Here is a 140,754-nt window from a genome sequence, read left to right as displayed (position 1 = left end):
CTTAACAAGACGGATTAAATGCCCCATGGAAGAGCGGTGGAGGTCGCAGAAGCTTAAAAAGACAGTTTAAATGCCCCTTGGAAGAGACGTGCAGGTCACAGTAGCTTATTAAGACATTTAAATGTCCCTCGGAAGAGACATGCAGGTCGCAGTACCTTAACAAGACGCTTTAAATGCCACTTGGAAGAGCGGTGGAGGTCGCAGTAGCTTAACAAGACAGTTTAAATGCCCATTGGAAGAGAAGTGCAGGTCGCAGTAGCTTAATAAGATGGTTTAAATGCCCCTTGCAAGAGACATGCAGGTCGCAGTAGCTTACCAAGACCATTTAAATGCCCCTTCGAAGAGACGTGCAGGTCGCAGTAGCTTAACAAGAAGGTTTAAATCCCCCTTGGAAGAGCGTTGGAGGTCGCAGTAGCTTAAAAAGACGGTTTAAATGACACTTGGAAGAGACATGCAGTTCGCAGCAGCTTAACAAGATGATTTAAATGCTCCTTGGGAGAGACGTGCAGGTCGCAGTAGCTTAAAAAGGCGGTTTAAATGCCCCTTGGAAGAGCAGTGGAGGTCGCAGTAGCTTAACAAGACAGTTTAAATGCCCATTGGAAGAGAAGTGCATGTCGCAGTAGCTTAATAAGACGGTTTAAATGCAACTTGGAAGAGACGTGCAGGTCACAGTAGCTTAACAAGACGGTTTAAATGCCCCTTGGAAGAGACGTGCAGGTCACAGTAGCTTAAGAGGACGGTTTAAATGCCCCTTGCAAGAGACGTGCAGGTCGCAGTAGCTTAACAAGAGGGTTTAAATGCACCTTAGAAAAGGCTTGCAGGTCGCAGTAAATTACCAAGACGATTTAAATGCCGCTTGGAAGACACGTGCAGGTCGCAGTAGCTTAACAAGACGGTATAAATGCCCATTGGAAGAGGCTTGCAGGTCGCAGCAGCTTAAGAAGACTGTTTAAATGCTCCTTGGAAGAGACGTGCAGGTCGCAGTAGCTTAACAAGACGGTTTAAATGCCCCTTGATAGAGACATGCAGGTCGCAGTAACTTAACAAGACGGTTTCAATGCCCCTTGGAAGAGACGTGCAGTTCGCAGTAGCTTAACAAGACGGTTTAAATACCTCTTGGAAAAGTGGTGGAGATTACAGTAGCTTAACAAAACGGTTTAAATGCCACTTGGAAGAGACGTGCAAGTCGCAGTAGCTTAACAAGACAGTTTAAATGCCCCTTGGAAGAGACGTGCAGGTAGCAGCAGCTTAACAAGACGGTTTAAATGCCCCATGGAAGAGCGGTGGAGGTCGCAGAAGCTTAAAAAGACAGTTTAAATGCCCCTTGGAAGAGACGTGCAGGTCACAGTAGCTTATTAAGACATTTAAATGTCCCTCGGAAGAGACGTGCAGGTCGCAGTAGCTTAACAAGACGGTTTAAATGCCACTTGGAAGAGCATTGGAGGTCGCAGTAGCTTAACAAGACAGTTTAAATGCCCCTTGCAAGAGATGTGCAGGTCTCAGTAGCTTAATAAGACGGTTTACATGCCCCTTGCAAAAGACGTGCAGGTCGCAGTATCATAACAAGACGGTTTAAATGCCCCTTGGAAGAGACGTGCAGGTCGCAGTAGCTTAACAAGACGGTTTAAATGCCCAATGGAAGAGCGGTGGAGGTCGCAGAAGCCTAAAAAGACAGTTTAAATGCCCCTTGGAAGAGACGTGCAGGTCACAGTAGCTTAATAAGACGATTTAAAAGTCCCTTGGAAGAGACGTGCAGGTCGCAGTATCTTAACAAGACGGTTTAAATGCTCCTTGGAAGAGACGTGCAGGGCGCAGTAGCTTAACAAGATGGTTTAAATGCCACTTGGAAGAGACGTGCAGGTCGCAGTAGCTTAATAAGACGGTTTAAATGCCCCTTTGAAGAGACGTGCAGGTCGCAGTAGCTTAACAAGACGGTTTAAATGCACCTTGGAAGAGACGTGCAGGTCGCAGTAGCTTAACAAGAGTGTTTAAATGCTCCTTGGAATAGGCTTTCAGGTCGCAGTAGCTTACCAAGATGGTTTAAATGCCCGTTGGAAGAGACGTGCAGGTCGCAGTAGCTTAACAAGACGGTTTAAATGCCACTTGGAAGAGACGTGCAGGTCGCAGTAGCTTAACAAGAGGGTTTAAATGCCCCTTGGAATAGGCTTGCAGGTCGCAGTAGCTTACCAAAACAGATTAAATGCCCCTTGGAAGAGTCGTGCAGTTCGCAGTAGCTTAACAACATGGTTTAAATGCCCCTTGGAAGAGCGTTGGAGGTCACAGTAGCTTAAAAGGACGGTTTAAATGCCCCTTGGAAGAGGCATGCAGGTCGCAGCAGCTTAACAAGGCGGTTCAAATGCCCCTTGGAAGAGACGTGCAGGTCGCAGTAGCTTAAGAGGACGGTTTAAATGCCCCTTGCAAGAGACGTGCAGGTCGCAGTAGCTTAACAAGAGGGTTTAAATGCACCTTAGAAAAGGCTTGCAGGTCGCAGTAAATTACCAAGACGATTTAAATGCCGCTTGGAAGACACGTGCAGGTCGCAGTAGCTTAACAAGACGGTATAAATGCCCATTGGAAGAGGCTTGCAGGTCGCAGCAGCTTAAGAAGACTGTTTAAATGCTCCTTGGAAGAGACGTGCAGGTCGCAGTAGCTTAACAAGACGGTTTAAATGCCCCTTGATAGAGACATGCAGGTCGCAGTAACTTAACAAGACGGTTTCAATGCCCCTTGGAAGAGACGTGCAGTTCGCAGTAGCTTAACAAGACGGTTTAAATACCCCTTGGAAAAGTGGTGGAGATTACAGTAGCTTAACAAAACGGTTTAAATGCCACTTGGAAGAGACGTGCAAGTCGCAGTAGCTTAACAAGACAGTTTAAATGCCCCTTGGAAGAGACGTGCAGGTCGCAGCAGCTTAACAAGACGGTTTAAATGCCCCATGGAAGAGCGGTGGAGGTCGCAGAAGCTTAAAAAGACAGTTTAAATGCCCCTTGGAAGAGACGTGCAGGTCACAGTAGCTTATTAAGACATTTAAATGTCCCTCGGAAGAGACGTGCAGGTCGCAGTAGCTTAACAAGACGGTTTAAATGCCACTTGGAAGAGCATTGGAGGTCGCAGTAGCTTAACAAGACAGTTTAAATGCCCCTTGCAAGAGATGTGCAGGTCTCAGTAGCTTAATAAGACGGTTTACATGCCCCTTGCAAAAGACGTGCAGGTCGCAGTATCATAACAAGACGGTTTAAATGCCCCTTGGAAGAGACGTGCAGGTCGCAGTAGCTTAACAAGACGGTTTAAATGCCCAATGGAAGAGCGGTGGAGGTCGCAGAAGCCTAAAAAGACAGTTTAAATGCCCCTTGGAAGAGACGTGCAGGTCACAGTAGCTTAATAAGACGATTTAAAAGTCCCTTGGAAGAGACGTGCAGGTCGCAGTATCTTAACAAGACGGTTTAAATGCTCCTTGGAAGAGACGTGCAGGGCGCAGTAGCTTAACAAGACGGTTTAAATGCCACTTGGAAGACACGTGCAGGTCGCAGTAGCTTAATAAGACGGTTTAAATGCCCCTTTGAAGAGACGTGCAGGTCGCAGTAGCTTAACAAGACGGTTTAAATGCACCTTGGAAGAGACGTGCAGGTCGCAGTAGCTTAACAAGAGTGTTTAAATGCTCCTTGGAATAGGCTTTCAGGTCGCAGTAGCTTACCAAGATGGTTTAAATGCCCGTTGGAAGAGACGTGCAGGTCGCAGTAGCTTAACAAGACGGTTTAAATGCCACTTGGAAGAGACGTGCAGGTCGCAGTAGCTTAACAAGAGGGTTTAAATGCCCCTTGGAATAGGCTTGCAGGTCGCAGTAGCTTACCAAGACAGTTTAAATGCCCCTTGGAAGAGTCGTGCAGTTCGCAGTAGCTTAACAACATGGTTTTAATGCCCCTTGGAAGAGCGTTGGAGGTCACAGTAGCTTAAAAGGACGGTTTAAATGCCCCTTGGAAGAGGCATGCAGGTCGCAGCAGCTTAACAAGGCGGTTCAAATGCCCCTTGGAAGAGATGTGCAGGTCGCAGTGGCTTAACAAGAAGGTTTAAATGCCCCTTGGAAGAGATGTGCAGGTCGCAGTACCTTAAAAAGATGGTTTAAATGCCCCTTGGAAGAGATGTGCAGGTCGCAGTAGCTTAACAAGATTGTTTAAATGCCCCTTGGAAGAGCGGTGGAGGTTGCAGCAGCTTAACAAGACGGTTTAAATTCCAAATGGTAGAGACATGCAGGTCGCAGCAGCTTAACAAGATGGTTTAAATGCCCCTTGGGAGAGACGTGCAGGTCGCAGTGGCTTAAAAAGACTGTTTAAATGCCCCTTGGAAGAGCTTTGGAGGTCGCAGTAGCTTAACAAGACAGTTTAAATACCCTTTGGAAGAGACATGCATGTCGCAGTAGCTTAACAAGACGGTTTAAATGCCCCTTGGAAGAGAAGTACAGGACGCAGTAGTTTTACAAGACGGTTTAAATGCCACTTGGAAGAGCGGTGGAGGTCGCAGTAGCTTAATAAGACGGTTTAAATGCCCCTTGGAAGAGACGTGCCGGTCGCAGTAGCTTAACAAGATGGTTTAAATGCCCCTTGGAAGAGATGTGCAGGTCGCAGTAGCTTAACAAGACGGTTTAAATCGCCCTTGGAAGAGACGTGCAATTCGCAGTATCTTAACAAGAGGGTTTAAATGCCCCTTTGAATAGGCTTGCAGGTCGCAGAAGCTTACCAAGACCCTTCAAATGCACTTTGGAAGAGACGTGCAGGTCGCAGTAGCTTAACAAGACGATTTAAATACCCCTTGGAAGAGCGGTGGAGGTCGCAGTAGCTTAACAAGATGGTTTAAATGCCCCTTGGAAGAGACATACAGGTCGCAGCAGCTTAAAAAGACGGTTTAAATGCCCCTTGAAAGAGACATGCATTTCACAGTGGCTTAACAAGATGATTTAAATGCCCCTTGGAAGAGACATGCAGGTTGCAGTGTCTTAACAAGACGGTTTAAATGCCCCTTGGAAGAGACGTGCAAGTCGCAGTAGCTTAAAAAGACGGTTTAAATGCGCCTTGGAAGAGACGTGCAGGTCGCAGTAGCTTAACAAGACAGTTTAAATGCCCCTTGGAAGAGACGAGCAGGTCGCAGTAGCTTAACAAGACGGTTTAAATGCCACTTGGAAGAGACGTGCAGGTCGCAGTAGCTTAACAAGAGGGTTTAAATGCCCCTTGGAATAGGCTTGCAGGTCGCAGTAGCTTACCAAGACAGTTTAAATGCCCCTTGGAAGAGTCGTGCAGTTCGCAGTAGCTTAACAACATGGTTTAAATGCCCCTTGGAAGAGCGGTGGAGGTCACAGTAGCTTAAAAGGACGGTTTAAATGCCCCTTGGAAGAGGCATGCAGGTCGCAGCAGCTTAACAAGGCGGTTCAAATGCCCCTTGGAAGAGATGTGCAGGTCGCAGTGGCTTAACAAGAAGGTTTAAATGCCCCTTGGAAGAGATGTGCAGGTCGCAGTAGCTTAAAAAGATGGTTTAAATGCCCCTTGGAAGAGATGTGCAGGTCGCAGTAGCTTAACAAGACGGTTTAAATCGCCCTTGGAAGAGACGTGCAATTCGCAGTATCTTAACAAGAGGGTTTAAATGCCCCTTGGAATAGGCTTGCAGGTCGCAGTAGCTTACCAAGACGCTTTAAATGCCCTTTGGAAGAGACGTGCAGGTCGCAGTAGCTTAACAAGACGGTTTAAATGCCCCTTGGAAGAGCGGTGGAGGTCGCAGTAGCTTAACAGGATGGTTTAAATGCCCCTTGGAAGAGACATGCAGGTCGCAGCAGCTTAAAATGACAGTTTAAATGCCCCTTGAAAGAGACATGCATTTCACAGTGGCTTAACAAGACGGTTTAAATGCCCCTTGGAAGAGACATGCAGGTCGCAGTGTCTTAGCAAGACGCATTAAATGCCCCTTGGAAGAGATGTGCAGTAGCTTAAAAAGACGGTTTAAATGTGCCTTGGAAGAGACGTGCAGGTCGCAGTAGCTTAACAAGACAGTTTAAATGCCCCTTGGAAGAGACGAGCAGGTCGCAGTAGCTTAACAAGACAGTTTAAATGCCCCTTGGAAGAGACGAGCATTTCGCAGTAGCTTAACAAGACGGTTTAAATGCCACTTGGAAGAGGCGTGCAGGTCACAGTAGCTTAACAAGACGGTTTAAATCCCCCTTGGAAGAGACGTGCAGGTCGCAGTAGCTTAACTAGACAGTTTAAATGCCCCTTGGAATAGGCTTGCAGGTCGCAGTAGCTTACCAAGACAGTTTAAATGCCCCTTGGAAGAGACGTGCAGGTCGCAGTAGCTTAACAAGATGGTTTAAATGCACCTTGGAAGAGCGGTGGAGGTCACAGTAGCTTAACAGGATGGTTTAAATGCCCCTTGGAAGAGACATGCAGGTCGCAGCAGCTTAAAAAGACGGTTCAAATGCCCCTTGGAAGAGACCTGCAGGTTGCAGTGGCTTAACAAGACGGTTTAAATGCCCCTTGGAAGAGACTTGCAGGTCGCAGTAGCTTAACAAGATGGTTTAAATGCCCCTTGGAAGAGCAGTGGAGGTCGCAGTAGCTTAAAAAGACAGTTTAAATGCCCCTTGGAAGAGAAGTGCAGGTCGCAGTAGCTTAATAAGACGGTTTAAATGCCCCTTGGAAGACACATGCAGGTCGCAGTAGCTTAACAAGACGGTTTAAATGCCCCTTTGAAGAGACGAGCATGTCGCAGAAGCTTAATATGACGGTTTAAATGCCACTTGGAAGAGACGTGCAGGTCACAGTAGCTTAACAAGACGGTTTAAATCCCCCTTGGAAAAGACGTGCAGGTCGCAGTTGCTTAACAAGAGGGTTTAAATGCCCCTTGGAATAGGCTTGCAGGTCGCAGTAGCTTACCAAGACAGTTTAAATGCCCCTTGGAAGAGAAGTGCAGGTCGCAGTAGCTTAACAAGATGGTTTAAATGTACCTTGGAAGAGCGGTGGAGGTCACCGTAGCTTAACAGGATGGTTTAAATGCCCCTTGGAAGAGACATGCAGTTCGCAGCAGCTCAATAAGACGGTTTATATGTCCCTTGGAAGAGACGTGCAGGTCGCAGTAGCTTAACAAGACAGTTTAAATGCTCCTTGGAAGAGACGTGCAGGTCGCAGTAGCTTAACAAGACGGTTTAAATGCCCCTTGGAAGAGCGGTGGAGATCGCAGTAGCTTAACAAGACAGTTTAAATGCCCCTTGGAAGAGACGTGCAGGTCGCAGTAGCTTAACAAGACGGTTTAAATGCCCCTTGGAAGAGCGGTGGAGGTCGCAGTACCTTAACAAGACAGTTTAAATGCCCCTTGGAATAGAATTGCAGGTTGCAGTAGCTTAATAAGACGGTTTAAATGCCCCTTGGAAGAGACGTGCAGGTCGCAGTAGCTTAACAAGACGGTTTAAATACCCCTAGGAAAAGACGTGCAGGTCGCAGTAGCTTAACAAGATGGTGTAAATGCCTCTTCGAAGATACGTGCAGGTTACAGGAGCTTAACAAGATGGTTTAAATGCCCCTTGGAAGAGGCTTGCAGGTCGCAGTAGCTTACCAAGACTGTTTAAATGGCCCTTGGAAGAGAAGTGCAGGTCGCAGTAGCTTAACAAGATCGTTTAAATGCCCCTTGGAAGAGCGTTGGAGGTCGCAGTAGCTTAACAAGATGGTTTAAATTCCCCTTGGAAGAGACATGCAGGTCATAGCAGCTTAACAAGACTGTTTAAATGCCCCCTGCAAAAGTGGTGGAGGTTACAGTAGCTTAACAAGATGGTTTAAATGCCCCTTGGAAGAGACGTGCAAGTTGCAGTAGCTTAACAAGACGATTTAAATGCCCCTTGGGAGAGACGTGCACTTCGCAGTAGCTTAACAAGACGGTTTAAATGCCCCTTGGAGGAGACGTGCAGGTCGCAGTAGCTTAACAAGATGGTTTAAATGCCCCTTGGAAGAGCGGTGGAGGTCGCAGTAGCTTAACAAGACAGTTTAAATGCCCCTTGGAAGAGACGTGCACTTCGCAGTAGCTTAATAAGACGGTTTAAATGCCCCTTGGAAGAGACATGCAGGTCGCAGTAGCTTAACAAGATAGTTTAAAAGCCCCTTGGAAGAGACGTGCATGTCGCAGTAGCTTAACAAGACGGTTGAAATGCCCCTTGGAAGAGAGGTGGAGTTCGCAGTAGCTTAACAAGACAGTTTAAATGCCCTTGGAAAAGACGTACAGTTCGCTGTAGCTTAACAAGATGGTTTAAATGCCCCTTGGAAGAGACGTGCAGGTCGCAGTAGCTTAACAAGACTGTTTAAATGCCCCTTGGAAAAGTGGTGGAGATTACAGTAGCATAACAAGATGGTTTAAATGCCCCTTGGAAGAGATGTGCAAGTCGCAGTAGCTTAACAAGATGGTTTAAATGCCCCTTGGAAGAGCGGTGGAGGTCGCAGTAGCTAAACAAGACGGTTTAAATGCCCCTTGGAAGAGCGGTGGAGGTCGCAGTAGCTTAACAAGACGGTTTAAATGCCCCTTGGAAGAAACGTGCAGGTTGCAGTAGCTTAACAAGACGGTTTAAATGCCCCTTGGAAGAGCGGTGGAGGTCGCAGTAGCTTAACAAGATGGTTTAAATGCCCCTTGGAAGAGACATGCAGGTTGCAGCAGCTTAAAAAGACGGTATAAATGCCCCTTGAAAGAGACATGCATTTCACAGTGGCTTAACAAGACGGTTTAAATGCCCCTTGGAAGAGACATGCAGGTCGCAGTGTCTTAACAAGACAGTTTAAATGCCCATTGGAAGAGACGTTCAAGTCGCAGTAGCTTAAAAAGACGGTTTAAATGTGCCTTGGAAGAGAGGTGCAGGTCACAGGAGCTTAACAAGACAGTTTAAATGCCGCTTGGAAGAGACGGACAGGTCGCAGTAGCTTAACAAGACGGTTTAAATGCCACTTGGAAGAGACGTGCAGGTCGCAGTAGCTTAACAAGAGGGTTTAAATGCCCCTTGGAATAGGCTTGCAGGTCGCAGTAGCTTACCAAGACAGTTTAAATGCCCCTTGGAAGAGACGTGCAGGTCGCAGTAGCTTAACAACATGGTTTAAATGCCCCTTGGAAGAGCGGTGGAGGTCACAGTAGCTTAACAGGACGGTTTAAATGCCCCTTGGAAGAGACATGCAGGTCGCAGCAGCTTAACAAGACGGTTCAAATGCCCCTTGGAAGAGACGTGCAGGTCGCAGTGGCTTAACAAGACGGTTTAAATGCCCCTTGGAAGAGACGTGCAGGTCGCAGTAGCTTAACAAGACGGTTTAAATGCCCCTTGGAAGAGTGGTGGAGGTCGCAGTAGCTTAAAAAGACAGTTTAAATGTCCCTTGGAAGAGAAGTGCAGGTTGCAGTAGCTTAATAAGACTGTTTAAATGCCCCTTGGAAGAGACATGCAGGTCGCAGTAGCTTAATAAGATGGTTTAAATGCCCCTTGGAAGAGACGTGCAGGTCGCAGTAGCTTAACAAGATGATTTAAATGCCCCTTGGAAGAGATGTGCAGGTCGCAGTAGCTTAACAAGATGGTTTAAATGCCCCTTGGAAGAGCGGTGGAGGTCGCAGTAGCTAAACAAGACGGTTTAAATGCCCATTGGAAGAGCGGTGGAGGTCGCAGTAGCTTAACAAGACGGTTTAAATGCCCCTTGGAAGAGACGTGCAGGTTGCAGTAGCTTAACAAGACGGTTTAAATGCCCCTTGGAAGAGCGGTGGAGGTCGCAGTAGCTTAACAAGATGGTTTAAATGCCCCTTGGAAGAGACATGCAGGTTGCAGCAGCTTAAAAAGACGGTTTAAATGCCCCTTGAAAGAGACATGCATTTCACAGTGGCTTAACAAGACGGTTTAAATGCCCCTTGGAAGAGACATGCAGGTCGCAGTGTCTTAACAAGACGATTTAAATGCCCCTTGGAAGAGACGTTCAAGTCGCAGTAGCTTAAAAAGACGGTTTAAATGTGCCTTGGAAGAGAGGTGCAGGTCACAGGAGCTTAACAAGACAGTTTAAATGCCGCTTGGAAGAGACGGACAGGTCGCAGTAGCTTAACAAGACGGTTTAAATGCCACTTGTAAGAGACGTGCAGGTCACAGTAGCTTAACAAGAGGGTTTAAATGCCCCTTGGAATAGGCTTGCAGGTCGCAGTAGCTTACCAAGACAGTTTAAATGCCCCTTGGAAGAGACGTGCAGGTCGCAGTAGCTTAACAACATAGTTTAAATGCCCCTTGGAAGAGCGGTGGAGGTCACAGTAGCTTAACAGGACGGTTTAAATGCCCCTTGGAAGAGACATGCATGTCGCAGCAGCTTAACAAGACGGTTCAAATGCCCCTTGGAAGAGACGTGCAGGTCGCAGTGGCTTAACAAGACGGTTTAAATGCCCCTTGGAAGAGACGTGCAGGTCGCAGTAGCTTAACAAGATGGTTTAAATGCCCCTTGGAAGAGCGGTGGAGCTCGCAGTAGCTTAAAAAGACAGTTTAAATGTCCCTTGGAAGAGAAGTGCAGGTCGCAGTAGCTTAATAAGACTGTTTAAATGCCCCTTGGAAGAGACATGCAGGTCGCAGTAGCTTAACAAGATGGTTTAAATGCCTCTTGGAAGAGAAGTGCAGGTCGCAGTAGCTTAACAAGATGATTTAAATGCCCCTTGGAAGAGATGTGCAGGTCGCAGTAGCTTAACAAGATGGTTTAAATGCAACTTGGAAGAGATGTGCAGGTCGCAGTATCTTAACAAGACAGTTTAAATCGCCCTTGGAAGAGACGTGCAATTCGCAGTATCTTAACAAGAGGGTTTAAATGCCCCTTGGAATAGGCTTGCAGGTCGCAGTAGCTTAACAAGACGCTTTAACTGCCCTTTGGAAGAGACGTGCAGGTCGCAGTAGCTTAACAAGATGGTTTAAATGCCCCTTGGAAGAGCGGTGGAGGTCGCAGTAGCTTAACAAGATGGTTTGAATGCCCCTTGGAAGAGACATGCAGGTCGCAGCAGTTTAAAAAGACGATTTAAATGCCCCTTGAAAGAGACATGCATTTCACAGTGGCTTAACAAGACGGTTTAAATGCCCCTTGGAAGAGACATGCAGGTCGCAGTGTCTTAACAAGACGCTTTAAATGCCCCTTGGAAGAGACGTGCAAGTCGCAGTAGCTTAAAAAGACGGTTTAAATGCGCCTTGGAAGAGACGTGCAGGTCGCAGTAGCTTAACAAGACAGTTTAAATGCCCCTTGGAAGAGACGAGCATGTCGCAGTAGCTTAACAAGACGGTTTAAATGCCACTTGGAAGAGACGTTCAGGTCACAGTAGCTTAACAAGACGGTTTAAATCCCCCTTGGAAGAGACGTGCAGGTCGCAGTAGCTTAACAAGAGGGTTTAAATGCCCCTTGGAATAGGCTTGCAGGTCGCAGTAGCTTAACAAGATGGTTTAAATTCCACTTGGAAGAGACATGCAGGTCATAGCAGCTTAACAAGACAGTTTAAATGCCCCTTGGAAGAGACGTGCAGGTCGCAGTAGCTTAACAAGACGGTTTAAATGCGCCTTGGAAAAGTGGTGGAGGTTACAGTAGCTTAACAAGATGGTTTAAAACCCCCTTGGAAGAGACGTGCAGGTCGCAGTAGCTTAACAAGAGGGTTTAAATGCCCCTTGGAATAGGCTTGCAGGTCGCAGTAGCTTACCAAGACAGTTTAAATGCCCCTTGGAAGAGACGTGCAGGTCGCAGTAGCTTAACAAGATGGTTTAAATGCACCTAGGAAGAGCGGTGGAGGTCACAGAAGCTTAACAGGATGGTTTAAATGCCCCTTGGAAGAGACATGCAGGTCGCAGCAGCTTAAAAAGACGGTTCAAATGCCCCTTGGAAGAGACGTGCAGGTTGCAGTGGTTTAACAAGACGGTTTAAATGCAACTTGGAAGAGACGTGCAGGTCGCAGTAGCTTAACAAGACAGTTTAAATGCCCCTTGGAAGATCGGTGGAGGTTGCAGTAGCTTAAAAAGACAGTTTAAATGCCCCTTGGAAGAGAAGTGCTGGTCGCAGTAGCTTAACAAGACGGTTTAAATGCCCCTTGGAAGAGACGTGCAAGTCACAGTAGCTTAACAAGACGATTTAAATGCCCCTTGGAAGAGAAGTGCAGGTCGCAGTAGCTTAACAAGACGGTTTAAATGCCCCTTGGAAGAGACGTGCAGGTCGCAGTAGCTTAACAAGATGGTTTAAATGCGCCTTGGAAGCGCGGTGGAGGTCGCAGAAGCTTAACAAGACAGTTTAAATGCCTCTTGGAAGTGACGTGCAGGTCACAGTAGCTTAATAAGACGGTTTAAATGTCCCTTTGAAGAGACGTGCAGGTCGCAGTAGCTTAACAAGACAGTTTAAATGCCCCTTGAAAGAGACGTGTAGGTCGCAGTAGCTTAACAAAACGTTTTAAATGCCCCTTGGAAGAGCGGTGGAAGTCGCAGTAGCTTAACAAGACGGTTTAAATGCCCCTTGGAAGAGCGGTGGAGGTCGCAGTAGCTTAAAAAGACAGTTTAAATGTCCCTTGGAAGAGACGTGCAGGTCGCAGTAGCTTAACAAGACGGTTTAAATGCCCCTTGGAAGAGCGGTGGAGGTCGCAGTACCTTAACAAGACAGTTTAAATGCCCCTTGGAATAGAATTGCAGGTCGCAGTAGCTTAACAAGACGGTTTAAATGCCCATAGGAAAAGATGTGCAGGTCACAGTAGCTTACCAAGACGGTTTAAATGGCCCTTGGAAGAGGCTTGCAGGTCGCAGTAGCTACCAAGACGGTTTAAATGGCCCTTGGAAGAGAAGTGCAGGTCGCAGTAGCTTAACAAGATGGTTTAAATGCCCCTTGGAAGAGCACTGGAGGTCGCAGTAGCTTAACAAGATGGTTTAAATTCCACTTGGAAGAGACATGCAGGTCATAGCAGCTTAACAAGACTGTTTAAATGCCCCTTGGAAGAGACATGCAGGTCGCACTAGCTTAACAAGACGGCTTAAATGCCACTTGGAGGAGACGTGCAGGTCGCAGTAGCTTACCAAGACGGTTTAAATGCCCCTTGGAAAAGTGGTGGAGGTTACAGTAGCTTAACAAGATGGTTTAAATGTCCCTTGGAAGAGACATGCAAGTTGCAGTAGCTTAACAAGACGATTTAAATGCCCATTGGGAGAGACGTGCAGGTCGCAGTAGCTTAACAAGACGGTTTAAATGCCCCTTGGAAGAGACGTGCAGGTCGCAGTAGCTTAACAAGATGGTTTAAATACCCCTTGGAAGAGCGGTGTAGGTCGCAGTAGCTTAACAAGATGGTTTAAATGCCCATTGGAAGAGACGTGCAGGTCGCAGTAGCTTAATAGGACGGTTTAAATGTCCCTTGGAAGAGACATGCAGGTCGCAGTAGCTTAACAAGATGGTTTAAAAGCCCCTTGGAAGAGACGTGCATGTCGCAGTAGCTTAACAAGACGGTTGAAATGCCCCTTGGAAGAGAGGTGGAGGTCGCAGTAGCTTAACAAGACAGTTTAAATACCCTTGGAAGAGACGTGCAGGTCGCAGTAGCTTAACAAGATGGTTTAAATGCCCCTTGGAAGAGACATGCAGGTCGCAGTAGCTTAACAAGACTGTTTAAATGCCCCTTGGAAAAGTGGTGGAGATTACAGTAGCATAACAAGATGGTTTAAATGCCCCTTGGAAGAGACTGCAAGTCGCAGTAGCTTAACAAGATGGTTTAAATGCCCCTTGGAAGAGCGGTGGAGGTCGCAGTAGCTAAACAAGACAGTTTAAATGCCCCTTGGAAGAGCGGTTGAGATCGCAGTAGCTTAACAAGACGGTTTAAATGCCCCTTGGAAGAGACGTGCAGGTTGCAGTAGCTTAAAAAGACGGTTTAAATGCCCCTTGGTAGAGCGGTGGAGGTCGCAGTAGCTTAACAAGATAGTTTAAATGCCCCTTGGAAGAGAAGTGCAGGTCGCAGTAGCTTACCAAGACGATTTAAATGCCCCTTGGTTGAGACGTGCAGGTCGCAGTAGCTTAACAAGACGGTTTAAATGCCCCTTGGAAGAGCGGTGGAGGTAGCAGTAGCTTAACAAGACAGTTTAAATGCCCTTTGGAAGAGACATGCAGGTCGCAGCAGCTTAACTACACTGTTTAAATGCCCCTTGCAAGAGACCTGCACGTCGAAGTAGCTTAACAAGACGGTTTAAATGCCCCTTGTTAGAGACATGCAGGTCGCAGTAGCTTAAAAAGATGGTTTAAATGCCCCTTGGAAGAGATGTGCAGGTCGCAGTAGCTTAACAAGACGTTTAAATCGCCCTTGGAAGAGACGTGCAATTCGCAGTATCTTAACAAGTGGGTTTAAATGCCTCTTGGAATAGGCTTGCAGGTCGCAGTAGCTTACCAAGACGCTTTAAATGCCCTTTGGAAGAGACGTGCAGGTCGCAGTAGCTTAACAAGACAGTTTAAATGCCCCTTGGAAGAGACGAGCAGGTCGCAGTAGCTTAACAAGACGGTTTAAATGCCACTTGGAAGAGACGTGCAGGTCGCAGTAGCTTAACAAAATGGTTTAAATGCCCCTTGGAAGAGCGGTGGAGGTCACAGTAGCTTAACAGGACGGTTTCAATGCCCCTTGGAAGAGACATGCAGGTCGTAGCAGCTTAAAAAGACGGTTCAAATGCCCCTTGGAAGAGACGTGCAGGTCGCAGTAGCTTAACAAGACGGTTTAAATGCCCCTTGGAAGAGACGTACAAGTCGCATTAGCTTAAAAAGATGGTTTAAATGCCCCTTGGAAGAGACGTGCAGGTCGCAGTAGCTTAACAAGATGATTTAAATGCCCCTTGGAAGAGATGTGCAGGTCGCAGTAGCTTAACAAGATGGTTTAAATGCCCCTTGGAAGAGCGGTGGAGGTCGCAGTAGCTTAACAAGATGGTTTAAATGCCCCTTGGAAGAGACATGCAGGTTGCAGCAGCTTAAAAAGACGGTTTAAATGCCCCTTGAAAGAGACATGCATTTCACAGTGGCTTAACAAGACGGTTTAAATGCCCCTTGGAAGAGACATGCAGGTCGCAGTGTCTTAACAAGACGGTTTAAATGCCCCTTGGAAGAGACGTTCAAGTCGCAGTAGCTTAAAAAGACGGTTTAAATGTGCCTTGGAAGAGAGGTGCAGGTCACAGGAGCTTAACAAGACAGTTTAAATGCCGCTTGGAAGAGACGGACAGATCGCAGTAGCTTAACAAGACGGTTTAAATGCCACTTGTAAGAGACGTGCAGGTCACAGTAGCTTAACAAGAGGGTTTAAATGCCCCTTGGAATAGGCTTGCAGGTCGCAGTAGCTTACCAAGACAGTTTAAATGCACCTTGGAAGAGACGTGCAGGTCGCGGTAGCTTAACAACATGGTTTAAATGCCCCTTGGAAGAGCGGTGGAGGTCACAGTAGCTTAACAGGACGGTTTAAATGCCCCTTGGAAGAGACATGCATGTCGCAGCAGCTTAACAAGACGGTTCAAATGCCCCTTGGAAGAGACGTGCAGGTCGCAGTGGCTTAACAAGACGGTTTAAATGCCCCTTGGAAGAGACGTGCAGGTCGCAGTAGCTTAACAAGATGGTTTAAATGCCCCTTGGAAGAGCGGTGGAGCTCGCAGTAGCTTAAAAAGACAGTTTAAATGTCCCTTGGAAGAGAAGTGCAGGTCGCAGTAGCTTAATAAGACTGTTTAAATGCCCCTTGGAAGAGACATGCAGGTCGCAGTAGCTTAACAAGATGGTTTAAATGCCCCTTGGAAGAGAAGTGCAGGTCGCAGTAGCTTAACAAGATGATTTAAATGCCCCTTGGAAGAGATGTGCAGGTCGCAGTAGCTTAACAAGATGGTTTAAATGCAACTTGGAAGAGATGTGCAGGTCGCAGTATCTTAACAAGACAGTTTAAATCGCCCTTGGAAGAGACGTGCAATTCGCAGTATCTTAACAAGAGGGTTTAAATGCCCCTTGGAATAGGCTTGCAGGTCGCAGTAGCTTAACAAGACGCTTTAACTGCCCTTTGGAAGAGACGTGCAGGTCGCAGTAGCTTAACAAGATGGTTTAAATGCCCCTTGGAAGAGCGGTGGAGGTCGCGGTAGCTTAACAAGATGGTTTAAATGCCCCTTGGAAGAGACATGCAGGTCGCAGCAGTTTAAAAAGACGATTTAAATGCCCCTTGAAAGAGACATGCATTTCACAGTGGCTTAACAAGACGGTTTAAATGCCCCTTGTAAGAGACATGCAGGTCGCAGTGTCTTAACAAGACGCTTTAAATGCCCCTTGGAAGAGACGTGCAAGTCGCAGTAGCTTAAAAAGACGGTTTAAATGCGCCTTGGAAGAGACGTGCAGGTCGCAGTAGCTTAACAAGACAGTTTAAATGCCCCTTGGAAGAGACGAGCATGTCGCAGTAGCTTAACAAGACGGTTTAAATGCCACTTGGAAGAGACGTTCAGGTCACAGTAGCTTAACAAGACGGTTTAAATCCCCCTTGGAAGAGACGTGCAGGTCGCAGTAGCTTAACAAGAGGGTTTAAATGCCCCTTGGAATAGGCTTGCAGGTCGCAGTAGCTTAACAAGATGGTTTAAATTCCACTTGGAAGAGACATGCAGGTCATAGCAGCTTAACAAGACTGTTTAAATGCCCCTTGGAAGAGACGTGCAGGTCGCAGTAGCTTAACAAGACGGTTTAAATGCGCCTTGGAAAAGTGGTGGAGGTTACAGTAGCTTAACAAGATGGTTTAAATCCCCCTTGGAAGAGACGTGCAGGTCGCAGTAGCTTAACAAGAGGGTTTAAATGCCCCTTGGAATAGGCTTGCAGGTCGCAGTAGCTTACCAAGACAGTTTAAATGCCCCTTGGAAGAGACGTGCAGGTCGCAGTAGCTTAACAAGATGGTTTAAATGCACCTTGGAAGAGCGGTGGAGGTCACAGAAGCTTAACAGGATGGTTTAAATGCCCCTTGGAAGAGACATGCAGGTCGCAGCAGCTTAAAAAGACGGTTCAAATGCCCCTTGGAAGAGACGTGCAGGTTGCAGTGGTTTAACAAGACGGTTTAAATGCACCTTGGAAGAGACGTGCAGGTCGCAGTAGCTTAACAAGACAGTTTAAATGCCCCTTGGAAGATCGGTGGAGGTTGCAGTAGCTTAAAAAGACAGTTTAAATGCCCCTTGGAAGAGAAGTGCTGGTCGCAGTAGCTTAACAAGACGGTTTAAATGCCCCTTGGAAGAGACGTGCAAGTCACAGTAGCTTAACAAGACGATTTAAATGCCCCTTGGAAGAGAAGTGCAGGTCGCAGTAGCTTAACAAGACGGTTTAAATGCCCCTTGGAAGAGACGTGCAGGTCGCAGTAGCTTAACAAGATGGTTTAAATGCGCCTTGGAAGCGCGGTGGAGGTCGCAGAAGCTTAACAAGACAGTTTAAATGCCTCTTGGAAGTGACGTGCAGGTCACAGTAGCTTAATAAGACGGTTTAAATGTCCCTTGGAAGAGACGTGCAGGTCGCAGTAGCTTAACAAGACAGTTTAAATGCCCCTTGAAAGAGACGTGCAGGTCGCAGTAGCTTAACAAAACGTTTTAAATGCCCCTTGGAAGAGCGGTGGAAGTCGCAGTAGCTTAACAAGACGGTTTAAATGCCCCTTGGAAGAGCGGTGGAGGTCGCAGTAGCTTAAAAAGACAGTTTAAATGTCCCTTGGAAGAGACGTGCAGGTCGCAGTAGCTTAACAAGACGGTTTAAATGCCCCTTGGAAGAGCGGTGGAGGTCGCAGTACCTTAACAAGACAGTTTAAATGCCCCTTGGAATAGAATTGCAGGTCGCAGTAGCTTAACAAGACGGTTTAAATGCCCATAGGAAAAGATGTGCAGGTCACAGTAGCTTACCAAGACGGTTTAAATGGCCCTTGGAAGAGGCTTGCAGGTCGCAGTAGCTACCAAGACGGTTTAAATGGCCCTTGGAAGAGAAGTGCAGGTCGCAGTAGCTTAACAAGATGGTTTAAATGCCCCTTGGAAGAGCACTGGAGGTCGCAGTAGCTTAACAAGATGGTTTAAATTCCACTTGGAAGAGACATGCAGGTCATAGCAGCTTAACAAGACTGTTTAAATGCCCCTTGGAAGAGACATGCAGGTCGCACTAGCTTAACAAGACGGCTTAAATGCCACTTGGAGGAGACGTGCAGGTCGCAGTAGCTTACCAAGACGGTTTAAATGCCCCTTGGAAAAGTGGTGGAGGTTACAGTAGCTTAACAAGATGGTTTAAATGTCCCTTGGAAGAGACATGCAAGTTGCAGTAGCTTAACAAGACGATTTAAATGCCCCTTGGGAGAGACGTGCAGGTCGCAGTAGCTTAACAAGACGGTTTAAATGCCCCTTGGAAGAGACGTGCAGGTCGCAGTAGCTTAACAAGATGGTTTAAATACCCCTTGGAAGAGCGGTGGAGGTCGCATTAGCTTAACAAGATGGTTTAAATGCCCATTGGAAGAGACGTGCAGGTCGCAGTAGCTTAATAGGACGGTTTAAATGTCCCTTGGAAGAGACATGCAGGTCGCAGTAGCTTAACAAGATGGTTTAAAAGCCCCTTGGAAGAGACGTGCATGTCGCAGTAGCTTAACAAGACGGTTGAAATGCCCCTTGGAAGAGACATGCAGGTCGCAGCAGCTTAAAAAGACGGTTCAAATGCCCCTTGGAAGAGACGTGCAGGTTGCAGTGGTTTAACAAGACGGTTTAAATGCACCTTGGAAGAGACGTGCAGGTCGCAGTAGCTTAACAAGACAGTTTAAATGCCCCTTGGAAGATCGGTGGAGGTTGCAGTAGCTTAAAAAGACAGTTTAAATGCCCCTTGGAAGAGAAGTGCTGGTCGCAGTAGCTTAACAAGACGGTTTAAATGCCCCTTGGAAGAGACGTGCAAGTCACAGTAGCTTAACAAGACGATTTAAATGCCCCTTGGAAGAGAAGTGCAGGTCGCAGTAGCTTAACAAGACGGTTTAAATGCCCCTTGGAAGAGACGTGCAGGTCGCAGTAGCTTAACAAGATGGTTTAAATGCGCCTTGGAAGCGCGGTGGAGGTCGCAGAAGCTTAACAAGACAGTTTAAATGCCTCTTGGAAGTGACGTGCAGGTCACAGTAGCTTAATAAGACGGTTTAAATGTCCCTTGGAAGAGACGTGCAGGTCGCAGTAGCTTAACAAGACAGTTTAAATGCCCCTTGAAAGAGACGTGCAGGTCGCAGTAGCTTAACAAAACGTTTTAAATGCCCCTTGGAAGAGCGGTGGAAGTCGCAGTAGCTTAACAAGACGGTTTAAATGCCCCTTGGAAGAGCGGTGGAGGTCGCAGTAGCTTAAAAAGACAGTTTAAATGTCCCTTGGAAGAGACGTGCAGGTCGCAGTAGCTTAACAAGACGGTTTAAATGCCCCTTGGAAGAGCGGTGGAGGTCGCAGTACCTTAACAAGACAGTTTAAATGCCCCTTGGAATAGAATTGCAGGTCGCAGTAGCTTAACAAGACGGTTTAAATGCTCATAGGAAAAGATGTGCAGGTCACAGTAGCTTACCAAGACGGTTTAAATTGCCCTTGGAAGAGGCTTGCAGGTCGCAGTAGCTACCAAGACGGTTTAAATGGCCCTTGGAAGAGAAGTGCAGGTCGCAGTAGCTTAACAAGATGGTTTAAATGCCCCTTGGAAGAGCACTGGAGGTCGCAGTAGCTTAACAAGATGGTTTAAATTCCACTTGGAAGAGACATGCAGGTCATAGCAGCTTAACAAGACTGTTTAAATGCCCCTTGGAAGAGACATGCAGGTCGCACTAGCTTAACAAGACGGCTTAAATGCCACTTGGAGGAGACGTGCAGGTCGCAGTAGCTTACCAAGACGGTTTAAATGCCCCTTGGAAAAGTGGTGGAGGTTACAGTAGCTTAACAAGATGGTTTAAATGTCCCTTGGAAGAGACATGCAAGTTGCAGTTGCTTAACAAGACGATTTAAATGCCCCTTGGGAGAGACGTGCAGGTCGCAGTAGCTTAACAAGACGGTTTAAATGCCCCTTGGAAGAGACGTGCAGGTCGCAGTAGCTTAACAAGATGGTTTAAATACCCCTTGGAAGAGCGGTGGAGGTCGCATTAGCTTAACAAGATGGTTTAAATGCCCATTGGAAGAGACGTGCAGGTCGCAGTAGCTTAATAGGATGGTTTAAATGTCCCTTGGAAGAGACATGCAGGTCGCAGTAGCTTAACAAGATGGTTTAAAAGCCCCTTGGAAGAGACGTGCATGTCGCAGTAGCTTAACAAGACGGTTGAAATGCCCCTTGGAAGAGAGGTGGAGGTCGCAGTAGCTTAACAAGACAGTTTAAATACCCTTGGAAGAGACGTGCAGGTTGCAGTAGCTTAACAACATGGTTTAAATGCCCCTTGGAAGAGCGGTGGAGGTCACAGTAGCTTAACAGCACGTTTTCAATGCCCCTTGGAAGAGACATGCAGGTCGTAGCAGCTTAAAAAGACGGTTCAAATGCCCCTTGGAAGAGACGTGCAGGTCGCAGTAGCTTAACAAGACGGTTTAAATGCCCCTTGGAAGAGACGTACAAGTCGCATTAGCTTAAAAAGACGGTTTAAATGCGCCTTGGAAGAGACGTGCAGGTCGCAGTTGCTTAACAAGACAGTTTAAATGCCCCTTGAAAGAGACGAGCAGGTCGCAGTAGCTTAACAAGACGGTTTAAATGCCACTTGGAAGAGACGTGCAGGTCGCAGTAGCTTAACAATACGGTTTAAATCCCCCTTGGAAGAGCTGTGCAGGTCGCAGTAGCTTAACAAGATGGTTTAAAAGCCCCTTGGAAGAGACGTGCATGTCGCAGTAGCTTAACAAGACGGTTGAAATGCCCCTTGGAAGAGAGGTGGAGGTCGCAGTAGCTTAACAAGACAGTTTAAATACCCTTGGAAGAGACGTGCAGGTCGCAGTAGCTTAACAAGATGGTTTAAATGCCCCTTGGAAGAGACATGCAGGTCGCAGTAGCTTAACAAGACTGTTTAAATGCCCCTTGGAAAAGTGGTGGAGATTACAGTAGCATAACAAGATGGTTTAAATGCCCCTTGGAAGAGACGTGCAAGTCGCAGTAGCTTAACAAGATGGTTTAAATGCCCCTTGGAAGAGCGGTGGAGGTCGCAGTAGCTAAACAAGACAGTTTAAATGCCCCTTGGAAGAGCGGTTGAGATCGCAGTAGCTTAACAAGACGGTTTAAATGCCCCTTGGAAGAGACGTGCAGGTTGCAGTAGCTTAAAAAGACGGTTTAAATGCCCCTTGGTAGAGCGGTGGAGGTCGCAGTAGCTTAACAAGATAGTTTAAATGCCCCTTGGAAGAGAAGTGCAGGTCGCAGTAGCTTACCAAGACGATTTAAATGCCCCTTGGTTGAGACGTGCAGGTCGCAGTAGCTTAACAAGACGGTTTAAATGCTCCTTGGAAGAGCGGTGGAGGTAGCAGTAGCTTAACAAGACAGTTTAAAAGCCCTTTGGAAGAGACATGCAGGTCGCAGCAGCTTAACTACACTGTTTAAATGCCCCTTGCAAGAGACCTGCACGTCGAAGTAGCTTAACAAGACGGTTTAAATGCCCCTTGTTAGAGACATGCAGGTCGCAGTAGCTTAAAAAGATGGTTTAAATGCCCCTTGGAAGAGATGTGCAGGTCGCAGTAGCTTAACAAGACGTTTAAATCGCCCTTGGAAGAGACGTGCAATTCGCAGTATCTTAACAAGTGGGTTTAAATGCCTCTTGGAATAGGCTTGCAGGTCGCAGTAGCTTACCAAGACGCTTTAAATGCCCTTTGGAAGAGACGTGCAGGTCGCAGTAGCTTAACAAGACGGTTTAAATGCCCCTTGGAAGAGCGGAGGAGGTCGCAGTAGCTTAACAAGATGGTTTAAATGCCCCTTGGAAGAGACATGCAGGTCGCAGCAGCTTAAAAAGACGGTTTAAATGCCCCTTGGAAGAGACGTGCAAGTCGCAGTAGCTTAAAAAGACGGTTTAAATGCGCCTTGGAAGAGACGTGCAGGTCGCAGTAGCTTAACAAGACAGTTTAAATGCCCCTTGGAAGAGACGAGCAGGTCGCAGTAGCTTAACAAGACGGTTTAAATGCCACTTGGAAGAGACGTGCAGGTCGCAGTAGCTTAACAACATGGTTTAAATGCCCCTTGGAAGAGCGGTGGAGGTCACAGTAGCTTAACAGGACGTTTTCAATGCCCCTTGGAAGAGACATGCAGGTCGTAGCAGCTTAAAAAGACGGTTCAAATGCCCCTTGGAAGAGACGTGCAGGTCGCAGTAGCTTAACAAGACGGTTTAAATGCCCCTTGGAAGAGACGTACAAGTCGCATTAGCTTAAAAAGACGGTTTAAATGCGCCTTGGAAGAGACGTGCAGGTCGCAGTTGCTTAACAAGACAGTTTAAATGCCCCTTGAAAGAGACGAGCAGGTCGCAGTAGCTTAACAAGACGGTTTAAATGCCACTTGGAAGAGACGTGCAGGTCGCAGTAGCTTAACAATACGGTTTAAATCCCCCTTGGAAGAGCTGTGCAGGTCGCAGTAGCTTAACAAGACGGTTTAAATGCCCCTTTGAAGAGACGTGCAGGTCGCAGTAGCTTAACAAGACGGTTTAAATGCACCTTGGAAGAGACGTGCAGGTCGCAGTGGCTTAACAAGAGTGTTTAAATGCTCCTTGGAATAGGCTTTCAGGTCGCAGTAGCTTACCAAGATGGTTTAAATGCCCGTTGGAAGAGACGTGCAGGTCGCAGTAGCTTAACAAGACGGTTTAAATGCCACTTGGAAGAGACGTGCAGGTCGCAGTAGCTTACCAAGACAGTTTAAATGCCCCTTGGAAGAGTCGTGCAGTTCGCAGTAGCTTAACAACATGGTTTAAATGCCCCTTGGAAGAGCGTTGGAGGTCACAGTAGCTTAAAAGGACGGTTTAAATGCCCCTTGGAAGAGGCATGCAGGTCGCAGCAGCTTAACAAGGCGGTTCAAATGCCCCTTGGAAGAGATGTGCAGGTCGCAGTGGCTTAACAAGAAGGTTTAAATGCCCCTTGGAAGAGATGTGCAGGTCGCAGTAGCTTAAAAAGATGGTTTAAATGCCCCTTGGAAGAGATGTGCAGGTCGCAGTAGCTTAACAAGATTGTTTAAATGCCCCTTGGAAGAGCGGTGGAGGTCGCAGCAGCTTAACAAGACGGTTTAAATTCCAAATGATAGAGACATGCAGGTCGCAGCAGCTTAACAAGATGGTTTAAATGCCCCTTGGGAGAGACGTGCAGGTCGCAGTGGCTTAAAAAGACTGTTTAAATGCCCCTTGGAAGAGCTTTGGAGGTCGCAGTAGCTTAACAAGACAGTTTAAATACCCTTTGGAAGAGACATGCATGTCGCAGTAGCTTAACAAGACGGTTTAAATGCCCCTTGGAAGAGAAGTACAGGACGCAGTAGTTTTACAAGACGGTTTAAATGCCACTTGGAAGAGCGGTGGAGGTCGCAGTAGCTTAATAAGACGGTTTAAATGCCCCTTGGAATAGACGTGCCGGTCGCAGTAGCTTAACAAGATGGTTTAAATGCCCCTTGGAAGAGATGTGCAGGTCGCAGTAGCTTAACAAGACGGTTTAAATCGCCATTGGAAGAGACGTGCAATTCGCAGTATCTTAACAAGAGGGTTTAAATGCCCCTTTGAATAGGCTTGCAGGTCGCAGAAGCTTACCAAGACCCTTCAAATGCACTTTGGAAGAGACGTGCAGGTCGCAGTAGCTTAACAAGACGATTTAAATACCCCTTGGAAGAGCGGTGGAGGTCGCAGTAGCTTAACAAGATGGTTTAAATGCCCCTTGGAAGAGACATACAGGTCGCAGCAGCTTAAAAAGACGGTTTAAATGCCCCTTGAAAGAGACATGCATTTCACAGTGGCTTAACAAGACGATTTAAATGCCCCTTGGAAGAGACATGCAGGTTGCAGTGTCTTAACAAGACGGTTTAAATGCCCCTTGGAAGAGACGTGCAAGTCGCAGTAGCTTAAAAAGACGGTTTAAATGCGCCTTGGAAGAGACGTGCAGGTCGCAGTATCTTAACAAGACAGTTTAAATGCCCCTTGGAAGAGACGAGCAGGTCGCAGTAGCTTAACAAGACGGTTTAAATGCCACTTGGAAGAGACGTGCAGGTCGCAGTAGCTTAACAAGAGGGTTTAAATGCCCCTTGGAATAGGCTTGCAGGTCGCAGTAGCTTACCAAGACAGTTTAAATGCCCCTTGGAAGAGTCGTGCAGTTCGCAGTAGCTTAACAACATGGTTTAAATGCCCCTTGGAAGAGCAGTGGAGGTCACAGTAGCTTAAAAGGACGGTTTAAATGCCCCTTGCAAGAAGCATGCAGGTCGCAGCAGCTTAACAAGGCGGTTCAAATGCCCCTTGGAAGAGATGTGCAGGTCGCAGTGACTTAACAAGAAGGTTTAAATGCCCCTTGGAAGAGATGTGCAGGTCGCAGTAGCTTAAAAAGATGGTTTAAATGCCCCTTGGAAGAGATGTGCAGGTCGCAGTAGCTTAACAAGACGGTTTAAATCGCCCTTGGAAGAGACGTGCAATTCGCAGTATCTTAACAAGAGGGTTTAAATGCCCCTTGGAATAGGCTTGCAGGTCGCAGTAGCTTACCAAGACGCTTTAAATGCCCTTTGGAAGAGACGTGCAGGTCGCAGTAGCTTAACAAGACGGTTTAAATGCCCCTTGGAAGAGCGGTGGAGGTCGCAGTAGCTTAACAAGATGGTTTAAATGCCCCTTGGAAGAGACATGCAGGTCGCAGCAGCTTAAAATGACGGTTTAAATGCCCCTTGAAAGAGACATGCATTTCACAGTGGCTTAACAAGACGGTTTAAATGCCCCTTGGAAGAGACATGCAGGTCGCAGTGTCTTAGCAAGACGCATTAAATGCCCCTTGGAAGAGATGTGCAGTAGCTTAAAAAGACGGTTTAAATGTGCCTTGGAAGAGACGTGCAGGTCGCAGTAGCTTAACAAGACAGTTTAAATGCCCCTTGGAAGAGACGAGCATTTCGCAGTAGCTTAACAAGACGGTTTAAATGCCACTTGGAAGAGGCGTGCAGGTCACAGTAGCTTAACAAGACGGTTTAAATCCCCCTTGGAAGAGACGTGCAGGTCGCAGTAGCTTAACAAGACAGTTTAAATGCCCCTTGGAATAGGCTTGCAGGTCGCAGTAGCTTGCCAAGACAGTTTAAATGCCCCTTGGAAGAGACGTGCAGGTCGCAGTAGCTTAACAAGATGGTTTAAATGCACCTTGGAAGAGCGGTGGAGGTCACAGTAGCTTAACAGGATGGTTTAAATGCCCCTTGGAAGAGACATGCAGGTCGCAGCAGCTTAAAAAGACGGTTCAAATGCCCCTTGGAAGAGACCTGCAGGTTGCAGTGGCTTAACAAGACGGTTTAAATGCCCCTTGGAAGAGACGTGCAGGTCGCAGTAGCTTAACAAGATGGTTTAAATGCCCCTTGGAAGAGCAGTGGAGGTCGCAGTAGCTTAAAAAGACAGTTTAAATGCCCCTTGGAAGAGAAGTGCAGGTCGCAGTAGCTTAATAAGACGGTTTAAATGCCCCTTGGAAGACACATGCAGGTCGCAGTAGCTTAACAAGATGGTTTAAATGCCCCTTTGAAGAGACGAGCATGTCGCAGAAGCTTAATAAGACGGTTTAAATGCCACTTGGAAGAGACGTGCAGGTCACAGTAACTTAACAAGACGGTTTAAATCCCCCTTGGAAAAGACGTGCAGGTCGCAGTTGCTTAACAAGAGGGTTTAAATGCCCCTTGGAATAGGCTTGCAGGTCGCAGTAGCTTACCAAGACAGTTTAAATGCCCCTTGGAAGAGACGTGCAGGTCGCAGTAGCTTAACAAGATGGTTTAAATGCACCTTGGAAGAGCGGTGGAGGTCACCGTAGCTTAACAGGATGGTTTAAATGCCCCTTGGAAGAGACATGCAGGTCGCAGCTGCTTAATAAGATGGTTTATATGTCCCTTGGAAGAGACGTGCAGGTCGCAGTAGCTTAACAAGACAGTTTAAATGCTCCTTGGAAGAGACGTGCAGGTCGCAGTAGCTTAACAAGACGGTTTAAATGCCCCTTGGAAGAGCGGTGGAGATCGCAGTAGCTTAACAAGACAGTTTAAATGCCCCTTGGAAGAGACGTGCAGGTCGCAGTAGCTTAACAAGACGGTTTAAATGCCCCTTGGAAGAGCGGTGGAGGTCGCAGTACCTTAACAAGACAGTTTAAATGCCCCTTGGAATAGAATTGCAGGTTGCAGTAGCTTAATAAGACGGTTTAAATGCCCCTTGGAAGAGACGTGCAGGTCGCAGTAGCTTAACAAGACGGTTTAAATACCCCTAGGAAAAGACGTGCAGGTCGCAGTAGCTTAACAAGATGGTGTAAATGCCTCTTCGAAGATACGTGCAGGTTACAGGAGCTTAACAAGATGGTTTAAATGCCCCTTGGAAGAGGCTTGCAGGTCGCAGTAGCTTACCAAGACTGTTTAAATGGCCCTTGGAAGAGAAGTGCAGGTCGCAGTAGCTTAACAAGATCGTTTAAATGCCCCTTGGAAGAGCGTTGGAGGTCGCAGTAGCTTAACAAGATGGTTTAAATTCCCCTTGGAAGAGACATGCAGGTCATAGCAGCTTAACAAGACTGTTTAAATGCCCCCTGCAAAAGTGGTGGAGGTTACAGTAGCTTAACAAGATGGTTTAAATGCCCCTTGGAAGAGACGTGCAAGTTGCAGTAGCTTAACAAGACGATTTAAATGCCCCTTGGGAGAGACGTGCACTTCGCAGTAGCTTAACAAGACGGTTTAAATGCCCCTTGGAGGAGACGTGCAGGTCGCAGTAGCTTAACAAGATGGTTTAAATGCCCCTTGGAAGAGCGGTGGAGGTCGCAGTAGCTTAACAAGACAGTTTAAATGCCCCTTGGAAGAGACGTGCAGGTCGCAGTAGCTTAATAAGATGGTTTAAATGCCCCTTGGAAGAGACATGCAGGTCGCAGTAGCTTAACAAGATAGTTTAAAAGCCCCTTGGAAGAGACGTGCATGTCGCAGTAGCTTAACAAGACGGTTGAAATGCCCCTTGGAAGAGAGGTGGAGTTCGCAGTAGCTTAACAAGACAGTTTAAATGCCCTTGGAAAAGACGTACAGGTCGCAGTAGCTTAACAAGATGGTTTAAATGCCCCTTGGAAAAGTGGTGGAGATTACAGTAGCATAACAAGATGGTTTAAATGCCCCTTGGAAGAGACGTGCAAGTCGCAGTAGCTTAACAAGATGGTTTAAATGCCCCTTGGAAGAGCGGTGGAGGTCGCAGTAGCTAAACAAGACGGTTTAAATGCCCCTTGGAAGAGCGGTGGAGGTCGCAGTAGCTTAACAAGACGGTTTAAATGCCCCTTGGAAGAAACGTGCAGGTTGCAGTAGCTTAACAAGACGGTTTAAATGCCCCTTGGAAGAGCGGTGGAGGTCGCAGTAGCTTAACAAGATGGTTTAAATGCCCCTTGGAAGAGACATGCAGGTTGCAGCAGCTTAAAAAGACGGTTTAAATGCCCCTTGAAAGAGACATGCATTTCACAGTGGCTTAACAAGACGGTTTAAATGCCCCTTGGAAGAGACATGCAGGTCGCAGTGTCTTAACAAGACAGTTTAAATGCCCATTGGAAGAGACGTTCAAGTCGCAGTAGCTTAAAAAGACGGTTTAAATGTGCCTTGGAAGAGAGGTGCAGGTCACAGGAGCTTAACAAGACAGTTTAAATGCCGCTTGGAAGAGACGGACAGGTCGCAGTAGCTTAACAAGACGGTTTAAATGCCACTTGTAAGAGACGTGCAGGTCACAGTAGCTTAACAAGAGGGTTTAAATGCCCCTTGGAATAGGCTTGCAGGTCGCAGTAGCTTACCAAGACAGTTTAAATGCCCCTTGGAAGAGACGTGCAGGTCGCAGTAGCTTAACAACATGGTTTAAATGCCCCTTGGAAGAGCGGTGGAGGTCACAGTAGCTTAACAGGACGGTTTAAATGCCCCTTGGAAGAGACATGCAGGTCGCAGCAGCTTAACAAGACGGTTCAAATGCCCCTTGGAAGAGACGTGCAGGTCGCAGTGGCTTAACAAGACGGTTTAAATGCCCCTTGGAAGAGACGTGCAGGTCGCAGTAGCTTAACAAGATGGTTTAAATGCCCCTTGGAAGAGCGGTGGAGCTCGCAGTAGCTTAAAAAGACAGTTTAAATGTCCCTTGGAAGAGAAGTGCAGGTCGCAGTAGCTTAATAAGACTGTTTAAATGCCCCTTGGAAGAGACATGCAGGTCGCAGTAGCTTAACAAGATGGTTTAAATGCCCCTTGGAAGAGAAGTGCAGGTCGCAGTAGCTTAACAAGATGATTTAAATGCCCCTTGGAAGAGATGTGCAGGTCGCAGTAGCTTAACAAGATGGTTTAAATGCAACTTGGAAGAGATGTGCAGGTCGCAGTATCTTAACAAGACAGTTTAAATCGCCCTTGGAAGAGACATGCAATTCGCAGTATCTTAACAAGAGGGTTTAAATGCCCCTTGGAATAGGCTTGCAGGTCGCAGTAGCATAACAAGACGCTTTAACTGCCCTTTGGAAGAGACGTGCAGGTCGCTGTAGCTTAACAAGACGGTTTAAATGCCCCTTGGAAGAGCGGTGGAGGTCGCAGTAGCTTAACAAGATGGTTTAAATGCCCCTTGGAAGAGACATGCAGGTCGCAGCAGTTTAAAAAGACGATTTAAATGCCCCTTGAAAGAGACATGCATTTCACAGTGGCTTAACAAGACGGTTTAAATGCCCCTTGGAAGAGACATGCAGGTCGCAGTGTCTTAACAAGACGCTTTAAATGCCCCTTGGAAGAGACGTGCAAGTCGCAGTAGCTTAAAAAGACGGTTTAAATGCGCCTTGGAAGAGACGTGCAGGTCGCAGTAGCTTAACAAGACAGTTTAAATGCCCCTTGGAAGAGACGAGCATGTCGCAGTAGCTTAACAAGACGGTTTAAATGCCACTTGGAAGAGACGTTCAGGTCACAGTAGCTTAACAAGACGGTTTAAATCCCCCTTGGAAGAGACGTGCAGGTCGCAGTAGCTTAACAAGAGGGTTTAAATGCCCCTTGGAATAGGCTTGCAGGTCGCAGTAGCTTAACAAGATGGTTTAAATTCCACTTGGAAGAGACATGCAGGTCATAGCAGCTTAACAAGACTGTTTAAATGCCCCTTGGAAGAGACGTGCAGGTCGCAGTAGCTTAACAAGACGGTTTAAATGCGCCTTGGAAAAGTGGTGGAGGTTACAGTAGCTTAACAAGATGGTTTAAATCCCCCTTGGAAGAGACGTGCAGGTCGCAGTAGCTTAACAAGAGGGTTTAAATGCCCCTTGGAAGAGCGGTGGAGGTCGCAGTAGCTTAAAAAGACAGTTTAAATGTCCCTTGGAAGAGACGTGCAGGTCGCAGTAGCTTAACAAGACGGTTTAAATGCCCCTTGGAAGAGCGGTGGAGGTCGCAGTACCTTAACAAGACAGTTTAAATGCCCCTTGGAATAGAATTGCAGGTCGCAGTAGCTTAACAAGACGGTTTAAATGCCCATAGGAAAAGATGTGCAGGTCACAGTAGCTTACCAAGACGGTTTAAATGGCCCTTGGAAGAGGCTTGCAGGTCGCAGTAGCTACCAAGACGGTTTAAATGGCCCTTGGAAGAGAAGTGCAGGTCGCAGTAGCTTAACAAGATGGTTTAAATGCCCCTTGGAAGAGCACTGGAGGTTGCAGTAGCTTAACAAGATGGTTTAAATTCCACTTGGAAGAGACATGCAGGTCATAGCAGCTTAACAAGACTGTTTAAATGCCCCTTAGAAGAGACATGCAGGTCGCACTAGCTTAACAAGACGGCTTAAATGCCACTTGGAGGAGACGTGCAGGTCGCAGTAGCTTACCAAGACGGTTTAAATGCCCCTTGGAAAAGTGGTGGAGGTTACAGTAGCTTAACAAGATGGTTTAAATGTCCCTTGGAAGAGACATGCAAGTTGCAGTAGCTTAACAAGACGATTTAAATGCCCCTTGGGAGAGACGTGCAGGTCGCAGTAGCTTAACAAGACGGTTTAAATGCCCCTTGGAAGAGACGTGCAGGTCGCAGTAGCTTAACAAGATGGTTTAAAAACCCCTTGGAAGAGCGGTGGAGGTCGCAGTAGCTTAACAAGATGGTTTAAATGCCCATTGGAAGAGACGTGCAGGTCGCAGTAGCTTAATAGGACGGTTTAAATGTCCCTTGGAAGAGACATGCAGGTCGCAGTAGCTTAACAAGATGGTTTAAAAGCCCCTTGGAAGAGACGTGCATGTCGCAGTAGCTTAACAAGACGGTTGAAATGCCCCTTGGAAGAGAGGTGGAGGTCGCAGTAGCTTAACAAGACAGTTTAAATACCCTTGGAAGAGACGTGCAGGTCGCAGTAGCTTAACAAGATGGTTTAAATGCCCCTTGGAAGAGACATGCAGGTCGCAGTAGCTTAACAAGACTGTTTAAATGCCCCTTGGAAAAGTGGTGGAGATTACAGTAGCATAACAAGATGGTTTAAATGCCCCTTGGAAGAGACGTGCAAGTCGCAGTAGCTTAACAAGATGGTTTAAATGCCCCTTGGAAGAGCGGTGGAGGTCGCAGTAGCTAAACAAGACAGTTTAAATGCCCCTTGGAAGAGCGGTTGAGATCGCAGTAGCTTAACAAGACGGTTTAAATGCCCCTTGGAAGAGACGTGCAGGTTGCAGTAGCTTAAAAAGACGGTTTAAATGCCCCTTGGTAGAGCGGTGGAGGTCGCAGTAGCTTAACAAGATAGTTTAAATGCCCCTTGGAAGAGAAGTGCAGGTCGCAGTAGCTTACCAAGACGATTTAAATGCCCCTTGGTTGAGACGTGCAGGTCGCAGTAGCTTAACAAGACGGTTTAAATGCCCCTTGGAAGAGCGGTGGAGGTAGCAGTAGCTTAACAAGACAGTTTAAATGCCCTTTGGAAGAGACATGCAGGTCGCAGCAGCTTAACTACACTGTTTAAATGCCCCTTGCAAGAGACCTGCACGTCGAAGTAGCTTAACAAGACGGTTTAAATGCCCCTTGTTAGAGACATGCAGGTCGCAGTAGCTTAAAAAGATGGTTTAAATGCCCCTTGGAAGAGATGTGCAGGTCGCAGTAGCTTAACAAGACGTTTAAATCGCCCTTGGAAGAGACGTGCAATTCGCAGTATCTTAACAAGTGGGTTTAAATGCCTCTTGGAATAGGCTTGCAGGTCGCAGTAGCTTACCAAGACGCTTTAAATGCCCTTTGGAAGAGACGTGCAGGTCGCAGTAGCTTAACAAGACGGTTTAAATGCCCCTTGGAAGAGCGGAGGAGGTCGCAGTAGCTTAACAAGATGGTTTAAATGCCCCTTGGAAGAGCCATGCAGGTCGCAGCAGCTTAAAAAGACGGTTTAAATGCCCCTTGGAAGAGACGTGCAAGTCGCAGTAGCTTAAAAAGACGGTTTAAATGCGCCTTGGAAGAGACGTGCAGGTCGCAGTAGCTTAACAAGACAGTTTAAATGCCCCTTGGAAGAGACGAGCAGGTCGCAGTAGCTTAACAAGACGGTTTAAATGCCACTTGGAAGAGACGTGCAGGTCGCAGTAGCTTAACAACATGGTTTAAATGCCCCTTGGAAGAGCGGTGGAGGTCACAGTAGCTTAACAGGACGGTTTCAATGCCCCTTGGAAGAGACATGCAGGTCGTAGCAGCTTAAAAAGACGGTTCAAATGCCCCTTGGAAGAGACGTGCAGGTCGCAGTAGCTTAACAAGACGGTTTAAATGCCCCTTGGAAGAGACGTACAAGTCGCATTAGCTTAAAAAGACGGTTTAAATGCGCCTTGGAAGAGACGTGCAGGTCGCAGTTGCTTAACAAGACAGTTTAAATGCCCCTTGAAAGAGACGAGCAGGTCGCAGTAGCTTAACAAGACGGTTTAAATGCCACTTGGAAGAGACGTGCAGGTCGCAGTAGCTTAACAAGACGGTTTAAATCCCCCTTGGAAGAGCTGTGCAGGTCGCAGTAGCTTAACAAGAGGGTTTTAATGCCCCTTGGAATAGGCTTGCAGGTCGCAGTAGCTTACCAAGACAGTTTAAATGCCCCTTGGAAGAGACGTGCAGGTCGCAGTAGATTAACAAGATGGTTTAAATGCCCCTTGGAAGAGCGATGGAGGTCACAGTAGCTTAACAGGACGGTTTAAAAGCCCCTTGGAAGAGACATGCAGGTCGCAGCAGCTTAAAAAGACGGTACAAATGCCCCTTGGAAGAGACGTGCAGGTCGCAGTGGCTTAACAAAACGGTTTAAATGCCCCTTGGAAGAGACGTGCAGTTCGCAGTAGTTTCACAAGATGGTTTAAATCCCCCTTGGAAGAGCGGTGGAGGTCGCAGTAGCTTAAAAAGACAGTTTAAATGCCCCTTGGAAGAGAAGTGCAGGTCGCAGTAGCTTAATAAGATGGTTTAAATGCCCCTTGGAAGAGACATGCAGGTTGCAGTAGCTTAACAAGACGGTTTAAATGCCCCTTGGAAGAGACATGCAAGTCGCAGTAGCTTAACAAGGCGATTTAAATGCCCCTTGGAAGAGACGTGCAGGTCGCAGTAGCTTAACAAGACGGTTTAAATGCCCCTTGGAAGAGAAGTACAGGTAGCAGTAGCTTAACAAGATGGTTTAAATGCGCCTTGGAAGAGCGGTGGAGGTCGCAGAAGCTTAACAAGACAGTTTAAATGCCTCTTTGAAGTGACGTGCAGGTCATAGTAGCTTAATAAGACGGTTTAAAAGTTCCTTGGAAGAGACGTGCAGGTCGCAGTAGCTTAACAAGACAGTTTAAATGCCCCTTGGAAGAGACCTGCAGGTCGCATTAGCTTAACAAGACGGTTTAAATCCCCCTTGGAAGAGACGCGCAGGTCGCATTAGCTTAACAAGAGGATTTAAGTGACCCCTTGGAATAGGCTTGCAGGTCGCAGTAGCTTACCAAGATGGTTTAAATGCCCCTTGGAAGAGACGTGCAGGTCGCAGTAGCTTAACAAGATTGTTTAAATGCCCCTTGGAAGAGCGGTGGAGGTCGCAGCAGCTTAACAAGACGGTTTAAATTCCAAATGGTAGAGACATGCAGGCCGCAGCAGCTTAACAAGATGGTTTAAATGCCCCTTGGGAGAGACGTGCAGGTCGCAGTGGCTTAAAAAGACTGTTTAAATGCCCCTTGGAAGAGCTTTGGAGGTCGCAGTAGCTTAACAAGACAGTTTAAATACCCTTTGGAAGAGACATGCAGGTCGCAGTAGCTTAATAAGACGGTTTAAATGTCCCTTGAAAGAAACGTGCATGTCGCAGTAGCTTAACAAGACGGTTTAAATGCCCCTTGGAAGAGAAGTACAGGACGCAGTAGTTTTACAAGACGGTTTAAATGCCACTTGGAAGAGCGGTGGAGGTCGCAGTAGCTTAATAAGACGGTTTAAATGCCCCTTGGAAGAGACGTGCCGGTCGCAGTAGCTTAACAAGATGGTTTAAATGCCCCTTGGAAGAGTTGTGCAGGTCGCAGTAGCTTAACAAGACGGTTTAAATCGCCCATGGAAGAGACGTGCAATTCGCAGTATCTTAACAAGAGGGTTTAAATGCCCCTTGGAATAGGCTTGCAGGTCGCAGAAGCTTACCAAGACCCTTCAAATGCCCTTTGGAAGAGACGTGCAGGTCGCAGTAGCTTAACAAGACGATTTAAATACCCCTTGGAAGAGCGGTGGAGGTCGCAGTAGCTTAACAAGATGGTTTAAATGCCCCTTGGAAGAGACATACAGGTCGCAGCAGCTTAAAAAGACGGTTTAAATGCCCCTTGAAAGAGACATGCATTTCACAGTGGCTTAACATGACGGTTTAAATGCCCCTTGGAAGAGACATGCAGGATGCAGTGTCTTAACAAGACGGTTTAAATGCCACTTGGAAGAGACGTGCAAGTCGCAGTAGCTTAAAAAGACGGTTTAAATGCACCTTGGAAGAGACGTGCAGGTCGCAGTAGCTTAACAAGACAGTTTAAATGCCCCTTGGAAGAGACGAGCAGGTCGCAGTAGCTTAACAAGACGGTTTAAATGCCACTTGGAAGAGACGTGCAGGTCGCAGTAGCTTAACAAGAGGGTTTAAATGCCCCTTGGAATAGGCTTGCAGGTCGCAGTAGCTTACCAAGACAGTTTAAATGCCCCTTGGAAGAGTCGTGCAGTTCGCAGTAGCTTAACAACATGGTTTAAATGCCCCTTGGAAGAGCGGTGGAGGTCACAGTAGCTTAACAGGACGGTTTAAATGCCCCTTGGAAGAGACATGCAGGTCGCAGCAGCTTAACAAGGCGGTTCAAATGCCCCTTGGAAGAGATGTGCAGGTCGCAGTGGCTTAACAAGAAGGTTTAAATGCCCCTTGGAAGAGATGTGCAGGTCGCAGTAGCTTAAAAAGATGGTTTAAATGCCCCTTGGAAGAGATGTGCAGGTCGCAGTAGCTTAACAAGACGGTTTAAATCGCCCTTGGAAGAGACGTGCAATTCGCAGTATCTTAACAAGAGGGTTTAAATGCCCCTTGGAATAGGCTTGCAGGTCGCAGTAACTTACCAAGACGCTTTAAATGCCCTTTGGAAGAGACGTGCAGGTCGCAGTAGCTTAACAAGACGGTTTAAATGCCCCTTGGAAGAGCGGTGGAGGTCGCAGTAGCTTAACAAGATGGTTTAAATGCCCCTTGGAAGAGACATGCAGGTCGCAGCAGCTTAAAATGACGGTTTAAATGCCCCTTGAAAGAGACATGCATTTCACAGTGGCTTAACAAGACGGTTTAAATGCCCCTTGGAAGAGACATGCAGGTCGCAGTGTCTTAGCAAGACGCATTAAATGCCCCTTGGAAGAGACGTGCAAGTCGCAGTAGCTTAAAAAGACGGTTTAAATGTGCCTTGGAAGAGACGTGCAGGTCGCAGTAGCTTAACAAGACAGTTTAAATGCCCCTTGGAAGAGACGAGCATGTCGCAGTAGCTTAACAAGACGGTTTAAATGCCACTTGGAAGAGATGTGCAGGTCACAGTAGCTTAACAAGACGGTTTAAATCCCCCTTGGAAGAGACGTGCAGGTCGCAGTAGCTTAACAAGAGGGTTTAAATGCCCCTTGGAATAGGCTTGCAGGTCGCAGTAGCTTACCAAGACAGTTTAAATGCCCCTTGGAAGAGACGTGCAGGTCGCAGTAGCTTAACAAGATGGTTTAAATGCACCTTGGAAGAGCGGTGGAGGTCACAGTAGCTTAACAGGATGGTTTAAATGCCCCTTGGAAGAGACATGCAGGTCGCAGCAGCTTAAAAAGACGGTTCAAATGCCCCTTGGAAGAGACCTGCAGGTTGCAGTGGCTTAACAAGACGGTTTAAATGCCCCTTGGAAGAGACGTGCAGGTCGCAGTAGCTTAACATGACGGTTTAAATGCCCCTTGGAAGAGCAGTGGAGGTCGCAGTAGCTTAAAAAGACAGTTTAAATGCCCCTTGGAAGAGAAGTGCAGGTCGCAGTAGCTTAATAAGACGGTTTAAATGCCCCATGGAAGACACATGCAGGTCGCAGTAGCTTAATAAGACGGTTTAAATGCCCCTTGGAAGAGACATGCAGGTCGCAGTAGCTTAACAAGATAGTTTAAAAGCCCCTTGGAAGAGACGTGCATGTCGCAGTAGCTTAACAAGACGGTTGAAATGCCCCTTGGAAGAGAGGTGGAGTTCGCAGTAGCTTAACAAGACAGTTTAAATGCCCTTGGAAAAGACGTGCAGGTCGCAGTAGCTTAACAAGATGGTTTAAATGCCCCTTGGAAGAGACGTGCAGGTCGCAGTAGCTTAACAAGACTGTTTAAATGCCCCTTGGAAAAGTGGTGGAGATTGCAGTAGCATAACAAGATGGTTTAAATGCCCCTTGGAAGAGACGTGCAAGTCGCAGTAGCTTAACAAGATGGTTTAAATGCCCCTTGGAAGAGCGGTGGAGGTCGCAGTAGCTAAACAAGACGGTTTAAATGCCCCTTGGAAGAGCGGTGGAGGTCGCAGTAGCTTAACAAGACGGTTTAAATGCCCCTTGGAAGAGACGTGCAGGTTGCAGTAGCTTAACAAGACGGTTTAAATGCCCCTTGGAAGAGCGGTGGAGGTCGCAGTAGCTTAACAAGATGGTTTAAATGCCCCTTGGAAGAGACATGCAGGTTGCAGCAGCTTAAAAAGACGGTTTAAATGCCCCTTGAAAGAGACATGCATTTCACAGTGCCTTAACAAGACGGTTTAAATGCCCCTTGGAAGAGACATGCAGGTCGCAGTGTCTTAACAAGACAGTTTAAATGCCCATTGGAAGAGACGTTCAAGTCGCAGTAGCTTAAAAATACGGTTTAAATGTGCCTTGGAAGAGAGGTGCAGGTCACAGGAGCTTAACAAGACAGTTTAAATGCCGCTTGGAAGAGACGGACAGGTCGCAGTAGCTTAACAAGACGGTTTAAATGCCACTTGGAAGAGACGTGCAGGTCGCAGTAGCTTAACAAGAGGGTTTAAATGCCCCTTGGAATAGGCTTGCAGGTCGCAGTAGCTTACCAAGACAGTTTAAATGCCCCTTGGAAGAGACGTGCAGGTCGCAGTAGCTTAACAACATGGTTTAAATGCCCCTTGGAAGAGCGGTGGAGGTCACATTAGCTTAACAGGACGGTTTAAATGCCCCTTGGAAGAGACATGCAGGTCGCAGCAGCTTAAAAAGACGGTTCAAATGCCCCTTGGAAGTGACGTGCAGGTCGCAGTGGCTTAACAAGACGGTTTAAATGCCCCTTGGAAGAGACGTGCAGGTCGCAGTAGCTTAACAAGACGGTTTAAATGCCCCTTGGAAGAGTGGTGGAGGTCGCAGTAGCTTAAAAAGACAGTTTAAATGTCCCTTGGAAGAGAAGTGCAGGTCGCAGTAGCTTAATAAGACTGTTTAAATGCCCCTAGGAAGAGACATGCAGGTCGCAGTAGCTTAATAAGATGGTTTAAATGCCCCTTGGAAGAGACGTGCAGGTCGCAGTAGCTTAACAAGATGATTTAAATGCCCCTTGGATGAGATGTGCAGGTCGCAGTAGCTTAACAAGATGGTTTAAATGCCCCTTGGAAGAGCGGTGGAGGTCGCAGTAGCTAAACAAGACGGTTTAAATGCCCCTTGGAAGAGCGGTGGAGGTCGCAGTAGCTTAACAAGACGGTTTAAATGCCCCTTGGAAGAGACGTGCAGGTTGCAGTAGCTTAACAAGACGGTTTAAATGCCCCTTGGAAGAGCGGTGGAGTTCGCAGTAGCTTAACAAGATGGTTTAAATGCCCCTTGGAAGAGACATGCAGGTTGCAGCAGCTTAAAAAGACGGTTTAAATGCCCCTTGAAAGCGACATGCATTTCACAGTGGCTTAACAAGATGGTTTAAATGCCCCTTGGAAGAGACATGCAGGTCGCAGTGTCTTAACAAGACGGTTTAAATGCCCCTTGGAAGAGACGTTCAAGTCGCAGTAGCTTAAAAAGACGGTTTAAATGTGCCTTGGAAGAGAGGTGCAGGTCACAGGAGCTTAACAAGACAGTTTAAAAGCCGCTTGGAAGAGACGGACAGGTCGCAGTAGCTTAACAAGATGGTTTAAATGCCACTTGGAAGAGACGTGCAGGTCGCAGTAGCTTAACAAGAGGGTTTAAATGCCCCTTGGAATAGGCTTGCATGTCGCAGTAGCTTACCAAGACAGTTTAAATGCCCCTTGGAAGAGACGTGCAGGTCGCAGTAGCTTAACAACATGGTTTAAATGCCCCTTGGAAGAGCGGTGGAGGTCACAGTAGCTAAGCAGGACGGTTTAAATGCCCCTTGGAAGAGACATGCAGGTCGCAGCAGCTTAACAAGACGGTTCAAATGCCCCTTGGAAGAGACGTGCAGGTCGCAGTGGCTTAACAAGACGGTTTAAATGCCCCTTGGAAGAGACGTGCAGGTCGCAGTAGCTTAACAAGATGGTTTATATGCCCCTTGGAAGAGCTGTGGAGCTCGCAGTAGCTTAAAAAGACAGTTTAAATGTCCCTTGGAAGAGAAGTGCAGGTCGCAGTAGCTTAATAAGACTGTTTAAATGCCCCTTGGAAGAGACATGCAGGTCGCAGTAGCTTAATAAGATGGTTTAAATGCCCCTTGGAAGAGACGTGCAGGTCGCAGTAGCTTAACAAGATGATTTAAATGCCCCTTGGAAGAGATGTGCAGGTCGCAGTAGCTTAACAAGATGGTTTAAATGCAACTTGGAAGAGATGTGCAGGTCGCAGTAGCTTAACAAGACAGTTTAAATCGCCCTTGGAAGAGACGTGCAATTCGCAGTATCTTAACAAGAGGGTTTAAATGCCCCTTGGAATAGGCTTGCAGGTCGCAGTAGCTTAATAAGATGGTTTAAATGCCCCTTGGAAGAGACGTGCAGGTCGCAGTAGCTTAACAAGATGATTTAAATGCCCCTTGGAAGAGATGTGCAGGTCGCAGTAGCTTAACAAGATGGTTTAAATGCAACTTGGAAGAGATGTGCAGGTCGCAGTAGCTTAACAAGACAGTTTAAATCGCCCTTGGAAGAGACGTGCAATTCGCAGTATCTTAACAAGAGGGTTTAAATGCCCCTTGGAATAGGCTTGCAGGTCGCAGTAGCTTAACAAGACGCTTTAACTGCCCTTTGGAAGAGATGTGCAGGTCGCCGTAGCTTAACAAGACGGTTTAAATGCCCCTTGGAAGAGCGGTGGAGGTCGCAGTAGCTTAACAAGATGGTTTAAATGCCCCTTGGAAGAGACATGCAGGTTGCAGCAGTTTAAAAAGACGGTTTAAATGCCCCTTGAAAGAGACATGCATTTCACAGTGGCTTAACAAGACGGTTTAAATGCCCCTTGGAAGAGACATGCAGGTCGCAGTGTCTTAACAAGACGCTTTAAATGCCCCTAGGAAGAGACGTGCAAGTCGCAGTAGCTTAACAAGACAGTTTAAATGCCCCTTGGAAGAGACGAGGATGTCGCAGTAGCTTAACAAGACGGTTTAAATGCCACTTGGAAGAGACGTTCAGGTCACAGTAGCTTAACAAGACGGTTTAAATCCCCCTTGGAAGAGACGTGCAGGTCGCAGTAGCTTAACAAGAGGGTTTAAATGCCCCTTGGAATAGGCTTGCAGGTCGCAGTAGCTTACCAAGACAGTTTAAATGCCCCTTGGAAGAGACGTGCAGGTCGCAGTAGCTTAACAAGATGGTTTAAATGCACCTTGGAAGAGCGGTGGAGGTCACAGAAGCTTAACAGGATGGTTTAAATGCCCCTTGGAAGAGACATGCAGGTCGCAGCAGCTTAAAAAGACGGTTCAAATGCCCCTTGGAAGAGACGTGCAGGTTGCAGTGGCTTAACAAGACGGTTTAAATGCCCCTTGGAAAAGACGTGCAGGTCGCAGTAGCTTAACAAGACGGTTTAAATGCCCCTTGGAAGATCGGTTGAGGATGCAGTAGCTTAAAAAGACAGTTTAAATGCCCCTTGGAAGAGAAGTGCTGGTCGCAGTAGCTTAACAAGACGATTTAAATGGCCCTTGGAAGAGACGTGCAGGTCGCAGTAGCTTAACAAGACGGTTTAAATGCCCCTTGGAAGAGACGTGCAGGTCGCAGTAGCTTAACAAGATGGTTTAAATGCGCCATGGAAGAGACGTGCAGGTCGCAGTAGCTTAACAAGACGGTTTAAATGCCCCTTGGAAGAGCGGTGGAAGTCGCAGTAGCTTAACAAGACGGTTTAAATGCCCCTTGGAAGAGCGGTGGAGGTCGCAGTACCTTAACAAGACAGTTTAAATGCCCCTTGGAATAGAATTGCAGGTTGCAGTAGCTTAATAAGACGGTTTAAATGCCCCTTGGAAGAGACATGCAGGTCGCAGTAGCTTAACAAGATGGTTTAAATGCCCCTAGGAAAAGACGTGCAGGTCACAGTAGCTTACCAAGACGGTTTAAATGGCCCTTGGAAGAGGCTTGCAGGTCGCAGTAGCTTACCAAGACGGTTTAAATGGCCCTTGGAAGAGAAGTGCAGGTCGCAGTAGCTTAACAAGATGGTTTAAATGCCCCTTGGAAGAGCGCTGGAGGTCGCAGTAGCTTAACAAGATGGTTTAAATTCCACTTGGAAGAGACATGCAGGTCATAGCAGCTTAACAAGACTGTTTAAATGCCCCTTGGAAGAGACGTGCAGGTCGCAGTAGCTTAACAAGACGGTTTAAATGCCCCTTGGTAGAGACATGCAGGTCGCAGTAGCTTAACAAGACGGCTTAAGTGCCACTTGGAGGAGACGTGCAGGTCGCAGTAGCTTACCAAGATGGTTTAAATGCCCCTTGGAAAAGTGGTGGAGGTTACAGTAGCTTAACAAGATCGTTTAAATGCCCCTTGGAAGAGACGTGCAAGTTGCAGTAGCTTAACAAGACGATTTAAATGCCCCTTGGGAGAGACGTGCAGGTCGCAGTAGCTTAACAAGACGCTTTAAATGCCCCTTGGAAGAGACGTGCAGATCGCAGTAGCTTAACAAGATGGTTTAAATACCCCTTGGAAGAGCGGTGGAGGTCGCAGTAGCTTAACAAGACGGTTTAAATGCCACTTGGAAGAGACGTGCAGGTCACAGTAGCTTAACAAGATGGTTTAAATCCCCCTTGGAAGAGACGTGCAGGTCGCAGTAGCTTAACAAGAGGGTTTAAATGCCCCTTGGAATAGGCTTGCAGGTCGCAGTAGCTTACCAAGACAGTTTAAATGCCCCTTGGAAGAGACGTGCAGGTCGCAGTAGCTTAACAAGATGGTTTAAATGCACCTTGGAAGAGCGGTGGAGGTCACAGAAGCTTAACAGGATGGTTTAAATGCCCCTTGGAAGAGACATGCAGGTCGCAGCAGCTTAAAAAGACGGTTCAAATGCCCCTTGGAAGAGACGTGCAGGTTGCAGTGGCTTAACAAGACGGTTTAAATGCACCTTGGAAGAGACGTGCAGGTCGCAGTAGCTTAACAAGACAGTTTAAATGCCCCTTGGAAGATCGGTGGAGGTTGCAGTAGCTTAAAAAGACAGTTTAAATGCCCCTTGGAAGAGAAGTGCTGGTCGCAGTAGCTTAACAAGACGGTTTAAATGCCCCTTGGAAGAGACGTGCAAGTCACACTAGCTTAACAAGACGATTTAAATGCCCCTTGGAAGAGAAGTGCAGGTCGCAGTAGCTTAACAAGACGGTTTAAATGCCCCTTGGAAGAGACGTGCAGGTCGCAGTAGCTGAACAAGATGGTTTAAATGCGCCTTGGAAGAGCGGTGGAGGTCGCAGAAGCTTATCAAGACAGTTTAAATGCCTCTTGGAAGTGACGTGCAGGTCACAGTAGCTTAATAAGACGGTTTAAATGTCCCTTGGAAGAGACGTGCAGGTCGCAGTAGCTTAACAAGACAGTTTAAATGTCCCTTGAAAGAGACGTGCAGGTCGCAGTAGCTTAACAAGACGGTTTAAATGCCCCTTGGAAGAGCGGTGGAAGTCGCAGTAGCTTAACAAGACGGTTTAAATGCCCCTTGGAAGAGCGGTGGAGGTCGCAGTAGCTTAAAAAGACAGTTTAAATGTCCCTTGGAAGAGACGTGCAGGTCGCAGTAGCTTAACAAGACTGTTTAAATGCCCCTTGGAAGAGCGGTGGAGGTCGCAGTACCTTAACAAGACAGTTTAAATGCCCCTTGGAATAGAATTGCAGGTCGCAGTAGCTTAATAAGACGGTTTAAATGCCCCTTGGAAGAGACATGCAGGTCGCAGTAGCTTAACAAGACGGTTTAAATGCCCCTAGGAAAAGACGTGCAGGTCACAGTAGCTTACCAAGACGGTTTAAATGGCCCTTGGAAGAGGCTTGCAGGTCGCAGTAGCTTACCAAGAAGGTTTAAATGGCCCTTGGAAGAGAAGTGCAGGTCGCAGTAGCTTAACAAGATGGTTTAAATGCCCCTTGGAAGAGCGCTGGAGGTCGCAGTAGCTTAACAAGATGGTTTAAATTCCACTTGGAAGAGACATGCAGGTCATAGCAGCTTATCAAGACTGTTTAAATGCCCCTTGGAAGAGACATGCAGGTCGCACTAGCTTAACAAGACGGCTTAAATGCCACTTGGAGGAGACGTGCAGGTCGCAGTAGCTTACCAAGACGGTTTAAATGCCCCTTGGAAAAGTGGTGGAGGTTACAGTAGCTTAACAAGATGGTTTAAATGCCCCTTGGAAGAGACATGCAAGTTGCAGTAGCTTAACAAGACGATTTAAATGCCCCTTGGGAGAGACGTGCAGGTCGCAGTAGCTTAACAAGACGGTTTAAATGCCCCTTGGAAGAGACGTGCAGATCGCAGTAGCTTAACAAGATGGTTTAAATACCCCTTGGAAGAGCGGTGGAGGTCGCAGTAGCTTAACAAGACAGTTTAAATGCCCATTGAAAGAGACGTGCAGGTCGCAGTAGCTTAATAGGACGGTTTAAATGTCCCTTGGAAGAGACATGCAGGTCGCAGTAGCTTAACAAGATGGTTTAAAAGCCCCTTGGAAGAGACTTGCATGTCGCAGTAGCTTAACAAGACGGTTGAAATGCCCCTTGGAAGAGAGGTGGAGGTCGCAGTAGCTTAACAAGACAGTTTAAATACCCTTGGAAGAGACGTGCAGGTCGCAGTAGCTTAACAAGATGGTTTAAATGCCCCTTGGAAAAGTGGTGGAGATTACAATAGCATAACAAGATGGTTTAAATGCCCCTTGGAAGAGACGTGCAAGTCGCAGTAGCTTAACAAGATGGTTTAAATGCCCCTTGGAAGAGCGGTGGAGGTCGCAGTAGCTAAACAAGACAGTTTAAATGCCCCTTGGAAGAGCGGTTGAGATCGCAGTAGCTTAACAAGACGGTTTAAATGCCCCTTGGAAGAGACGTGCAGGTTGCAGTAGCTCAAAAAGACGGTTTAAATGCCACTTGGTAGAGCGGTGGAGGTCGCAGTAGCTTAACAAGATAGTTTAAATGCCCCTTGGAAGAGAAGTGCAGGTCGCAGTAGCTTACCAAGACGATTTAAATGCCCCTTGGTTGAGACGTGCAGGTCGCAGTAGCTTAACAAGATAGTTTAAATGCCCCTTGGAAGAGAAGTGCAGGTCGCAGTAGCTTAACAAGACGGTTTAAATGCCTCTTGGAATAGGCTTGCAGGTCGCAGTAGCTTACCAAGACGGTTTAAATGCCCGTTGGAAGAGACGTGCAGGTCGCAGTAGCTTAACAAGATGGTTTAATTGCCCCTTGGAAGAGCAGTGGAGGTCGCAGTAGCTTAACAAGACGGTTTAAATGCCAATTGGAAGAGACATGCAGGTCGCAGCAGCTTAACAAGACGGTTTAAATGTCCCTTGGGAGAGACGTGCAGGTCGCAGTGGCTTAAAAAGACGGTTTAAATGCCCCTTGGAAGAGACGTTCAGGTCGCAGTAGCTTAACAAGATGGTTTAAATGCCCCTTGGAAGAGCGGTGGAGGCCGCAGTAGCTTAACAAGACAGTTTAAATAGCCCTTCGAAGAGACGTTCAGGTCGCAGTAGCTTAACAAGACGGTTGAAATGCCCCTTGGAAGAGTGGTGGAGGTCGCAGTAGCTTAACAAGACAGTTTAAATGCCACTTGGAAGAGCGGTGGAGGTCGCAGTAGCTTAACAAGACAGTTTAAATGCCCCTTGGAAGAGACATGCAGGTAGCAGCAGCTTAATAAGACGGTTTAAATGTCCCTTGGAAGAGACGTGCATGTCGCAGTAGCTTAACAAGACGGTTTAAGTGTCCCTTGGAAGAGACATGCAGGTCGCAGCAGCTTAACTTCACTGTTTAAATGCCCCTTGGAAGAGACCTGCAAGTCGCAGTAGCTTAACAAGACGGTTTAAATTCCGCTTGTTAGAGACATGCAGGTCGCAGTAGCTTAACAAGACGGTTTAAATGCCCCTTGGAAGAGACGTGCAAGTCGCAGTGGCTTAACAAGACGATTTTAATGCCCCTTCTAAGAGACGTGCAGGTTGCAGTAGCTTAACAAGACGGTTTAAATGCCCCTTGGAAGAGACGTGCATGTCGCTGTAGCTTAACAAGACGGTTTAAATGCCCTATGGAAGAGCGGTGGAGGTCGCAGATGCTTAACAAGACAGTTTAAATGCCCCATGGAAGAGACGTGCAGGTCGCAGTAGCTTAACAAGACAGTTTAAATTCCCCTTGGAAGAGACGTGCAGGTCACAGTAGCTTAATAAGACGGTTTAAATGCCCCTTGCAAGAGAAGTGCAGGTCGCAGTAGCTTAACAAGACGGTTTAAATGCCCCTTGGAATAGGCTTGCAGGTCGCAGTAGCTTACCAAGACAGTTTAAATGCCCCTTGGAATAGACGTGCAGGTCACAGTAGCTCAATAAGACGGTTTAAATGTCGCTTGGAAGAGACGTGCAGGTCGCAGTACCTTAACAAGACAGTTTATATGCCCCTTGGAAGAGACGTGCAGGTCACAGTAGCTTAATAAGACGGTTTAAATCGCCCTTGGAAGAGACGTGCACTTCGCAGTATCTTAACAAGAGGGTTTAAATGCCCCTTGGAATAGGCTAGCAGGTCGCAGTAGCTTACCAAGACGCTTTAAATGCCCTTTGGAAGAGATGTGCAGGTCGCAGTAGCTTAACAAGACGGTTTAAATGCCCCTTGGAAGAGCGGTGGAGGTCGCAGCAGCTTAAAAAGACGGTTTAAATGCCCCTTGAAAGAGACATGCATTTCACAGTGGCTTAACAAGACGGTTTAAATGCCCCTTGGAAGAGACATGCAGGTCGCAGTGTCTTAACAAGACGGTTTAAATGCCCCTTGGAAGAGACGTTCAAGTCGCAGTTGCTTAAAAAGACAGTTTAAATGCCCCTTGGAAGAGACGTGCAGGTCGCAGTAGCTTAACAAGATGGTTCAAATGCCCCTTGGAAGAGCGGTGGAAGTCGCAGTAGCTTCACAAGACAGTTTAAATGCACCTTGGAAGAGACGTGCAGGTCGCAGTAGCTTAACAAGACGGTTTAATTGCCCCTTGGAAGAGCGGTGGAGGTCACAGTACCTTAACAAGACAGTTTAAATGCCCCTTGGAATAGAATTGCAGGTCGCAGTAGCTTAAAAAGACGGTTTAAATGCCCCTTGGAAGAGACGTGCAGGTCGCAGTAGCTTAACAAGACGGTTTAAATGTCCCTTGGAAGAGACGTGCAGGTCGCAGTAGCTTAACAAGACAGTTTAAATGCCCCTTGGAAGAGACATGCAGGTCGCAGTAGCTTAACAAGATGGTTTAAATGCCCCATGGAAGAGCGGTGGAGGTCGCAGTAGCTTCAAAAGACAGTTTAAATGTCCCTTGGAAGAGACGTGCAGGTCGCAGTAGCTTAAAAAGACGGTTTAAATGCCCCTTGGAAGAGCGGTGGAGGTCGCAGTACCTTAACAAGACAGTTTAAATGCCCCTTGGAATAGAACTGCAGGTCGCAGTAGCTTAATAAGACGGTTTAAATGCCCCTTGGAAGAGACATGCAGGTCGCAGTAGCTTAACAAGACGGTTTAAGTGCCCCTAGGAAAAGACGTGCAGGTCACAGTAGCTTACCAAGACGGTTTAAATGGCCCTTGGAAGAGGCTTGCAGGTCGCAGTAGCTTACCAAGAAGGTTTAAATGGCCCTTGGAAGAGAAGTGCAGGTCGCAGTAGCTTAACAAGATGGTTTAAATGCCCCTTGGAAGAGCGCTGGAGGTCGCAGTAGCTTAACAAGATGGTTTAAATTCCACTTGGAAGAGACATGCAGGTCATAGCAGCTTATCAAGACTGTTTAAATGCCCCTTGGAAGAGACATGCAGGTCGCACTAGCTTAACAAGACGGCTTAAATGCCACTTGGAGGAGACGTGCAGGTCGCAGTAGCTTACCAAGACGGTTTAAATGCCCCTTGGAAAAGTGGTGGAGGTTACAGTAGCTTAACAAGATGGTTTAAATGCCCCTTGGAAGAGACATGCAAGTTGCAGTAGCTTAACAAGACGATTTAAATGCCCCTTGGGAGAGACGTGCAGGTCGCAGTAGCTTAACAAGACGGTTTAAATGCCCCTTGGAAGAGACGTGCAGATCGCAGTAGCTTAACAAGATGGTTTAAATACCCCTTGGAAGAGCGGTGGAGGTCGCAGTAGCTTAACAAGACAGTTTAAATGCCCATTGGAAGAGACGTGCAGGTCGCAGTAGCTTAATAGGACGGTTTAAATGTCCCTTGGAAGAGACATGCAGGTCGCAGTAGCTTAACAAGATGGTTTAAAAGCCCCTTGGAAGAGACTTGCATGTCGCAGTAGCTTAACAAGACGGTTGAAATGCCCCTTGGAAGAGAGGTGGAGGTCGCAGTAGCTTAACAAGACAGTTTAAATACCCTTGGAAGAGACGTGCAGGTCGCAGTAGCTTAACAAGATGGTTTAAATGCCCCTTGGAAAAGTGGTGGAGATTACAATAGCATAACAAGATGGTTTAAATGCCCCTTGGAAGAGACGTGCAAGTCGCAGTAGCTTAACAAGATGGTTTAAATGCCCCTTGGAAGAGCGGTGGAGGTCGCAGTAGCTAAACAAGACAGTTTAAATGCCCCTTGGAAGAGCGGTTGAGATCGCAGTAGCTTAACAAGACGGTTTAAATGCCCCTTGGAAGAGACGTGCAGGTTGCAGTAGCTCAAAAAGACGGTTTAAATGCCACTTGGTAGAGCGGTGGAGGTCGCAGTAGCTTAACAAGATAGTTTAAATGCCCCTTGGAAGAGAAGTGCAGGTTGCAGTAGCTTACCAAGACGATTTAAATGCCCCTTGGTTGAGACGTGCAGGTCGCAGTAGCTTAACAAGATAGTTTAAATGCCCCTTGGAAGAGAAGTGCAGGTCGCAGTAGCTTAACAAGACGGTTTAAATGCCTCTTGGAATAGGCTTGCAGGTCGCAGTAGCTTACCAAGACGGTTTAAATGCCCGTTGGAAGAGACGTGCAGGTCGCAGTAGCTTAACAAGATGGTTTAATTGCCCCTTGGAAGAGCAGTGGAGGTCGCAGTAGCTTAACAAGACGGTTTAAATGCCAATTGGAAGAGACATGCAGGTCGCAGCAGCTTAACAAGACGGTTTAAATGTCCCTTGGGAGAGACGTGCAGGTCGAGGCTTAAAAAGACGGTTTAAATGCCCCTTGGAAGAGACGTTCAGGTCGCAGTAGCTTAACAAGATGGTTTAAATGCCCCTTGGAAGAGCGGTGGAGGCCGCAGTAGCTTAACAAGACAGTTTAAATAGCCCTTCGAAGAGACGTTCAGGTCGCAGTAGCTTAACAAGACGGTTGAAATGCCCCTTGGAAGAGTGGTGGAGGTCGCAGTAGCTTAACAAGACAGTTTAAATGCCACTTGGAAGAGCGGTGGAGGTCGCAGTAGCTTAACAAGACAGTTTAAATGCCCCTTGGAAGAGACATGCAGGTAGCAGCAGCTTAATAAGACGGTTTAAATGTCCCTTGGAAGAGACGTGCATGTCGCAGTAGCTTAACAAGACGGTTTAAGTGTCCCTTGGAAGAGACATGCAGGTCGCAGCAGCTTAACTTCACTGTTTAAATGCCCCTTGGAAGAGACCTGCAAGTCGCAGTAGCTTAACAAGACGGTTTAAATTCCGCTTGTTAGAGACATGCAGGTCGCAGTAGCTTAACAAGACGGTTTAAATGCCCCTTGGAAGAGACGTGCAAGTCGCAGTGGCTTAACAAGACGATTTTAATGCCCCTTCTAAGAGACGTGCAGGTTGCAGTAGCTTAACAAGACGGTTTAAATGCCCCTTGGAAGAGACGTGCATGTCGCTGTAGCTTAACAAGACGGTTTAAATGCCCTATGGAAGAGCGGTGGAGGTCGCAGATGCTTAACAAGACAGTTTAAATGCCCCATGGAAGAGACGTGCAGGTCGCAGTAGCTTAACAAGACAGTTTAAATTCCCCTTGGAAGAGACGTGCAGGTCACAGTAGCTTAATAAGACGGTTTAAATGCCCCTTGCAAGAGAAGTGCAGGTCGCAGTAGCTTAACAAGACGGTTTAAATGCCCCTTGGAATAGGCTTGCAGGTCGCAGTAGCTTACCAAGACAGTTTAAATGCCCCTTGGAATAGACGTGCAGGTCACAGTAGCTCAATAAGACGGTTTAAATGTCGCTTGGAAGAGACGTGCAGGTCGCAGTACCTTAACAAGACAGTTTATATGCCCCTTGGAAGAGACGTGCAGGTCACAGTAGCTTAATAAGACGGTTTAAATCGCCCTTGGAAGAGACGTGCACTTCGCAGTATCTTAACAAGAGGGTTTAAATGCCCCTTGGAATAGGCTAGCAGGTCGCAGTAGCTTACCAAGACGCTTTAAATGCCCTTTGGAAGAGATGTGCAGGTCGCAGTAGCTTAACAAGACGGTTTAAATGCCCCTTGGAAGAGCGGTGGAGGTCGCAGCAGCTTAAAAAGACGGTTTAAATGCCCCTTGAAAGAGACATGCATTTCACAGTGGCTTAACAAGACGGTTTAAATGCCCCTTGGAAGAGACATGCAGGTCGCAGTGTCTTAACAAGACGGTTTAAATGCCCCTTGGAAGAGACGTTCAAGTCGCAGTTGCTTAAAAAGACAGTTTAAATGCCCCTTGGAAGAGACGTGCAGGTCGCAGTAGCTTAACAAGATGGTTCAAATGCCCCTTGGAAGAGCGGTGGAAGTCGCAGTAGCTTCACAAGACAGTTTAAATGCACCTTGGAAGAGACGTGCAGGTCGCAGTAGCTTAACAAGACGGTTTAAATGCCCCTTGGAAGAGCGGTGGAGGTCACAGTACCTTAACAAGACAGTTTAAATGCCCCTTGGAATAGAATTGCAGGTCGCAGTAGCTTAAAAAGACGGTTTAAATGCCCCTTGGAAGAGACGTGCAGGTCGCAGTAGCTTAACAAGACGGTTTAAATGTCCCTTGGAAGAGACGTGCAGGTCGCAGTAGCTTAACAAGACAGTTTAAATGCCCCTTGGAAGAGACATGCAGGTCGCAGTAGCTTAACAAGATGGTTTAAATGCCCCATGGAAGAGCGGTGGAGGTCGCAGTAGCTTCAAAAGACAGTTTAAATGTCCCTTGGAAGAGACGTGCAGGTCGCAGTAGCTTAAAAAGACGGTTTAAATGCCCCTTGGAAGAGCGGTGGAGGTCGCAGTACCTTAACAAGACAGTTTAAATGCCCCTTGGAATAGAACTGCAGGTCGCAGTAGCTTAATAAGACGGTTTAAATGCCCCTTGGAAGAGATGTGCAGGTCGCAGTAGCTTAATAAGACGGTTTAAATGTCCCTTGGAAGAGACGTGCAGGTCGCAGTACCTTAACAAGACAGTTTAAATGCCCCTTGGAAGAGACGTGCAGGTCACAGTAGCTTAATAAGACGGTTTAAATGCCCCTTGGAAGAGAAGTGCTGGTCGCAGTAGCTTAACAAGACGGTTTAAATGCCCCTTGTAATAGGCTTGCAGGTCGCAGTAGTTTACCAAGACGGTTTAAATGCCCCTTGGAAGAGACGTGCAGGTCGCAGTAGCTTAACAAGATGGTTTAATTGCCCCTTGGAAGAGCAGTGGAGGTCGCAGTAGCTTAACAAGACGGTTTAAATGCCAATTGGAAGAGACATGCAGGTCGCAGCAGCTTAACAAGACGGTTTAAATGTCCCTTGGGAGAGACGTGCAGGTCGCAGTGGCTTAAAAAGACGGTTTAAATGCCACTTGGAAGAGACGTTCAGGTCGCAGTAGCTTAACAAGATGGTTTAAATGCCCCTTAGAAGAGCGATGGAGGCCGCAGTAGCTTAACAAGACAGTTTAAATAGCCCTTCAAAGAGACGTTCAGGTCGCAGTAGCTTAACAAGACGGTTGAAATGCCCCTTGGAAGAGAGGTGGAGGTCACAGTAGCTTAACAAGACAGTTTAAATGCCACTTGGAAGAGCGGTGGAGGTCGCAGTAGCTTAACAAGGCAGTTTAAATGCCCCTTGGAAGAGACATGCAGGTAGCAGCAGCTTAATAAGACGGTTTAAATGGCCCTTGGAAGAGACGTGCATGTCGCAGTAGCTTAACAAGATGGTTAAGTGTCCCTTGGAAGAGACATGCAGGTCGCAGCAGCTTAACTTCACTGATTAAATGCCCCTTGGAAGAGACATGCAGGTCGCAGTAGCTTAACAAGACGGTTTAAATGCCCCTTGGAAGAGACGTGCAAGTCGCAGTGGCTTAACAAGACGATTTTAATGCCCCTTCTAAGAGACGTGCAGGTTGCAGTAGCTTAACAAGACAGTTTAAATGCCCCTTGGAAGAGACGTGCATGTCGCAGTAGCTTAACAAGACGGTTTAAATGCCCTATGGAAGAGCGGTGGAGGTCGCAGATGCTTAACAAGACAGTTTAAATGCCCCATGGAAGAGACGTGCAGGTCGCAGTAGCTTAACAAGACAGTTTAAATTCCCCTTGGAAGAGACGGGCAGGTCACAGTAGCTTAATAAGACGGTTTAAATGCCCCTTGCAAGAGAAGTGCAGGTCGCAGTAGCTTAACAAGACGGTTTAAATGCCCCTTGGAATAGGCTTGCAGGTCGCAGTAGCTTACCAAGACAGTTTAAATGCGCCTTGGAAGAGACGTGCAGGTCACAGTAGCTCAATAAGATGGTTTAAATGTCCCTTGGAAGAGACGTGCAGGTCGCAGTACCTTAACAAGACAGTTTATATGCCCCTTGGAAGAGACGTGCAGGTCACAGTAGCTTAATAAGACGGTTTAAATGCCCCTTGGAAGAGAAGTGCAGGTCGCAGTAGCTTAACAAGACGGTTTAAATGCCCCTAGGAATAGGCTTGCAGGTCGCAGTAGCTTACCAAGACAGTTTAAATGCCCCTTGGAAGAGACGTGCAGGTCGCAGTAGCTTAACAAGATGGTTTAATTGCCCCTTGGAAGAGCGGTGGAGGTCGAAGTAGCTTAACAAGACAGTTTAAATAGCCCTTCGAAGAGACGTGCAGGTCGCAGTAGCATAACAAGATGGTTGAAATGCCCCTTGGAAGAGAGGTGGAGGTCGCAGTAGCTTAACAAGATGGTTTAAATGCCAATTGGAAGAGACATGCAGGTCGCAGTAGCTTAACAAGACGGTTTAAATTCCGCTTGTTAGAGACATGCAGGTCGCAGTAGCTTAACAAGACGGTTTAAATGCCCCTTGTAAGAGACCTGCAAGTCTCAGTGTCTTAACAAGACGATTTTAATGCCCCTTCTTAGAGATGTGCAGGTCGCAGTAGCTTAACAAGACGGTTTAAATGCCCCTTGGAAGAGACGTGCATGTCGCAGTAGCTTAACAAGACGGTTTAAATGCCCTATGGAAGAGCGGTGGAGGTCGCAGAAGCTTATCAAGACAGTTTAAATGCCCCTTGGAAGAGACGTGCAGGTCGCAGTAGCTTAACAAGACAGTTTAAATGCCCCTTGGAAGAGACGTGCAGGTCACAGTATCTTAATAAGACGGTTTAAATGCCCCTTGGAAGAGAAGTGCAGGTTCCAGTAGCTTAACAAGACGGTTTAAATGCCCCTTGGAATAGGCTTGCAGGTCGCAGTAGCTTACCAAGACAGTTTAAATGCCCCTTGGAAGAGACGTGCAGGTCGCAGTAGCTTAACAAGATGGTTTAATTGCCCCTTGGAAGAGCGGTAGAAGTCGCAGTAGCTTAACAAGACGGTTTAAATGCCATTTGGAAGAGACATGCAGGTCGCAGCAGCTTAACAAGACGGTTTAAAAGTCCCTTGGGAGAGACGTGCAGGTCGCAGTGGCTTAAAAAGACGGTTTAAATGCCCCTTGGAAGAGACGTTCAGGTCGCAGTAGCTTAACAAGATAATTTAAATGCCCCTTGGAAGAGCGGTGGAGGCCGCAGTAGCTTAACAAGACAGTTTAAATAGCCCTTGGAAGAGACATGCAGGTAGCAGTAGCTTAATAAGGCGGTTTAAATGTCCCTTGGAAGAGACATGCATGTCGCAGTAGCTTAACAAGATGGTTTAAGTGTCAGTTGGAAGAGATATGCATGTCGCAGTAGTTTAACAAGACGGTTTAAACGCGACTTGGAAGAGCGGATGAAGTCGCAGTAGCTTAACAAGACAGTTTAAATGCCCCTTGGAAGAGAAGTGCAGGTCGCAGTAGCTTAATAAGGCGGTTTAAATGCCCGTTGGAAGAGACGTGCAGGTCGCAGTAGCTTAACAAGACGGTTTAAATGCCCCTTGGAAGATACGTGCACGTCGCAGTAGCTTAACAAGATGGTGTAAATCCCCCTTGGAAGAGACATTGCAGGTCGCAGTAGCTTAACAAGAGGGTTTAAATGCCCTTTGGAATAGGCTTGCAGGTCGCAGTAGCTTACCAAGACGCTTCAAATACCCCTTGGAAGAGACGTGCATGTCGCAGTAGCTTAACAAGATGGTTTAAATGCCACTTGGAAGAGCGGTGGAGGTCGCAGTAGCTTAACAAGATGGTTTAAATGCCCCTTGGAAGAGAAATGCAGGTCGCAGCAGCTTAAAAAGATGGTTTAAATGCCCCTTGAAAGAGAAGTGCATTTCGCAGTGGCTTAACAAGACGGTTTAAATGCCCCTTGGAAGAGAAGTGCAGGTTCCAGTAGCTTAACAAGACGGTTTAAATGCCCCTTGGAATAGGCTTGCAGGTCGCAGTAGCTTACCAAGACAGTTTAAATGCCCCTTGGAAGAGACGTGCAGGTCGCAGTATCTTAACAATATGGTTTAATTGCCCCTTGGAAGAGCGGTAGAAGTCGCAGTAGCTTAACAAGACGGTTTAAATGCCATTTGGAAGAGACATGCAGGTCGCAGCAGCTTAACAAGACGGTTTAAAAGTCCCTTGGGAGAGACGTGCAGGTCGCAGTGGCTTAAAAAGACGGTTTAAATGCCCCTTGGAAGAGACGTTCAGGTCGCAGTAGCTTAACAAGATAATTTAAATGCCCCTTGGAAGAGAGGTGGAGGCCGCAGTAGCTTAACAAGACAGTTTAAATAGCCCTTGGAAGAGACATGCAGGTAGCAGTAGCTTAATAAGACGGTTTAAATGTCCCTTGGAAGAGACGTGCATGTCGCAGTAGCTTAACAAGACGGTTTAAGTGTCCGTTGGAAGAGATATGCATGTCGCAGTAGTTTAACAAGACGGTTTAAATGCGAATTGGAAGAGCGGATGAGGTCGCAGTAGCTTAACAAGACAGTTTAAATGCCCCTTGGAAGAGAAGTGCAGGTCGCAGTAGCTTAATAAGGCGGTTTAAAGGCCCGTTGGAAGAGACGTGCAGGTCGCAGTAGCTTAACAAGACGGTTTAAATGCCCCTTGGAAGATACGTGCACGTCGCAGTAGCTTAACAAGATGGTGTAAATCCCCCTTGGAAGAGACTTTGCAGGTCGCAGTAGCTTAACAAGAGGGTTTAAATGCCCCTTGGAATGGGCTTGCAGGTCGCAGTAGCTTACCAAGACGCTTTAAATGGCCCTTGGAAGAGACGTGCAGGTCGCAGTAGCTTAACAAGATGGTTTAAATGCCCCTTGGAAGAGAAATGCAGGTCGCAGCAGCTTAAAAAGATGGTTTAAATGCCCCTTGAAAGAGACGTGCATTTCGCAGTGGCTTAACAAGACGGTTTAAATGCCCCTTGGAAGAGACATGCAGGTCGCAGTGTCTTAACAAGATGCTTTAAATGCCCCTTGGAAGATACGTGCTGGTCGCAGTAGCTTAACAAGATGGTTTAAATGCCACTTGGAAGAGAGGTGGAGGTCGCAGTAGCTTAACAAGATGGTTTAAATGCCCCTTGAAAGAGCGGTGGAGGTCACAGTAGCTTAACAGTACGGTTTAAATGCCCCTTGGAAGAGACATGCAGGTCGCAGCTGCTTAAAAAGACGGTTCAAATGCCCCTTGGAAGAGACGTGCAGGTCGCAGTGGCTTAACAAGACGGTTTACATGCCCATTGGAAGAGACATGCAGGTCGCAGTAGCTTAAAAAGACAGTTTAAATGCCCCTTGGAAGAGAAGTGCAGGTCGCAGTAGCTTAATAAGACGGTTTAAATGCCCCTTGGAAGAGACATGCAGGTGGCAGTAGCTTAACAAGACGGTTTAAATGCCCCTTGGAAGAGACGTGCAAGTCGCAATAGCTTAACAAGACGATTTAAATGCCCCTTGGAAGAGACGTGCAGGTCGCAGTAGCTTAACAAGACGGTTTAAATGCCCCTTGGAAGAGACGTGCAAGTCGCAGAAGCTTAACAAGATGGTTTAAATGCGCCTTGGAAGAGCAGTGGAGGTCGCAGAAGCTTAACAAGACAGTTTAAATTCCTCTTGGAAGTGACGTTCAGGTCACAGTAGCTAAATAAGAAGGTTTAAATGTTCCTTGGAAGAGACGTGCAGGTCGCAGTAGCTTAACAAGACAGTTTAAATGCCCCTTGGAAGAGACGTGCAGGTCGCAGTAGCTTAACAAGACGGTTTAAATTCCCCTTGGAAGAGCGGTGAAGGTCGCAGTACCTTAACAAGACAGTTTAAATGCCCCTTGGAATAGAATTACAGGTCGCAGTAGCTTAACAAGACGGTTTAAATGCCCCTAGGAAAAGACGTGCAGGTCGCAGTAGCTTAACAAGATGGTGTAAATGCCTCTTGAAAGAGACGTGCAGGTCACAGGAGCTTAACAAGATGGTTTAAATGCCCCTTGGAAGAGGCTTGCAGGTCGCAGTAGCTTACCAAGACGGTTTAAATGGCCCTTGGAAGAGAAGTCCAGGTCGCAGTAGCTTAACAAGATGGTTTAAATGCCCATTGGAAGAGCGGTGGAGGTCGCAGTAGCTTAACAAGATAGTTTAAATTCCCCTTGGAAGAGCCATGCAGGTCATAGCAGCTTAACAAGACTGTTTAAATGCCCCTTGGAAGAGACGTGCAGGTCGCAGTAGCTTAACAAGATGGTTAAGTGTCCCTTGGAAGAGACATGCAGGTCGCAGCAGCTTAACTTCACTGTTTAAATGCCCCTTGGAAGAGACCTGCAGGTCGCAGTAGCTTAACAAGACGGTTTAAATTCCGCTTGTTAGAGACATGCAGGTCGCAGTAGCTTAACAAGACGGTTTAAATGCCCTATGGAAGAGCGGTGGAGGTCGCAGATGCTTAACAAGACAGTTTAAATGCCCCATGGAAGAGACGTGCAGGTCGCAGTAGCTTAACAAGACAGTTTAAATTCCCCTTGGAAGAGACGTGCAGGTCACAGTAGCTTAATAAGACAGTTTAAATGCCCCTTGCAAGAGAAGTGCAGGTCGCAGTAGCTTAACACGACGGTTTAAATGCCCCTTGGAATAGGCTTGCAGGTCGCAGTAGCTTACCAAGACGGTTTAAATGCCCCTTGGAAGAGACGTGCAGGTCGCAGTAGCTTAACAAGATGGTTTAATTGCCCCTTGGAAGAGCAGTGGAGGTCGCAGTAGCTTAACAAGACGGTTTAAATGCCAATTGGAAGAGACATGCAGGTCGCAGCAGCTTAACAAGACGGTTTAAATGTCCCTTGGGAGAGACGTGCAGGTCGCAGTGGCTTAAAAAGACGGTTTAAATGCCACTTGGAAGAGACGTTCAGGTCGCAGTAGCTTAACAAGATGGTTTAAATGCCCGTTAGAAGAGCGATGGAGGCCGCAGTAGCTTAACAAGACAGTTTAAATAGCCCTTCGAAGAGACGTTCAGGTCGCAGTAGCTTAACAAGACGGTTGAAATGCCCCTTGGAAGAGAGGTGGAGGTCGCAGTAGCTTAACAAGACAGTTTAAATGCCACTTGGAAGAGCGGTGGAGGTCGCAGTAGCTTAACAAGGCAGTTTAAATGCCCCTTGGAAGAGACATGCAGGTAGCAGCAGCTTAATAAGACGGTTTAAATGGCCCTTGGAAGAGACGTGCATGTCGCAGTAGCTTAACAAGATGGTTAAGTGTCCCTTGGAAGAGACATGCAGGTCGCAGCAGCTTAACTTCACTGATTAAATGCCCCTTGGAAGAGACCTGCAGGTCGCAGTAGCTTAACAAGACGGTTTAAATTCCGCTTGTTAGAGACATGCAGGTCGCAGTAGCTTAACAAGACGGTTTAAATGCCCCTTGGAAGAGACGTGCAAGTCGCAGTGGCTTAACAAGACGATTTTAATGCCCCTTCTAAGAGACGTGCAGGTTGCAGTAGCTTAACAAGACAGTTTAAATGCCCCTTGGAAGAGACGTGCATGTCGCAGTAGCTTAACAAGACGGTTTAAATGCCCTATGGAAGAGCGGTGGAGGTCGCAGATGCTTAACAAGACAGTTTAAATGCCCCATGGAAGAGACGTGCAGGTCGCAGTAGCTTAACAAGACAGTTTAAATTCCCCTTGGAAGAGACGTGCAGGTCACAGTAGCTTAATAAGACGGTTTAAATGCCCCTTGCAAGAGAAGTGCAGGTCGCAGTAGCTTAACAAGACGGTTTAAATGCCCCTTGGAATAGGCTTGCAGGTCGCAGTAGCTTACCAAGACAGTTTAAATGCGCCTTGGAAGAGACGTGCAGGTCACAGTAGCTCAATAAGATGGTTTAAATGTCCCTTGGAAGAGACGTGCAGGTCGCAGTACCTTAACAAGACAGTTTATATGCCCCTTGGAAGAGACGTGCAGGTCACAGTAGCTTAATAAGACGGTTTAAATGCCCCTTGGAAGAGAAGTGCAGGTCGCAGTAGCTTAACAAGACGGTTTAAATGCCCCTAGGAATAGGCTTGCAGGTCGCAGTAGCTTACCAAGACAGTTTAAATGCCCCTTGGAAGAGACGTGCAGGTCGCAGTAGCTTAACAAGATGGTTTAATTGCCCCTTGGAAGAGCGGTGGAGGTCGAAGTAGCTTAACAAGACAGTTTAAATAGCCCTTCGAAGAGACGTGCAGGTCGCAGTAGCATAACAAGATGGTTGAAATGCCCCTTGGAAGAGAGGTGGAGGTCGCAGTAGCTTAACAAGATGGTTTAAATGCCAATTGGAAGAGACATGCAGGTCGCAGTAGCTTAACAAGACGGCTTAAATTCCGCTTGTTAGAGACATGCAGGTCGCAGTAGCTTAACAAGACGGTTTAAATGCCCCTTGTAAGAGACCTGCAAGTCTCAGTGTCTTAACAAGACGATTTTAATGCCCCTTCTTAGAGATGTGCAGGTCGCAGTAGCTTAACAAGACGGTTTAAATGCCCCTTGGAAGAGACGTGCATGTCGCAGTAGCTTAACAAGACGGTTTAAATGCCCTATGGAAGAGCGGTGGAGGTCGCAGAAGCTTATCAAGACAGTTTAAATGCCCCTTGGAAGAGACGTGCAGGTCGCAGTAGCTTAACAAGACAGTTTAAATGCCCCTTGGAAGAGACGTGCAGGTCACAGTATCTTAATAAGACGGTTTAAATGCCCCTTGGAAGAGAAGTGCAGGTTCCAGTAGCTTAACAAGACGGTTTAAATGCCCCTTGGAATAGGCTTGCAGGTCGCAGTAGCTTACCAAGACAGTTTAAATGCCCCTTGGAAGAGACGTGCAGGTCGCAGTAGCTTAACAAGATGGTTTAATTGCCCCTTGGAAGAGCGGTAGAAGTCGCAGTAGCTTAACAAGACGGTTTAAATGCCATTTGGAAGAGACATGCAGGTCGCAGCAGCTTAACAAGACGGTTTAAAAGTCCCTTGGGAGAGACGTGCAGGTCGCAGTGGCTTAAAAAGACGGTTTAAATGCCCCTTGGAAGAGACGTTCAGGTCGCAGTAGCTTAACAAGATAATTTAAATGCCCCTTGGAAGAGCGGTGGAGGCCGCAGTAGCTTAACAAGACAGTTTAAATAGCCCTTGGAAGAGACATGCAGGTAGCAGTAGCTTAATAAGACGGTTTAAATGTCCCTTGGAAGAGACGTGCATGTCGCAGTAGCTTAACAAGATGGTTTAAGTGTCAGTTGGAAGAGATATGCATGTCGCAGTAGTTTAACAAGACGGTTTAAATGCGACTTGGAAGAGCGGATGAAGTCGCAGTAGCTTAACAAGACAGTTTAAATGCCCCTTGGAAGAGAAGTGCAGGTCGCAGTAGCTTAATAAGGCGGTTTAAATGCCCGTTGGAAGAGACGTGCAGGTCGCAGTAGCTTAACAAGACGGTTTAAATGCCCCTTGGAAGATACGTGCACGTCGCAGTAGCTTAACAAGATGGTGTAAATCCCCCTTGGAAGAGACATTGCAGGTCGCAGTAGCTTAACAAGAGGGTTTAAATGCCCTTTGGAATAGGCTTGCAGGTCGCAGTAGCTTACCAAGACGCTTCAAATACCCGTTGGAAGAGACGTGCAGGTAGCAGTAGCTTAACAAGATGGTTTAAATGCCACTTGGAAGAGCGGTGGAGGTCGCAGTAGCTTAACAAGATGGTTTAAATGCCCCTTGGAAGAGAAATGCAGGTCGCAGCAGCTTAAAAAGATGGTTTAAATGCCCCTTGAAAGAGAAGTGCATTTCGCAGTGGCTTAACAAGACGGTTTAAATGCCCCTTGGAAGAGAAGTGCAGGTTCCAGTAGCTTAACAAGACGGTTTAAATGCCCCTTGGAATAGGCTTGCAGGTCGCAGTAGCTTACCAAGACAGTTTAAATGCCCCTTGGAAGAGACGTGCAGGTCGCAGTATCTTAACAATATGGTTTAATTGCCCCTTGGAAGAGCGGTAGAAGTCGCAGTAGCTTAACAAGACGGTTTAAATGCCATTTGGAAGAGACATGCAGGTCGCAGCAGCTTAACAAGACGGTTTAAAAGTCCCTTGGGAGAGACGTGCAGGTCGCAGTGGCTTAAAAAGACGGTTTAAATGCCCCTTGGAAGAGACGTTCAGGTCGCAGTAGCTTAACATGATAATTTAAATGCCCCTTGGAAGAGCGGTGGAGGCCGCAGTAACTTAACAAGACAGTTTAAATAGCCCTTGGAAGAGACATGCAGGTAGCAGTAGCTTAATAAGACGGTTTAAATGTCCCTTGGAAGAGACGTGCATGTCGCAGTAGCTTAACAAGACGGTTTAAGTGTCCGTTGGAAGAGATATGCATGTCGCAGTAGTTTAACAAGACGGTTTAAATGCGACTTGGAAGAGCGGATGAGGTCGCAGTAGCTTAACAAGACAGTTTAAATGCCCCTTGGAAGAGAAGTGCAGGTCGCAGTAGCTTAATAAGGCGGTTTAAAGGCCCGTTGGAAGAGACGTGCAGGTCGCAGTAGCTTAACAAGACGGTTTAAATGCCCCTTGGAAGATACGTGCACGTCGCAGTAGCTTAACAAGATGGTGTAAATCCCCCTTGGAAGAGACTTTGCAGGTCGCAGTAGCTTAACAAGAGGGTTTAAATGCCCCTTGGAATGGGCTTGCAGGTCGCAGTAGCTTACCAAGACGCTTTAAATGGCCCTTGGAAGAGACGTGCAGGTCGCAGTAGCTTAACAAGATGGTTTAAATGCCCCTTGGAAGAGAAATGCAGGTCGCAGCAGCTTAAAAAGATGGTTTAAATGCCCCTTGAAAGAGACGTGCATTTCGCAGTGGCTTAACAAGACGGTTTAAATGCCCCTTGGAAGAGACATGCAGGTCGCAGTGTCTTAACAAGATGCTTTAAATGCCCCTTGGAAGATACGTGCTGGTCGCAGTAGCTTAACAAGATGGTTTAAATGCCACTTGGAAGAGAGGTGGAGGTCGCAGTAGCTTAACAAGATGGTTTAAATGCCCCTTGAAAGAGCGGTGGAGGTCACAGTAGCTTAACAGTACGGTTTAAATGCCCCTTGGAAGAGACATGCAGGTCGCAGCTGCTTAAAAAGACGGTTCAAATGCCCCTTGGAAGAGACGTGCAGGTCGCAGTGGCTTAACAAGACGGTTTACATGCCCATTGGAAGAGACATGCAGGTCGCAGTAGCTTAAAAAGACAGTTTAAATGCCCCTTGGAAGAGAAGTGCAGGTCGCAGTAGCTTAATAAGACGGTTTAAATGCCCCTTGGAAGAGACATGCAGGTGGCAGTAGCTTAACAAGACGGTTTAAATGCCCCTTGGAAGAGACGTGCAAGTCGCAATAGCTTAACAAGACGATTTAAATGCCCCTTGGAAGAGACGTGCAGGTCGCAGTAGCTTAACAAGACGGTTTAAATGCCCCTTGGAAGAGACGTGCAAGTCGCAGAAGCTTAACAAGATGGTTTAAATGCGCCTTGGAAGAGCAGTGGAGGTCGCAGAAGCTTAACAAGACAGTTTAAATTCCTCTTGGAAGTGACGTTCAGGTCACAGTAGCTAAATAAGAAGGTTTAAATGTTCCTTGGAAGAGACGTGCAGGTCGCAGTAGCTTAACAAGACAGTTTAAATGCCCCTTGGAAGAGACGTGCAGGTCGCAGTAGCTTAACAAGACGGTTTAAATTCACCTTGGAAGAGCGGTGAAGGTCGCAGTACCTTAACAAGACAGTTTAAATGCCCCTTGAAATAGAATTATAGGTCGCAGTAGCTTAACAAGACGGTTTAAATGCCCCTAGGAAAAGACGTGCAGGTCGCAGTAGCTTAACAAGATGGTGTAAATGCCTCTTGAAAGAGACGTGCAGGTCACAGGAGCTTAACAAGATGGTTTAAATGCCCCTTGGAAGAGGCTTGCAGGTCGCAGTAGCTTACCAAGACGGTTTAAATGGCCCTTGGAAGAGAAGTCCAGGTCGCAGTAGCTTAACAAGATGGTTTAAATGCCCCTTGGAAGAGCGGTGGAGGTCGCAGTAGCTTAACAAGATAGTTTAAATTCCCCTTGGAAGAGCCATGCAGGTCATAGCAGCTTAACAAGACTGTTTAAATGCCCCTTGGAAGAGACGTGCAGGTCGCAGTAGCTTAACAAGATGGTTAAGTGTCCCTTGGAAGAGACATGCAGGTCGCAGCAGCTTAACTTCACTGTTTAAATGCCCCTTGGAAGAGACCTGCAGGTCGCAGTAGCTTAACAAGACGGTTTAAATTCCGCTTGTTAGAGACATGCAGGTCGCAGTAGCTTAACAAGACGGTTTAAATGCCCCTTGGAAGAGACGTGCAAGTCGCAGTGGCTTAACAAGACGATTTTAATGCCCCTTCTAAGAGACGTGCAGGTTGCAGTAGCTTAACAAGACGGTTTAAATGCCCCTTGGAAGAGACGTGCATGTCGCAGTAGCTTAACAAGACGGTTTAAATGCCCTATGGAAGAGCGGTGGAGGTCGCAGATGCTTAACAAGACAGTTTAAATGCCCCATGGAAGAGACGTGCAGGTCGCAGTAGCTTAACAAGACAGTTTAAATTCCCCTTGGAAGAGACGTGCAGGTCACAGTAGCTTAATAAGACAGTTTAAATGCCCCTTGCAAGAGAAGTGCAGGTCGCAGTAGCTTAACAAGACGGTTTAAATGCCCCTTGGAATAGGCTTGCAGGTCGCAGTAGCTTACCAAGACAGTTTAAATGCGCCTTGGAAGAGACGTGCAGGTCACAGTAGCTCAATAAGATGGTTTAAATGTCCCTTGGAAGAGACGTGCAGGTCGCAGTACCTTAACAAGACAGTTTATATGCCCCTTGGAAGAGACGTGCAGGTCACAGTAGCTTAATAAGACGGTTTAAATGCCCCTTGGAAGAGAAGTGCAGGTCGCAGTAGCTTAACAAGACGGTTTAAATGCCCCTAGGAATAGGCTTGCAGGTCGCAGTAGCTTACCAAGACAGTTTAAATGCCCCTTGGAAGAGACGTGCAGGTCGCAGTAGCTTAACAAGATGGTTTAATTGCCCCTTGGAAGAGCGGTGGAGGTCGAAGTAGCTTAACAAGACAGTTTAAATAGCCCTTCGAAGAGACGTGCAGGTCGCAGTAGCATAACAAGACGGTTGAAATGCCCCTTGGAAGAGAGGTGGAGGTCGCAGTAGCTTAACAAGATGGTTTAAATGCCAATTGGAAGAGACATGCAGGTCGCAGTAGCTTAACAAGACGGTTTAAATTCCGCTTGTTAGAGACATGCAGGTCGCAGTAGCTTAAGAAGACGGTTTAAATGCCCCTTGTAAGAGACCTGCAAGTCTCAGTGTCTTAACAAGACGATTTTACTGCCCCTTCTTAGAGATGTGCAGGTCGCAGTAGCTTAACAAGACGGTTTAAATGCCCCTTGGAAGAGACGTGCATGTCGCAGTAGCTTAACAAGACCGTTTAAATGCCCTATGGAAGAGCGGTGGAGGTCGCAGAAGCTTATCAAGACAGATTAAATGCCCCTTGGAAGAGACGTGCAGGTCGCAGTAGCTTAACAAGACAGTTTAAATGCCCCTTGGAAGACACGTGCAGGTCACAGTATCTTAATAAGACGGTTTAAATGCCCCTTGGAAGAGAAGTGCAGGTTCCAGTAGATTAACAAGACGGTTTAAATGCCCCTTGGAATAGGCTTGCAGGTCGCAGTAGCTTACCAAGACAGTTTAAATGCCCCTTGGAAGAGACGTGCAGGTCGCAGTAGCTTAACAAGATGGTTTAATTGCCCCTTGGAAGAGCGGTAGAAGTCGCAGTAGCTTAACAAGACGGTTTAAATGCCATTTGGAAGAGACATGCAGGTCGCAGCAGCTTAACAAGACGGTTTAAAAGTCCCTTGGGAGAGACGTGCAGGTCGCAGTGGCTTAAAAAGACGGTTTAAATGCCCCTTGGAAGAGACGTTCAGGTCGCAGTAGCTTAACAAGATAATTTAAATGCCCCTTGGAAGAGCGGTGGAGGCCGCAGTAGCTTAACAAGACAGTTTAAATAGCCCTTGGAAGAGACATGCAGGTAGCAGTAGCTTAATAAGATGGTTTAAATGTCCCTTGGAAGAGACGTGCATGTCGCAGTAGCTTAACAAGATGGTTTAAGTGTCAGTTGGAAGAGATATGCATGTCGCAGTAGTTTAACAAGACGGTTTAAATGCGACTTGGAAGAGCGGATGAAGTCGCAGTAGCTTAACAAGACAGTTTAAATGCCCCTTGGAAGAGAAATGCAGGTCGCAGTAGCTTAATAAGGCGGTTTAAATGCCCGTTGGAAGAGACGTGCAGGTCGCAGTAGCTTAACAAGATGGTTTAAATGCCCCTTGGAAGATACGTGCACGTCGCAGTAGCTTAACAAGATGGTGTAAATCCCCCTTGGAAGAGACGTTGCAGGTCGCAGTAGCTTAACAAGAGGGTTTAAATGCCCCTTGGAATAGGCTTGCAGGTCGCAGTAGCTTACCAAGACGCTTTAAATACCCCTTGGAAGAGACGTGCAGGTCGCAGTAGCTTAACAAGATGGTTTAAATGCCACTTGGAAGAGCGGTGGAGGTCGCAGTAGCTTAACAAGATGGTTTAAATGCCCCTTGGAAGAGAAATGCAGGTCGCAGCAGCTTAAAAAGATGGTTTAAATGCCCCTTGAAAGAGAAGTGCATTTCGCAGTGGCTTAACAAGACGGTTTAAATGCCCCTTGGAAGAGAAGTGCAGGTTCCAGTAGCTTAACAAGACGGTTTAAATGCCCCTTGGAATAGGCTTGCAGGTCGCAGTAGCTTACCAAGACAGTTTAAATGCCCCTTGGAAGAGACGTGCAGGTCGCAGTAGCTAAACAATATGTTTTAATTGCCCCTTGGAAGAGCGGTAGAAGTCGCAGTAGCTTAACAAGACTATTTAAATGCCATTTGGAAGAGACATGCAGGTCGCAGCAGCTTAACAAGACGGTTTAAAAGTCCCTTGGGAGAGACGTGCAGGTCGCAGTGGCTTAAAAAGACGGTTTAAATGCCCCTTGGAAGAGACGTTCAGGTCGCAGTAGCTTAACAAGATAATTTAAATGCCCCTTGGAAGAGCGGTGGAGGCCGCAGTAGCTTAACAAGACAGTTTAAACAGCCCTTGGAAGAGACATGCAGGTAGCAGTAGCTTAATAAGACGGTTTAAATGTCCCTTGGAAGAGACGTGCATGTCGCAGTAGCTTAACAAGACGGTTTAAGTGTCCGTTGGAAGAGATATGCATGTCGCAGTAGTTTAACAAGACGGTTTAAATGCCCCTTGGAAGATACGTGCACGTCGCAGTAGCTTAACAAGATGGTGTAAATCCCCCTTGGAAGAGACTTTGCAGGTCGCAGTAGCTTAACAAGAGGGTTTAAATGCCCCTTGGAATGGGCTTGCAGGTCGCAGTAGCTTACCAAGACGCTTTAAATGCCCCTTGGAAGAGACGTGCAGGTCGCAGTAGCTTAACAAGATGGTTTAAATGCCCCTTGGAAGAGAAATGCAGGTCGCAGCAGCTTAAAAAGATGGTTTAAATGCCCCTTGAAAGAGACGTGCATTTCGCAGTGGCTTAACAAGACGGTTTAAATGCCCCTTGGAAGAGACATGCAGGTCGCAGTGTCTTAACAAGATGCTTTAAATGCCCCTTGGAAGATACGTGCTGGTCGCAGTAGCTTAACAAGATGGTTTAAATGCCACTTGGAAGAGAGGTGGAGGTCGCAGTAGCTTAAAAAGATGGTTTAAATGCCCCTTGAAAGAGCGGTGGAGGTCACAGTAGCTTAACAGGACGGTTTAAATGCCCCTTGGAAGAGACATGCAGGTCGCAGTTGCTTAAAAAGACGGTTCAAATGCCCCTTGGAAGAGACGTGCAGGTCGCAGTGGCTTAACAAGACGGTTTAAATGCCCATTGGAAGAGACATGCAGGTCGCAGTAGCTTAAAAAGACAGTTTAAATGCCCCTTGGAAGAGAAGTGCAGGTCGCAGTAGCTTAGTAAGACGGTTTAAATGCCCCTTGGAAGAGACATGCAGGTGGCAGTAGCTAAACAAGACGGTTTAAATGCCCCTTGGAAGAGACGTGCAAGTCGCAATAGCTTAACAAGACGATTTAAATGTCCCTTGGAAGAGACGTGCAGGTCGCAGTAGCTTAACAAGACGGTTTAAATGCCCCTTGGAAGAGACGTGCAAGTCGCAGAAGCTTAACAAGATGGTTTAAATGCGCCTTGGAAGAGCAGTGGAGGTCGCAGAAGCTTAACAAGACAGTTTAAATTCCTCTTGGAAGTGACGTTCAGGTCACAGTAGCTAAATAAGAAGGTTTAAATGTTCCTTGGAAGAGACGTGCAGGTCGCAGTAGCTTAACAAGACAGTTTAAATGCCCCTTGGAAGAGATGTGCAGGTTGCAGTAGCTTAACAAGACGGTTTAAATTCCCCTTGGAAGAGCGGTGGAGGTCGCAGTAGCTTAACAAGACAGTTTAAATGCACCTTGGAAGAGACGTGCAGGTCGCAGTAGCTTAACAAGATGGTTAAATGCCCCTTCGAAGAGCGGTGAAGGTCGCAGTACCTTAACAAGACAGTTTAAATGCCCCTTGGAATAGAATTGCAGGTCGCAGTAGCTTAACAAGATGGTTTAAATGCCCCTAAGAAAAGACGTGCAGGTCGCAGTAGCTTAACAAGATGGTGTAAATGCCTCTTGAAAGAGACGTGCAGGTCACAGGAGCTTAACAAGATGGTTTAAATGCCCCTTGGAAGAGGCTTGCAGGTCGTAGTAGCTTACCAAGACGGTTTAAATGGCCCTTGGAAGAGAAGTGCAGGTCGCAGTAGCTTAACAAGATGGTTTAAATGCCCCTTGGAAGAGCGGTGGAGGTCGCAGTAGCTTAACAAGATAGTTTAAATTCCCCTTGGAAGAGCCATGCAGGTCATAGCAGCTTAACAAGACTGTTTAAATGCCCCTTGGAAGAGACGTGCAGGTCGCAGTAGCTTAACAAGACAGTTTAAATGCCCCTTGGTAGAGACATGCAGGTCGCAGTAGCTTAACAAGATGGCTTAAATGACACTTGAAGGAGACGTGCAGGTCGCAGTAGCTTACCAAGACAGTTTAAATGCCCCTTGGAAAAGTGGTGGAGGTTACAATAGCTTAACAAGATGGTTTAAATGCCCCTTGGAAGAGACGTGCAAGTTGCAGTAGCTTAACAAGACGATTTAAATGCCCCTTAGGAGAGACGTGCAGGTTGCAGTAGCTTAACAAGACAGTTTAAATGCCCCTTGGAAGAGACGTGCAGGTCGCAGTAGCTTAATAAGACGGTTTAAGTGACCCTTGGAAGAGACATGCAGGTCGCAATAGCTTATGAAGATAGTTTAAAATCCCCTTGGAAGAGATGTGCAGGTCGCAGTAGCTTAACAAGACTGTTTAAATGACCATTGGATAAGTGGTGGAGATTACAGTAGCATACCAAGATGGATTAAATGCCCCTTGGAAGAGACGTGCAAGTCGCAGTAGCTTAACAAGATGGTTTAAATGCCCCTTGGAAGAGTGGTGGAGGTCGCAGTAGCTAAATAAGACAGTTTAAATGCCCCTTGGAAGAGCGGTGGAGGTCGCAGTAGCTTAACAAGACGGTTTAAATGCCCCTTGGAAGAGACGTGCAGGTTGCAGTAGCTTAAAAAGAAGGTTTAAATGCCCCTTGGTAGAGCGGTGGAGGTCGCAGTAGCTTAACAAGATAGTTTAAATGCCCCTTGGAAGAGAAGTGCAGGTCGCAGTAGCTTACCAAGACGATTTGAATGCCCCTTGGAAGAGACGTGCAGGTCGCAGTAGCTTAACAAGAAGGTTTAAATGCCCCTTGGAAGAGCGGTGGAGGTCGCAGTAGCTTAACAAGACAGTTTAAATGCCCTTTGGAAGAGACATGCAGGTCGCAGCAGCTTAACTACACTGTTTAAATGCCCCATGGAAGAGACCTGCAAGTCGCAGTAGCTTAACAAGACGGTTTAAATGCCGCTTGTTAGAGACATGCAGGTCGCAGTAGCTTAACAAGATGGTTTAAATGCCCCATTGAAGAGACGTGCATGTCGCAGTAGCTTAAAAAGAATGTTAAAATGCCCCTTGCAAAAGTGGTGGACGTTAGAGTAGCTTAACAAGACGGTTTAAATGCCCCTTGGAAGAGACGTGCAAGTCGCAGTGGCTTAACAAGACGATTTTAATTCCCCTTCTAAGAGACGTGCAGGTCGCAGTAGCTTAACAAGACGGTTTAAATGCCCCTTGGAAGAGACGCGCAGGTCGCAGTAGCTTAACAAGACGGTTTAAATGCCCTATGGAAGAGCGGTGGAGGTCGCAGAAGCTTAACAAGACAGTTTAAATGCCCCTTGGAAGAGACGTGCAGGTCACAGTAGCTTAATAAGACGGTTTAAATGTCCCTTGGAAGAGACGTGCAGGTCGCAGTAGTTAAAAAAACTGTTTAAATGCCCCTTGGAAGAGAGGTGCAGGTCACAGTAGCTTAATAAGACGGTTTAAATGCCCCTTGGAAGAGAAGTGCTGGTCACAGTAGCTTAACAAGACGGTTTAAATGCCCCTTGAAAAAGGCTTGCAGGTCGCAGTAGCTTACCAAGACGGTTTAAATGCCCCTTGGAAGAGACGTGCAGGGCGCAGTAGCTTAACAAGATCGTTTAATTGCCCCTTGGAAGAGCGGTGGAGGTCGCAGTAGCTTAACAAGACGGGTTAAATGCCAATTGGAAGAGACATGCAGATCGCAGCAGCTTAACAAGACGATTTAAATGTCCCTTGGGAGAGACGTGCAGGTCACAGTGGCTTAAAAAGACGTTTTAAATGCCCCTTGGAAGAGACGTTCAGGTCGCAGTAGCTTAACAAGATGGTTTAAATGCCCCTTGGAAGAGCGGTGGAGGCCGCAGTAGCTTAACAAGACAGTTTATATAGCCCTTGGAAGAGACATGCAGGCAGAAGTAGGTTAATAAGACGGTTTAAATGTCCCTTGGAAGAGACGTGCATGTCGCAGTAGCTTAACAAGACGGTTTAAGTGTCCCTTGGAAGAGACATGCAGGTCGCAGTAGCTTAACAAGACAGTTTAAATGCCCTTTGGAAGAGACATGCAGGTCGCAGTAGCTCAACTACACTGTTTAAATGCCCCTTGGAAGAGACCTGCAGGTCGCAGAAGCTTAACAAGACGGTTTAAATGCCGCTTGTTAGAGACATGCAGGTCGCAGTAGCTTAACAAGACGGTTTAAATGCCCCATTGAAGAGACGTGCAGGTCGCAGTAGCTTAAAAAGACGGTTTAAATGCCCCTTGCAAAAGTTTTGGAGGTTAGAGTAGCTTAACAAGACGGTTTAAATGCCCCTTGGAAGAGACGTGCAAGTCGCAGTGGCTTAACAAGACGATTTTAATGCCCCTTCTAAGAGACATGCAGGTCGCAGTAGCTTAACAAGATGGTTTAAATGCCCCTTGGAAGAGACGTGCAGGTCGCAGTAGCTTAACAAGACGGTTTAAATGCCCTATGTAAGAGCGGTGGAGGTCGCAGAAGCTTAACAAGACAGTTTAAATGCCCCTTGGAAGAGACGTGCAGGTCACAGTAGCTTAATAAGACGGTTTAAATGCCCCTTGGAAGAGAAGTGCAGGTCACAGTAGCTTAACAAGACGTTTTAAGTGCCCCTTGGAATAGGCTTGCAGGTCGCAGTAGCTTACCAAGACGGTTTAAATGCCCCTTGGAAGAGACGTGCAGGTCGCATTTGCTTAACAAGATGGTTTAATTGCCCCTTGGAAGAGCGGTGGAGGTCGCAGTAGCTTAACAAGACGGTTTAAATGCCAACTGGAAGAGACATGCAGGTCGCAGCAGCTTAACAAGATGGTTTAAATGTCCCTTGGGAGAGACGTGCAGGTCGCAGTGGCTTAAAAAGACGGTTTAAATGCCCCTTGGAAGAGACGTTCAGGTCGCAGTAGCTTAACAAGATCGTTTAAATGCCCCTTGGAAGAGCGGTGGAGGCCGCAGTAGCTTAACAAGACAGTTTAAATAGCCCTTGGAAGAGACATGCAGGTAGCAGTAGCTTAATAAGACGGTTTAAATGTCCCTTGGAAGAGACGTGCATGTCGCAGTAGCTTAACAAGACGGTTTAAGTGTCCCTTGGAAGAGACTTGCAGGTCGCAGTAGCTTAAAAAGGCTGTTTAAATGCCCCTTGGATAAGTGGTGGAGATTACAGTAGCATACCAAGATGGTTTAAATGCCCCTTGGAAGAGACGTGCAAGTCGCAGTAGCTTAACAAGATGGTTTAAATGCCCCTTGGAAGAGCGGTGGAGGTCGCAGTAGCTAAATAAGACAGTTTAAATGCCCCCTGGAAGAGCGGTGGAGGTCGCAGTAGCTTAACAAGACGGTTTAAATGCCCCTTGGAAGAGACGTGCAGGTTGTAGTAGCTTAACAAGACAGTTTAAATGCCCCTTAGAGGAGACATGCAGGTCGCAGTAGCTTACCAAGACAGTTTAAATGCCCCTTGGAAAAGTGGTGGAGGTTACAGTAGCTTAACAAGATGGTTTAAATGCCCCTTGGAAGAGACGTGCAAGTCGCAGTAGCTTAACAAGATGGTTTAAATACCCCTTGGAAGAGCGGTGGAGGTCATAGCAGCTTAACAAGACTGTTTAAATGCCCCTTGGAAGAGACGTGCAGGTCGCAGTAGCTTAACAAGACAGTTTAAATGCCCCTTGGTAGAGACATGCAGGTCGCAGTAGCTTAACAAGATGGCTTAAATGACAATTGGAGGAGACGTGCAGGTCGCAGTAGCTTACCAAGACAGTTTAAATGCCCCTTGGAAAAGTGGTGGAGGTTACAGTAGCTTAACAAGATGGGTTAAATGCCCCTTGGAAGAGACGTGCAAGTTGCAGTAGCTTAACAAGACGATTTAAATGCCCCTTAGGAGAGACGTGCAGGTCGCAGTAGCTTAACAAGACAGTTTAAATGCCCCTTGGAAGAGACGTGTAGGTTGCAGTAGTTTAACAAGACGGTTTAAAAGCCCCTTGGAAGAGCGATGGAGGTCGCAGTAGCTTAACAAGACAGTTTAAATGCCCCTTGGAAGAGACGTGCAGGTCGCAGTAGCTTAATAAGACGGTTTAAGTGACCCTTGGAAGAGACATGCAGGTCGCAATAGCTTAAGAAGATAGTTTAAAATCCCCTTGGAAGAGATGTGCAGGTCGCAGTAGCTTAACAAGACTGTTTAAATGCCCATTGGATAAGTGGTGGAGATTACAGTAGCATACCAAGATGGATTAAATGCCCCTTGGAAGAGACGTGCAAGTCGCAGTAGCTTAACAAGATGGTTTAAATGCCCCTTGGAAGAGTGGTGGAGGTCGCAGTAGCTAAATAAGACAGTTTAAATGCCCCTTGGAAGAGCGGTGGAGGTCGCAGTAGCTTAACAAGACGGTTTAAATGCCCCTTGGAAGAGACGTGCAGGTTGCAGTAGCTTAAAAAGAAGGTTTAAATGCCCCTTGGTAGAGCGGTGGAGGTCGCAGTAGCTTAACAAGATAGTTTAAATGCCCATTGGAAGAGAAGTGCAGGTCGCAGTAGCTTACCAAGACGATTTGAATGCCCCTTGGAAGAGACGTGCAGGTCGCAGTAGCTTAACAAGAAGGTTTAAATGCCCATTGGAAGAGCGGTGGAGGTCGCAGTAGCTTAACAAGACAGTTTAAATGCCCTTTGGAAGAGACATGCAGGTCGCAGCAGCTTAACTACACTGTTTAAATGCCCCTAGGAAGAGACCTGCAGGTCGCAGTAGCTTAACAAGACGGTTTAAATGCCGCTTGTTAGAGACATGCAGGTCGCAGTAGCTTAACAAGACGGTTTAAATGCCCCATTGAAGAGACGTGCATGTCGCAGTAGCTTAAAAAGAATGTTAAAATGCCCCTTGCAAAAGTGGTGGACGTTAGAGTAGCTTAACAAGACGGTTTAAATGCCCCTTGGAAGAGACGTGCAAGTCGCAGTGGCTTAACAAGACGATTTTAATTCCCCTTCTAAGAGACGTGCAGGTCGCAGTAGCTTAACAAGACGGTTTAAATGCCCCTTGGAAGAGAGGTGCAGGTCTCAGTAGCTTAATAAGACGGTTTAAATGCCCCTTGGAAGAGAAGTGCTGGTCACAGTAGCTTAATAAGACGGTTTAAATGCCCCTTGAAAAAGGCTTGCAGGTCGCAGTAGCTTACCAAGACGGTTTAAATGCCCCTTGGAAGAGACGTGCAGGTCGCAGTAGCTTAACAAGATCGTTTAATTGCCCCTTGGAAGAGCGGTGGAGGTCGCAGTAGCTTAACAAGACGGGTTAAATGCCAATTGGAAGAGACATGCAGATCGCAGCAGCTTAACAAGACGATTTAAATGTCCCTTGGGAGAGACGTGCAGGTCACAGTGGCTTAAAAAGACGTTTTAAATGCCCCTTGGAAGAGACGTTCAGGTCGCAGTAGCTTAACAAGATGGTTTAAATGCCCCTTGGAAGAGCGGTGGAGGCCGCAGTAGCTTAACAAGACAGTTTAAATAGCCCTTGGAAGAGACATGCAGGCAGAAGTAGGTTAATAAGACGGTTTAAATGTCCCTTGGAAGAGACGTGCATGTCGCAGTAGCTTAACAAGACGGTTTAAGTGTCCCTTGGAAGAGACATGCAGGTCGCAGTAGCTTAACAAGACAGTTTAAATGCCCTTTGGAAGAGACATGCAGGTCGCAGTAGCTCAACTACACTGTTTAAATGCCCCTTGGAAGAGACCTGCAGGTCGCAGAAGCTTAACAAGACGGTTTAAATGCCGCTTGTTAGAGACATGCAGGTCGCAGTAGCTTAACAAGACGGTTTAAATGCCCCATTGAAGAGACGTGCAGGTCGCAGTAGCTTAAAAAGACGGTTTAAATGCCCCTTGCAAAAGTTTTGGAGGTTAGAGTAGCTTAACAAGACGGTTTAAATGCCCCTTGGAAGAGACGTGCAAGTCGCAGTGGCTTAACAAGACGATTTTAATGCCCCTTCTAAGAGACATGCAGGTCGCAGTAGCTTAACAAGATGGTTTAAATGCCCCTTGGAAGAGACGTGCAGGTCGCAGTAGCTTAACAAGACGGTTTAAATGCCCTATGTAAGAGCGGTGGAGGTCGCAGAAGCTTAACAAGACAGTTTAAATGCCCCTTGGAAGAGACGTGCAGGTCACAGTAGCTTAATAAGACGGTTTAAATGCCCCTTGGAAGAGAAGTGCAGGTCACAGTAGCTTAACAAGACGTTTTAAGTGCCCCTTGGAATAGGCTTGCAGGTCGCAGTAGCTTACCAAGACGGTTTAAATGCCCCTTGGAAGAGACGTGCAGGTCGCATTTGCTTAACAAGATGGTTTAATTGCCCCTTGGAAGAGCGGTGGAGGTCGCAGTAGCTTAACAAGACGGTTTAAATGCCAATTGGAAGAGACATGCAGGTCGCAGCAGCTTAACAAGATGGTTTAAATGTCCCTTGGGAGAGACGTGCAGGTCGCAGTGGCTTAAAAAGACGGTTTAAATGCCCCTTGGAAGAGACGTTCAGGTCGCAGTAGCTTAACAAGATCGTTTAAATGCCCCTTGGAAGAGCGGTGGAGGCCGCAGTAGCTTAACAAGACAGTTTAAATAGCCCTTGGAAGAGACATGCAGGTAGCAGTAGCTTAATAAGACGGTTTAAATGTCCCTTGGAAGAGACGTGCATGTCGCAGTAGCTTAACAAGACGGTTTAAGTGTCCCTTGGAAGAGACTTGCAGGTCGCAGTAGCTTAAAAAGGCTGTTTAAATGCCCCTTGGATAAGTGGTGGAGATTACAGTAGCATACCAAGATGGTTTAAATGCCCCTTGGAAGAGACGTGCAAGTCGCAGTAGCTTAACAAGATGGTTTAAATGCCCCTTGGAAGAGCGGTGGAGGTCGCAGTAGCTAAATAAGACAGTTTAAATGCCCCCTGGAAGAGCGGTGGAGGTCGCAGTAGCTTAACAAGACGGTTTAAATGCCCCTTGGAAGAGACGTGCAGGTCGTAGTAGCTTAACAAGACAGTTTAAATGCCCCTTAGAGGAGACGTGCAGGTCGCAGTAGCTTACCAAGACAGTTTAAATGCCCCTTGGAAAAGTGGTGGAGGTTACAGTAGCTTAACAAGATGGTTTAAATGCCCCTTGGAAGAGACGTGCAAGTCGCAGTAGCTTAACAAGATGGTTTAAATACCCCTTGGAAGAGCGGTGGAGGTCATAGCAGCTTAACAAGACTGTTTAAATGCCCCTTGGAAGAGACGTGCAGGTCGCAGTAGCTTAACAAGACAGTTTAAATGCCCCTTGGTAGAGACATGCAGGTCGCAGTAGCTTAACAAGATGGCTTAAATGACAATTGGAGGAGACGTGCAGGTCGCAGTAGCTTACCAAGACAGTTTAAATGCCCCTTGGAAAAGTGGTGGAGGTTACAGTAGCTTAACAAGATGGGTTAAATGCCCCTTGGAAGAGACGTGCAAGTTGCAGTAGCTTAACAAGACGATTTAAATGCCCCTTAGGAGAGACGTGCAGGTCGCAGTAGCTTAACAAGACAGTTTAAATGCCCCTTGGAAGAGACGTGTAGGTTGCAGTAGTTTAACAAGACGGTCGGTTTAAAAGCCCCTTGGAAGAGCGATGGAGGTCGCAGTAGCTTAACAAGACAGTTTAAATGCCCCTTGGAAGAGACGTGCAGGTCGCAGTAGCTTAATAAGACGGTTTAAGTGACCCTTGGAAGAGACATGCAGGTCGCAATAGCTTAAGAAGATAGTTTAAAATCCCCTTGGAAGAGATGTGCAGGTCGCAGTAGCTTAACAAGACAGTTTAAATGCCCCTTGGAAGAGACGTGCAGGTCACAGTAGCTTAATAAGACGGTTTAAATGCCCCTTGGATGAGAAGTGCAGGTCACAGTAGCTTAACAAGACGTTTTAAGTGCCCCTTGGAATAGGCTTGCAGGTCGCAGTAGCTTACCAAGACGGTTTAAATGCCCCTTGGAAGAGACGTGCAGGTCGCATTTGCTTAACAAGATGGTTTAATTGCCCCTTGGAAGAGCGGTGGAGGTCGCAGTAGCTTAACAAGACGGTTTAAATGCCAGTTGGAAGAGACATGCAGGTCGCAGCAGCTTAACAAGATGTTTTAAATGTCCCTTGGGAGAGACGTGCAGGTCGCAGTGGCTTAAAAAGACGGTTTAAATGCCCCTTGGAAGAGACGTTCAGGTCGCAGTAGCTTAACAAGATCGTTTAAATGCCCCTTGGAAGAGCGGTGGAGGCCGCAGTAGCTTAACAAGACAGTTTAAATAGCCCTTGGAAGAGACATGCAGGTAGCAGTAGCTTAATAAGACGGTTTAAATGTCCCTTGGAAGAGACGTGCATGTCGCAGTAGCTTAACAAGACGGTTTAAGTGTCCCTTGGAAGAGACATGCAGGTCGCAGTAGCTTAAAAAGGCTGTTTAAATGCCCCTTGGATAAGTGGTGGAGATTACAGTAGCATACCAACATGGTTTAAATGCCCCTTGGAAGAGACGTGCAAGTCGCAGTAGCTTAACAAGATGGTTTAAATGCCCCTTGGAAGAGCGGTGGAGGTCGCAGTAGCTAAATAAGACAGTTTAAATGCCCCCTGGAAGAGCGGTGGAGGTCGCAGTAGCTTAACAAGACGGTTTAAATGCCCCTTGGAAGAGACGTGCAGGTTGCAGTAGCTTAAAAAGAAGGTTTAAATGCCCCTTGGTAGAGCGGTGGAGGTCGCAGTAGCTTAACAAGATAGTTTAAATGCCCCTTGGAAGAGAAGTGCAGGTCGCAGTAGCTTACCAAGACGATTTGAATGCCCCTTGGAAGAGACGTGCAGGTCGCAGTAGCTTAACAAGAAGGTTTAAATGCCCCTTGGAAGAGCGGTGGAGGTCGCAGTAGCTTAACAAGACAGTTTAAATGCCCTTTGGAAGAGACATGCAGGTCGCAGCAGCTTAACTACACTGTTTAAATGCCCCTTGGAAGAAACCTGCAGGTCGCAGTAGCTTAACAAGACGGTTTAAATGCCGCTTGTTAGAGACATGCAGGTCGCAGTAGCTTAACAAGACGGTTTAAATGCGCCATTGAAGAGACGTGCATGTCGCAGTAGCTTAAAAAGACGGTTTAAATGCCCCTTGTAAAAGTGGTGGAGGTTAGAGTAGCTTAACAAGTCGGTTTAAATGCCCCTTTGAAGAGACGTGCAAGTCGCAGTGGCTTAACAAGACGATTTTAATGCCCCTTCTAAGAGACGTGCAGGTCGCAGTATCTTAACAAGACGGTTTAAATGCCCCTTGGAAGAGACGTTCAGGTCGCAGTATCTTAACAAGACGGTTTAAATGCCCCTTAGAATAGGCTTGCAGGTCGCAGTAGCTTACCAAGACGGTTTAAATGCCCCTTGGAAGAGACGTGCAGGTCGCAGTAGCTTAACAAGATGGTTTAATTGCCCCTTGGAAGAGCGGTGGAGGTCGCAGTAGCTTAACAAGACGGTTTAAATGCCAATTGGAAGAGACATGCATGTCGCAGCAGCTTAACAAGATGGTTTAAATGTCCCTTGGGAGTGTCGTGCAGGTCGCATTGGCTTAAAAAGACGGTTTAAATGCCCCTTGGAAGAGACGTTCAGGTCGCAGTAGCTTAACAAGATGGTTTAAATGCCCCTTGGAAGAGCGGTGGAGGCCGCAGTAGCTTAACAAGACAGTTTAAATAGCCCTTGGAAGAGACATACAGGTAGCAGTAGCTTAATAAGACGGTTTAAATGTCCCTTGGAAGAGACGTGCATGTCGCAGCAGCTTAACAAGTCGGTTTAAGTGTCCCTTGGAAGAGACATGCAGGTCGCAGTAGCTTAACAAGACAGTTTAAATGCCACTTGTTAGAGACATGCAGTTCTCAGTAGCTTAACAAACTGTTTAAATGCCCCATTGAAGAGACGTGCATGTCGCAGTAGCTTAAAAAGAATGTTAAAATGCCCCTTGCAAAAGTGGTGGAGGTTAGAGTAGCTTAACAAGACGGTTTAAATGCCCCTTGGAAGAGACGTGCAAGTCGCAGTGGCTTAACAAGACGATTTTAATTCCCCTTCTAAGAGACGTGCAGGTCGCAGTAGCTTAACAAGACGGTTTAAATGCCCCTTGGAAGAGACGCGCAGGTAGCAGTAGCTTAACAAGACGGTTTAAATACCCTATGGAAGAGCGGTGGAGGTCGCAGAAGGTTAACAAGACAGTTTAAATGCCCCTTGGAAGAGACGTGCAGGTCACAGTAGCTTAATAAGACGGTTTAAATGTCCCTTGGAAGAGACGTGCAGGTCGCAGTAGCTTAAAAAAACAGTTTAAATGCCCCTTGGAAGAGACGTGCAGGTCACAGTAGCTTAATAAGACGGTTTAAATGCCTATTGGAAGAGAAGTGCAGGTCACAGTAGCTTAAAAAGACGGTTTAAATGCCCCTTGAAAAAGGCTTGCAGGTCGCAGTAGCTTACCAAGACCGTTTAAATGCCCCTTGGAAGAGACGTGCAGGTCGCAGTAGCTTAACAAGATGGTTTAATTGCCCCTTGGAAGAGCGGTGGAGGTCGCAGTAGCTTAACAAGACGGGTTAAATGCCAATTGGAAGAGACATGCAGATCGCAGCAGCTTAACAAGACGATTTAAATGTCCCTTGGGAGAGACGTGCAGGTCACAGTGGCTTAAAAAGACGGTTTAAATGCCCCTTGGAAGAGACGTTCAGGTCGCAGTAGCTTAACAAGATGGTTTAAATGCCCCTTGGAAGAGCGGTGGAGGCCGCAGTAGCTTAACAAGACAGTTTAAATAGCCCTTGGAAGAGACATGCAGGTAGAAGTAGGTTAATAAGACGGTTTAAATGTCCCTTGGAAGAGACGTGCATGTCGCAGTAGCTTAACAAGACAGTTTAAGTGTCCCTTGGAAGAGACATGCAGGTCGCAGTAGCTTAACAAGACAGTTTAAATGCCCTTTGGAAGAGACATGCAGGTCGCAGCAGCTCAACTACACTGTTTAAATGCCCCTTGGAAGAGACCTGCAGGTCGCAGAAGCTTAACAAGACGGTTTAAATGCCGCTTGTTAGAGACATGCAGGTAGCAGTAGCTTAACAAGACGGTTTAAATGCCCCATTGAAGAGACGTGCAGGTCGCAGTAGCTTAACAAGACGGTTTAAATGCCGCTTGGAAGAGACGTGCAGGTCGCAGTAGCTTAACAAGACGGTTTAAATGCCCTATGTAAGAGCGGTGGAGGTCGCAGAAGCTTAACAAGACAGTTTAAATGCCCTTTGGAAGAGACATGCAGGTCGCAGTAGCTCAACTACACTGTTTAAATGCCCCTTGGAAGAGACCTGCAGGTCGCAGAAGCTTAACAAGATGGTTTAAATGCCGCTTGTTAGAGACATGCAGGTCGCAGTAGCTTAACAAGACGGTTTAAATGCCCCATTGAAGAGACGTGCAGGTCGCAGTAGCTTAAAAAGACGGTTTAAATGCCCCTTGCAAAAGTGGTGGAGGTTAGAGTAGCTTAACAAGACGGTTTAAATGCCCCTTGGAAGAGACGTGCAAGTCGCAGTGGCTTAACAAGACGATTTTAATGCCCCTTCTAAGAGACTTTCAGGTCGCATTAGCTTAACAAGACGGTTTAAATGCCCCTTGGAAGAGACGTGCAGGTCGCAGTAGCTTAACAAGACGGTTTAAATGCCCTATGTAAGAACGGTGGAGGTCGTAGAAGCTTAACAAGACAGTTTAAATGCCCCTTGGAAGAGACGTGCAGGTCACAGTAGCTTAATAAGACGGTTTAAATGCCCCTTGGAAGAGAAGTGCAGGTCACAGTAGCTTAACAAGACGTTTTAAGTGCCCCTTGGAATAGGCTTGCAGGTCGCAGTAGCTTACCAAGACGGTTTAAATGCCCCTTGGAAAAGACGTGCAGGTCGCATTTGCTTAACAAGATGGTTTAATTGCCCCTTGGAAGAGCGGTGTAGGTCGCAGTAGCTTAACAAGACGGTTTAAATGCCAATTGGAAGAGACATGCAGGTCGCAGCAGCTTAACAAGATGGTTTAAATGTCCCTTGGGAGAGACGTGCAGGTCGCAGTGGCTTAAAAAGACGGTTTAAATGCCCCTTGGAAGAGACTTTCAGGTCGCAGTAGCTTAACAAGATGGTTTAAATGCCCCTTGGAAGAGCGGTGGAGGCCGCAGTAGCTTAACAAGACAGTTTATATAGCCCTTGGAAGAGACATGCAGGTAGCAGTAGCTTAATAAGACGGTTTAAATGTCCCTTGGAAGAGACGTGCATGTCGCAGTAGCTTAACAAGACGGTTTAAGTGTCCCTTGGAAGAGACATGCAGGTCGCAGTAGCTTAACAAGACAGTTTAAATGCGACTTGGAAGAGCGGTTGAGGTCGCAGTAGCTTAACAAGACAGTTTAAATGCCCCTTGGAAGAGAAGTGCAGGTCGCAGTAGCTTAATAAGACGGTTTCAATGCCCGTTGGAAGAGACGTGCAGGTCGCAGTAGCTTAACAAGACGGTTTAAATGCCCCTTGGAAGAGACGTGCAGGTCGCAGTAGCTTAACAAGATGGTGTAAATCCCCCTTGGAAGAGACGTTGCAGGTCGCAGTAGCTTAACAAGAGGGTTTAAATGCCCCTTGGAATAGGCTTGCAGGTCGCAGTAGCATACCAAGACGCTTCAAATGCCCCTTGGAAGAGAAATGCAGGTCGCAGCAGGTTAAAAAGATGGTTTAAATGCCCCTTGAAAGAGACGTGCATTTCGCAGTGGCTTAACAAGACGGTTTAAATGCCCCTTGGAAGAGACATGTAGGTCGCAGTGTCTTAACAAGACGGTTTAAATGCCCCTTGGAAGAGACGTGCTGGTCGCAGTAGCTTAACAAGATGGTTTAAATGCCACTTGGAAGAGAGGTGGAGGTCGCAGTAGCTTAACAAGACAGTTTAAATGCCCCTTGGAAGAGACGTGCAGGTCACAGTAGCTTAATAAGACGATTTAAATGCCCCTTGGAAGAGAAGTGCAGGTCGCAGTAGCTTAACAAGACGGTTTAAATGGCCCTTGGATTAGGCTTGCAGGTCGCAGTAGCTTACCACGACGGTTTAAATGCCCCTTGTAAGAGACGTGCAGGTCGCAGTAGCTTAAAAAGATGGTTTAATTGCCCCTTGGAAGAGCTGTGGAGGTCGCAGTAGCTTAACAAGACGGTTTAAATGCCAATTGGAAGAGACATGCAGGTCGCAGCAGCTTAACAAGACGGTTTAAATGTCCCTTGGGAGAGACGTGCAGGTCGCAGTAGCTTAACAAGACAGTTTAAATGCCCCTTGGAAGAGACGTTCAGGTCGCAGTAGCTTAACAAGATGGTTTAAATGCCCCTTGGAAGAGTGGAGGAGGGCGCAGTAGCTTAACAAGACAGTTTTAATAGCCCTTGGAAGAGACATGCAGGCAGCAGTAGCTTAATAAGACGGTTTAAATGTCCCTTGGAAGAGACGTGCATGTCGCAGTAGCTTAACAAGACGGTTTAAGTGTCCCTTGGAAGAGACATGCAGGTCACGGTAGCTTAACAAGACGGTTTAAATGCGACTTGGAAGAGCGGTTGAGGTCGCAGTAGCTTAACAAGACAGTTTAAATGCCCCTTGGAAGAGAAGTGAAGGTCGCAGTAGGTTAATAAGACGGTTTAAATGCCTGTTGGAAGAGACGTGCAGGTCGCAGTAGCTTAACAAGACGGTTTAAATGCCCCTTGGAAGAGCGGTGGAGGTCGCAGTAGCTTAACAAGATGGTTTAAATGCCCCTTGGAAAAGAAATGCCGGTCGCAGCAGCTTAAAAAGCTGGTTTAAAGCCCCTTGAAAGAGACGTGCAGGTCGCAGTAGCTTAACAAGACGGTTTAAATGCCCTATGGAAGAGTTGTGGAGGTCGCAGAAGCTTAACAAGACAGTTTAAATGCCCCTTGGAAAAGACGTGCAGGTCACAGTAGCTTAATAAGACGGTTTAAATGTCCCTTGGAAGAGACGTGCAGGTCGCAATAGCTTAAAAAGACAGTTTAAATGCCCATTGGAAGAGACGTGCAGGTCACAGTAACTTAATAAGACGGTTTAAATGCCCCTTGGAAGAGAAGTGAAGGTCGCAGTAGCTTAAGAAGACGGTTTAAATGCCCCTTGGAATAGGCTTGCAGGTCTCAGTAGCTTACCAAGACGGTTTAAATGCCCCTTGGAAGAGACGTGCAGGTCGCAGTAGCTTAACAAGATGGTTTAATTGCCACCTGGAAGAGCGGTGGAGGTCGCAGTAGCTTAACAAGATGGTTTAAATGCCAAATGGAAGAGACATGCAGGTCGCAGCAGCTTAACAAGACGGTTTAAATGTCCCTTGGGAGAGACGTGCAGGTCGCATTGGCTTAAAAAGACGGTTTAAATGCCCCTTGGAAGAGCGGTGGAGGCCGCAGTAGCTTAACAAGACAGTTTAAATATCCCTTGGAAGAGACATGCAGGTAGCAGGAGCTTAATAAGACGGTTTAAATGTCCCTTGGAAGAGACGTGCATGTCGCAGTAGCTTAACAAGACGGTTTAAGTGTCCCTTGGAAGAGACATGCAGGTCGCAGTAGCTTAACAAGACAGTTTAAATGCCCTTTGGAAGGGACATGCAGGTCCCAGCAGCTTAACTACAATGTTTAAATGCCCCTTGGAAGAGACCTGCAGGTCGCAGTAGCTTAACAAGACTGTTTAAATGCCCCTTGTAAGAGCGGTGGAGGTCGCAGTAGCTAAATAAGACAGTTTAAATGCCCCATGGAAGAGCGGTGGAGGTCGCAGTAGCTTAACAAGACGGTTTAAATGCCCCTTGGAAGAGATGTGCAGGTTGCAGTAGCTTAAAAAGAAGGTTTAAATGCCCCTTGGTAGAGCGGTGGAGGTCGCAGTAGCTTAACAAGATAGTTTAAATGCCCCTTGGAAGAGAAGTGCAGGTCGCAGTAGCTTACCAAGACGATTTGAATGCCCCTTGGAAGAGACGTGCAGGTCGCAGTAGCTTAACAAGAAGGTTTAAATGCCCCTTGGAAGAGCGGTGGAGGTCGCAGTAGCTTAACAAGACAGTTTAAATGCCCTTTGGAAGAGACATGCAGATCGAAGGAGATTAACTACACTGTTTAAATGCCCCTTGGAAGAGACCTGCAGGTCGCAGTAGCTTAACAAGACGGTTTAAATGCCCCATTGAAGAGACGTGCAGGTCGCAGTAGCTTAAAAAGACGGTTTAAATGCCCCTTGCAAAAGTGGTGGAGGTTAGAGTATCTTAACAAGACAGTTTAAATGCCCCTTGAAGAGACATGCAAGTCGCAGTGGCTTAACAAGACGATTTTAAAGCCCCTTCTAAGAGACGTGCAGGTCGCAGTAGCTTAAAAAGACGGTTTAAATGCCCCTTGGAAGAGACGTGCAGGTCGCAGTAGCTTAACAAGATGGTTTAAATGCCCTATGGAAGAGCTGTGGAGGTCGCAGAAGCTTAACTAGACAGTTTAAATGCCCCTTGGAAGAGACGTGCAGGTCACAGTAGCTTAATAAGACGGTTTAAATGTCTCTTGGAAGAGACGTGCAGGTCGCAGTAGCTTAACAAGACAGTATAAATGCCCATTGGAAGAGATGTGCAGGTCACAGTAGCTTAATAAGACGGTTTAAATACCCCTTGGAAGAGAAGTGCAGGTCGCAGTAGCTAAACAAGACGGTTTAAATGCCCCTTGGAATAGGCTTGCAGGTTGCAGTAGCTTACCAAGACGGTTTAAAGGCCCCTTGGAAGAGACGTGCAGGTCGCAGTAGCTTAACAAGATGGTTTAATTGCCCCTTGGAAGAGCGGTGGAGGTCGCAGTAGCTTAACAAGACGGTTTAAATGCCAACTGGAAGAGACATGCAGGTCGCAGCAGCTTAACAAGACGGTTTAAATGTCCCTTGGGAGAGACGTGCAGGTCGCATTGGCTTAAAAAGACGGTTTAAATGCCCCTTGGAAGAGACGTTCAGGTCGCAGTAGCTTAACAAGATGGATTAAATGCCCCTTGGAAGAGCTGTGGAGGCCGCAGTAGCTTACCAAGACAGTTTAAATAGCCCTTGGAAGAGACATGCAGGTAGCAGTAGCTTAATAAGACGGTTTAAATGTCCCTTGGAAGAGACGTGCATGTCGCAGTAGCTTAACAAGACGGTTTAAGTGTCCCTTGGAAGAGACATGCAGGTTGCAGTAGCTTAACAAGACAGTTTAAATGCCCTTTGGAAGAGACATGCAGGTCGCAGCAGCTTAACTACACTGTTTAAATGCCCCTTGGAAGAGACCTGCAGGTCGCAGTAGCTTAACAAGAAGGTTTAAATGCCGCTTGTTAGAGACATGCAGGTCGCAGTAGCTTAACAAGACTGTTTAAATGCCCCATTGAAGAGACGTGCATGTCGCAGTAGCTTAAAAAGACAGTTAAAATGCCCCTTGCAAAAGTGGTGGAGGTTAGAGTAGCTTAACAAGACGGTTTAAATGCCCCTTGGAAGAGACGTGCAAGTCGCAGTGGCTTAACAAGATGATTTTAATTCCCCTTCTAAGAGACGTGCAGGTCGCAGTAGCTTAACAAGACTGTTTAAATGCCCCTTGGAAGAGACGTGCAGGTCGCAGTAGCTTAACAATACGATTTTAATTCCCCTTCTAAGAGATGTGCAGGTCGCAGTAGCTTACCAAGACGGTTTAAATGCCCCTTGGAAGAGACGTGCAGGTCGCAGTAGCTTAACAAGATGGTTTAATTGCCCCTTGGAAGAGCGGTGGAGGTCGCAGTAGCTTAACAAGACGGTTTAAATGCCAATTGGAAGAGACATGCAGGTCGCAGCAACTTAACAAGACGATTTAAATGTCCCTTGGGAGAGACGTGCAGGTCGCAGTGGCTTAAAAAGACGGTTTAAATGCCCCTTGGAAGTGACGATCAGGTCGCAGTAGCTTAACAAGATGGTTTAAATGCCCCTTGGAAGAGCGGTGGAGGCCGCAGTAGCTTAACAAAACAGTTTAAATAGCCCTTGGAAGAGACATGCAGGTAGAAGTAGCTTAATAAGACGGTTTAAATGTCCCTCGGAAGAGACGTGCATGTCGCAGTAGCTTAACAAGACGGTTTAAGTGTCCCTTGGAAGAGACATGCAGGTCGCAGTAGCTTACCAAGACAGTTTAAATGCCCTTTGGAAGAGACATGCAGGTCACAGTAGCTTAACTACACAGTTTAAATGCCCCTTGGAAGAGACCTGCAGGTCGCAGAAGCTTAACAAGACGGTTTAAATGCCGCTTGTTAGAGACATGCAGGTCGCAGTAGCTTAACAAGACGGTTTAAATGCCCCATTGAAGAGACGTGCAGGTCGCAGTAGCTTAAAAAGACGGTTTAAATGCCCCTTGCAAAAGTGGTGGAGGTTAGAGTAGCTTAACAAGACGGTTTAAATGCCCCTTGGAAGAGACGTGCAAGTCGCAGTGGCTTAACAAGACGATTTTAATGCCCCTTCTAAGAGACGTGCAGGTCGCAGTAGCTTAACAAGATGGTTTAAATGCCCCTTGGAAGAGACGTGCAGGTCGCAGTAGCTTAACAAGACGGTTTAAATGCCCTATGTAAGAGCGGTGGAGGTCGCAGAAGCTTAAAAAGACAGTTTAAATGCCCCTTGGAAGAGACGTGCAGGTCACAGTAGCTTAATAAGACGGTTTAAATGTCCCTTGGAAGAGACGTGCAGGTCGCAGAAGCTTAACAAGACAGTTTAAATGCCCCTTGGAAGAGACGTGCAGGTCACAGTAGCTTAAAAAGACGGTTTAAATGCCCCTTGGAAGAGAAGTGCAGGTCACAGTAGCTTAACAAGACGTTTTAAATGCCCCTTGGAATAGGCTTGCAGGTCGCAGTAGCTTACCAAGACGGTTTAAATGCCCCTTGGAAGAGACGTGCAGGTCGCAGTAGCTTAACAAGATGGTTTAATTGCCCCTTGGAAGAGCGGTGGAGGTCGCAGTAGCTTAACAAGACGGTTTAAATGCCAATTGGAAGAGACATGCAGGTCGCAGCAGCTTAACAAGACGGTTTAAATTTCCCTTGGGAGAGACGTGCAGGTAGCAGTAGCTTAATAAGACGGTTTAAATGTCCCTTGGAAGAGACGTGCATGTCGCAGTAGCTTAACAAGACGGTTTAAGTGTCCCTTGGAAGAGACATGCAGGTTGCAGTAGCTTAACAAGACAGTTTAAATGCCCTTTGGAAGAGACATGCAGGTCGCAGCAGCTTAACTACACTGTTTAAATGCCCCTTGGAAGAGACCTGCAGGTCGCAGTAGCTTAACAAGAAGGTTTAAATGCCGCTTGTTAGAGACATGCAGGTCGCAGTAGCTTAACAAGACTGTTTAAATGCCCCATTGAAGAGACGTGCATGTCGCAGTAGCTTAAAAAGACAGTTAAAATGCCCCTTGCAAAAGTGGTGGAGGTTAGAGTAGCTTAACAAGACGGTTTAAATGCCCCTTGGAAGAGACGTGCAAGTCGCAGTGGCTTAACAAGATGATTTTAATTCCCCTTCTAAGAGACGTGCAGGTCGCAGTAGCTTAACAAGACTGTTTAAATGCCCCTTGGAAGAGACGTGCAGGTCGCAGTAGCTTAACAATACGATTTTAATTCCCCTTCTAAGAGATGTGCAGGTCGCAGTAGCTTACCAAGACGGTTTAAATGCCCCTTGGAAGAGACGTGCAGGTCGCAGTAGCTTAACAAGATGGTTTAATTGCCCCTTGGAAGAGCGGTGGAGGTCGCAGTAGCTTAACAAGACGGTTTAAATGCCAATTGGAAGAGACATGCAGGTCGCAGCAACTTAACAAGACGATTTAAATGTCCCTTGGGAGAGACGTGCAGGTCGCAGTGGCTTAAAAAGACGGTTTAAATGCCCCTTGGAAGTGACGATCAGGTCGCAGTAGCTTAACAAGATGGTTTAAATGCCCCTTGGAAGAGCGGTGGAGGCCGCAGTAGCTTAACAAAACAGTTTAAATAGCCCTTGGAAGAGACATGCAGGTAGAAGTAGCTTAATAAGACGGTTTAAATGTCCCTCGGAAGAGACGTGCATGTCGCAGTAGCTTAACAAGACGGTTTAAGTGTCCCTTGGAAGAGACATGCAGGTCGCAGTAGCTTACCAAGACAGTTTAAATGCCCTTTGGAAGAGACATGCAGGTCACAGTAGCTTAACTACACAGTTTAAATGCCCCTTGGAAGAGACCTGCAGGTCGCAGAAGCTTAACAAGACGGTTTAAATGCCGCTTGTTAGAGACATGCAGGTCGCAGTAGCTTAACAAGACGGTTTAAATGCCCCATTGAAGAGACGTGCAGGTCGCAGTAGCTTAAAAAGACGGTTTAAATGCCCCTTGCAAAAGTGGTGGAGGTTAGAGTAGCTTAACAAGACGGTTTAAATGCCCCTTGGAAGAGACGTGCAAGTCGCAGTGGCTTAACAAGACGATTTTAATGCCCCTTCTAAGAGACGTGCAGGTCGCAGTAGCTTAACAAGATGGTTTAAATGCCCCTTGGAAGAGACGTGCAGGTCGCAGTAGCTTAACAAGACGGTTTAAATGCCCTATGTAAGAGCGGTGGAGGTCGCAGAAGCTTAAAAAGACAGTTTAAATGCCCCTTGGAAGAGACGTGCAGGTCACAGTAGCTTAATAAGACGGTTTAAATGTCCCTTGGAAGAGACGTGCAGGTCGCAGAAGCTTAACAAGACAGTTTAAATGCCCCTTGGAAGAGACGTGCAGGTCACAGTAGCTTAATAAGACGGTTTAAATGCCCCTTGGAAGAGAAGTGCAGGTCACAGTAGCTTAACAAGACGTTTTAAATGCCCCTTGGAATAGGCTTGCAGGTCGCAGTAGCTTACCAAGACGGTTTAAATGCCCCTTGGAAGAGACGTGCAGGTCGCAGTAGCTTAACAAGATGGTTTAATTGCCCCTTGGAAGAGCGGTGGAGGTCGCAGTAGCTTAACAAGACGGTTTAAATGCCAATTGGAAGAGACATGCAGGTCGCAGCAGCTTAACAAGACGGTTTAAATTTCCCTTGGGAGAGACGTGCAGGTCGCAGTGGCTTAAAAAGACGGTTTAAATGCCCCTTGGAAGAGACGTTCAGGTCGCAGTAGCTTAACAAGATGGTTTAAATGCCCCTTGGAAGAGCGGTGGAGGCCGCAGTAGCTTAACAAGACAGTTTAAATTGCCCTTGGAAGAGACATGCAGGTAGCAGTAGCTTAATAAGACGGTTTAAATGTCCCTTGGAAGAGACGTGCATGTCACAGTAGCTTAACAAGACGGTTTAAGTGTCCCTTGGAAGAGACATGCAGGTCGCAGTAGCTTAACAAGACTGTTTAAATGCGACTTGGAAGAGCGGTTGAGGTCGCAGTTGTTAGAACCTTGCTCTTAGGTTTTTTCCTTTCCTGGTCACATGACCTTGTTGGCCTATTTAATCCTGCTCCGCCCTTCTGGCTTTGCTGGACTTCATTGTTTAACTACTTTCTAGCTAGCCTGTGCTCTGTATCTAACTCTGTTAGTTTGCTTGGTCTACGGACCTCTATGTTCTATATATTTTGTTTGTTCGTCTGTCTGCTACTATTTCTGTTAGGAGGTGTCCCATTTTCCTCCCAGTCCTTAGTACTTGTAGGGATTCCTTCCCCACATCTATAGGTCTCCGTACAGACTAGCTTAGGACTTTAGCAGGTCTGATCGCAGGATCAGGTCCGCTGTTACATCGTAGGGATTAAGCTGAGTTCTATCGTAGGGACAGATCTCCTCTCTTTCCTTAGCTCTGGTAGCAGAACATAACAGCAGTAGCTTAACAAGACAGTTTAAATGCCCCTTGGAAAAGAAGTGCAGGTCGCAGTAGCTTAATAAGACGGTTTCAATGCCCGTTGGAAGAGACGTGCAGGTCGCAGTAGCTTAACAAGACGGTTTAAATGCCCCTTGGAAGAGACGTGCAGGTCGCAGTAGCTTAACAAGATGGTGTAAATCCTCCTTGGAAGAGACGTTGCAGGTCGCAGTAGCTTAACAAGAGGGTTTAAATGCCCCTTGGAATAGGCTTGCAGGTCGCAGTAGCTTACCAAGACACTTTAAATGCCCCTTGGAAGAGAAATGCAGGTCGCAGCAGGTTAAAAAGATGGTTTAAATGCCCGTTGAAAGAGACGTGCATTTCGCAGTGGCTTAACAAGACGGTTTAAATGCCCCTTGGAAGAGACATGTAGGTCGCAGTGTCTTAACAAGACGGTTTAAATGCCCCTTGGAAGAGACGTGCTGGTCGCAGTAGCTTAACAAGATGGTCTAAATGCCACTTGGAAGAGAGGTGGAGGTCGCAGTAGCTTAACAAGACAGTTTAAATGCCCCTAGTAAGAGACGTGCAGGTCAGAGTAGCTTAATAAGACGATTTAAATGCCCCTTGGAAGAGAAGTGCAGGTCGCAGTAGCTTAACAAGACGGTTTAAATGCCGCTTGGAAGAGACATGTAGGTTGCAGTGTCTTAACAAGACGGTTTAAATGCCCCTTGGAAGAGACGTGCTGGTCGCAGTAGCTTAACAAGATGGTTTAAATGCCACTTGGAAGAGAGGTGGAGGTCGCAGTAGCTTAACAAGACAATTTAAATGCCCCTTGGAAGAGATGTGCAGGTCAGAGTAGCTTAATAAGACGATTTAAATGCCCCTTAGAAGAGAAGTGCAGGTCGCAGTAGCTTAACAAGACGGTTTAAATGCCCCTTGGAAGAGACGTGCAGGTCACAGTAGCTTAAAAAGATGGTTTAATTGCCCCTTGGAAGAGCGGTGGAGGGCGCAGTAGCTTAACAAGACAGTTTAAATAGCCCTTGGAAGAGACATGCAGGTAGCAGTAGCTTAATAAGACGGTTTAAATGTCCCTTGGAAGAGACGTGCATGTCGCAGTAGCTTAACAAGACGGTTTAAGAGTCCCTTGGAAGAGACATGCAGGTCGCAGTAGCTTAACAAGACGGTTTAAATGCGACTTGGAAGAGCGGTTGAGGTCGCAGTACCTTAACAAGACAGTTTAAATGCCCATTGGAAGAGAAGTGAAGGTCGCAGTAGCTTAATAAGACGGTTTAAATGCCCGTTGGAAGAGACGTGCAGGTCGCAGTAGCTTAACAAGACGGTTTAAATGCCCCTTGGAAGAGCGGTGGAGGTCGCAGTAGCTTAACAAGATGGTTTAAATGCCCCTTGGAAGAGAAATGCCGGTCGCAGCAGCTTAAAAAGATGGTTTTAATGCCCCTTGAAAGAGACGTGCATTTCGCAGTGGCTTAACAAGACGGTTTAAATGCCCCTTGGAAGAGACATGCAGGTCGCAGTGTCTTAACAAGACGGTTTAAATGCCCCTTGGAAGAGACGTGCTGGTCGCAGTAGCTTAACAAGACGGTTTAAATGCCAATTGGAAGAGACATGCAGGTCGCAGTAGCTTAACAAGATGGTTTAATTGCCCCTTGGGAGAGACGTGCAGGTCGCAATGGCTTAAAAAGACGGTTTAAATGCCCCTTGGAAGAGACGTTCAGGTCGCAGTAGCTTTACAAGATGGTTTAAATGCGCCATGGAAGAGCGGTGGAGGTCGCAGTAGCTTAACAAGACAGTTTAAATGCCCCTTGGAAGAGACGTGCAGGTCACAGTAGCTTAACAAGACGGTTTAAATGCCCCTTGAAAGAGACGTGCAGGTCACAGTAGCTTAATAAGACGGTTTAAATGTCCCTTGGAAGAGACGTGCAGGTCGCAGTAGCTTAACAAGACGGTTTAAATGCCCCTTGGAAGACACGTGCAGGTCGCAGTAGCTTAACAAGACGGTTAAAATGCCACTTGGAAGAGCGGTGGAGGTCGCAGTAGCTTAACAAGACAGTTTAAATGCACCTTGGAAGAGACGTGCAGGTCACAGTAGCTTAATAAGACGGTTTAAATGCCCCTTGGAAGAGAAGTGCAGGTCGCAGTATCTTAACAAGACGGTTTAAATGCCCCTTGGAATAGGCTTGCAGGTCGCAGTAGCTTACCAAGAGGGTTTAAATGCCCCTTGGAAGAGACGAGCAGGTCGTAGTAGCTTAACAAGATGTTTTATATGCCCCTTGGATGAGCGGTGGAGGTCGCAGTAGCTTAACAAGACGGTTTCAATGCCAATTGGAAGAGACGTGCAGGTCGCAGTGGCTTAAAAAGACAGTTTAAATGCCCCTTGGAAGAGACGTGCAGGTCACAGTAGCTTAACAAGACAGTTTAAATGCCCCTTGGTAGAGCGGTGGAGGTCGAAGTAGCTTACAAACACAGTTTAAATGCCCCTTGGAAGAGACATGCAGGTCGCAGTAGCTTAACAAGACGGTTTAAATGCCCATTGGAAGAGACGTGCATGTCGCATTAGCTTAACAAGACGGTTGACATGCCCCTTGGAAGAGACGTGCACGTCTCAGTAGCTTAACAAGAGTGTTTAAATGCCCCTTGGAACAGACGTGCAGGTCGCAGTAGCTTAACAAGAGGGTTTAAATGCCCCTTAGAGATGAATTGCAGGTTGCAGTTGCTTACCAAGACGGTTTAAATGCCCCTTGGAAGACACGTGCAGGTCGCAGTAGCTTAACAAGACGGTATAAATGCCCCTTGGAAGAGGCTTGCAGGTCGCAGTAGCTTAACAAGACGGTTTAAATGCCCCTTGGTAGAGACATGCAGGTCGCAGTAGCTTAATAAGATGGTTTAAATGCCCCTTAGGAGAGCGGTGGAGGTCGCACTAGCTTAACAAGACGATTTAAATTCCCCTTGGAAGAGACATGCAGGTCGCAGTAGCTTAACAAGACGGTTGAAATGCCTCTTGGAAAAGTGGTGGAGATTACAGTAGCTTAACAAGACGGTTTAAATGCCCCTTGGGAGAGACGTGCAGGTCGCAGTAGCTTAACAAGACGGTTTATATGCCCTGTGGGAGAGACGTGCAGGTCGCAGTAGCTTAACAAGACGGTTTAAATGCCCCTTGGAAGAGCGGTGGAGGTTGCAGTAGCTTAACAAGACGGTTTAAATGTCCCTTGGAAGAGACGTGCAGGTCGCAGTAGCTTAACAAGACGGTTAATATGCCCCTTGGAAGAGAGGTGGACGTCGCAGTAGCTTAACAAGACAGTTTAAATGCCCCTTGGAAGAGACGTGCAGGTCGCAGTGGCTTAACAAGACGGTTTAAATGCCACTTGGAAGAGCGGTGGAGGTCACAGTAGCTTAACAAGACATTTTAAATGCCCCTTGGAAGAGACGTGCAGGTCACAGTAGCTTAATAAGACGGTTTAAATGCCCCTTGGAAGAGAAGTGCAGGTCGCAGTAGCTTAACAAGATGATTTAAATGCCCCTTGGAATAGGCTTGCTGGTCGCAGTAGCTTACCAAGACGGTTTAAATGCCCCTTGGAAGAGACGTGCAGGTAACAGTAGCTTAATAAGACGGTTTAAATGTCCCTTGGAAGAGACGTGCATGTCGCAGTAACTTAACAAGACGGTTTAAGTGTCCCTTGGAAGAGACGTGCAGGTCGCAGTAGCTTAACAAGACTGTTTAAATGCCACTTGGAAGAGAAGTGCAGGTCGCAGTAGCTTAATAAGATGGTTTAAATGCCCGTTGGAAGAGACGTGCAGGTCGCAGTAGCTTAACAAGACGGTTTAAATGCCCCTTGGAAGAGACGTGCAGGCCGCAGTAGCTTAAGAACACGGTTTAAATCCCTCTTGGAAGAGACGTTGCTGGTCGCTGTAGCTTAACAAGAGGGTTTAAATGCCCCTTGGAATAGGATTTCAGGTCGCAGTAGCTTACCAAGACGCTTTAAATGCCCCTTGGAAGTGACGTGCAGGTCGCAGTAGCTTAACAAGACTTTTTAAATGCCCCTTGGAAGAGCGGTGGAAGTCGCAGTAGCTTAACAAGATGGTTTAAATGCCCCTTGGAAGAGAAATGCAGGTTGCAGCAGCTTAAAAAGATGGTTTAAACGCCCCTTGAAAGAGACATGCATTTCGCAATGGCTTAACAAGACGGTTTAAATGCCGCTTGGAAGAGACATGCAGGTCGCAGTGTCTTAACAAGACTGTTTAAATGACCCTTGGAAGAGACGTGCAGGTCACAGTAGCTTAATAAGACGGGTTAAATGTCCCTTGGAAGAGACGTGCAGGTCGCAGTAGCTTAACAAGATGGTTTAAATGCCCCTTGGAAGAGACGTGCAGGTCGCAGTAGCTTAACAAGATGGTTTAAATCTCCCTTGGAAGAGACGTTGCAGGTCACAGTAGCTTAACAACAGGGTTTAAATGCCCCTTGGAATAGGCTTGCAGGTCGCAGTAGCTTACCAAGACGCTTTAAATGCCCCTTGGAAGAGACGTGCAGGTCGCAGTAGCTTAACAAGACTGTTTAAATGCCCCTTGGAAGAGCAGTGGAGGTCGCAGTAGATTATCAAGACGGGTTATATGTCCCTTGGAAGAGACGTGCAGGTCGCAGTAGCTTAATAAGACTGTTTAATTGCCCGTTGGAAGAGACGTGCAGGTCACAGTAGCTTAACAAGACGGTTTAAATGCCCCTTGAAAGAGACGTGCAGGTCACAGTAGCTTAATAAGACGGTTTAAATGTCCCTTGGAAGAGACGTGCAGGTCGCAGTAGCTTAACAAGACGGTTTAAATGCCCCTTGGAAGACACGTGCAGGTCGCAGTAGCTTAACAAGACGGTTAAAATGCCACTTGGAAGAGCGGTGGAGGTCGCAGTAGCTTAACAAGACAGTTTAAATGCACCTTGGAAGAGACGTGCAGGTCACAGTAGCTTAATAAGACGGTTTAAATGCCCCTTGGAAGAGAAGTGCAGGTCGCAGTATCTTAACAAGACGGTTTAAATGCCCCTTGGAATAGGCTTGCAGGTCGCAGTAGCTTACCAAGAGGGTTTAAATGCCCCTTGGAAGAGACGAGCAGGTCGTAGTAGCTTAACAAGATGTTTTATATGCCCCTTGGATGAGCGGTGGAGGTCGCAGTAGCTTAACAAGACGGTTTCAATGCCAATTGGAAGAGACGTGCAGGTCGCAGTGGCTTAAAAAGACAGTTTAAATGCCCCTTGGAAGAGACGTGCAGGTCACAGTAGCTTAACAAGACAGTTTAAATGCCCCTTGGTAGAGCGGTGGAGGTCGAAGTAGCTTACAAACACAGTTTAAATGCCCCTTGGAAGAGACATGCAGGTCGCAGTAGCTTAACAAGACGGTTTAAATGCCCATTGGAAGAGACGTGCATGTCGCATTAGCTTAACAAGACGGTTGACATGCCCCTTGGAAGAGACGTGCACGTCTCAGTAGCTTAACAAGAGTGTTTAAATGCCCCTTGGAACAGACGTGCAGGTCGCAGTAGCTTAACAAGAGGGTTTAAATGCCCCTTAGAGATGAATTGCAGGTTGCAGTTGCTTACCAAGACGGTTTAAATGCCCCTTGGAAGACACGTGCAGGTCGCAGTAGCTTAACAAGACGGTATAAATGCCCCTTGGAAGAGGCTTGCAGGTCGCAGTAGCTTAACAAGACGGTTTAAATGCCCCTTGGTAGAGACATGCAGGTCGCAGTAGCTTAATAAGATGGTTTAAATGCCCCTTAGGAGAGCGGTGGAGGTCGCACTAGCTTAACAAGACGATTTAAATTCCCCTTGGAAGAGACATGCAGGTCGCAGTAGCTTAACAAGACGGTTGAAATGCCTCTTGGAAAAGTGGTGGAGATTACAGTAGCTTAACAAGACGGTTTAAATGCCCCTTGGGAGAGACGTGCAGGTCGCAGTAGCTTAACAAGACGGTTTATATGCCCTGTGGGAGAGACGTGCAGGTCGCAGTAGCTTAACAAGACGGTTTAAATGCCCCTTGGAAGAGCGGTGGAGGTTGCAGTAGCTTAACAAGACGGTTTAAATGTCCCTTGGAAGAGACGTGCAGGTCGCAGTAGCTTAACAAGACGGTTAATATGCCCCTTGGAAGAGAGGTGGACGTCGCAGTAGCTTAACAAGACAGTTTAAATGCCCCTTGGAAGAGACGTGCAGGTCGCAGTGGCTTAACAAGACGGTTTAAATGCCACTTGGAAGAGCGGTGGAGGTCACAGTAGCTTAACAAGACATTTTAAATGCCCCTTGGAAGAGACGTGCAGGTCACAGTAGCTTAATAAGACGGTTTAAATGCCCCTTGGAAGAGAAGTGCAGGTCGCAGTAGCTTAACAAGATGATTTAAATGCCCCTTGGAATAGGCTTGCTGGTCGCAGTAGCTTACCAAGACGGTTTAAATGCCCCTTGGAAGAGACGTGCAGGTAACAGTAGCTTAATAAGACGGTTTAAATGTCCCTTGGAAGAGACGTGCATGTCGCAGTAACTTAACAAGACGGTTTAAGTGTCCCTTGGAAGAGACGTGCAGGTCGCAGTAGCTTAACAAGACTGTTTAAATGCCACTTGGAAGAGAAGTGCAGGTCGCAGTAGCTTAATAAGATGGTTTAAATGCCCGTTGGAAGAGACGTGCAGGTCGCAGTAGCTTAACAAGACGGTTTAAATGCCCCTTGGAAGAGACGTGCAGGCCGCAGTAGCTTAAGAACACGGTTTAAATCCCTCTTGGAAGAGACGTTGCTGGTCGCTGTAGCTTAACAAGAGGGTTTAAATGCCCCTTGGAATAGGATTTCAGGTCGCAGTAGCTTACCAAGACGCTTTAAATGCCCCTTGGAAGTGACGTGCAGGTCGCAGTAGCTTAACAAGACTTTTTAAATGCCCCTTGGAAGAGCGGTGGAAGTCGCAGTAGCTTAACAAGATGGTTTAAATGCCCCTTGGAAGAGAAATGCAGGTTGCAGCAGCTTAAAAAGATGGTTTAAACGCCCCTTGAAAGAGACATGCATTTCGCAATGGCTTAACAAGACGGTTTAAATGCCGCTTGGAAGAGACATGCAGGTCGCAGTGTCTTAACAAGACTGTTTAAATGACCCTTGGAAGAGACGTGCAGGTCACAGTAGCTTAATAAGACGGGTTAAATGTCCCTTGGAAGAGACGTGCAGGTCGCAGTAGCTTAACAAGATGGTTTAAATGCCCCTTGGAAGAGACGTGCAGGTCGCAGTAGCTTAACAAGATGGTGTAAATCTCCCTTGGAAGAGACGTTGCAGGTCACAGTAGCTTAACAACAGGGTTTAAATGCCCCTTGGAATAGGCTTGCAGGTCGCAGTAGCTTACCAAGACGCTTTAAATGCCCCTTGGAAGAGACGTGCAGGTCGCAGTAGCTTAACAAGACTGTTTAAATGCCCCTTGGAAGAGCAGTGGAGGTCGCAGTAGATTATCAAGACGGGTTATATGTCCCTTGGAAGAGACGTGCAGTTCGCAGTAGCTTAATAAGACTGTTTAATTGCCCGTTGGAAGAGACGTGCAGGTCGCAGAAGCTTAACAAGACAGTTTAAATCCCCCTTGGAAGAGACGTTGCAGGTCGCAGTAGCTTAACAACAGGGTTTAAATGCCCCTTGAAATAGGCTTGCAGGTCGCAGTACATAGTTACATAGTTACATAGTTTATAAGGCCGAAAAAAGACAAGCGTCCATCCAGTTCAGCCTATTTCTTGTGCACTGCAGCTATTCCGCAGCGTTGATCCAGGGGAACGCAAAAAAAAAACAAAAAAAAACATGCGGTATAGGCCAATTGACATCATTGAGGAAAAAATTCACTTCCCGACACCAATCTGGATTAATTAACTATCACTAAGCTTAAGATGTAATTTTATTATTCTCAAGAAAGGCGTCCAGGCCTCTCTTGAACTCATTAAGTGAGTTGGACATCACCACTTCCTCTCCCAGAGAGTTCCAGAGTCTCACGGCTCTGACCGTAAAGAATCCCCTTCTATGCTGGTGCAGGAACCTCCTTTCCTCCAGACGCATAGTGTGCCCCCTCGTCTTTGTCACCATCCTTGGTATAAACAGGTCATGGGAGAGATCTCTGTACTGCCCCCTGATGTATTTATACATGTTTATGAGGTCTCCCCTAAGCCTTCTCTTTTCCAACGTAAATAGGCCTAATTTTGACAACCTCTCTGGGAATTCTAGTCCCTCCATTCCCTTTATTACCTTAGTCGCCCTAATCGTAGCTTACCAAGACGCTTTAAATTCCCCTTGGAAGAGACGTGCAGGTCGCAGTAGCTTAACAAGACGGTTTAAATGCCCCTTGGAAGAGCGGTGGAGGTCGCAATAGATTAACAAAACGGTTTAAATGCCCCTTGGAAGAGAAATGCAGGTCGCAGCAGCTTAAAAAGATGGTTTAAATGCCGCTTGAAAGAGACGTGCATTTCGCAGTGGCTTAACAAGACGGTTTAAATGTCCCTTGGAAGAGACGTGCAGATCACAGTAGCTTAATAAGGCGGTTTAAAGGTCCCTTGGAAGAGACGTGCCGGTCGCAGTAGCTTAACAAGACGGTTTAAATGCCCCTTGGAATAGGCTTGCAGGTCGCAGCAGCTTACCAAGACGGTTTAAATGCCCCTTGGTAGAGAAGTGCATGTCGCAGTATCTTAACAAGACGGTTTAAATGCCCCTTGGAATAGGCTTGCAGGTCGCAGCAGCTTACCAAGACGGTTTAAATGCCCCTTGGAAGAGACGAGCAGGTCGCAGCAGCTTAACAAGATGGGTTAAATGCCCCTTGGAAGAGCGGTGGAGTTCGCAGTAGCTTAACAAGACAGTTTAAATAGCCCCTGGAAGAGAAATGCAGGTCGCAGCAGCTTAATAAGACGGTTTAAATGCCCCTTGAAAGAGACGTGCATTTCGCAGTGGCTTAACAAGACGGTTTAAATGCCCCTTGGAAGAGACATGCAAGTCGCAGTAGCTTAACAAGACGGTTTAAATGCCCCTTGGAAGAGACGTGCAGGTCACAGTAGCTTAACAAAACGGTTTAAATGTCCCTTGGAAAAGTGGTGGAGGTTACAGAAGCTTAACAAGACGGTTTAAATGCCCCTTGGAAGAGACGTGCAAGTCGCAGTAGCTTAAAAAGACGGTTTAAATGGCCTTGGAAGAGACGTGCAGTTCGCAGTAGCTTGACAAGACGCTTTAAACGCCCCTTGGAAGAGACGAGCAGGTCGCAGTATCTTAACAAGATGGTTTAAATGCCCCTTGGAAGAGACGTGCAAATTGCAGTAGCTTAACAAGACGGTTTAAATTCCCCTTGGAAGAGACGTGCAGGTTGCAGTAGCTTAACAAGAGGGTTTAAATGCCCCTTAGAATAGGCTTGCAGGTCGCAGTATCTTAACAAGACGGTTTAAATACCCCTTGGTAGAGACGTGCAGGTCGCAGTAGCTTAACAAGACTGTTTAAATGCCCCTTGGAAAAGTGGTGGAGATTACAGTAGCATAGCAAAATGGTTTAAATGCCCCTTGGAAGAGACGTGCATGTAGCAGTAGCTTAACAAGATGGTTTAAATGCCCCTTGGAAGAGAGGTGGAGGTCGCAGTAGCTTAACAAGACGGTTTAAATGCCCCTTGGAAGAGACGTGCAGGTCGCAGTAGCTTAACAAGACGGTTTAAATGCCCCTTGGAAGAGACGTGCAGGTCGCAGTAGCTTAACAACACGGTTGAAATGCCAATTGGAAGAGAGGTCGAGGTCTCAGTAGCTTAACAAGACAGTTTAAATGCCCCTTGGAAGAGACGTGCTGGTCGCAGTAGCTTAACAAGACAGTTTAAATGCCACTTGTAAGAGCGGTGGAGTTCGCAGTAGCTTAACAAGACAGTTTAAAATCCCCTTCGAAGAGACGTGCAGGTAGCAGTAGCTTAATAAGACGGTTTAAATGTCCCTTGGAAGAGACGTGCATGTCGCAGTAGCTTAACAAGACGGTTTAAGTTTCCCTTGGAAGAGACGTGCAGGTCGCAGTAGCTTAACAAGACTGTTTAAGTGCCACTTGGAAGAGCGATTGAGGTCGCAGTAGCTTAACAAGACAGTTTAAATGCCCCTTGGAAGAGAAGTGCAGGTCGCAGTAGCTTAATAAGTGTAACATACCTGGCGGCGTCCTTGCATAGTGGTCCATCTTCCACTGTGCAAGAGCGCGTACTTGATCTCCAGTCCAAGGTGTCTCTCTGGCTTCCCTCCATGCTGTCTGTTTGTGTCTGTTTCTGCTGCTTAAGGGCGGCGCCCGATCACTTCCTGCTTTTTGTACCTGCTGCAGGCACACCCCTTGTGCGTCCTCAGCCTATTGCTGTCTATCACCTGGTATTTAAATCAGCTGCCCCAATTAACTGATGCCTGAGCATCTTGCCCTGTCAGTTGTCTTTTGTCTCTGACATGCCAGGTCCTGTCTATGTTACCTGTCTTGCAGTATCTGTTCCCATGTCTGTACTGTGTCCTATCTGTGTACCTTAACCTGCAGTCTGTACTCGTTCCTTGCCTGTTCGTTCCGCCCTCCTGGAGGCTGTATTTCCAGGCCAGTCTGAACACGCTCCTTGCCTGTTCGTCCTGCCTCTCTGGGGGCCGTATTCCCAGACCCGCTCCTGTATCCTGCTGCAGTGTCGGTCTCCTCCGTACACTCAGTTCCAGTCTGAACTCTCTCCTATCTTTTACCTGTTTTTTCTCTATGTCCGTTCCATTCCTTTTTCTGCAGAATCTGAACTCGTACCTAACTCCTGCTCGTTGTCACTGTACTTCCGTTTGTGAGTTTGTGGCCCACTCGCTACTTCTCTGCAAGTACCCTGTGGGTATCTGGTTCTGCCTTTCCCTTCTAGTCTGTTCCGTGTGAACAGAGCCCTGTTCCTCGCGTCTGCGGTTTTCGCTTTGCTCAGCTCTGTCCGCCGCGTCTGCGGTTTTCGCTTTGCTCAGCTCTGTCCGCCGCATCTGCGGTTTTCGCTTTGCTCAGCTCTGTCCGCCGCGTCTGCGGTTTTCGCTTTGCTCAGCTGTTTGCCGCGTCTGCGGTTTTCGCTTTGCTCAGCTCTGTCCGCCGCGTCTGCGGTTTTCGCTTTGCTCAGCTCTGTCCGCCGCGTCTGCGGTTTTCGCTTTGCTCAGCTCTGTCCGCCGCGTCTGCGGTTTTCGCTTTGCTCAGCTCTGTCCGCCGCGTCTGCGGTTTTCGCTTTGCTCAGCTCTGTCCGCCGCGTCTGCGGTTTTCGCTTTGCTCAGCTCTGTCCGCCGCGTCTGCGGTTTTCGCTTTGCTCAGCTCTGTCTGCCGCGTCTGCGGTTTCGAATTTGTCTCCCAGTCTGTACTAGACCCTACCCAGCCTGTGCTCTAGTCTGCCTGTTCCTGTATTCCCCGGTGTGGGTCAACAGCCGTGTCCGGAGTCTGACCTGGAGTAGACCCTGGTTCCTCTGCTCGGTTCCTCCCTGGTGCACTGGCGTCGTATGCCGTCGTGCGACCTTGGTCGGATCGGGCAGATACTTAGTTACGCCCCTCCAGGCACTCTCCGGTTCATGGCACAGTGGAATCACTACATAAACATGCACACGCCAGTCAGTCCGGGCGTGTGCATAACAATAAGACTGTTTAATTGCCCGTTGGAAGAGACGTGCAGGTCGCAGAAGCTTAACAAGACAGTTTAAATCCCCCTTGGAAGAGACGTTGCAGGTCGCAGTAGCTTAACAACAGGGTTTAAATGCCCCTTGGAATAGGCTTGCAGGTCGCAGTAGCTTACCACGACGGTTTAAATGCCCCTTGGAAGAGCGGTGGAGGTCGCAGTAGCTTAACAAGATGGTTTAAATGCCCCTTGGAAGAGAAATGCAGGTCGCAGCAGATTAAAAAGATGGTTTAAATGCCGCTTGAAAGAGACGTGCATTTCGCAGAGGCTTAACAAGCCGGTTTAAATGCCCTTTGGGAGAGACGTGCAGGTCGCAGTGGCTTAAAAAGACGGTTTAAATGCCCCTTGGAAGAGACGTACAGGTCGCAGTAGCTTAACAAGACGGTTTAAATGCCCCTTGGTAGAGCAGTGGAGGTCGCAGTAGCTTAACAAGACAGTTTAAATAGCCCCTGGAAGAGAAATGCAGGTCGCAGCAGCTTAATAAGACGGTTTAAATGCCCCTTGAAAGAGACGTGCATTTCGCAGTGGCTTAACAAGACGGTTTAAATGCCCCTTGGAAGAGACATGCAAGTCGCAGTAGCTTAACAAGACGGTTTAAATGCCCCTTGGAAGAGACGTGCAGGTCACAGTAGCTTAACAAAACGGTTTAAATGTCCCTTGGAAAAGTGGTGGAGGTTACAGAAGCTTAACAAGACGGTTTAAATGCCCCTTGGAAGAGACGAGCAAGTCGCAGTAGCTTAAAAAGACGGTTTAAATGGCCTTGGAAGAGACGTGCAGTTCGCAGTAGCTTGACAAGACGCTTTAAACGCCCCTTGGAAGAGACGAGCAGGTCGCAGTATCTTAACAAGATGGTTTAAATGCCCCTTTGAAGAGACGTGCAAATTGCAGTAGCTTAACAAGACGGTTTAAATTCCCCTTGGAAGAGACGTGCAGGTCGCAGTAGCTTAACAAGACGGTTTAAATGCCCCTTGGAAGAGACGTGCAGGTCGCAGTAGCTTAACAACACGGTTGAAATGTCAATTGGAAGAGAGGTGGAGGTCTCAGTAGCTTAACAAGACAGTTTAAATGCCCCTTGGAAGAGACGTGCTGGTCGCAGTAGCTTAACAAGACAGTTTAAATGCCACTTGTAAGAGCGGTGGAGTTCGCAGTAGCTTAACATGACAGTTTAAAATCCACTTCGAAGAAACGTGCAGGTAGCAGTAGCTTAATAAGACGGTTTAAATGTCCCTTGGAAGAGACGTGCATGTCGCAGTAGCTTAACAAGACGGTTTAAGTTTCCCTTGGAAGAGACGTGCAGGTCGCAGTAGCTTAACAAGACGGTTTAAATGCCACTTGGAAGAGCGATTGAGGTCGCAGTAGCTTAACAAGACAGTTTAAATGCCCATTGGAAGAGAAGTGCAGGTCGCAGTAGCTTAATAAGACTGTTTAATTGCCCGTTGGAAGAGACGTGCAGGTCGCAGAAGCTTAACAAGACAGTTTAAATCCCCCTTGGAAGAGACGTTGCAGGTCGCAGTAGCTTAACAACAGGGTTTAAATGCCCCTTGGAACAGGCTTGCAGGTCGCAGTAGCTTACCACGACGGTTTAAATGCCCCTTGGAAGAGCGGTGGAGGTCGCAGTAGCTTAACAAGATGGTTTAAATGCCCCTTGGAAGAGAAATGCAGGTCGCAGCAGATTAAAAAGATGGTTTAAATGTCGCTTGAAAGAGACGTGCATTTCGCAGTGGCTTAACAAGACGGTTTACATGCCCCTTGGAAGAGACATGCAGGTCGCAGTGTCTTAACAAGACGGTTTAAATGCCCCTTGGAAGAGACATGCAGATCACAGTAGCTTAATAAGGCGGTTTAAATGTCCCTTGGAAGAGACGTGCAGGTCGCAGTAGCTTAAAAAGACGGTTTAAATGCCCCTTGAAATAGGCTTGCAGGTTGCAGTAGCTTACCAAGATGGTTTAAATGCCCCTTGGAAGAGAAGTGCATGTCGCAGTATCTTAACAAGACGGTTTAAATGCCCCGTGGAATAGTCTTGCAGGTCGCAGTAGCTTACCAAGACGGTTTAAATGCCCCTTGGAAGAGACGAGCAGGTCGCAGTAGCTTAACAAGATGGTTTAAATGCCCCTTGGAAGAGCGGTGGAGTTCGCAGTAGCTAAACAAGATGGTTTTAATGTCAATTGGAAGAGACATGCAGGTCGCAGCAGCTTAACAAGACGGTTTAAATGCCCATTGGGAGAGACGTGCAGGTCGCAGTGGCATAAAAAGACGGTTTAAATGCCCCTTGGAAGAGACATGCAGGTTGCAGTAGCTTAACAAGACGGTTTAAATGCCCCTTGGTAGAGCGTTGGAGGTCGCAGTAGCTTAACAAGGCAGTTTAAATAGCCCGTGGAAGAGACATGCAGGTCACAGTAGCTTAATAAGATGGTTTAAATGTCCCTTGGAAGAGACGTGCATGTCGCAGTAGCTTAACAGGACCGTTTAAATGTCCCTTGGAAGAGACGTGCATGACGCAGTAGCTTAACAAGACGGTTTAAATGCCACTTGGAAGAGCGGTGGAGGTCGCAGTAGCTTAACAAGACAGTTTAAATGCCCCTTGGAAGAGAAATGCATGTCGCAGCAGATTAATAAGACGGTTTAAATGCCCCTTGAAAGAGACGTGCATTTCGCATTGGCTTAACAAGACGGTTTAAATGCCCATTGGAAAAGTGGTGGAGGTTACAGTAGCTTAACAAGATGGTTTAAATGCCCCTTGGAAGAGACGTGCAAGTCGCAGTAGCTTAAAAAGACGGTTTAAATGGCCTTGGAAGAGACGTGCAGGCCGCAGTAGCTTGACAAGACGCTTTAAACGCCCCTTGGAAGAGACGAGCAGGTCGCAGTATCTTAACAAGATGGTTTAAATGCCCCTTTGAAGAGAAGTGCAGATTGCAGTAGCTTAACAAGACGGTTTAAATTCCCCTTGGAAGAGACGTGCAGGTCGCAGTAGCTTAACAAGAGGGTTTAAATGTCCCTTAGAATAGGCTTGCAGGTCGCAGTATCTTAACAAGACGGTTTAAATACCCCTTGGTAGAGACGTGCAGGTCGCAGTAGCTTAACAAGACTGTTTAAATGCCCCTAGGAAAAGTGGTGGAGATTACAGTAGCATAACAAGATGGTTTAAATGCCCCTTGGAAGAGACGTGCATGTATCAGTAGCTTAACAAGATGGTTTAAATGCCCCTTGGAAGAGGGGTGGAGGTCGCAGTAGATTAACAAGACGGTTTAAATGCCCCTTGGAAGAGAAATGCAGGTCGCAGCAGCTTAAAAAGATGGTTTAAATGCCGCTTGAAAGAGACGTGCATTTCACAGTGGCTTAACCAGACGGTTTAAATGCCCCTTGGAAGAGACGAGCAGATCACAGTAGCTTAATAAATCGGTTTAAAGGTCACTTGGAAGAGACGTGCCGGTCGCAGTAGCTTAACAACACGGTTGAAATGTCAATTGGAAGAGAGGTGGAGGTCTCAGTAGCTTAACAAGACAGTTTAAATGCCCCTTGGAAGAGACGTGCTGGTCGCAGTAGCTTAACAAGACAGTTTAAATGCCACTTGTAAGAGCGGTGGAGTTCGCAGTAGCTTAACAAGACAGTTTAAAATCCACTTCGAAGAAACGTGCAGGTAGCAGTAGCTTAATAAGACGGTTTAAATGTCCCTTGGAAGAGAAGTGCATGTCGCAGTAGCTTAACAAGACGGTTTAAGTTTCCCTTGGAAGAGACGTGCAGGTCGCAGTAGCTTAACAAGACGGTTTAAATGCCACTTGGAAGAGCGATTGAGGTCGCAGTAGCTTAACAAGACAGTTTAAATGCCCATTGGAAGAGAAGTGCAGGTCGCAGTAGCTTAATAACACTGTTTAATTGCCCGTTGGAAGAGACGTGCAGGTCGCAGAAGCTTAACAAGACAGTTTAAATCCCCCTTGGAAGAGACGTTGCAGGTCGCAGTAGCTTAACAACAGGGTTTAAATGCCCCTTGGAATAGGCTTGCAGGTCGCAGTAGCTTACCACGACGGTTTAAATGCCCCTTGGAAGAGCGGTGGAGGTCGCAGTAGCTTAACAAGATGGTTTAAATGCCCCTTGGAAGAGAAATGCAGGTCGCAGCAGATTAAAAAGATGGTTTAAATGTCGCTTGAAAGAGACGTGCATTTCGCAGTGGCTTAACAAGACGGTTTACATGCCCCTTGGAAGAGACATGCAGGTCGCAGCAGCTTAAAAAGATGGTTTAAATGCCGCTTGAAAGAGACGTGCATTTCACAGTGGCTTAACCAGACGGTTTAAATGCCCCTTGGAAGAGACGAGCAGATCACAGTAGCTTAATAAGGCGGTTTAAAGGTCACTTGGAAGAGACGTGCCGGTCGCAGTAGCTTAACAAGACGGTTTAAATGCCCCTTGGAATAGGCTTGCAGGTCGCAGTAGCTTACCAAGACGGTTTAAATGCCCCTTGGTAGAGAAGTGCATGTCGCAGTATCTTAACAAGACGGTTTAAATGCCCCTTGGAATAGGCTTGCAGGTCGCAGCAGCTTACCAAGACGGTTTAAATGCCCCTTGGAAGAGACGAGCAGGTCGCAGCAGCTTAACAAGATGGGTTAAATGCCCCTTGGAAGAGAGGTGGAGTTCGCAGTAGCTTAACAAGATGGTTTTAATGTCAATTGGAAGAGACATGCAGGTCGCAGCAGCTTAACAAGCCGGTTTAAATGCCCTTTGGTAGAGACGTGCAGGTCGCAGTGGCTTAAAAAGACGGTTTAAATGCCCCTTGGAAGAGACGTGCAGGTCGCAGTAGCTTAACTAGATGGTTTAAATGCCCCTTGGTAGAGCGGTGGAGGTCGCAGTAGCTTAACAAGACAGTTTAAATAGCCCCTGGAAGAGAAATGCAGGTCGCAGCAGCTTAATAAGATGGTTTAAATGCCCCTTGAAAGAGACGTGCATTTCGCAGTGGCTTAACAAGACGGATTAAATGCCCCTTGGAAGAGACATGCAAGTCGCAGTAGCTTAACAAGACGGTTTAAATGCCCCTTGGAAGAGACGTGCAGGTCACAGTAGCTTAACAAAACGGTTTAAATGTCCCTTGGAAAAGTGGTGGAGGTTACAGAAGCTTAACAAGACGGTTTAAATGCCCCTTGGAAGAGACGTGCAAGTCGCAGTAGCTTAAAAAGACGGTTTAAATGGCCTTGGAAGAGACGTGCAGGTCGCAGTAGCTGGACAAGACGCTTTAAACGCCCCTTGGAAGAGACGAGCAGGTCGCAGTATCTTAACAAGATGGTTTAAATGCCCCTTGGAAGAGACGTGCAAATTGCAGTAGCTTAACAAGACGGTTTAAATTCCCCTTGGAAGAGACGTGCAGGTTGCAGTAGCTTAACAAGAGGGTTTAAATGCCCCTTAGAATAGGCTTGGAGGTCGCAGTATCTTAACAAGACGGTTTAAATACCCCTTGGTAGAGACGTGCAGGTCGCAGTAGCTTAACAAGACTGTTCAAATGCCCCTTGGAAAAGTGGTGGAGATTACAGTAGCATAACAAGATGGTTTAAGTGCCCCTTGGAAGAGACGTGCATGTAGCAGTAGCTTAACAAGATGGTTTAAATGCCCCTTGGAAGAGAGGTGGAGGTCGCAGTAGCTTAACAACACGGTTGAAATGCCAATTGGAAGAGAGGTGGAGGTCTCAGTAGCTTAACAAGACAGTTTAAATGCCCCTTGGAAGAGACGTGCTGGTCGCAGTAGCTTAACAAGACAGTTTAAATGCCACTTGGAAGAGCGGTGGAGTTCGCAGTAGCTTAACAAGACAGTTTAAAATCCCCTTGGAAGAGACGTGCAGGTAGCAGTAGCTTAATAAGACGGTTTAAATGTCCCTTGGAAGAGACGTGCATGTCGCAGTAGCTTAACAAGACGGTTTAAGTTTCCCTTGGAAGAGACGTGCAGGTCGCAGTAGCTTAACAAGACGGTTTAAATGCCACTTGGAAGAGCGATTGAGGTCGCAGTAGCTTAACAAGACAGTTTAAATGCCCCTTGGAAGAGAAGTGCAGGTCGCAGTAGCTTAATAAGACTGTTTAATTGCCCGTTGGAAGAGAAGTGCAGGTCGCAGAAGCTTAACAAGACAGTTTAAATCCCCCTTGGAAGAGACGTTGCAGGTCGCAGTAGCTTAACAACAGGGTTTAAATGCCCCTTGGAATAGGCTTGCAGGTCGCAGTAGCTTACCACGACGGTTTAAATGCCCCTTGGAAGAGCGGTGGAGGTCGCAGTAGCTTAACAAGATGGTTTAAATGCCCCTTGGAAGAGAAATGCAGGTCGCAGCAGATTAAAAAGATGGTTTAAATGCCGCTTGAAAGAGACGTGCATTTCGCAGTGGCTTAACAAGACGGTTTACATGCCCCTTGGAAGAGACATGCAGGTCGCAGTGTCTTAACAAGACGGTTTAAATGCCCCTTGGAAGAGACATGCAGATCACAGTAGCTTAATAAGGCGGTTTAAATGTCCCTTGGAAGAGACGTGCAGGTCGCAGTAGCTTAAAAAGACGGTTTAAATGCCCCTTGGAATAGGCTTGCAGGTTGCAGTAGCTTACCAAGACGGTTTAAATGCCCCTTGGAAGAGAAGTGCATGTCGCAGTATCTTAACAAGACGGTTTAAATGCCCCGTGGAATAGGCTTGCAGGTCGCAGTAGCTTACCAAGACGGTTTAAATGCCCCTTGGAAGAGACGAGCAGGTCGCAGTAGCTTAACAAGATGGTTTAAATGCCCCTTGGGAGAGCGGTGGAGTTCGCAGTAGCTAAACAAGATGGTTTTAATGTCAATTGGAAGAGACATGCAGGTCGCAGCAGCTTAACAAGACGGTTTAAATGCCCTTTGGGAGAGACGTGCAGGTCGCAGTGGCATAAAAAGACGGTTTAAATGCCCCTTGGAAGAGACATGCAGGTCGCAGTAGCTTAACAAGACTGTTTAAATGCCCCTTGGTAGAGCATTGGAGGTCGCAGTAGCTTAACAAGACAGTTTAAATAGCCCGTGGAAGAGACATGCAGGTCACAGTAGCTTAATAAGATGGTTTAAATGTCCCTTGGAAGAGACGTGCATGTCGCAGTAGCTTAACAGGACCGTTTAAATGTCCCTTGGAAGAGACGTGCATGACGCAGTAGCTTAACAAGACGGTTTAAATGCCACTTGGAAGAGCGGTGGAGGTCGCAGTAGCTTAACAAGACAGTTTAAATGCCCCTTGGAAGAGAAATGCATGTCGCAGCAGCTTAATAAGACGGTGTAAATGCCCCTTGAAAGAGACGTGCATTTCGCATTGGTTTAACAAGACGGTTTAAATGCCCCTTGGAAGAGACATGCAAGTCGCAGTAGCTTAACAAGACGGTTTAAATGCCCCTTGGAAGAGACGTGCAGGTCACAGTAGCTTAACAAAACGGTTTAAATGTCCCTTGGAAAAGTGGTGGAGGTTACAGTAGCTTAACAAGATGGTTTAAATGCCCCTTGGAAGAGACGTGCAAGTCGCAGTAGCTTAAAAAGACGGTTTAAATGCCCCTTGGAAGAGGGGTGGAGGTCGCAGTAGCTTAACAAGACATTTTAAATGCCCCTTGGAAGAGACGTGCAGGTCGTAGTAGCTTAACAAGACGGTTTAAATGCCCCTTGGAACAGACGTGCAGATCGCAGTAGCTTACCAAGAGGGTTTAAATGCCCCTTGGAATAGGCTTGCAGGTCGCAGTAGCTCAACAAGACGGTTTAAATGCCCCTTGTAAGAGACATGCAGATCGCAGCAGCTTAAAAAGACGGTTCAAATTCCCCTTGGAAGAGACGTGCAGGTCGCAGTGGCTTAACAAGACGGTTTAAATGCCCCTTGGAAGAGACATGCAGGTCGCAGTAGCTTAACAAGATGGTTTAAATGCACATTGGAAGAGACGTACATGTCGCAGTAGCTTAGCAAGACGGTTGAAATGCCCCTTGGAAGAGACGTGCAGGTCGCAGTAGCTTAACAAGAGTGTTTAAATGCCCCTTGGAACAGACGTTCAGGTCGCAGTAGCATAACAAGACAGTTTAAAATCCCCTTGGAAGAGACGTGCAGGTAGCAGTAGCTTAATAAGACGGTTTAAATGTCCCTCGGAAGAGACGTGCATGTCGCAGTAGCTTAACAAGACGGTGTAAGTTTCCCTTGGAAGAGACGTGCAGGTCGCATTAGCTTAACAAGACAGTTTAAATGCCCCTTGGAAGAGAAGTGCAGGTCGCAGTAGCTTAATAAGACTGTTTAATTGCCCGTTGGAAGAGAAGTGCAGGTCGCAGAAGGTTAACAAGACAGTTTAAATCCCCCTTGGAAGAGACGTTGCAGGTCGCAGTAGCTTAACAACAGGGTTTAAATGCCCCTTGGAATAGGCTTGCAGGTCGCAGTAGCTTACCACGACGGTTTAAATGCCCCTTGGAAGAGCGGTGGAGGTCGCAGTAGCTTAACAAGATGGTTTAAATGCCCCTTGGAAGAGAAATGCAGGTCGCAGCAGATTAAAAAGATGGTTTAAATGCCGCTTGAAAGAGACGTGCATTTCGCAGTGGCTTAACAAGACGGTTTACATGCCCCTTGGAAGAGACATGCAGGTCGCAGTGTCTTAACAAGACGGTTTAAATGCCCCTTGGAAGAGACATGCAGATCACAGTAGCTTAATAAGGCGGTTTAAATGTCCCTTGGAAGAGACGTGCAGGTCGCAGTAGCTTAAAAAGACGGTTTAAATGCCCCTTGGAATAGGCTTGCAGGTTGCAGTAGCTTACCAAGACGGTTTAAATGCCCCTTGGAAGAGAAGTGCATGTCGCAGTATCTTAACAAGACGGTTTAAATGCCCCGTGGAATAGGCTTGCAGGTCGCAGTAGCTTACCAAGACGGTTTAAATGCCCCTTGGAAGAGACGAGCAGGTCGCAGTAGCTTAACAAGATGGTTTAAATGCCCCTTGGGAGAGCGGTGGAGTTCGCAGTAGCTAAACAAGATGGTTTTAATGTCAATTTGAAGAGACATGCAGGTCGCAGCAGCTTAACAAGACGGTTTAAATGCCCTTTGGGAGAGACGTGCAGGTCGCAGTGGCATAAAAAGACGGTTTAAATGCCCCTTGGAAGAGACATGCAGGTCGCAGTAGCTTAACAAGACGGTTTAAATGCCCCTTGGTAGAGCGTTGGAGGTCGCAGTAGCTTAACAAGACAGTTTAAATAGCCCGTGGAAGAGACATGCAGGTCACAGTAGCTTAATAAGATGGTTTAAATGTCCCTTGGAAGAGACGTGCATGTCGCAGTAGCTTAACAGGACCGTTTAAATGTCCCTTGGAAGAGACGTGCATGACGCAGTAGCTTAACAAGACGGTTTAAATGCCACTTGGAAGAGCGGTGGAGGTCGCAGTAGCTTAACAAGACAGTTTAAATGCCCCTTGGAAGAGAAATGCATGTCGCAGCATCTTAATAAGACGGTGTAAATGCCCCTTGAAAGAGACGTGCATTTCGCATTGGCTTAACAAGACGGTTTAAATGCCCCTTGGAAGAGACATGCAAGTCGCAGTAGCTTAACAAGACGGTTTAAATGCCCCTTGGAAGAGACGTGCAGGTCACAGTAGCTTAACAAAACGGTTTAAATGTCCCTTGGAAAAGTGGTGGAGGTTACAGTAGCTTAACAAGATGGTTTAAATGCCCCTTGGAAGAGACGTGCAAGTCGCAGTAGCTTAAAATGACGGTTTAAATGGCCTTGGAAGAGACGTGCAGGCCGCAGTAGCTTGACAAGACGCTTTAAACGCCCTTTGGAAGAGACGAGCAGGTCGCAGTATCTTAACAAGATGGTTTAAATGCCCCTTGGAAGAGAAGTGCAGATTGCAGTGGCTTAACAAGACGATTTTAATTCCCCTTCTAAGAGACGTGCAGGTCGCAGTAGCTTAACAAGACTGTTTAAATGCCCCTTGGAAAAGTAGTGGAGATTACAGTAGCATAAAAAGATGGTTTAAATGCCCCTTCGAAGAGACGTGCAGGTCGTAGTAGCTTAACAAGACGGTTTAAATGCCCCTTGGAACAGACGTGCAGGTCGCAGTAGCTTACCAAGAGGGTTTAAATGCCCCTTGGAATAGGCTTGCAGGTCGCAGTAGCTCAACAAGACGGTTTAAATGCCCCTTGTAAGAGACATGCAGATCGCAGCAGCTTAAAAAGACGGTTCAAATTCCCCTTGGAAGAGACGTGCAGGTCGCAGTGGCTTAACAAGACGGTTTAAATGCCCCTTGGAAGAGACATGCAGGTCGCAGTAGCTTAACAAGACGGTTTAAATGCACATTGGAAGAGACGTACATGTCGCAGTAGCTTAGCAAGACGGTTGAAATGCCCCTTGGAAGAGACGTGCAGGTCGCAGTAGCTTAACAAGAGTGTTTAAATGCCCCTTGGAACAGACGTTCAGGTCGCAGTAGCTTAACAAGACGGTTTAAATGCCCCTTGGAAGAGACGTGCAGGTCGCAGTAACTTAACAAGACGGTTTAAATGCCCCTTGCAAGAGACGTGCAGGTCGCAGTAGCTTAACAAGAGGGTTTAAATGCCCCTTAGAGAAGGATTGCAGGTCGCAGTAGCTTACCAAGACGGTTTAATTGCCCCTTGGAAGACACGTGCAGGTCGCAGTAGCTTAACAAGACAGTTTATATGCCCCGTGGGAGAGACGTGCAGGTCGCAGTAGCTTAACAAGATGGTTTAAATGCCCCTTGGAAGAGCGTTGGAGGTTGCAGTAGCTTAACAAGACGGTATAAAGGCCCCTTGGAAGAGGCTTGCAGGTCGCAGTAGCTTATCAAGACGGTTTATATGCCCCGTGGGAGAGATGTGCAGGTCGCAGTAGCTTAACAAGACGGTTTATATGCCCCTTGGAAGAGCGGTGGAGGTTGAAGTAGCTTAACAAGATAGTTTAAATGTCCGTTGGAAGAGACGTGCAGGTCGCAGTAGCTTAACAAGACGGTTTAAATGCCCCTTGGAAGAGACGTGCAGGTCGCAGTAGCTTAACAACACGGTTGAAATGCCCCTTGGAAGAGAGGTGGAGGTCTCAGTAGCTTAACAAGACAGTCTAAATGCCCCATGGAAGAGACGTGCTGGTCGCAGTAGCTTAACAAGACAGTTTAAATGCCACTTGGAAGAGCGGTGGAGGTCGCAGTAGCTTAACAAGACAGTTTAAAATCCCCTTGGAAGAGACGTGCAGGTAGCAGTAGCTTAATAAGACGGTTTAAATGTCCCTTGGAAGAGACGTGCATGTCGCAGTAGCTTAACAAGACGGTTTAAGTTTCCCTTGGAAGAGACGTGCAGGTCGCAGTAGCTTAACAAGACGGTTTAAATGCCACTTGGAAGAGCGATTGAGGTCGCAGTAGCTTAACAAGACAGTTTAAATGCCCCTTGGAAGAGAAGTGCTGGTCGCAGTAGCTTAATAAGACTGTTTAATTGCCCGTTGGAAGAGACGTGCAGGTCGCAGAAGCTTAACAAGACAGTTTAAATCCACCTTGGAAGAGACGTTGCAGGTCGCAGTAGCTTAACAACAGGGTTTAAATGCCCCTTGAAATAGGCTTGCAGGTCGCAGTAGCTTACCAAGACGCTTTAAATGCCCCTTGGAAGAGACGTGCAGGTCGTAGTAGCTTAACAAGACGGTTTAAATGCCCCTTGGAAGTGCGGTGGAGGTCGCAGTAGCTTAACAAGATGGTTTAAATGCCCCTTGGAAGAGAAATGCAGGTCGCAGCAGCTTAAAAAGATAGTTTAAATGCCGCTTGAAAGAGACGTGCATTTCGCAGTGGCTTAACAAGACGGTTTCAATGCCCCGTGGAAGAGACATGCAGGTCGCAGTGTCTTAACAAGACGGTTTAAATGCCCCTTGGAAGAGACGTGCAGATCACAATAGCTTAATAAGGTGGTTTAAATGTCCCTTCGAAGAGACGTGCAGGTCGCAGTAGCTAAACAAAACGGTTTAAATGCCCCTTGGAATAGGCATGCAGGTCGCAGTAGCTTACCAAGACGGTTTAAATGCCCCTTGGAAGAGAAGTGCATGTCGCAGTATCTTAACAAGACGGTTTAAATGCCCCTTGAAATAGGCTTGCAGGTAGCAGTAGCTTACCAAGACGGTTTAAATGCCCCTTGGAAGAGACGAGCAGGTCGCAGTAGCTTAACAAGATGGTTTAAATGCCCCTTGGAAGAGCGGTGGATTCCGCAGTAGCTTAACAAGATGGTTTTAATGTCAATTGGAAGAGACATGCAGGTCGCAGCAGCCTAACAAGATGGTTTAAATGCCCTTTGTGCGAGACGTGCAGGTCGCAGTGGCTTAAAAAGACGGTTGAAATGCCCCTTGGAAGAGACGTGCAGGTCGCAGTAGCTTAACAAGAGTGTTTAAATGCCCCTTGGAACAGACGTACAGGTCACAGTAGCTTAACAAGACGGTTTAAATGCCCCTTGGAGAAGATGTGCAGGTCGCAGTAGCTTAAAAAGACGGTTTAAATGCCCCTTGCAAGAGACGTGCAGGTCGCAGTAGCTTAACAAGAGGGTTTAAATGCCCCTTAGAGAAGGATTGCAGTTCGCAGTAGCTTACCAAGACGGTTTAATTCTCCCTTGGAAGACACGTGCAGGTCGCAGTAGCTTAACAAGACGGTTTATATGCCCCGTGGGAGAGACGTGCAGGTCGCAGTAGCTTAACAAGACGGTTTAAATGCCCCTTGGAAGAGCGGTGGAGGTTGCAGTAGCTTAACAAGACGGTATAAATGCCCCTTGGAAGAGGCTTGCAGGTCGCAGTAGCTTAACAAGACGGTTTATATGCCCCGTGGGAGAGACGTGCAGGTCGCAGTAGCTTAACAAGACGGTTTAAATGCCCCTTGGAAGAGCGGTGGAGGTTGCAGTAGCTTAACAAGACGGTATAAATGCCCCTTGGAAGAGGCTTGCAGGTCTTAGTAGCTTAACAAGATGGTTTATATGCCCCGTGGGAGAGACGCGCAGGTCGCAGTAGCTTAACAAGACGGTTTAAATGCCCCTTGGAAGAGCGGTGGAGGTCGAAGTAGCTTACAAAGACAGTTTAAATGCCCCTTGGAAGAGACGTGCAGGTCGCAGTAGCTTAATAAGATGGTTTAAATGCCCCTTGGAAGAGACATGCAGATCGCAGCAGCTTAAAAAGACGGTTGAAATTCCCTTTGGAAGAGACGTGCAGGTCGCAGTGGCTTATCAAGACGGTTTAATTGCCCCTTGGAAGAGACGTGCAGGTCGCAGTAGCTTAACAAGACGGTTTAAATGCACATTGGAAGAGACGTGCATGTCGCAGTAGCTTAGCAAGACGGTTGAAATGCCCCTTGGAACAGACTTGCAGGTCGCAGTAGCTTAACAAGATGGTTTAAATGCCCCTTGGAAGAGACGTGCAGGTCGCAGTAGCTTAACAAGACGGTTTAAATGCCCCTTGCAAGAGACGTGCAGGTCGCAGAAGATTAACAAGAGGGTTTAAATGCCCCTTAGAGAAGGATTGCAGGTCGCAGTAGCTTACCAAGATGGTTTAATTGCCCCTTGGAAGACACGTGCAGGTCGCAGTAGCTTAACAAGATGGTTTATATGCCCCGTGGGAGAGACGTGCAGGTCGCAGTAGCTTAACAAGACGGTTTAAATGCACCTTGGAAGAGCGGTGGAGGTTGCAGTAGCTTAAAAAGACGGTATAAATGCCCCTTGGAAGAGGCTTGCAGGTCGCAGTAGCTTAACAAGACGGTTTATATGCCCCGTGGGAGAGAAGTGCAGGTCAAAGTAACTTAACAAGACGGTTTAAATGCCCCTTGGAAGAGCGGTGGAGGTCGAAGTAGCTTACAAAGACAGTTTAAATGCCCCTTGGAAGAGACGTGCAGGTCGCAGTAGCTTAATAAGACGGTTTAAATGCCCCTTGGAAGAGACATGCAGATCGCAGCAGCTTAAAAAGACGGTTCAAATTCCCTTTGGAAGAGACGTGCAGGTCGCAGTGGCTTAACAAGACGGTTTAAATGCCCCTTGGAAGAGACGTGCAGGTCGCAGTAGCTTAACAAGACGGTTTAAATGCCCCTTGGAAGAGCGGTGGAGGTCGAAGTAGCTTACAAAGACAGTTTAAATGCCCCTTGGAAGAGAGGTGCAGGTCGCAGTAGCTTAATAAGACGGTTTAAATGCCCCTTGGAAGAGACATGCAGGTCGCAGTAGCTTAACAAGACGGTTTAAATGCACATTGGAAGAGACGTGCATGTCCCAGTAGCTTAGCAAGACGGTTGAAATGCCCCTTGGAAGAGACGGGCAGGTCGCAGTAGCTTAACAAGAGTGTTTAAATGCCCCTTGAAACAGACGTGCAGGTCGCAGTAGCTTAACAAGATGGTTTAAATACCCCTTGGAAGAGACGTGCAGGTCGCAGTAGCTTAACAAGACGGTTTAAATGCCCCTTGCAAGAGACGTGCAGGTCGCAGTAGCTTAACAAGAGGGTTTAAATGCCCCTTAGAGAAGGATTGCAGGTCGCAGTAGCTTACCAAGGCGGTTTAATTGCCCCTTGGAAGACACGTGCAGGTCGCAGTAGCTTAAAAAGACGGTTTATATGCCCCGTGGGAGAGACGTGCAGGTCGCAGTAGCTTAACAAGACGGTTTAAATGCTCCTTGGAAGAGCAGTGGAGGTTGCAGTAGCTTAACAAGACGGTAGAAATGCCCCTTGGAAGAAGCTTGCAGGTCGCAGTAGCTTAACAAGACAGTTTATATGCCCCGTGGGAGAGACGTGCAGGTCGCAGTAGCTTAACAAGACGGTTTAAATGCCCCTTGGAAGAGCGGTGGAGGTCGATGTAGCTTACAAAGACAGTTTAAATGCCCCTTGGAAGAGACGTGCAGGTCGCAGTAGCTTAATAAGACGGTTTAAATGCCCCTTGGAAGAGATATGCAGGTCGCAGTAGCTTAAAAAGATGATTTAAATGCCGCTTGAAAGAGACGTGCATTTCGCAGTGGCTTAACAAGACGGTTTAAATGCCCCTTGGAAGAGACATGCAGGTCGCAGTGTCTTAACAAGACGGTTTAAATGCCCCTTGGAAGAGACCTGCAGATCACAGTAGCTTAATAAGGCGGTTTAAATGTCCCTTGGAAGAGACGTGCAGGTTGCAGTAGCTTAACAAGACGGTTTAAATGCCCCTAGGAAGAGACATGCAGATTGCAGCAGCTTAAAAAGACGGTTCAAATTTCCTTTGGAAGAGACGTGCAGGTCGCAGTGGCTTAACAAGACGGTTTAAATGCCCCTTGGAAGAGACGTGCAGGTCGCAGTAGCTTAACAAGATGGTTTAAATGCCCCTTGGAAGAGCGGTGGAGGTCGAAGTAGCTTACAAAGACAGTTTAAATGCCCCTTGGAAGAGACGTGGAGGTCGCAGTAGCTTAATAAGACGGTTTAAATGCCCCTTGGAAGAGACATGCAGGTCGCAGTAGCTTAACAAGACGGTTTAAATGCACATTGGAAGAGACGTGCATGTCACAGTAGCTTAGCAAGACGGTTGAAATGCCCCTTGGAAGAGACATGCAGGTAGCAGTAGCTTAACAAGACGGTTTATATGCCCCTTGCAAGAGACGTGCAGGTCGCAGTAGCTTAACAAGACGGTTTAAATGCCCCTTAGAAAAGCGGTGGAGGTTGCAGTAGCTTAACAAGACGGTATAAATGCCCCTTGGAAGAGGCTTGCAGGTCGCAGTAGCTTAACAAGACGGTTTATATGCCCCGTGGGAGAGACGTGCAGGTCACAGTAACTTAACAAGACGGTTTAAATGCCCCTTGGAAGAGCGGTGGAGGTCGAAGTAGCTTACAAAGACAGTTTAAATGCCCCTTGGAAGAGACGTGCAGGTCGCAGTAGCTTAATAAGACGGTTTAAATGCTCCTTGGAAGAGACATGCAGATCGCAGCAGCTTAAAAAGACGGTTCAAATTCCCTTTGGAAGAGACGTGCAGGTCGCAGTGGCTTAACAAGACGGTTTAAATGCCCCTTGGAAGAGACGTGCAGGTCGCAGTAGCTTAACAAGACGGTTTAAATGCCCCTTGGAAGAGCGGTGGAGGTCGAAGTAGCTTACAAAGACAGTTTAAATGCCCCTTGGAAGAGACGTGCAGGTCGCAGTAGCTTAATAAGACGGTTTAAATGCCTCTTGGAAGAGACATGCAGGTCGCAGTAGCTTAACAAGACGGTTTAAATGCACATTGGAAGAGACGTGCATGTCCCAGTAGCTTAGCAAGACGGTTGAAATGCCCCTTGGAAGAGACGTGCAGGTCGCAGTAGCTTAACAAGAGTGTTTAAATGCCCCTTGGAACAGACGTGCAGGTCGCAGTAGCTTAACAAGACGGTTTAAATGCCCCTTGGAAGAGACGTGCAGGTCGCAGTAGCTTAACAAGACGGTTTAAATGCCCCTTGCAAGAGACGTGCAGGTCGCAGTAGCTTAACAAGACGGTTTAAATGCCCCTTAGAGAAGGATTGCGGGTCGCAGTAGCTTACCAAGACGGTTTAATTGCCACTTAGAAGGCACGTGCAGGTCGCAGTAGCTTAACAAGACGGTTTAAATGCCCCTTAGAAAAGCGGTGGAGGTTGCAGTAGCTTAACAAAACGGTATAAATGCCCCTTGGAAGAGGCTTGCAGGTCGCAATAGCATAACAAGACGGTTTATATGCCCTGTGGGAGAGACGTGCAGGTCGCAGTAGCTTAACAAGACGGTTTAAATGCCCCTTGGAAGAGCAGTGGAGGTTGCAGTAGCTTAACAAGACGGTAGAAATGCCCCTTGGAAGAAGCTTGCAGGTCGCAGTAGCATAACAAGACGGTTTATATGCCCTCTGGGAGAGACGTGCAGGTCGCAGTAGCTTAACAAGACGGTTTAAATGCCCCTTGGAAGAGCGGTGGAGGTCGAAGTAGCTTACAAAGACAGTTTAAATGCCCCTTGGAAGAGACGTGCAGGTCGCAGTAGCTTAATAAGACGGTTTAAATGCCCCTTGGAAGAGACATGCAGGTCGCAGTAGCTTAAAAAGATGGTTTAAATGCCGCTTGAAAGAGACGTGCATTTCGCAGTGGCTTAACAAGACGGTTTAAATGCCCCTTGGAAGAGACATGCAGGTCGCAGTGTCTTAACAAGACGGTTTAAATGCCCCTTGGAAGAGACGTGCAGATCACAGTAGCTTAATAAGGCGGTTTAAATGTCCCTTGGAAGAGACGTGCAGGTTGCAGTAGCTTAACAAGACGGTTTAAATGCCCCTAGGAAGAGACATGCAGATTGCAGCAGCTTAAAAAGACGGTTCAAATTTCCTTTGGAAGAGACGTGCAGGTCGCAGTGGCTTAACAAGACGGTTTAAATGCCCCTTGGAAGAGACGTGCAGGTCGCAGTAGCTTAACAAGATGGTTTAAATGCCCCTTGTAAGAGCGGTGGAGGTCGAAGTAGCTTACAAAGACAGTTTAAATGCCCCTTGGAAGAGACGTGGAGGTCGCAGTAGCTTAATAAGACGGTTTAAATGCCCCTTGGAAGAGACATGCAGTTCGCAGTAGCTTAACAAGACGGTTTAAATGCACATTGGAAGAGACGTGCATGTCGCAGTAGCTTAGCAAGACGGTTGAAATGCCCCTTGGAAGAGACATGCAGGTCGCAGTAGCTTAACAAGACGGTTTATATGCCCCTTGCAAGAGACGTGCAGGTCGCAGTAGCTTAACAAGAGGGTTTAAATGCCCCTTAGAGAAGGATTGCAGGTCGCAGTAGCTTACCAAGACGGTTTAATTGCCCCTTGGAAGACACGTGCAGGTCGCAGTAGCTTAACAAGACAGTTTATATGCCCCGTGGGAGAGACGTGCAGGTCGCAGTAGCTTAACAAGATGGTTTAAATGCCCCTTGGAAGAGCGTTGGAGGTTGCAGTAGCTTAACAAGACGGTATAAAGGCCCCTTGGAAGAGGCTTGCAGGTCGCAGTAGCTTATCAAGACGGTTTATATGCCCCGTGGGAGAGATGTGCAGGTCGCAGTAGCTTAACAAGACGGTTTATATGCCCCTTGGAAGAGCGGTGGAGGTTGAAGTAGCTTAACAAGATAGTTTAAATGTCCGTTGGAAGAGACGTGCAGGTCGCAGTAGCTTAACAAGACGGTTTAAATGCCCCTTGGAAGAGACGTGCAGGTCGCAGTAGCTTAACAACACGGTTGAAATGCCCCTTGGAAGAGAGGTGGAGGTCTCAGTAGCTTAACAAGACAGTCTAAATGCCCCATGGAAGAGACGTGCTGGTCGCAGTAGCTTAACAAGACAGTTTAAATGCCACTTGGAAGAGCGGTGGAGGTCGCAGTAGCTTAACAAGACAGTTTAAAATCCCCTTGGAAGAGACGTGCAGGTAGCAGTAGCTTAATAAGACGGTTTAAATGTCCCTTGGAAGAGACGTGCATGTCGCAGTAGCTTAACAAGACGGTTTAAGTTTCCCTTGGAAGAGACGTGCAGGTCGCAGTAGCTTAACAAGACGGTTTAAATGCCACTTGGAAGAGCGATTGAGGTCGCAGTAGCTTAACAAGACAGTTTAAATGCCCCTTGGAAGAGAAGTGCTGGTCGCAGTAGCTTAATAAGACTGTTTAATTGCCCGTTGGAAGAGACGTGCAGGTCGCAGAAGCTTAACAAGACAGTTTAAATCCACCTTGGAAGAGACGTTGCAGGTCGCAGTAGCTTAACAACAGGGTTTAAATGCCCCTTGAAATAGGCTTGCAGGTCGCAGTAGCTTACCAAGACGCTTTAAATGCCCCTTGGAAGAGACGTGCAGGTCGTAGTAGCTTAACAAGACGGTTTAAATGCCCCTTGGAAGTGCGGTGGAGGTCGCAGTAGCTTAACAAGATGGTTTAAATGCCCCTTGGAAGAGAAATGCAGGTCGCAGCAGCTTAAAAAGATAGTTTAAATGCCGCTTGAAAGAGACGTGCATTTCGCAGTGGCTTAACAAGACGGTTTCAATGCCCCGTGGAAGAGACATGCAGGTCGCAGTGTCTTAACAAGACGGTTTAAATGCCCCTTGGAAGAGACGTGCAGATCACAATAGCTTAATAAGGTGGTTTAAATGTCCCTTCGAAGAGACGTGCAGGTCGCAGTAGCTAAACAAAACGGTTTAAATGCCCCTTGGAATAGGCATGCAGGTCGCAGTAGCTTACCAAGACGGTTTAAATGCCCCTTGGAAGAGAAGTGCATGTCGCAGTATCTTAACAAGACGGTTTAAATGCCCCTTGAAATAGGCTTGCAGGTAGCAGTAGCTTACCAAGACGGTTTAAATGCCCCTTGGAAGAGACGAGCAGGTCGCAGTAGCTTAACAAGATGGTTTAAATGCCCCTTGGAAGAGCGGTGGATTCCGCAGTAGCTTAACAAGATGGTTTTAATGTCAATTGGAAGAGACATGCAGGTCGCAGCAGCCTAACAAGATGGTTTAAATGCCCTTTGTGCGAGACGTGCAGGTCGCAGTGGCTTAAAAAGACGGTTGAAATGCCCCTTGGAAGAGACGTGCAGGTCGCAGTAGCTTAACAAGAGTGTTTAAATGCCCCTTGGAACAGACGTACAGGTCACAGTAGCTTAACAAGACGGTTTAAATGCCCCTTGGAGAAGATGTGCAGGTCGCAGTAGCTTAAAAAGACGGTTTAAATGCCCCTTGCAAGAGACGTGCAGGTCGCAGTAGCTTAACAAGAGGGTTTAAATGCCCCTTAGAGAAGGATTGCAGTTCGCAGTAGCTTACCAAGACGGTTTAATTCTCCCTTGGAAGACACGTGCAGGTCGCAGTAGCTTAACAAGACGGTTTATATGCCCCGTGGGAGAGACGTGCAGGTCGCAGTAGCTTAACAAGACGGTTTAAATGCCCCTTGGAAGAGCGGTGGAGGTTGCAGTAGCTTAACAAGACGGTATAAATGCCCCTTGGAAGAGGCTTGCAGGTCGCAGTAGCTTAACAAGACGGTTTATATGCCCCGTGGGAGAGACGTGCAGGTCGCAGTAGCTTAACAAGACGGTTTAAATGCCCCTTGGAAGAGCGGTGGAGGTTGCAGTAGCTTAACAAGACGGTATAAATGCCCCTTGGAAGAGGCTTGCAGGTCTTAGTAGCTTAACAAGATGGTTTATATGCCCCGTGGGAGAGACGCGCAGGTCGCAGTAGCTTAACAAGACGGTTTAAATGCCCCTTGGAAGAGCGGTGGAGGTCGAAGTAGCTTACAAAGACAGTTTAAATGCCCCTTGGAAGAGACGTGCAGGTCGCAGTAGCTTAATAAGATGGTTTAAATGCCCCTTGGAAGAGACATGCAGATCGCAGCAGCTTAAAAAGACGGTTGAAATTCCCTTTGGAAGAGACGTGCAGGTCGCAGTGGCTTATCAAGACGGTTTAATTGCCCCTTGGAAGAGACGTGCAGGTCGCAGTAGCTTAACAAGACGGTTTAAATGCACATTGGAAGAGACGTGCATGTCGCAGTAGCTTAGCAAGACGGTTGAAATGCCCCTTGGAACAGACTTGCAGGTCGCAGTAGCTTAACAAGATGGTTTAAATGCCCCTTGGAAGAGACGTGCAGGTCGCAGTAGCTTAACAAGACGGTTTAAATGCCCCTTGCAAGAGACGTGCAGGTCGCAGAAGATTAACAAGAGGGTTTAAATGCCCCTTAGAGAAGGATTGCAGGTCGCAGTAGCTTACCAAGATGGTTTAATTGCCCCTTGGAAGACACGTGCAGGTCGCAGTAGCTTAACAAGATGGTTTATATGCCCCGTGGGAGAGACGTGCAGGTCGCAGTAGCTTAACAAGACGGTTTAAATGCACCTTGGAAGAGCGGTGGAGGTTGCAGTAGCTTAAAAAGACGGTATAAATGCCCCTTGGAAGAGGCTTGCAGGTCGCAGTAGCTTAACAAGACGGTTTATATGCCCCGTGGGAGAGAAGTGCAGGTCAAAGTAACTTAACAAGACGGTTTAAATGCCCCTTGGAAGAGCGGTGGAGGTCGAAGTAGCTTACAAAGACAGTTTAAATGCCCCTTGGAAGAGACGTGCAGGTCGCAGTAGCTTAATAAGACGGTTTAAATGCCCCTTGGAAGAGACATGCAGATCGCAGCAGCTTAAAAAGACGGTTCAAATTCCCTTTGGAAGAGACGTGCAGGTCGCAGTGGCTTAACAAGACGGTTTAAATGCCCCTTGGAAGAGACGTGCAGGTCGCAGTAGCTTAACAAGACGGTTTAAATGCCCCTTGGAAGAGCGGTGGAGGTCGAAGTAGCTTACAAAGACAGTTTAAATGCCCCTTGGAAGAGAGGTGCAGGTCGCAGTAGCTTAATAAGACGGTTTAAATGCCCCTTGGAAGAGACATGCAGGTCGCAGTAGCTTAACAAGACGGTTTAAATGCACATTGGAAGAGACGTGCATGTCCCAGTAGCTTAGCAAGACGGTTGAAATGCCCCTTGGAAGAGACGGGCAGGTCGCAGTAGCTTAACAAGAGTGTTTAAATGCCCCTTGAAACAGACGTGCAGGTCGCAGTAGCTTAACAAGATGGTTTAAATACCCCTTGGAAGAGACGTGCAGGTCGCAGTAGCTTAACAAGACGGTTTAAATGCCCCTTGCAAGAGACGTGCAGGTCGCAGTAGCTTAACAAGAGGGTTTAAATGCCCCTTAGAGAAGGATTGCAGGTCGCAGTAGCTTACCAAGGCGGTTTAATTGCCCCTTGGAAGACACGTGCAGGTCGCAGTAGCTTAAAAAGACGGTTTATATGCCCCGTGGGAGAGACGTGCAGGTCGCAGTAGCTTAACAAGACGGTTTAAATGCTCCTTGGAAGAGCAGTGGAGGTTGCAGTAGCTTAACAAGACGGTAGAAATGCCCCTTGGAAGAAGCTTGCAGGTCGCAGTAGCTTAACAAGACAGTTTATATGCCCCGTGGGAGAGACGTGCAGGTCGCAGTAGCTTAACAAGACGGTTTAAATGCCCCTTGGAAGAGCGGTGGAGGTCGATGTAGCTTACAAAGACAGTTTAAATGCCCCTTGGAAGAGACGTGCAGGTCGCAGTAGCTTAATAAGACGGTTTAAATGCCCCTTGGAAGAGATATGCAGGTCGCAGTAGCTTAAAAAGATGATTTAAATGCCGCTTGAAAGAGACGTGCATTTCGCAGTGGCTTAACAAGACGGTTTAAATGCCCCTTGGAAGAGACATGCAGGTCGCAGTGTCTTAACAAGACGGTTTAAATGCCCCTTGGAAGAGACCTGCAGATCACAGTAGCTTAATAAGGCGGTTTAAATGTCCCTTGGAAGAGACGTGCAGGTTGCAGTAGCTTAACAAGACGGTTTAAATGCCCCTAGGAAGAGACATGCAGATTGCAGCAGCTTAAAAAGACGGTTCAAATTTCCTTTGGAAGAGACGTGCAGGTCGCAGTGGCTTAACAAGACGGTTTAAATGCCCCTTGGAAGAGACGTGCAGGTCGCAGTAGCTTAACAAGATGGTTTAAATGCCCCTTGGAAGAGCGGTGGAGGTCGAAGTAGCTTACAAAGACAGTTTAAATGCCCCTTGGAAGAGACGTGGAGGTCGCAGTAGCTTAATAAGACGGTTTAAATGCCCCTTGGAAGAGACATGCAGGTCGCAGTAGCTTAACAAGACGGTTTAAATGCACATTGGAAGAGACGTGCATGTCACAGTAGCTTAGCAAGACGGTTGAAATGCCCCTTGGAAGAGACATGCAGGTAGCAGTAGCTTAACAAGACGGTTTATATGCCCCTTGCAAGAGACGTGCAGGTCGCAGTAGCTTAACAAGACGGTTTAAATGCCCCTTAGAAAAGCGGTGGAGGTTGCAGTAGCTTAACAAGACGGTATAAATGCCCCTTGGAAGAGGCTTGCAGGTCGCAGTAGCTTAACAAGACGGTTTATATGCCCCGTGGGAGAGACGTGCAGGTCACAGTAACTTAACAAGACGGTTTAAATGCCCCTTGGAAGAGCGGTGGAGGTCGAAGTAGCTTACAAAGACAGTTTAAATGCCCCTTGGAAGAGACGTGCAGGTCGCAGTAGCTTAATAAGACGGTTTAAATGCTCCTTGGAAGAGACATGCAGATCGCAGCAGCTTAAAAAGACGGTTCAAATTCCCTTTGGAAGAGACGTGCAGGTCGCAGTGGCTTAACAAGACGGTTTAAATGCCCCTTGGAAGAGACGTGCAGGTCGCAGTAGCTTAACAAGACGGTTTAAATGCCCCTTGGAAGAGCGGTGGAGGTCGAAGTAGCTTACAAAGACAGTTTAAATGCCCCTTGGAAGAGACGTGCAGGTCGCAGTAGCTTAATAAGACGGTTTAAATGCCTCTTGGAAGAGACATGCAGGTCGCAGTAGCTTAACAAGACGGTTTAAATGCACATTGGAAGAGACGTGCATGTCCCAGTAGCTTAGCAAGACGGTTGAAATGCCCCTTGGAAGAGACGTGCAGGTCGCAGTAGCTTAACAAGAGTGTTTAAATGCCCCTTGGAACAGACGTGCAGGTCGCAGTAGCTTAACAAGACGGTTTAAATGCCCCTTGGAAGAGACGTGCAGGTCGCAGTAGCTTAACAAGACGGTTTAAATGCCCCTTGCAAGAGACGTGCAGGTCGCAGTAGCTTAACAAGACGGTTTAAATGCCCCTTAGAGAAGGATTGCGGGTCGCAGTAGCTTACCAAGACGGTTTAATTGCCACTTAGAAGGCACGTGCAGGTCGCAGTAGCTTAACAAGACGGTTTAAATGCCCCTTAGAAAAGCGGTGGAGGTTGCAGTAGCTTAACAAAACGGTATAAATGCCCCTTGGAAGAGGCTTGCAGGTCGCAATAGCATAACAAGACGGTTTATATGCCCTGTGGGAGAGACGTGCAGGTCGCAGTAGCTTAACAAGACGGTTTAAATGCCCCTTGGAAGAGCAGTGGAGGTTGCAGTAGCTTAACAAGACGGTAGAAATGCCCCTTGGAAGAAGCTTGCAGGTCGCAGTAGCATAACAAGACGGTTTATATGCCCTCTGGGAGAGACGTGCAGGTCGCAGTAGCTTAACAAGACGGTTTAAATGCCCCTTGGAAGAGCGGTGGAGGTCGAAGTAGCTTACAAAGACAGTTTAAATGCCCCTTGGAAGAGACGTGCAGGTCGCAGTAGCTTAATAAGACGGTTTAAATGCCCCTTGGAAGAGACATGCAGGTCGCAGTAGCTTAAAAAGATGGTTTAAATGCCGCTTGAAAGAGACGTGCATTTCGCAGTGGCTTAACAAGACGGTTTAAATGCCCCTTGGAAGAGACATGCAGGTCGCAGTGTCTTAACAAGACGGTTTAAATGCCCCTTGGAAGAGACGTGCAGATCACAGTAGCTTAATAAGGCGGTTTAAATGTCCCTTGGAAGAGACGTGCAGGTTGCAGTAGCTTAACAAGACGGTTTAAATGCCCCTAGGAAGAGACATGCAGATTGCAGCAGCTTAAAAAGACGGTTCAAATTTCCTTTGGAAGAGACGTGCAGGTCGCAGTGGCTTAACAAGACGGTTTAAATGCCCCTTGGAAGAGACGTGCAGGTCGCAGTAGCTTAACAAGATGGTTTAAATGCCCCTTGTAAGAGCGGTGGAGGTCGAAGTAGCTTACAAAGACAGTTTAAATGCCCCTTGGAAGAGACGTGGAGGTCGCAGTAGCTTAATAAGACGGTTTAAATGCCCCTTGGAAGAGACATGCAGTTCGCAGTAGCTTAACAAGACGGTTTAAATGCACATTGGAAGAGACGTGCATGTCGCAGTAGCTTAGCAAGACGGTTGAAATGCCCCTTGGAAGAGACATGCAGGTCGCAGTAGCTTAACAAGACGGTTTATATGCCCCTTGCAAGAGACGTGCAGGTCGCAGTAGCTTAACAAGAGGGTTTAAATGCCCCTTAGGGAAGGATTGCAGGTCGCAGTAGCTTACCAAGACGGTTTAATTGCCCCTTAGAAGACACGTGCAGGTCGCAGTAGCTTAACAAGACGGTTTAAATGCCCCTTAGAAAAGCGGTGGAGGTTGCAGTAGCTTAACAAGACGGTATAAATGCCCCTTGGAAGAGGCTTGCAGGTCGCAGTAGCTTAACAAGACGGTTTATATGCCCCGTGGGAGAGACGTGCAGGTCGCAGTAGCTTAACAAGACGGTTTAAATGCCCCTTGGAAGAGCGGTGGAGGACGAAGTTGCTTACAAAGACAGTTTAAATGCCCCTTGGAAGAGACATGCAGGTCGCAGTCGCTTAACAAGACGGTTTATATGCCCCTTGCAAGAGACGTGCAGGTCGCATTAGCTTAACAAGAGGGTTTAAATGCCCCTTAGAGAAGGATTGCAGGTCGCAGTAGCTTACCAAGACGGTTTAATTGCCCCTTAGAAGACACGTGCAGGTCGCAGTAGCTTAACAAGAAGGTTTATATGCCCCGTGGGAGAGAAGTGCAGGTCACAGTAACTTAACAAGACGGTTTAAATGCCCCTTGGAAGAGCGGTGGAGGTCGAAGTAGCTTACAAAGACAGTTTAAATGCCCCTTGGAAGAGACGTGCAGGTCGCAGTAGCTTAATAAGACGGTTTAAATGCCCCTTTAAGAGACATGCAGGTCGCAGTAGCTTAACAAGACGGTTTAAATGCACATTGGAAGAGACGTCCATGTCGCAGTAGCTTAGCAAGAAGGTTGAAATGCCCCTTGGAAGAGACGTGCAGGTCGCAGTAGCTTAACAAGAGTGTTTAAATGCCCCTTGGAACAGACGTGCAGGTCGCAGTAGCTTAACAAGACGGTTTAAATGCCCCTTGGAAGAGACGTGCAGGTCGCAGTAGCTTAACAAGAAGGTTTAAATGCCCCTTGGAAGAGACGTGCAGGTCGCAGTAGCTTAACAAGAGGGTTTAAATGCCCCTTAGAGAAGGATTGCAGGTCGCAGTAGCTAACGAAGACGGTTTAATTGCCCCTTGGAAGACACGTGCAGGTCGCAGTAGCTTAACAAGATGGTTTATATGCCCCGTGGGAGAGACGTGCAGGTCGCAGTAGCTTAACAAGACGGTTTAAATGCCCCTTGTAAGAGCAGTGGAGGTCGCAGCAGCTTAAAAAGATGGTTTAAATGCCGCTTGAAAGAGACGTGCATTTCGCAGTGGCTTAACAAGACGGTTTAAATGCCACTTGGAAGAGACATGCAGGTCGCAGTGTCTTAACAAGACGGTTTAAATGCCCCTTGGAAGAGACGTGCAGATCACAGTAGCTTAATAAGGCGGTTTAAATGTCCCTTGGAAGAGACGTGCAGGTCGCAGTAGCTTAACAAGACGGTTTAAATGCCCCTTGGAAGAGACATGCAGATTGCAGCAGCTTAAAAAGACGGTTCAAATTTCCTTTGGAAGAGACGTGCAGGTCGCAGTGGCTTAACAAGATGGTTTTAATGCCCCTTGGAAGAGACATGCAGGTCGCAGTAGCTTAACAAGATGGTTTAAATGCCCCTTGGAAGAGACGTGCAGGTCGAAGTAGCTTACAAAGACAGCTTAAATGCCCCTTGGAAGAGACGTGCAGGTCGCAGTAGCTTAATAAGATGGTTTAAATGCCCCTTCGAAGAAACATGCAGGTCGCAGTAGCTTAACAAGACGGTTGAAATGCCCCTTGGAAGAGACATGCAGGTCGCAGTAGCTTAACAAGACGGTTTATATGCCCCTTGCAAGAGACGTGCAGGTCGCAGTAGCTTAACAAGAGGGTTTAAATGCCCCTTAGAGAAGGATTGCAGGTCGCAGTAGCTTACCAAGACGGTTTAATTGCCCCTTGGAAGACACGTGCAGGTCGCAGTAGCTTAACAAGACGGTTTATATGCCCCGTGGGAGAGACGTGCAGGTCGCAGTAGCTTAACAAGACGGTTTAAATGCCCCTTGGAAGAGCAGTGGAGGTTGCAGTAGCTTAACAAGACGGTATAAATGCCCCTTGGAAGAGGCTTGCAGGTTGCACTAGCTTAACAAGACGGTTTATATGCCCCGTGGGAGAGACGTGCAGGTCGCAGTAGCTTAACAAGACGGTTTAAATGCCCCTGGGAAGAGCGGTGGAGGTCGACGTAGCTTACAAAGACAGTTTAAATGCCCCTTGGAAGAGAAGTGCAGGTCGCAGTATCTTAATAAGACGGTTTAAATGCCCCTTGAAAGAGACATGCAGGTCGCAGTAGCTTAACAAGACGGTTTAAATGCACATTGAAAAAGACGTGCATGTCGCAGTAGCTTAGCAAGACGGTTGAAATGCCCCTTGGAAGAGACGTGCAGGTCGCAGTAGCTTAACAAGAGTGTTTAAATGCCCCTTGGAACAGACGTGCAGGTCGCAGTAGCTTAACAAGACAGTTTAAATGCCCCTTGGAAGAGACGTGCAGGTCGCAGTAGCTTAGCAAGAGGGTTTAAATGCCCCTTGCAAGAGACGTGCAGGTCGCAGTAGCTTAACAAGAGGGTTTAAATGCCCCTTAGAGAAGGATTGCAGGTCGCAGTAGCTTACCAAGACGGTTTAATTGCCCCTTGGAAGACACGTGCAGTTCGCAGTAGCTTAACAAGACGGTTTATAGGCCCCGTGGGAGAGACGTGCAGGACGCAGTAGCTTAACAAAACGGTTTAAATGCCCCTTGGAAGAGACATGCAGGTCGCAGTGTCTTAACAAGACGGTTTAAATGCCCCTTGGAAGAGACGTGCAGATCACAGTAGCTTAATAAGGCGGTTTAAATGTCCCTTGGAAGAGACGTGCAGGTTGCAGTAGCTTAACAAGACGGTTAAAATGCCCCTAGGAAGAGACATGCAGATTGCAGCAGCTTAAAAAGACGGTTCAAATTTCCTTTGGAAGAGACGTGCAGGTCGCAGTGGCTTAACAAGACGGTTTAAATGCCCCTTGGAAGAGACGTGCAGGTCGCAGTAGCTTAACAAGATGGTTTAAATGCCCCTTGGAAGAGCGGTGGAGGTCGAAGTAGCTTACAAAGACAGTTTAAATGCCCCTTGGAAGAGACGTGGAGGTCGCAGTAGCTTAATAAGACAGTTTAAATGCCCCTTGGAAGAGATATGCAGGTCGCAGTAGCTTAACAAGACGGTTTAAATGCACATTGGAAGAGACGTGCATGTCGCAGTAGCTTGACAAGACGGTTGAAATGCCCCTTGGAAGAGACATGCAGGTCGCAGTAGCTTAGCAAGACGGTTTATATGCCCCTTGCAAGAGACGTGCAGGTCGCAGTAGCTTAACAAGAGGGTTTAAATGCCCCTTAGAGAAGGATTGCAGGTCGCAGTAGCTTACCAAGATGGTTTAATTGCCCCTTAGAAGACACGTGCAGGTCGCAGTAGCTTAACAAGACGGTTTAAATGCCCCTTAGAAAAGCGGTGGAGGTTGCAGTAGCTTAACAAGACGGTATAAATGCCCCTTGGAAGAGGCTTGCAGGTCGCAGTAGCTTAACAAGACGGTTTAAATGTCCCTTGGAAGAGCGGTGGAGGACGAAGCAGCTTACAAAGACAGTTTAAATGCCCCTTGGAAGAGACGTACAGGTCGCAGTAGCTTAATAAGACAGTTTAAATGCCCTTTGGAAGAGACATGCAGATCGCAGCAGCTTAAAAAGACGGTTCAAATTCCCTTTGGAAGAGACCTGCAGGTCGCCGTGGCTTAACAAGACGGTTTAAATGCAACTTGGAAGAGACGTGCAGGTCGCAGTAGCTTAACAAGACGGTTTAAATGCCCCTTGGAAGAGCGGTGGAGGTCGAAGTAGCTTACAAAAACAGTTTAAATGCCCCTTGGAAGAGACGTGCAGGTCGCAGTAGCTTAATAAGACGGTTTAAATGCCCCTTGGAAGAGACATGCAGGTCGCAGTAGCTTAACAAGACGGTTTAAATGCACATTGGAAGAGACGTCCATGTCGCAGTAGCTTAGCAAGACGGTTGAAATGCCCCTTGGAAGAGACGTGCAGGTCGCAGTAGCTTAACAAGAGTGTTTAAATGCCCCTTGGAACAGACGTGCAGGTCGCAGTAGCTTAAAAAGACTGTTTAATTGCCCGTTGGAAGAGACGTGCAGGTCGCAGAAGCTTAACAAGACAGTTTAAATCCCCCTTGGAAGAGACGTGCAGGTCGCAGTAGCTTAATAAGACGGTTTAAATGTCCCTTGGAAGAGACGTGCAGGTCGTAGTAGCTTAACAAGACGGTTTAAATGCCACTTGGAAGAGCGATTGAGGTCGCAGTAGCTTAACAAGACAGTTTAAATGCCCCTTGGAAGAGAAGTGCAGGTCGCAGTAGTTTAAAAAGACTGTTTAATTGCCCGTTGGAAGAGACGTGCAGGTCGCAGAAGCTTAACAAGACAGTTTAAATCCCCCTTGGAAGAGACGTGCAGGTCGCAGTAGCTTAATAAGACGGTTTAAATGCCCCTTGGAAGAGACATGCAGGTCGCAGTAGCTTAACAAGACGGTTTAAATGCACATTGGAAGAGACGTGCATGTCGCAGTAGCTTAGCAAGACGGTTGAAATGCCCCTTGGAAGAGACATGCAGGTGGCAGTAGCTTAACAATACGGTTTATATGCCCCTTGCAAGAGACGTGCAGGTCGCAGTAGCTTAACAAGAGGGTTTAAATGCCCCTTAAAGAAGGATTGCAGGTCGCAGTAGCTTACCAAGACGGTTTAATTGCCCCTTGGAAGACACGTGCAGGTCGCAATAGCTTAACAAGACGGTTTATATTACCCGTGGGAGAGACGTGCAGGTCGCAGTAGCTTAACAAGATGGTTTAAATGCCCCTTGGAAGAGCGGTGGAGGTTGCAGTAGCTTAACAAGACGGTTTAAATGCCCCTTGGAAGAGGCTTGCAGGTCGCAGTAGCTTAACAAGATGGTTTATATTCCCCGTGGGAGAGACGTGCAGGTCGCAGTATCTTAACAAGACGGTTTAAATGCCCCTTGGAAGAGTGGTGGAGGTCGAAGTAGCTTACAAAGACAGTTTAAATGCCCCTTGGAAGAGACGTGCAGGTCGCAGTAGCTTAACAAGAGGGTTTAAATGCCCCTTAGAGAAGGATTGCAGGTCGCAGTAGCTTACGAAGACGGTTTAATTGCCCCTTGGAAGACACGTGCAGGTCGCAGTAGCTTAACAAGACGGTTTATATGCCCCGTGGGAGAGACGTGCAGGTCGCAGTAGCTTAACAAGACGGTTTAAATGCCCCTTGTAAGAGCAGTGGAGGTCGCAGCAGCTTAAAAAGATGGTTTAAATGCCGCTTGAAAGAGACGTGCATTTCGCAGTGGCTTAACAAGACGGTTTAAATGCCACTTGGAAGAGAAATGCAGGTCGCAGTAGCTTAACAAGACGGTTTAAATGCCCCTTGGAAGAGACATGCAGATTGCAGCAGCTTAAAAAGACGGTTCAAATTTCCTTTGGAAGAGACCTGCAGGTCGCAGTGGCTTAACAAGATGGTTTAAATGCCCCTTGGAAGAGACGTGCAGGTCGCAGTAGCTTAACAAGATGGTTTAAATGCCCCTTGGAAGAGACGTGCAGGTCGAAGTAGCTTACAAAGACAGCTTAAATGCCCCTTGGAAGAGACGTGCAGGTCGCAGTAGCTTAATAAGATGGTTTAAATGCCCCTTGGAAGAAACATGCAGGTCGCAGTAGCTTAACAAGACGGTTGAAATGCCCCTTGGAAGAGACATGCAGGTCGCAGTAGCTTAACAAGACGGTTTATATGCCCCTTGCAAGAGACGTGCAGGTCGCAGTAGCTTAACAAGAGGGTTTAAATGCCCCTTAGAGAAGGATTGCAGGTCGCAGTAGCTTACCAAGACGGTTTAATTGCCCCTTGGAAGACACGTGCAGGTCGCAGTAGCTTAACAAGACGGTTTATATGCCCCGTGGGAGAGACGTGCAGGTCGCAGTAGCTTAACAAGACGGTTTAAATGCCCCTTGGAAGAGCGGTGGAGGTTGCAGTAGCTTAACAAGACGGTATAAATGCCCCTTGGAAGAGGCTTGCAGGTTGCACTAGCTTAACAAGACGGTTTATATGCCCCGTGGGAGAGACGTGCAGGTCGCAGTAGCTTAACAAGACCGTTTAAATGCCCCTGGGAAGAGCGGTGGAGGTCGAAGTAGCTTACAAAGACAGTTTAAATGCCCCTTGGAAGAGACGTGCAGGTCGCAGTATCTTAATAAGACGGTTTAAATGCCCCTTGAAAGAGACATGCAGGTCGCAGTAGCTTAACAAGACGGTTTAAATGCACATTGGAAAAGACGTGCATGTCGCAGTATCTTAGCAAGACGGTTGAAATGCCCCTTGGAAGAGACGTGCAGGTCGCAGTAGCTTAACAAGAGTGTTTAAATGCCCCTTGGAACAGACGTGCAGGTCGCAGTAGCTTAACAAGACGGATTAAATGCCCCTTGGAAGAGACGTGCAGGTCGCAGTAGCTTAGCAAGAGGGTTTAAATGCCCCTTGCAAGAGACGTGCAGGTCGCAGTAGCTTAACAAGAGGGTTTAAATGCCCCTTAGAGAAGGATTGCAGGTCGCAGTAGCTTACCAAGACGGTTTAATTGCCCCTTGGAAGACACGTGCAGTTCGCAGTAGCTTAACAAGACGGTTTATAGGCCCCGTGGGAGAGATGTGCAGGACGCAGTAGCTTAACAAAACGGTTTAAATGCCACTTGGAAGAGCGGTGGAGGTTGCAGTAGCTTAACAAGATGGTATAAATGCCCCTTGGAAGAGGCTTGCAGGTCGCAGTAACTTATCAAGACGGTTTATATGGCCCATGGGAGAGATGTGCAGGTCGCAGTAGCTTAACAAGACGGTTTATATGCCCCTTGGAAGAGTGGTGGAGGTTGCAGTAGCTTAACAAGATAGTTTAAATGTCCCTTGGAAGAGACGTGCAGTTCGCAGTAGCTTAACAAGACGGTTTAAATGCCCCTTGGAAGAGACGTGCAGGTCGCAGTAGCTTAACAACACGGTTGAAATGCCCCTTAGAAGAGAGGTGGAGGTCTCAGTAGCTTAACAAGACAGTTTAAATGCCCCTTGGAAGAGACGTGCTGGTCGCAGTAGCTTAACAAGACAGTTTAAATGCCACTTGAAAGAGCGGTGGAGGTCGCAGTAGCTTAACAAGACAGTTTAAAATTCCCTTGGAAGAGACGTGCAGGTAGCAGTAGCTTAATAAGACGGTTTAAATGTCCCTTGGAAGAGACGTCCATGTCGCAGTAGCTTAACAAGACGGTTTAAGTTTCCCTTGGAAGAGACGTGCAGGTCGCAGTAGCTTAACAAGACGGTTTAAATGCCACTTGGAAGAGCGATTGAGGTCGCAGTAGCTTAACAAGACAGTTTAAATGCCCCCTGGAAGAGAAGTGCAGGTCGCAGTAGCTTAATAAGACTGTTTAATTGCCCGTTGGAAGAGACGTGCAAGTCGCAGTAGCTTAACAAGACAGTTTAAATGCCCCTTGAAAGAGACGTGCAGGTCGCAGTAGCTTAACAAGACAGTTTAAATGCCACTTGCAAGAGAAGTGCAGGTCGCAGCATCTTAACAAGAGGGTTTAAATGCCCGTTAGAAAAGGCTTGCAGGTCGCAGTAGCTTAAAAAGACGGTTTAAATGCCTCTTGGAAGAGACTTGCAGGTCGCAGTAGCTTAGCAAGATGGTTTAAATGCACCTTGGAAGAGCGGTGGAGGTCGCAGTAGCTTAACAAGACGGTTTAAATGCCCCTTGGAAAAGACGTGCAGATCGCAGTAGCTTAACAATATGTTTTATATGCCCCTTGGAAGAGACGTGCAGGTCGCAGTAGCTTAATAAGACGGTTTAAATGCCCCTTGGAAGAGACGTGCAGCTCGCAGTAGCTTACCAAGACGGTTTAAATTGCCCTTGCAAGAGACGTGCAGGTCGCAGTAACTTAACAAAACTGTTTAAATGCCCCTTGGAAGAGCGGTGGAGGTCGCAGTAGCTTAACAAGACGGCTTAAATGCCCCTTGGAAGAGACATGCAGGTCGCAGCAGCTTCACAAAACTGTTTAAATGCCCCTTGGGAGAGATGAGCTGGTCGCAGTAGCTTAACAAGACGGTTTAAATGCCACTTGGAAGAGCGGTGGAGGTCGCAGAAGCTTAACAAGACAGTTTAAATGTCCCTTGGAAGAGACGTGCAGGTCACAGTAGCTTAATAAGACGGTTTAAATGCCCCTTGGAAGAGAAGTGCAGGTCGCAGTAGCTTAACAAGACAGTTTAAATGCCCCTTGGAAGAGAAGTGCAGGTCGCAGTAGCTTAATAAGACTGTTTAATTGCCCGTTGGAAGAGACGTGCAGGTCGCAGTAGCTTAACAAGACAGTTTAAATGCCCCTTGAAAGAGACGTGCAGGTCGCAGTAGCTTAACAAGACAGTTTAAATGCCCCTTGCAAGAGAAGTGCAGGTCGCAGTATCTTAACAAGAGGGTTTAAATGCCCGTTAGAAAAGGCTTGCAGGTCGCAGTAGCTTAAAAAGACGGTTTAAATGCCTCTTGGAAGAGACGTGCAGGTCGCAGTAGCATAGCAAGATGGTTTAAATGCACCTTGGAAGAGCGGTGGAGGTCGCAGTAGCTTAACAAGACGGTTTAAATGCCCCTTGGAAAAGACGTGCAGATCGCAGTAGCTTAACAATATGTTTTATATGCCCCTTGGAAGAGACGTGCAGGTCGCAGTAGCTTAATAAGACGGTTTAAATGCCCCTTGGAAGAGACGTGCAGCTCGCAGTAGCTTACCAAGACGGTTTAAATTGCCCTTGCAAGAGACGTGCAGGTCGCAGTAACTTAACAAAACTGTTTAAATGCCACTTGGAAGAGCGGTGGAGGTCGCAGTAGCTTAACAAGACGGCTTAAATGCCCCTTGGAAGAGACATGCAGGTCGCAGCAGCTTCACAAAACTGTTTAAATGCCCCTTGGGAGAGATGAGTTGGTCGCAGTAGCTTAACAAGACGGTTTAAATGCCACTTGGAAGAGCGGTGGAGGTCGCAGTAGCTTAACAAGACAGTTTAAATGTCCCTTGGAAGAGACGTGCAGGTCACAGTAGCTTAATAAGACGGTTTAAATGCCCCTTGGAAGAGAAGTGCAGGTCGCAGTAGCTTAACAAGACGGTTTAAATGCCCCTTGGAAGAGCTGTGGAGGTCGCAGTAGCTTAACAAGACATTTTAAATAGCCCTTGGAAGAGACATGCAGGTCGCAGTAGCTTAATAAGACGGTTTAAATGTCACTTGGAAGAGACGTGCATGTCGCAGTAGCTTAACAAGACGGTTTAAATGCCCCTTGGAAGAGACGTGCAGGTCGCAGTAGCTTAACAAGACGGTTTAAATGGCCCTTGGAAGAGAAGTGCAGGTCGCAGTAGCTTAATAAGACGGTTTAAATGCCCCTTGGAAGAGACGTGCAGGTCGCAGTAGCTTAACAAGACGGTTTAAATGTCCCTTGGAAGAGACATGCAGGTCGCAGTAGCTTAACAAGACGGTTGAAATGCCCCTTGGAAGAGAGGTGGAGGTCGCAGTAGCTTAACAAGACAGTTTAAATGGCCCTTGGAAGAGAAGTGCAGGTCGCAGTAGCTTAATAAGACGGTTTAAATGCCCCTTGGAAGAGACGTGCAGGTCGCAGTAGCTTAACAAGACGGTTTAAATGTCCCTTGGAAGAGACATGCAGGTCGCAGTAGCTTAACAAGACGGTTGAAATGCCCCTTGGAAGAGAGGTGGAGGTCGCAGTAGCTTAACAAGACAGTTTAAATGCCCCTTGGAAGAGACGTGCAGGTCGCAGTAGCTTAACAAGACAGTTTAAATGCCCCTTGAAAGAGACGTGCAGGTCGCAGTAGCTTAATAAGACGGTTTAAATGCCCCTTGGAAGAGACATGCAGGTCGCAGTAGCTTAACAAGATGGTTTAAATGCCCATTGGAAGATACGTGCATGTCGCAGTAGCTTAACAAGACGGTTGAAATGCCCCTTGGAAGAGAGGTGGAGGTCTCAGTAGCTTAACAGGACAGTTTAAATGCCCCTTGGAACAGACGTGCAGGTAGCAGTAGCTTAACAAGACGGTTTAAATGCACTTTGGAAGAGACGTGCAGGTCGCAGTAGCTTAACAAGACGGTTTAAATGCCCCTTGGAAGAGCGGTGGAGGTCGCACTAGCATAACAAGACGATTTAAATGCCCCTTGGAAGAGACATGCAGGTCGCAGCAGCTTAACAAGATGGTTTAAATGCCCCTTGGAAGAGACGTGCAGGTCGCAGTAGCTTAACAAGATGGTTTAAATGCCCCTTGGTAGAGACATGCAGGTCGCAGTAGCTTAGCAAGACAGTTGAAATGCCCCTTGGAAAAGTGGTGGAGATTACAGTAGCTTAACAAGAAGGTTTAAATGCCCCTTGGGAGAGACGTGCAGGTCACAGTAGCTTAACAAGAAGGTTTCTATGCCCCGTGGAAGAGACGTGCATGTCGCAGTAGCTTAACAAGACGGTTTAAATGCCCCTTGGAAGAGCGGTGGAGGTTGCAGTAGCTTAACAAGATAGTTTAAATGTCCCTTGGAAGAGACTTGCAGGACGCAGTAGCTTAACAAGACAGTTTAAATGCCCCTTGAAAGAGACGTGCAGGTCGCAGTAGCTTAACAAGACAGTTTAAATGCCCCTTGCAAGAGACGTGCAGGTCGCAGTATCTTAACAAGAGGGTTTAAATGCCCGTTAGAAAAGGCTTGCAGGTAGCAGTAGCTTAACAAGACGGTTTAAATGCCCCTTGGAAGAGACGTGCAGGTAGCAGTAGCTTAACAAGACGGTTTAAATGCCCCTTGCAAGAGACGTGCAGATCGCAGTAGCTTAACAAGAGGGTTTAAATGCCCGTTATAAAAGGCTTGCAGGTCTCAGTAGCTTAAAAAGACTGTTTAAATGCCTCTTGGAAGAGACGTGATGGTCGTAGTAGCTTAGCAAGATGGTTTAAATGCACCTTGGAAGAGCAGTGGAGGTCGCAGTAGCTTAACAAGACGGTTTAAATGCCCCTTGGAAAAGACGTGCAGATCGCAGTAGCTTAACAAGATGTTTTATATGCCCCTTGGAAGAGACGTGCAGGTTGCAGTAGCTTAACAAGACGGTTTAAATGCCCCTTGCAAGAGACGTGCAGGTCGCAGTAGCTTAACAAGAGGGTTTAAATGCCCGTTAGAAAAGGCTTGCAGGTCGCAGTAGCTTAAAAAGACGGTTTAAATGCCTCTTGGAAGAGACGTGCAGGTCGCAGTAGCTTAGCAAGATGGTTTAAATGCACCTTGGAAGAGCAGTGGAGGTCGCAGTAGCTTAACAAGACGGTTTAAATGCCCCTTGGAAGAGACGTACAGCTCGCAGTAGCTTACCAAGACGGTTTAAATTGCCCTTGCAAGAGACGTGCAGGTCGCAGTAGCTTAACAAAATGGTTTAAATGCCCCTTGGAAGAGACGTGCAGGTCGCAGTAGCTTAACAAGATGGTTTAAATGCCCCTTGGTAGAGACATGCAGGTCGCAGTAGCTTAGCAAGACAGTTGAAATGCCCCTTGGAAAAGTGGTGGAGATTACAGTAGCTTAACAAGAAGGTTTAAATGCCCCTTGGGAGAGACGTGCAGGTCACAGTAGCTTAACAAGAAGGTTTCTATGCCCCGTGGAAGAGACGTGCATGTCGCAGTAGCTTAACAAGACGGTTTAAATGCCCCTTGGAAGAGCGGTGGAGGTTGCAGTAGCTTAACAAGATAGTTTAAATGTCCCTTGGAAGAGACTTGCAGGACGCAGTAGCTTAACAAGACAGTTTAAATGCCCCTTGAAAGAGACGTGCAGGTCGCAGTAGCTTAACAAGACAGTTTAAATGCCCCTTGCAAGAGACGTGCAGGTCGCAGTATCTTAACAAGAGGGTTTAAATGCCCGTTAGAAAAGGCTTGCAGGTAGCAGTAGCTTAACAAGACGGTTTAAATGCCCCTTGGAAGAGACGTGCAGGTAGCAGTAGCTTAACAAGACGGTTTAAATGCCCCTTGCAAGAGACGTGCAGATCGCAGTAGCTTAACAAGAGGGTTTAAATGCCCGTTATAAAAGGCTTGCAGGTCTCAGTAGCTTAAAAAGACTGTTTAAATGCCTCTTGGAAGAGACGTGATGGTCGTAGTAGCTTAGCAAGATGGTTTAAATGCACCTTGGAAGAGCAGTGGAGGTCGCAGTAGCTTAACAAGACGGTTTAAATGCCCCTTGGAAAAGACGTGCAGATCGCAGTAGCTTAACAAGATGTTTTATATGCCCCTTGGAAGAGACGTGCAGGTTGCAGTAGCTTAACAAGACGGTTTAAATGCCCCTTGCAAGAGACGTGCAGGTCGCAGTAGCTTAACAAGAGGGTTTAAATGCCCGTTAGAAAAGGCTTGCAGGTCGCAGTAGCTTAAAAAGACGGTTTAAATGCCTCTTGGAAGAGACGTGCAGGTCGCAGTAGCTTAGCAAGATGGTTTAAATGCACCTTGGAAGAGCAGTGGAGGTCGCAGTAGCTTAACAAGACGGTTTAAATGCCCCTTGGAAGAGACGTACAGCTCGCAGTAGCTTACCAAGACGGTTTAAATTGCCCTTGCAAGAGACGTGCAGGTCGCAGTAGCTTAACAAAACGGTTTAAATGCCCCTTGGAAGAGCGGTGGTTGTCGCAGTAGCTTAACAAGACGGTTTAAATGCCCCTTGGAAAAGACATGCAGGTCGCAGCAGCTTCACAAAACTGTTTAAATGCCCCTTGGAAGAGATGTGCTTGTCGCAGTAGCTTAACAAGACGGTTTAAATGCCACTTGGAAGAGCGGTGGAGGTCGCAGTAGCTTAACAAGACAGTTTAAATGTCCCTTGGAAGAGACGTGCAGTTCGCAGTAGCTTAACAAGACGGTTTAAATGCCCCTTGGAAGAGACGTGCAGGTCGCAGTAGCTTAACAACACGGTTGAAATGCCCCTTGGAAGAGAGGTGGAGGTCTCAGTAGCTTAACAAGACAGTTTAAATGCCCCTTGGAAGAGACGTGCTGGTCGCAGTAGCTTAACAAGACAGTTTAAATGCCACTTGAAAGAGCGGTGGAGGTCGCAGTAGCTTAACAAGACAGTTTAAAATTCCCTTGGAAGAGACGTGCAGGTAGCAGTAGCTTAATAAGACGGTTTAAATGTCCCTTGGAAGAGACGTCCATGTCGCAGTAGCTTAACAAGACGGTTTAAGTTTCCCTTGGAAGAGACGTGCAGGTCGCAGTAGCTTAACAAGACGGTTTAAATGCCACTTGGAAGAGCGATTGAGGTCGCAGTAGCTTAACAAGACAGTTTAAATGCCCCTTGGAAGAGAAGTGCAGGTCGCAGTAGCTTAATAAGACTGTTTAATTGCCCGTTGGAAGAGACGTGCAAGTCGCAGTAGCTTAACAAGACAGTTTAAATGCCCCTTGAAAGAGACGTGCAGGTCGCAGTAGCTTAACAAGACAGTTTAAATGCCACTTGCAAGAGAAGTGCAGGTCGCAGCATCTTAACAAGAGGGTTTAAATGCCCGTTAGAAAAGGCTTGCAGGTCGCAGTAGCTTAAAAAGACGGTTTAAATGCCTCTTGGAAGAGACTTGCAGGTCGCAGTAGCTTAGCAAGATGGTTTAAATGCACCTTGGAAGAGCGGTGGAGGTCGCAGTAGCTTAACAAGACGGTTTAAATGCCCCTTGGAAAAGACGTGCAGATCGCAGTAGCTTAACAATATGTTTTATATGCCCCTTGGAAGAGACGTGCAGGTCGCAGTAGCTTAATAAGACGGTTTAAATGCCCCTTGGAAGAGACGTGCAGCTCGCAGTAGCTTACCAAGACGGTTTAAATTGCCCTTGCAAGAGACGTGCAGGTCGCAGTAACTTAACAAAACTGTTTAAATGCCCCTTGGAAGAGCGGTGGAGGTCGCAGTAGCTTAACAAGACGGCTTAAATGCCCCTTGGAAGAGACATGCAGGTCGCAGCAGCTTCACAAAACTGTTTAAATGCCCCTTGGGAGAGATGAGCTGGTCGCAGTAGCTTAACAAGACGGTTTAAATGCCACTTGGAAGAGCGGTGGAGGTCGCAGTAGCTTAACAAGACAGTTTAAATGTCCCTTGGAAGAGACGTGCAGGTCACAGTAGCTTAATAAGACGGTTTAAATGCCCCTTGGAAGAGAAGTGCAGGTCGCAGTAGCTTAACAAGACAGTTTAAATGCCCCTTGGAAGAGAAGTGCAGGTCGCAGTAGCTTAATAAGACTGTTTAATTGCCCGTTGGAAGAGACGTGCAGGTCGCAGTAGCTTAACAAGACAGTTTAAATGCCCCTTGAAAGAGACGTGCAGGTCGCAGTAGCTTAACAAGACAGTTTAAATGCCCCTTGCAAGAGAAGTGCAGGTCGCAGTATCTTAACAAGAGGGTTTAAATGCCCGTTAGAAAAGGCTTGCAGGTCGCAGTAGCTTAAAAAGACGGTTTAAATGCCTCTTGGAAGAGACGTGCAGGTCGCAGTAGCTTAGCAAGATGGTTTAAATGCACCTTGGAAGAGCGGAGGAGGTCGCAGTAGCTTAACAAGACGGTTTAAATGCCCCTTGGAAAAGACGTGCAGATCGCAGTAGCTTAACAGTATGTTTTATATGCCCCTTGGAAGAGACGTGCAGGTCGCAGTAGCTTAATAAGACGGTTTAAATGCCCCTTGGAAGAGACGTGCAGCTCGCAGTAGCTTACCAAGACGGTTTAAATTGCCCTTGCAAGAGACGTGCAGGTCGCAGTAACTTAACAAAACTGTTTAAATGCCCCTTGGAAGAGCGGTGGAGGTCGCAGTAGCTTAACAAGACGGCTTAAATGCCCCTTGGAAGAGACATGCAGGTCGCTGCAGCTTCACAAAACTGTTTAAATGCCCCTTGGGAGAGATGAGTTGGTCGCAGTAGCTTAACAAGACGGTTTAAATGCCACTTGGAAGAGCGGTGGAGGTCGCAGTAGCTTAACAAGACAGTTTAAATGTCCCTTGGAAGAGACGTGCAGGTCACAGTAGCTTAATAAGACGGTTTAAATGCCCCTTGGAAGAGAAGTGCAGGTCGCAGTAGCTTAACAAGACGGTTTAAATGCCCCTTGGAAGAGCTGTGGAGGTCGCAGTAGCTTAACAAGACATTTTAAATAGCCCTTGGAAGAGACATGAAGGTCGCAGTAGCTTAATAAGACGGTTTAAATGTCACTTGGAAGAGACGTGCATGTCGCAGTAGCTTAACAAGACGGTTTAAATGCCCCTTGGAAGAGACGTGCAGGTCGCAGTAGCTTAACAAGACGGTTTAAATGCCACTCGGGAGAGCGGTGGAGGTCGCAGTAGCTTAACAAGACAGTTTAAATGGCCCTTGGAAGAGAAGTGCAGGTCGCAGTAGGTTAATAAGACGGTTTAAATGCCCCTTGGAAGAGACGTGCAGGTCGCAGTAGCTTAACAAGACGGTTTAAATGTCCCTTGGAAGAGACATGCAGGTCGCAGTAGCTTAACAAGACGGTTGAAATGCCCCTTGGAAGAAAGGTGGAGGTCGCAGTAGCTTAACAAGACAGTTTAAATGCCCCTTGGAAGAGACGTGCAGGTCGCAGTAGCTTAACAAGACAGTTTAAATGCCCCTTGAAAGAGACGTGCAGGTCGCAGTAGCTTAATAAGACGGTTTAAATGCCCCTTGGAAGAGACATGCAGGTCGCAGTAGCTTAACAAGATGGTTTAAATGCCCATTGGAAGATACGTGCATGTCGCAGTAGCTTAACAAGACGGTTGAAATGCCCCTTGGAAGAGAGGTGGAGGTCTCAGTAGCTTAACAGGACAGTTTAAATGCCCCTTGGAACAGACGTGCAGGTAGCAGTAGCTTAACAAGACGGTTTAAATGCACTTTGGAAGAGACGTGCAGGTCGCAGTAGCTTAACAAGACGGTTTAAATGCCCCTTGGAAGAGCGGTGGAGGTCGCACTAGCATAACAAGACGATTTAAATGCCCCTTGGAAGAGACATGCAGGTCGCAGCAGCTTAACAAGATGGTTTAAATGCCCCTTGGAAGAGACGTGCAGGTCGCAGTAGCTTAACAAGATGGTTTAAATGCCCCTTGGTAGAGACATGCAGGTCGCAGTAGCTTAGCAAGACAGTTGAAATGCCCCTTGGAAAAGTGGTGGAGATTACAGTAGCTTAACAAGAAGGTTTAAATGCCCCTTGGGAGAGACGTGCAGGTCACAGTAGATTAACAAGAAGGTTTCTATGCCCCGTGGAAGAGACGTGCATGTCGCAGTAGCTTAACAAGACGGTTTAAATGCCCCTTGGAAAAGCGGTGGAGGTTGCAGTAGCTTAACAAGATAGTTTAAATGTCCCTTGGAAGAGACTTGCAGGTCGCAGTAGCTTAACAAGACAGTTTAAATGCCCCTTGAAAGAGACGTGCAGGTCGCAGTAGCTTAACAAGACAGTTTAAATGCCCCTTACAAGAGACGTGCAGGTCGCAGTATCTTAACAAGAGGGTTTAAATGCCCGTTAGAAAAGGCTTGCAGGTAGCAGTAGCTTAACAAGACGGTTTAAATGCCCCTTGGAAGAGACGTGCAGGTAGCAGTAGCTTAACAAGACGGTTTAAATGCCCCTTGCAAGAGACGTGCAGATCGCAGTAGCTTAACAAGAGGGTTTAAATGCCCGTTAGAAAAGGCTTGCAGGTCTCAGTAGCTTAAAAAGACTGTTTAAATGCCTCTTGGAAGAGACGTGAAGGTCGTAGTAGCTTAGCAAGATGGTTTAAATGCACCTTGGAAGAGCAGTGGAGGTCGCAGTAGATTAACAAGACGGTTTAAATGCCCCTTGGAAAAGACGTGCAGATCGCAGTAGCTTAACAAGATGTTTTATATGCCCCTTGGAAGAGACGTGCAGGTTGCAGTAGCTTAACAAGACGGTTTAAATGCCCCTTGCAAGAGACGTGCAGGTCGCAGTAGCTTAACAAGAGGGTTTAAATGCCCGTTAGAAAAGGCTTGCAGGTCGCAGTAGCTTAAAAAGACGGTTTAAATGCCTCTTGGAAGAGACGTGCAGGTCGCAGTAGCTTAGCAAGATGGTTTAAATGCACCTTGGAAGAGCAGTGGAGGTCGCAGTAGCTTAACAAGACGGTTTAAATGCCCCTTGGAAGAGACGTACAGCTCGCAGTAGCTTACCAAGACGGTTTAAATTGCCCTTGCAAGAGACGTGCAGGTCGCAGTAGCTTAACAAAATGGTTTAAATGCCCCTTGGAAGAGCGGTGGTTGTCGCAGTAGCTTAACAAGACGGTTTAAATGCCCCTTGGAAAAGACATGCAGGTTGCAGCAGCTTCACAAAACTGTTTAAATGCCCCTTGGAAGAGATGTGCTTGTCGCAGTAGCTTAACAAGACGGTTTAAATGCCACTTGGAAGAGCGGTGGTGGTCGCAGTAGCTTAACAAGACAGTTGAAATGTCCCTTGGAAGAGACGTGCAGGTCACAGTAGCTTAATAAGACGTTTTAAATGCCCCTTGGAAGAGAAGTGCAGGTACCAGTAGCTTAATAAGATGGTTTAAATGCCCCTTGGAAGAGCGGTGGAGGTCGCAGTAGCTTAACAAGACATTTTAAATAGCCCTTGGAAGAGACATGCAGGTCGCAGTAGCTTAATAAGACGGTTTAAATGTCCCTTGGAAGAGACGTGCATGTCGCAGTAGCTTAACAAGACGGTTTAAATGCCCCTTGGAAGAGACGTGCAGGTCGCAGTAGCTTAACAAGACGGTTGAAATGCCCCTTGGAAGAGACGTGCAGGTCGCAGTAGCTTAACAAGACGGTTGAAATGCCCCTTGTTAGAGAGGTGGAGGTCGCAGTAGCTTAATAAGACAGTTTAAATGCCCCTTGGAAGAGACGTGCAGGTCGCAGTAGCTTAACAAAACAGTTGAAATGCCCCTTGGAAAAGTGGTGGAGATTACAGTAGCTTAACAAGAAGGTTTAAATGCCCCTTGGGAGAGACGTGCAGGTCACAGTAGCTTAACAAGACGGTTTATATGCCCC

This window comes from Phyllobates terribilis, unplaced genomic scaffold (assembly GCF_046119375.1).
Source record: "Phyllobates terribilis strain yellow unplaced genomic scaffold, ASM4611937v1 Scaffold_13__5_contigs__length_258822181, whole genome shotgun sequence".
Classification (NCBI taxonomy): domain Eukaryota; kingdom Metazoa; phylum Chordata; class Amphibia; order Anura; family Dendrobatidae; genus Phyllobates; species Phyllobates terribilis.
The sequence above is the reverse complement of the archived record's forward strand: the minus strand, read 5'-3'. Positions refer to the sequence as shown.